This window comes from Argentina anserina, chromosome 7 (assembly GCF_933775445.1).
Source record: "Argentina anserina chromosome 7, drPotAnse1.1, whole genome shotgun sequence".
NCBI lineage: Eukaryota > Viridiplantae > Streptophyta > Magnoliopsida > Rosales > Rosaceae > Argentina > Argentina anserina.
In genome coordinates this window covers 1,970,504-2,114,682 of record NC_065878.1, presented here as the reverse complement: position 1 = coordinate 2,114,682, position 144,179 = coordinate 1,970,504, and the positions used below count along the sequence as shown (strand labels likewise).

Below are 144,179 nucleotides of genomic sequence, written 5' to 3'. Positions count from 1 at the left end.
TTTACATCTTTCTGAAATCATGTTTCAATTTGGGACTGTATAGGGGATTACGTACCGCCTAGGGAGTTGAGAATCGTTGAGTTCAACTCAGAGAATTTTTGCTTTAAGAGAACTATGAAGAAGCACAGAATGTATAAGCTGGTGAGTAATAAGTGGTCATATATAATAAGCTTCCTATGTTAATTTCCCAAGTGTTTTCCTTGTTATGATTCAAAAAATAGTTATTCTTGTCTTCTGAATGGACCGCGTGACAACAAGAATGTTCAATCCTTCCCGTGAAAATTAAATTTCCATCACTTGTAGACAGTGTTGTTTTGTGTATGGGCTGTTGTCATCTGCCAGATCAATTCATTTCTTAAGTTTTGTCCCCTGATATCAAAAGTTTTCCAACTTGTAGAACATCCCTAAAGTAATATCCAAGGCTAAGCTTCAGATGCGCAAGCAGATTATAGTGCTTCAGGATCCAAGCAAAAATTTATATCCTGTTGAAGTGTCTCTCATGCCGGATGGCCGTCTATCCATGTACAAGGGCTGGCGTGGTTGTTGCAAGAGGAACCAGATCAAGGAAGGGCAGACCATTGTTCTTGAGTTTGTGAACGGACATGTGAATCTTCATATCTTTAGAGCTGAGGGGTGTATTGTGATCCTCGCAGGTCCTAATGTCGTGAATTGAAGGTAATGCCACTGCTGGTGCAAAACTGTTTTCAATTGCTGTGATTAATGGGGAATGTGAACAGAGCATTGAGTAACGATGGTCCTGTGTTACTTAAGTAGGTTATTTTTCAGTTCCAAGACTATTTATTCCTCTAAATCTCAAATATATTGGGGATTGTTAATTATTTGGTATGTTCTGTAAGGAGATTTGAACGCAAATGAAAAGAGAGAATATTTGGATCATTTAATATTGAAGGGGAAGTGACTTATCGTGATCACAGTTGCACTGCATTTCTACACTAATCAGAATCTCTATAACTATAATATGTTGAAAAAAAGAACACAACTAGCTTCTAACCTCTCTGCATCTTAATAGTAGAAATTGTTATCATAGAGAAATAGTTGGTGGGAAGATACAATTCCTCCATGTTCTCAAGGTTGGATATTTTCTCTGGCATGCTGCCTGAGAAGTTGTGACATGTTCTCAGAATTATTGTTTCCATTTATGCATAGATGAGATCATCGTCTTCTTGAGCTGTAGTGTGATCAGAAACCAATGATGGTAGTCTACTGATTTCCTTTCTGAGAGCCTTAAAAGATTCCTGAACCAACTAGGAATGGACCCTGTGTGCTTCTATTAGCACTGAGAACCAAATCCTCATGGTTTCTTGAGCTAACTAGATATCCATATAGGTAAATGTCCCATGAGCTAGCTCAAGCCTCAAGGTTACTCAGATAATATAAATTCGGATTTTCAAATCCATCCAAACAACCATGCGATAGTCAGCTGGAAATTTTTCTGCGAGATATAATAAACTTGATGAGGGTAGCCTTTTGTAACCCATGACTATCTATATTGACCCTGTGGGCTGTGGCATTGATCAAATCTGATATAATTGAGTGAGAGGAAGCACATAAGTTTTAATGAATGAATCTCGGGTTCCACTTGCTCTTCAAGGAATGAATGAATCAAATTGCATTCAAGGATCTGCAGGAGTGAAGGTTCAGTGACAAGATATCAGTGAGGTAATTAATCCCAGGGTCAAGCTCAGTAAGTTGACCAAGTTAGGAGAAATTAAGGATAAGAGATATTGTCTTCCAAATGGTTGCTAGATAGAGTTCTACAATGCTTGAGTTGTGCTATTCATCAAGAATGTCGAAATGAACTCATGAAGGAGCAATAAATCGACTGTGCGCTCTACTAGGTTTTTTTCTTTTTCTTTTTCTTTTTCTAACCGACGTCTCACGTCTGATCAAGACTGAAATCGATGGCAGTGGAGGGAGTTACGGCTGCTGCTACACTATCGGTGGAGGCCATTGGCATGGGAGCCTAGTTGAGGGTGATGCAACCCGAGACTTGTATTTCTTTCTATCTCTGTGATTTTGTCAGGGAGAAGGAGGTTAGGCCTGATGATAAGGGTAAGGGAGTTGCTTAGCTCTCTGCTTGCCTGGCTTTTGATTGATCACTACATCTAGTTTGTCTAATATTGGGTTTATTTTTTCTATAATTTATTTATTTTATTGAGGATCAAATGATTTCACTCCTACTACCCCTTGTTTTGACTCCAACATAGTATCTACGATCTGGTAGGTTACTTCCTCAGTATTGCTGCTGTTACCACTTGAGCTATTTTTCGTCACGGACCTCAATATTGCCTTTCATAGGAATTAGGTATACTGATATATAGTTTACTTCCAGCTTATTTGTAAAGTTGCCGGTCATAGTTGGTAAGTGGTAACTTTGTTTTGGTTGGTAAAAAATAAAAAAAGTCGAAACATTTTGGTGTTACAAAAGGGAAAGGGGCCGAACAGCGACGGCAAGGCAGTAGTGAAGGCAGGCCGACGCCCAAGAGTTGAGACGAAAAGCGAAGAAGATGTCACTGGTGGACTACGCATCTTCAGACGACGACGTTTCCGAGGAGGAAGATAAGGAAAACATAGAAAACGAGCCAGCAGCTGAAGCACCCATGGATCAACCCACTCGTCCTCCCACCCAGTAATTCTTCCTCTCCTTCGATTTTTCTTTACAAATTTCACTTCTTTCTTTATTACCCATCAACCGTTTTGCATCTTTTTCATGAATTGTCTGATTGTTTTGGTGAGCTATAGCCAAGATGGGTAGAGGGTTCTCAGAAAGACCCCTACTTGTCAGCCCAACTTGGTATAACTATGTTCAAGTTTCAATCTTTTGTTGTTGTTTATGTATAGGGTTTCTTGGGTTACTTACTATTTGATGTCAGCACATATACTGTAAAGAACAGATAGTCTTAGAATGTTAGATGCAACTATGTAAGTTTATTAGCATTGTCGATTTGTGTATGTAAAGAACTAAAAAGAAGTACCTGCGATTTGCCATACAATTAGATTGCACTAGCGCGTCGATTATGAGTAATTGCAGTTAATGTGGGGGAATGTGTTTGGATTTTGATGTAGGACTAATATCAATAGATTCTGCCTATTTATGTTTACTAATCCTGGTTTTGTAGATAGATGAATAATGATTAGGGATGGATAAGGAAAATGTTTCGCAGACTCATAATACATAGCTAGTGTTTGGGGATTTTTTTAATAAGGATGAAATTTGTGAAAGCGGAGTTTGGCTTCCATTTTCTTTGATGCTAAAAGAGGGCTGTTTTTTTTCTTTACTGTCTATATCAAACTATTTCACGGCACGAAAATAGTCAGAATGTTTTTCATAGGTCTCTCCCTGGTTCGAAATTGATTTGGTACAATTTTCTCTGTGATAGACCTGTTGGTTCATCGTATCAGCAAAGTACTCCCCAATCATCAGCTCCTACAGTCGAGAAACTTCCTGATGCTTCACAACTCTTTGACTCTTCTGAGTTCTCACCCAATATGCTGAGTGATAGCTATCACTCTTCTCGTGTTGCAGCTGCAAGTGCTGAGAGTGCATCGCGCAAAAGAGAGTCAAATTCATTTGCTTCTCCTGTGACCCGCAGTAAACTTCCCAGAGGTAACTTGCCCCATTCCAAAAATATTCCAGATACACTTGGTGCTATGCTGGTTCCACCTCAGCTTCGTGGAAGGTCAGTTTATTAATGTTTGAAGTACATCCGAGTTTTATTTGGTATCTGAGTTGTATGCACTTTTTGTCAGTTTGTTTGCCTTTGAACACAAACACAAACACGCATACTAGTCAATTAATTTACGTCAAAAGTTGCATTTCCGCAGTACCAAGTATTTTTTTCCTCTCATCACATGTGAATATTATTTCTAGCAGATCCCACCTATTATATGGCAGCGCCTTTATCTTGTTATGTTACATGTATGCAAGTGGTGAGAAGTAGTTTGACCACAACCTAGTTTGTTAATATGAAGGGATACTCTGGTTGTAGACGGATCTAAAGATCACAATGGACGGTAATTACCTAATTGAAAAGAAAAAAAAAGGTAATTGTAGTTTTGGAAAGTCACAGTATAAATCATCTTACATACTGGATATTGAGAATCATTATACTGTAGTCATTCATTTAGTGATGATGTTATAAATCAGCAAGTTTATATAGTAGTCTTGTAAACTATTAGATATGTATAGGATTGGGCCAGAACGACTGTCATGCAAACCTGTACAGCGTTATTGAGAGTTTGCAAATTCTAAATAGTTCATGTGATTTCATTGCATGACATTCAAGTCATACTAGCTGTTGATGCATTTTCAGTCACCGCGACTTCAAACTGTGTAGTGGTGATTTTATCTTTGATCACTGAACTTATGGTCCATATGAGTGATGCTGTGACTATATGCAGATTGGTAGAATTTGAGTATGTGGTTGCTTTTAGTGACTTATTTGTACCAGTCCAAGGGGTAAACTTTCTGAAATCAGTCTTATGAATATATCATAATTCACCCTTGGACATCTTAAATTATGAATTAATGCAAAGTAGTACTTTTTTCTTTTGAAAAGAAACAGCTTTTTATTGAAACAAAAGGCAATATACAACAAGGACGCAGACAAGGATTCGGTTTTTGAAAATATAAGAGACAAGGACAAAGTAGTACTTCAATTAGACATTTCTTTGCTTCCTCGTAACATTCCATTGATATGTCAATCACTATGTAGGTTTTGCATATGAGAGAACCAATTGTACATGTGCATCATGTGCCATATATACTACTTGTGACTTCAATCGATGGACTGTATTTATGATGGGGAGAGTATTGAACAACAGTGTGTTGCGATTTAGTTTACTTTAATTTAATCAAATGAGTTGATTCCTATTTACATAAGAAACCCTATCTTTACTTAATTTAATCCAATCGAATGAGTTAATTCCTCACTTCCTCAACACTAGTTTTGCAGCCTCTTGGGTGTGCCATTGAATTATGATCTACTGCTCTATGATCATAGTATTTTACTGATAGATACACCTTTTACTCTTACATTAAGGATATATTTGGTACTGCATCACCATTTGGTCATATCTGATTTTCTGACAAGTACATTCTTCATGGGACAGTTCCTCTGATAAATTTTAATATTTCTTTTGTTTTTCCTTTTGCCAGAGTATATTTATAATTTTCACTGCTCATCAGCTGTTTTCTTTTTGGGGCCAGGAGCAATGTTGTCACAGAAGATGTTAGCAAGCTATTTGTCAAAAAGCCAACTGGCGGTTCACCACAGTAATGGTGATCATCTTTATGTGTGATGGTGTAGTTGTAGCCTTAGATAATGACTATCATATTGACTGTTGAGATTTTCGCTTCTGTATGTAAAGACTCTTAGAGGAGCCCTTTTATTGTATCTACATATTAGACTCGGACATTGTGACATTGTGTGACAATTTAGTCTAACTTGCTCGACAAAATAGCCTCATTGACACAATGACAATTCCCAAACTTTCAGGTCTTTAAAGACAGATTTTCATCTCTGATAAAAAAAAGAAGATAGATTTTCATCTATAGCAGTTATGACTTAAGCTGTATAATTCAGAAACATTTCTTCTTCTTTCCTTTGTATCTTTGAGTATAAAGCTTGTATATACTCTCGATGGCAAGCCAACCTCTGCTGAGTATTTCCGAGGCAAACATCAATCTTATCGGACCCAGATGTTGGCAAAATCCCAGTGACTTAATCCCATTTGCTTACTTACAAGTTACAGTTCACCTGAACCCAGTAAGTTAGGAAATTTGAGCAAGTTTTATATCTTGTTATTTATCAAGTATCCTTTTCTTTTCATTTTTAAGGGTTTGAAAAATGAGAGAATTTAACAAACGGTACTCAATTATTGTCATTCTAACTTTCAGTACATAATATTTGGAATCTATCGTATTAGTATCTCAAGTTTCTATTTCAGCTTAATTTTAGTTTCTTCCGTCAATTAACACGGTTAGTGGCTTCATCTCCCACTAATTTTCAGGGCATTTTCATCACTTCATTTCCCTCTGATTTCATTTTTCATATCCCTCCAATTTCAACTTATATTAAAAAAAACAAGTTGATCAATACATATCATTTCATTACAAAATTAATGAGCATCCATTCATTTACCTAATTAATGGTTGGCTACTTGACTTTGAATGAAATTCACCTCATAATTGATGATTGAGAATTGGTTTCAATCCTATGTAATGAGGGAATTGAATCCAGATAACACAATTCCTGGTATTCTGACAAATAGTAAAATAAAGACATGTACTGACTATCCTAATCTATCTTTCCAGCTTGTAATAGGAAAATAAATAAATTCTAATTTTTTATTCTCGTTTACCTTTTCTCTTTGGGAAACAACAGTCAACAGGTCCCTATATATAGGAGGATGCCAATGGAACTCTGCATTCTTGTATCTATGCCAGAGTGAAGTAAATGGGAGCAAAAGATCTTTGTATAGACAGATTCATAAGTAGCAACAAGATAGATCGATATATGGATCTTCCTCTTCCTCCTAATAATAGAAACATGGAATTGCTACCCCGTCAGAGGAGGGCTCGTCAGAAGATGTATCGGGATCGAAAGCTGAACATATTTAAAAAGGCAGATGAGCTTTCCATTCTTTGTGATACTGATGTCCTTGTGATCCTGTTCGAACCAAGTGACAAGAGTAGTACTAGTCAGCCTGCTGCTGAGACTTGGCCTAAAAATCCCACAGAAGTCGAACGTATAATCCGCAGATACAAGGCAAAGCTCGCCTCCGCTCATGCTTCATCACCAAGCACAAGCCCCCCTGCAGCCAGAGGTACTACTAGTACTTCATCTTCATCTTCATCTTCATATTCATCTTCATCTTCATCCCCATCCCCATCTCCATCTCCATCTCGAAGTGTACCAAAGAAGAGAAAGCACATCAACTTAGATTTGTCGCTGTCCGGCTTTTATGATTCCCCAACGAAATTGTTGAAAGATGACAAGGGTAAGAAGTTGCATATGCATGCTCAGGATGATGATCAAGAGGCCGGGTTCAAGTATCCGACAATCTGGGATCATGCTGGAAGAGATGATTTAGATAACAGCGGGGCGTTGATGATTGGATGTGATGATCATCAGGAAAAGATTGTTTCATTGGAAGCGAAGCAAAAGGCTACAACAGAAAGAATTGCTTCTTTGGAGGCAAGTCAGGCACCTCATACTTTTAATTTCTTCACCTAAGAACAAATTGAATTTTTTTTATTCAAATTCTAGCATAGTTCGATCACTATGTAATCTCTCGTTATAGATTGCCCCATGTAAATTGAAATCCAGTAATAAAGCATGCATGCAAAGTTCAAAAACTTCAAAGGCACGTTTTCTGATTGACAAATTTGTACCACATTGCTTATTCAATATAATCAGGTCCATTTTTACTGCCAGTACTACTACACAAGGATGGCATTTATGTCTTTTGGGTAAAACTCACGGGTAATTATCCACCCAAAATTAATCACAGGTAATATCTATTGGGTAATACCCACATGATAATTTGATGAGTATAGGTAAATACCCACCCATTCTTAAATGGGTAATTATACTACTCACTCATTTACCCATTTTTTATGTGGGTACTTTATTATTATTATTATTTTCAATTTTAATGGGTAGCTTATATTTTTTTTATTTATAAATGGGACCTTGTTTTTTACCCCACATGATACTTTAATAGGTATGGATAAATACCCACTAATTTCTAAATAGGTAATTATACTAACTCATTTACCCATTTTTTATTGGGTACCTTATTATTATTATTTTTTAATTTCAATGGGTAGTTTATATATTTTTTCATTTAACTAGTACCTTTTAAAAAAAATTCCCACATGATAATTTGATAGGTATGGAAAAATACCCACTAATTTCTAAATAGGTAATTATACTACTCACTCTACCCATTTTTTATATGGGTACCTTATTATTATTATTATGATGACTACATACTTGAACAAATTACTAAGACAATATTCAGCAAAATTGAAATTACTCTTAATAAATGACTTTTTAATATAACATCAAATGAGATTACAATTCAAGAGTTAAATTGACTACGTACTACTAGAATAGAGGGGAAGAGTGTGCTCTACTAATATCAGCCGGTTGCCTCTGAAGTGAGGTAGAATCAGTATCACTGCCAAAGTTAGATTCTTCATCAACATCAATATCGTCATCTAATGTACCAGAAACGTCTAGTAACTGACTATGTAACCAATCATGACCACACATTAATGCCTCTATTGTGTTTGAGTGAAGTCTATTCCGATGTGGGCTCACAATCTATCCACCAGTACTAAATGCTGACTCTGAGGCAACTGTAGATACAGGAATGGCTAAGATGTCTCGAGCGACCTTGTATAAGGTTAGATACTTCATCTCAATCGTTTTCCACCAATATAAGATCTCAAAATCCTTATCATTGATTCTTGGTAAAACAGGCTCATCCAAGTACCTCTCTAAGTCATACTTGTCGTTGTTCATACTAGAGCCAGCAACATAAGCATCATAGGCATCCATGTCGGCATCCCTCAAATCATCATCGCTTGCCCTTGAAATTTTAAGCAAAGACGAGTGATCAGCTACATGAGACACAGTACTTGGCCTATATTCCCTGGCCAAGTCAAAAGCAAGCTTCTTAACTCTCTCAACTTCCAATGCAGCTCTATGAGGATAAATTTGCCTAAAATAGAACTCAATCAACTTCAGCTTATATCGAGGATCTAGAATAGTAGCAACACCAATTGTCCCGATCACACCCCAATACTTCTCTAATTTCTCCTCCATTTTCTTTGCCCATTTCTTTCACTTCATCAATATCAGACTCAAGCCACTTGGATATAGACAACTTAATTTGACAAAATTTTGAGAACAACAAGTTCGATGTGGGATACTTTGTACCGGATAACAACTCAGTCGCTTTGTAAAATATCTGCAACTTATCAGCAATCTCCATCACGAGATTCCACTCTTCTTCACATGGCACATCCTTATATCCACGAGTCTTCAAAGCTGGAAAAACCGTCTTGTACGACGCTGCTCCCTGCAACATCAAGAATGTGGAGTTCCATCTTGTCCTACAATCAAGTGCTAACTTCCTATTGCATCCAACACCCATCTGCCTAGCTATCTTAGCAAACATCTCTTCTCTCTTTGGGCCACCCGTCCAATAGGCAACACTAGATCTAATGGTCTCTATACTCTCCCGAATGACATCCAACCCATCCTTCACGATTAAATTCAAAATATGTGCTGCACAACGCATGTGAAACAACTTCCCACCAACTAATAGTGAACTAGATCTCAAACTCACAAGAAGCAAATCTATCATAGCATCATTGGTGGTGCAGTTATCTACTGTTAATGTTGATAGGTTAAGATGAATTTTCCAGCTATATAAACACTCCATCAACACCCTATGAAGCGTATTAGCATCATGTGGACAAGGAACATATACAAACCTATATAAAAATAAGTTATATTTATCAGACATATATTGAATTTAAATAACCAGTCTACGGGTAACAGCATCATGAGAATGAATTCCTATAGTATACAAGTAACAATGAATAATTAATATATGGATTATCTATTAACTTCTTAGTATAACACTCCAATCTCATCTAAAGGGCCTTAAAAAAGATGCTGACAAAGAGGTAAGCTCCCATGCTAGTTGGAAGTGCTATGCAGTTATCATTTCAGGTGAAGCATTTATATCAAGTATTGTTCTGTAATGTCTTTACTCTTCAGTGAGGTCAAGACTTCAAGGGTAGACTTTATATTATAAAAATCCACGTAATTTCTAGAAATCTGATCATCAAGAATGATTTCTTAAGATATATTTTAATTCAGTACTCTAAGAGATATTATCAGTTGTGCAGCGACATAATCAATGTCATTTTTCTCTGGTCACTGAAGCAATGTCATTCAAAAATAAAATTTCTGACCCTAGTCCCATTTTGCATTTTTCCTTCCATGTATCTTTTAACATAATGTGATGTTATCGATAAAATGTTTACCTTAAAAGGCGACTCTGCAAGTTCCATGACTCATCAATAAAATGTGATGTTATCGCCATAAATCCCTTCTTTTGATTACTTGCCGTCCACATATACGTAGTAATGGCAATCCTACTTGTGTTCATCTGTAACAACTTCATTGTTTTTTCTCTCTCAAATTCATAGATCTTCATTATCTCCTTTTTTATTGTGTTTCAACTTGGAACCTTAAAGGAAGGTTGTAACGCATTAGAGTACCTCTTGAATCCGAGATGCTCAACCATTGACAATGGGTACTCATGCATGATGATCATATTCGCAAGCTCAGTCCTTGCATTACTCTCATGAGCCTTATCAAACTGACCCGCTCTTGTTGCTCCATCACTCCTTGCTGGTTTAGGATGTAGTCCCTTACATGATTTAACATGAAAATTCAAGGAATTAGTTCCATGTCCAGCCTTTGCACTTAGGAACCTGCCGCAATGCTTGCAAATTGCTTTCTCTTCCCCTCTAATCTTTCGCACTTCAAAGTTATCTCATACTACTGCTTTTCTCTTTCTTGTGCTTCGGGCACTTTGTTCCACATTCTCATTATCTGCACAACTATACTCTTCCTCCATACTGCAAGACTGAAATAATTTCATACTTCATTACTACAACATGTAATAATAATAATAGAATGGTGCTCATCGTCAAAACGAAAACTATAAGAGATTCAGATTCAAAGCACTAAAGAAGAAGGCAAAAGAAAACAATAAGTGAAGAAGAAACAACAACCCATAAATATCTGGACTTTCTATTCAAATATTCAAGAAGACCATATAGAGAAGAAAAAACAATCCTAATCATCTTTGAGACTTTGACACAGTAACATGCATTATGATCGCCAATAGAAAGCATACAGCTCCCTCATAACACATTACATACAGAAATTGGCCACAATATATACATAATTGTAGAATAAAACACGAAACTGACAGTTAGTTTGAGAATTGATGAGAACAACTAACATAGATGGAACCTCCAAGGCTATTAATTAGAGAAAATAATTAAATGAGATTAACCTAATGAAGAACTAAGCTTTAGTCCACAGACCTTGTCAAGCTCATACTCAAAAATTCCAAAGATTAAATTTTCCATTGACAAATGAGAGTGTCCGAATCTAGCAACAAGTGTTAAAGAATGAAGGAGGCAACACCAAACATGAACTTGCCACAAATTATTATACATTCTATGTCAAGTTTCTGAGGAATCATCTTTGACACAGTAACATGCTGAAAGCATTTTATACAAGTTGAAAAGGTTGGTTATATCTCCCACCTATACAACCTTTTCAGTGTCAAAACAAGTCTTAAGTTCAGCTTAGTTAGAACTAATAAGGGTTAGGTGTTGCTGCAACTAACTTCGATCATATTCAGAAAATGAGTTGCTTCAATCAAGAGCTTCATTCCAATACAGTTCAGTGTGCATTACAACATTGCAAGAGTTCCCAATTCCAATACACAACAAGATAACACAACAACCACAAACAACATCATAAAATCGAGACACATTTTCATTCAGGCATTTCATCAAACATGTGGCATGCAACAAACTACACTGCACAAACATCAACACTTTGCACAAACTACACTGGTTCTTCATCTAGCCCCTATAATCACTAACACGTCCAATAAGAAACATGACCACCCTAATCATGGTTTAGAAGAATCTATAACTATAAGCTATTTTTATACATTATCTTACTGCATCAATGCACACTGAGCTGTATCATACCTTGAATTTGGCTTGCTTCAGTATAGGGGCATCACCAGCAGCTCTGAGATGAATGACCACTGCAACAAATCGAAAACCCAAAATAACCCATCATCGAACCCAATATTCCATAAGCCAAAGAAGATATTTCAAAATGGAGGTGTGACGCTGAATTACAGCCAACCTAGCGAAGGTGGAAATATGCCCAAGAGAAATTTAAACGAGGTCCGTACCTTAAGAAATATGAGTACGAGTTCGAAGCTTGAGAGGTGAGATAGCCAATCCAAACCCCGAAATGGGTACTCGTCGGCGGTGAAGTTCAGAGGCGTCGAAGATGGGTATTCGAATGGGAGAGCTAATTTAGGTTTTGTATAATTAAGTGTGAGCGTGTATTTTACCATGGGTATTACCCTTACCCGCCATTTTCACCCATGAGTATTTTTAAAATACCCATTACCCACCCATCGGTATTTTCAGATTACCCATTACCCAAATAAAATACCCAACACACATTTTTACCCATGGGTACCTATACCCATGGTTGGCTACTTGACTTTGAATGAAATTCACCCCATAATTGATGATTGAGAATTGGTTTCAATCCTATGTAATGAGGGAATTGAATCCAGATAACACAATTCCTGGTATTCTGACAAATAGTAAAATAAAGACATGTACTGACTATCCTAATCTATCTTTCCAGCTTGTAATAGGAAAATAAATAAATTCTAATTTTTTATTCTCGTTTACCTTTTCTCTTTGGGAAACAACAGTCAACAGGTCCCTATATATAGGAGGATGCCAATGGAACTCTGCATTCTTGTATCTATGCCAGAGTGAAGTAAATGGGAGCAAAAGATCTCTCTGTATAGACAGATTCATAAGTAGCAACAAGATAGATCGATATATGGATCTTCCTCTTCCTCCTAATAATAGAAACATGGAATTGCTACCCCGTCAGAGGAGGGCTCGTCAGAAGATGTATCGGGATCGAAAGCTGAACATATTTAAAAAGGCAGATGAGCTTTCCATTCTTTGTGATACTGATGTCCTTGTGATCTTGTTCGAACCAAGTGACAAGAGTAGTACTAGTCAGCCTGCTGCTGAGACTTGGCCTAAAAATCCCACAGAAGTCGAACGTATAATCCGCAGATACAAGGCAAAGCTCGCCTCCGCTCATGCTTCATCACCAAGCACAAGCCCCCCTGCAGCCAGAGGTACTACTAGTACTTCATCTTCATCTTCATCCCCATCCCCATCTCCATCTCCATCTCGAAGTGTACCAAAGAAGAGAAAGCACATCAACTTAGATTTGTCGCTGTCCGGCTTTTATGATTCCCCAACGAAATTGTTGAAAGATGACAAGGGTAAGAAGTTGCATATGCATGCTCAGGATGATGATCAAGAGGCCGGGTTCAAGTATCCGACAATCTGGGATCATGCTGGAAGAGATGATTTAGATAACAGCGGGGCGTTGATGATTGGATGTGATGATCACCAGGAAAAGATTGTTTCATTGGAAGCGAAGCAAAAAGCTATAACAGAAAGAATTGCTTCTTTGGAGGCAAGTCAGGCACCTCATACTTTTAATTTCTTCACCTAAGAACAAATTGAATTTTTTTTATTCAAATTCTAACATAGTTCTATCACTATGTAATCTCTCGTTATAGATTGCCCCATGTAAATTGAAATCCAGTAATATGCATGCAAAGTTCAAAAACTTCTAAGGCACGTTTTCTGATTGCTTATTCAATATAATCAGGTCCTTTTTTACTGCCAGTACTACTACATGTCAGCAGTCCAGGTGATTTTCTTTCGGCACTTAAAATATTCATGTCTTCCCTGATATGTCTAATAGCAAAAATCATTCTTAAATTTATACCACCAAACTTTCATGTATTTGTTTAAGCAATTAGTATAGTGCAGAAAAAGCATTATGAGATCAAGACTATATACACTTGTCCTTTCGAAATAAAATAAAAAAGAAACTACAGAAACTTATGGACCTGGAGTACTTTTCTTCCTCAAAAACCTGCACTAAGGAGTAAAGAATGAGAATCAATATGGATTGTGTGTTGAACTGTGCACATCACTGTCCACAAATGTAGAGGTTAAGACGGAACATTATCAATACTGAATATATAAAAAATGAGAGCAGAACATATAAATTTCAACCAGAAAACAGATTCTGCAAATTCCTGGTTCAATAAAATATTCCCAGCTAATTAAAGTGTATCAGTAAATTGCTAATGATTATCACCAAAATGAAAAAAAAAAATACAAGATCAATTTCCAGCTGACCTATCAATTTCTAACCAAAATGCTGTGACACTGGTGTAGAAAATCGCTATGTAAACATCGCATGAAATGTGAGATATTCCTTCCAAGGTCCTTCAGAAGTATTCATCTTGTTGCTTCATGCCAACTCGGGGCCACGGAGGAGAGGTTCATGTATATCGCCGTGATGCTCAGCAGCATGTTTCCTTATTGAGACAGGAATGCACTTTAAGACAACGGCTACCAGTAAACTTACGCCCCCAATCAAGATGCTTGCTAACCACAACTTCCAGCTCAATGGAACAGTTTGAGCAAATGTGCCCAAAAATTCAACTATTAGGATCTGGAAGGCTACTGTGCAGATCATGACTGTCATGAAAGTATAACTTTGAAACATCCCTCTGAACACATTGATTTTCTCCATATCACGGCTGTTAATCTCATTGAATACCTGACATGCAAGTTTGGATTATTATTAAAGGTAAAACATTCAATGTGAAAATATCAAAGCATAAATACGTTTCTCTATTTCTCAACCTATGAATATAAAGAAACAGGCAAAAAGAACTGCACGAATGATACTAAACCGAAACTACATATCTGATACGGGGACAAGCAGACAGAAACCAATAGACCAGTAGACAGTACCTGGCAAAATACAAAACAGTTGAATATGACAGTCTTGAGAGTAGAACTTGCATTTGAACCAGTGATCTTTAGAAGACGTATCCCACAGAAATTAAGAACCAGAAGGACAGCAATTTGATAGATACTTTGACCAATAATATTCCTCCACATGATGCCAGTAATGAAATTAGTATTCCTTCCAACTGGTGGTCTTCTCATAAGGCCATCATGTGGTGGTTCTGTAGCCAGTGCTAGAGCACCGAGAGTATCCATGATCAAGTTCACCCAAAGCATCTGGACAGCAGTGAGAGGAGCCGATCCTGAATGTTATTTCAAAGTGCATTAGTTAAAGACCAAAGAATTTCTGTAATAATTTGAGTTTAAGATAACATTAGTCCATGTATGAAGTTCTATGAAGTAACCTGAGACGCATGCTGATACAAAATTGAGCATAAGAGCAACAATGTTAACCGTTAACTGGAACTGAACAAACTTTTGAATATTAATATAAACTGCACGGCCCCATCTTGCAACATTCACTATACTTGTAAAGTTGTCATCCATTATGATAACATCAGCATTTTCTTTTGCAACCTGTGAACAGGGAGAAGATGTTGAGTCAATTGTAGTATTCTAGTAAAGAGCGTTTTCTCTGATTAATCTTCTCTCTATGCCCTGCTTATGACTATAAGCAAACACGTACAACGTATGAAAATGAGCTCTTATCTAACTGTCTATGTCTTTCTGGATTAACCTAAAAATTTAGTAAGAATACCAGAATATCAACATATTCATTGTCAATGATGAAGAAACAGCTGAAATTTCTGCCTAAAAATGGATCGAATAGCTAATATGAAATTTTCCTGTATTACGTAAAACGCACATGGTCACATGGATACTGGTAATATTGACTTGATGCGAAGGAAGCAGAAGAAAAACCTCGTTCTTACTGATTCGTCTGCAGATGTCTAAATATGTTGACATTCAATTAAATAGTTCGCTTCAAAGGCTCCCTTATAAGAGTTAAACATTTATACATGCAATACTATCAGACAAAGTCATTGTATAAGTGCAAAGATATGTAACAAACCTCTGTTCCAGCTATACCCATAGCGAGTCCAATGTCTGCCTCATGCAAAGCAGGAGCATCATTAGTCCCATCACCAGTTACTGCCACTACTTCTCGATGCACATTCCTTAACTGCTTCACTAACGTGTGCTTATCTGAAGGCAAGGATCGCGCCATCACCTGCACAAAGAAAAAAAAATTAGATCCTTGTCTGAAAACCATATTTTTTTTCAAAAGAAGGAATCCTTAGATGCTAAGTTGCTACATCAAGTGAAAAACTCAAACCTGCATTTTTGGGATTATATCTGCCATCTCTTGTTCGCTCATTTTTCTGAAATCTGGCCCTTCTATAGCTAAACCATCTTCTGTCAAAATGCCACACTCTTTAGCTATGGCTTTAGCTGTATTGATATTATCACCAGTGACCATCCTCACAATGATCCCAGCATCTAAACACGTCTTCACGGCTTCCCTCACACCAGAGCGCACAGGATCCTTAATTCCCACAACTGCTATTAATGTATATCCATTTTCAGGAATACTTTTTGCACCAGAAGGGTTCTCTATATCCTTGAAAGCTACGCATAGAGTTCTTAAAGCTTCACAAGCAAAGCCATTTATGGCATCAGATATTTTGTTTCTCTGCTCCTCGGATAACGGCATAGCCTCACCATCAGTATTGACAACCTTTTCACACATTCCTAAAACTATTTCAGAAGCTCCTTTGCAGAATGCTCGACACATATCAATACCAGGAAGAGCCACTTGCACAGACATCTTTTTCTTGACTGAATTGAATGGTTCGACCATAAGTATCTTATACTCCTCAGTAAATGATTTAGAATCACCTCCCAGAAGCATGCCAAATTCTACTATAGCCATCTCTGTCGGAGTACCTATTACAGTATTTTTCCCATCTTCCCCTTTTACTACCTCTGAGCTTGTATTCAGAAAGATAGACTGCAAAAGGAGGTTATGAACATTTTCAGAAACTGACTTCAATACATCTTTGTTCTGAGCACTCGTTATAGTCTGAGATTCATCACATATCCATATCTTATTCACCACCATATGATTTGTTGTCAAGGTTCCAGTCTTGTCAGTGCAAATACAATTAGCAGACCCCATCGTCTCGCATGCTGAAAGATGTCTCACAAGTGCCTTATCAGCCATTAGCTTTTTCATTGCAAAGGCAAGACTCAGAGTCACTGCCAGAGGAAGCCCCTCTGGAACAGCAACAACTATTATGATAACTGCAGTAGAAAAGTAACTCAAAAGTGCCGATGCATCATTCATAGACCAGTTCTTGATGTTATGGTGCACTCCCTTGTTAACCAAGTACCTTGTGGTCAGAACTACAAATGTGACAACTGCAAAAGCCAAACCAATCTTACCAATAATGGTTGCGACTCCATTGAGTTTCACCTGCAGTGGTGTCTCATTATCTCCTCCTTCACTTAAAGTAACCATTAGCTGTCCCCATTCAGTCCTCATACCAACTGATGTAACTAGCATTTTACCAGAGCCATCTTGCACTTTGGTTCCTCCGAGAATGAAAGGTCTATTTTCATTTATGTCCACTGGTTCGCTTTCACCTGACAAGCTTGATTCATCAACTTGTAAGCTGTGGCCTGATATAAGAAGGCCATCAGCTGGAACTTGGTCTCCGATTGAAAGATGAACGAGATCTCCAACCACCAAATCGTAAATAGAGACCTTCTGTCTGCGTCCATCTCTAGTTACCTGAATCATTATATTTTTTTTCTCCTTATCCAGTTCCTTAAATTGCAAAGACTGCTTGTAGTCACTGACTGCAGTGACCATAACAACCAAGAAAATGCTGAGTATTATACCTAAACCATCATACATACCCTTTGGCCACCCTTCAGTTGCAATGCCGACGCCAATAGATACCACAGCAGAAACCATAAGGATGATTAGTGTTAAATCTTGTACGGCTTCCCAAACGAACATCCAAAAACCTTTGGAAGGCTTCTCCATAAATCGGTTTAGGCCATATACATCCTGCCTACCAGGTATCTTGCTTGAATCCACACCTTCTTTCAAGGATACTGATAAATTTCCTGCTAGTCCTTCTACTCCCCCTCGGGCTTCCAAACTCTTGGTGTTATGGGATCGTACAATTGATGCAAGCTCATCAGGTGAAATGCTGAAACCAGCATCACTAACTTCTTTGGAAAGACTGTAACCACGAACTTCTTTACCAGCTGTATTACACAAAGAAAATCAGAGGGTTGAGAAGGGAATGCAAAGTCTGAATGAAGAAATTTACTACAAAGGAAAAGGACAATACCATCGATGAACTGCAATGCTGCTTTTTGCACATAAAGAGCTACTCGTATCTTTTCCTGGAGAATCAATAGGAGCATAGTGAGGCTTATTGTCTATAAAAATAGATTAAGATCGATCCTTATAGTGCCTAACTAAGCACTACTAGGAATATTTTGACAAGCTTTGATTTGAAACTATCAAAATAGAGTTGAAATAGTGGTATTTACACAGAGCTAGCTAGTCACCGTAATTACACCTAGGCAAATTCATGTACTTCAATTCAGAAGCCATTGGACATGTAAGAAGCAATGACTGAAGACAGTATCTCCACCAAAGCAGTGGAATGTGCAAATGGGACTCTAAAGCTAAGTGATAACAGGGACTTACAAATAGACATGTACTGATATACACGAATTTTCTCTTCATAATTGTCTTCATTGCATATAAAAACTGAGCTTTCAAAACATTAATACTGAAAAGACATCTTCCCACAAGTCCTGTAGAAGTGCATGCTTGAATTCTAGTTCATAAATCCGATATCGCTTGAAGAAAATTTTCATTATATTGATTTTGATTCACATTTTTTACATATCAAACCAAAATGCATTGAAATGGGAAAAAATGCGGTATGCAGAAGAAAATAATTTGAAAGTTGGGAATAGTAGGGCTATTGTATTTTTCTCTGATACAGTAAATTCTGTTTAACTTTGACAAACCCTAAACAAAAGGAAAAGTGGATGACATATTGGATTTCTTTCATTCATTAGCTTACCCACAACAAATCCAAGTCACTTTCTCTCCAAATGAGTCACAATTATAGTGTATATATAGAGCACTTGCCTCCACACTTGCATCAAGAGTTCGGCTCTGGTTTGTTCCTCCCCTCCCCATGACCTAAACCTTCTTTGATCCAAGAAAAGGCTTTTCTTAATTAGCACTTAGCAGACGTAAAATCCTCTTCATTATAGGTATCACTCTCATCCTTCAAAATTGAAAAAAAAAAAAAAACTTAACATTTTCCCTACTGGTTTACTTATTTGATAGCTAGCATCAGTAACCTCTCCATAAGGGAAATGTTTTCTAGTCTAACATTTAAAACATAACTGGTGAAATAAACAAAAGTTCTTCCATACTCACAGTTTTTATATTCGTCCATGTTGGCATCAATTTCGACTTATTAGGTTGTTATTTTTAATGATAACCAACCGTCCTTATATTGCCAACACGTCAAAGTACCGATATTTTGAGCATGTAAGACGTTGTTTGCATGTCTACTAAACAATGATCTAAATATCGCTTATATATCGGGGATATAGTATCCCCGATATATATCGGTTTTATTGAATTGCTTATTTTTCGATAAAATTTGTATAATTATACTTCAAAATGTACCAAATAAACTATAAAAAACGGTACCAAGTAAACTAAAAAAGAAAAATACATGATTTTTTTTGGCAATTAAAGTACAATAACGACATCTAATAATAAAAATAGGTGTTTAAAAGGATTATTTAAACTCGAAATTCATCATATATATTTAAAAAAATTAGAATAACATATGAAAAATGAAAAAAAATTCAAAAAATGAGAAGAAATATAAAAAATTAAAAACAATTATTAGAAGAAAAAAATTGACCGATATTTCACTTATATATCAAAGTTTGACAGATATTTAACCGTTGACCGACATATTCAACCGATAAGTAAAATATTGTCTATGTATTTAAATATCACCAATATATCTTATATTTAGAACAAAAGTCCAGTGACTTCTCTAATTAATGAGATGGGATCATCGTACCAGGTCCCATCTATATTTCATAATGGTATTTGACGTTTCATCTGCTATCTAATATTGGTGTCTGGCTCTGTTACCTCCATTAGTTCCAAGACGGATATTGACACCCGACAGTTTTTGACGATCCAAAGACCAATTTACCCTTTTATTTTTCTTTTTATTCTTTAGAATGAATGTTCTTTTTGTTTTTCTGGGTTCACAATAAGCTTTTTCGAAGCTTGAGAATATAATCTGGGCACCCAGTTTACATAGAGCAGCTGATAAAAGATTTACATATCACCATCCGGTTTCCTGAAATCATCATCATCTTCCATTCTGCCCTCAAATCCCAATTTCCGGCAAAGCTTCACAGAGACGAGAGGAGAGAGAGGTCAAATACGAACTGAAAATTTGGGAACTGACATTAATGGACCAAAATGTCCTTCAATTTTCATGACGTTGCAGTCTCTGTTATGGAGGTAACAGAGCCAGACACCAATATTAGATAGTAGATGAAACGTGAGACACCAAAATGCATATTTTGCAAAAGGTAAGATAATGTTTGTATATTTTTTCCGGTTTTATATTTATTTTCTCTCATCACTGATAACTTTCCGATAACGTATCGGAGCAAACGCTAACACCTACGGATATAGGCAATCTCGATATCGATCATGCATATCCAGAAATGTTGATATATATGGACAACGATTGCATACATCAACATCACATCTCTCTCTCAGTTTACATAACAATGATCCATTCTCTTATGTATCACAGTGTTCGTTTATCACACCGAACCCGATTGACAATGTGATACATACATCGGGAAAAAGCAAGAGATGTAAACTGAAAAAAGATCGATCGACGATGAAGTGTGATCCCTATGATGATGAAGAATGGAATGATACCTGGAGTTTCTTGCGCTTTTTCTCGTCTTCGGCGCGCTTGGCGAGATCGGCGACCATGCGGAAGCGGCGGCGAGGGTTCTTGACGACGGAGACGGCATCTCTCCAGCGTCTCAGGGCCTCGTTGGAGGGTCGTTTTGGTTCGACGTCGAAGTTTTTTCTCAAGTAGTCCTCCATCCGGGACCTCATGCTTGCTAATTTTTGTGATCAAAATGTCTACAACGGTGTTGTTAACTAAGCAGATATTGATTTCAAGGAACGTAACCAAATCAAATCGAATCGGAGTGAGTATGGAAAGGTTCAAAACAAGCCGTGAATGGCGGGAATGTTTTATAGTAGCTAGAGAAGAATGAGCTGATCGAGTGCCGTTTGTTTGGTGATAAAGACACACAATAGGGTATAACAACCTTGTTACTGATCCTTTTAACCGTAAGAACCAACAACCACATTGTTATTTTCCACATTTAAAAACAACGCAATAGTGTTACGTTACTAATACCCTATCTACCATATGAGAACCAATCTTCGCAACCACCTTGTGTTAGCTAGAATGGGCTAGATATTACTTTTTCTTTCTAAAAAAAAGTATAATTAATAACTTATGCACAAGGGCAGAATAAGAAGAGTGCGAGTAATTATGCATATTAAACATATATGATATGTTTACGGACCTGACAAATATATATATAATGGAATACATTGTAGATCTTGATTGACAAGATTATGGAGATATATAATCAAATTAGTGCAGTCGGAATTTAAACTCAATCCCATTAATTGAGTTGTTTCCTGACAATATAAAAAGGGTCTCGATCTATGCACACTCTAAAAATACGATGAAATCCAAAAAGTTTTCCATCATAGTCTTCACAATTTTGAGTATTGCACATAAGACCTCTTTGTTTTTAGTTTGATTTCATTTTGCACTTTATCGATAGCCGATATTCCAATAAAAATGGTGTTAATGTTTTTTATTTATTTTAGAATCAACACAAGGCATTTATTAATTATAGGAAATGTATGAAACAACATAAACACATTCTGTCCTCGCAGGCCACGATTGAATTTGAAATGTGCAGAACAATTAAAATCCTATATTAGAGCTCTAACTATTCATATGTTAAATCTCTGAGGAGAGGCACAAATAAAGTCACCAAGGAATCAAAGAAGCCGGTACCCACTACTTGGTAGGACAAACCTTACCACTTATTTGCCACAATAAAATCTTAATTAGAGGCTAATGCCTAAAACTAAGACAAATGTTCTAAGCCTAATAGTAGACCTAGCTAAAAACTGAAAAAAAAAAAAAAAAAAAAAAACTATAGACGCAGGCCCAAACATTGCTAGGTCCAAATCAAAAAACAAAAGTTGTAGGAGGCAGGACTACCACTGTGTCGGCACCCATGTCTTCCAGCCATCCCCTTCTCTACCACCATTCCGACTTGTCGCCTAGAGGGTGGAAACCGTCATAGAGCACCAAGAACGGCGGAGAAGAACCACCCCAGACTCGATCCACCACCCACTGAAACCAAACCAGTTCATGGCAACACGTCAGCACCCCCAACGACCACAACAACCCGACCGTCCGCGTTGCGCATGCAATCCAGTACAATAGCCCCTACAAACCACCAATCCCTCGCTCTTAAACCCAAATCCCAAGAAAAATGGCACCACTAACCCCCACAACCATTTGTTAGATGCAGACCATCACTTTCAAACACCCATCCAGCATCAAACCAACCACACCGAGATAGCCAAAGGCCAAAACCGGACTTGTGGTGGCCGCCGAACAAGCACACTCACCAATCTGACGGCCGCTAGTTTTTTTTGAGAGAGAAAACCTAGAGACCTCTGCATAACAATGGTGTTAATGTTAATCAGGGTAGGTCACTCAAATATATAAGAAACTCTTTTTTATTTTAACACATCTTCAACTCGTATGTTTATGGTATTCTTATATTATTGTTTTTATATCAAATGTCAATACGACCTTCAAATTAATAGAGGAAAGTACACCAGTAAGGCCAAATACAGTCAGTACATACCCTTCTACCATCATCGTCAACTTATAGATGGAACGGTATTTCTATATGATTGAATTTGATCTTGTTACCAATAAGTGTTTATGTATGTTGTTTCCGTAAATTATAGACAACATTAATAGTGAACACCACCGAGAATCAAAGACCTTTTCTGTACTCAAATACAATTTTTTATACCCCTAAATCTGCATCCCATTGTAATTGAGTTTCAGAATTTTAGCGAACTTTGAACGTTATTGAACCATCATCACTCCAAACACCGGGCTTCTTTGGTTTCTGAAATTGTGGATTTTTGGTTGTCTGGGTCAGGTTTAAATTTAGAGGCCCATTTCTAAGTGGGTCAAATTTTTTCATTTAATATCCAACGGAAAAATTTTCCAATAAAACTGTGTGAAACCATGACCCGACGACGGCGGACGACTTTGAGATCGTAATTTTGGCACGAGGCACAAAATGACGACGTAAGTTCGGCGCACACAATTTAAACAGGAATCATTTGTGTGATAGGGCTATATACTAGTAGCCTACAGTACCATAAAGGCCAAAACCAAAGCTTTGGATTCTCTTTCAGCACAATAATCATATTCATTTTGCATGTATACATAAAAAAAAAGAGGAGAGTAACACGATAGTATGTCATGATTTATCAGGGTAACTTTGTTTATAAGGTTTACCACCAATTTTCTAATGATATACTATGGGTAGAGGCAAACAGGCTGGTCAGGCCAGTCAAGCGGGCTAAAACTGTGCTCGTGTCGTGCTCAAGTCGGCACATTTATTTATCATACCGGACTCGAGCCGGCCTATTTGCTTAAACATCAAGCTCAGCCCAGCCCATGACCCAAATTTATATCGGCCATGTGCCTGGCCAAAAAGCAGGCTAGCCCGGCCCATTAGCATTATAAGACATAATTTGAATAAAAAATATTATGTAATTAAAATATTTATTTTATATAACTATTTAGAATAGTAAAATAAATAAAATACTACAACATATTTCATAATCTTATTTCTAAATATTATGTCAAAACAAAGATGTTTTCTTCACTACTTTGATAATATTTGTGAAATATTATAGTTAAAATAATGAAATAAACAAGAAATTTTAATTTAAAAGTTCTAATATTCAACTTTAATAATGATAATTATTTAAATATTTATATAAAATTATGTGTTAATGGGTCGGCCCATGAATTTATTGTGTCTGGGTCGTGTTGGGCTCAAAACGGGCTCATGAGCTAAAATGTCTCGGCTCAACTTGGCCCATTACAATAACAGGCTCAGGTCGTACGAGCCGAATTTTAACGGACCGGGCATGTGCTAGGCTCGGGATTTTCAGCCCATTTGCCACCTCTAACTATGGGGATTTGGATGGGGAAAACTTTTGGACAATGATTTTAGTTTGGGAATTAACGGAAAAGGAGACGACACAATTTGTTTGTGCAAGTCTCTTAAAAGGTAAACTCTCTTCAAGGTCGATCTAAGTGAGGTGAAATCAAGTCTAATTAAAGGACGACCCAATCTAATTAGGATCTTAGGGAGCATTGAAAACTTCAAATCCACTCAATAAGGCATCATCTCAATGTTGATCTAGATAAAGCGGAAGAGGTAAGGAAGCTTGTCGATTTGGCGGAATAATTTCATACAAGCAGAAATTTAGAAATATACGATGTGAAATTCACACTCCGACATAAAAAATAAAAAACTTTCGCAGTGTTCCGGGAGAATTACTATTCTACCCTTATGTGTGTCTTAGCCTAATAGGTTTCCTGTTAGGAGATAGATTAGCATCTCCGTAATAGATTAGGACTCCGAATCCTACGGGATTGTGGTTTTGTAATGCCTATATATAGGCCACCATATCATTCAATAATACACAATTATTTCATCCTGCATCACGTTATCACGCACTTTGCCCTAAAACCCTGAACTTTTAGAGCCCTATTTTTTTTCTTCTCTTCTCTTTTCTCCGCCGGCCGCCGCCGCATTGCTCGCCGTCGCACTACTCGCCGCCGCATCGCCGTCGCACTACTCGCCGCCGCATCGCCGGCGCACCTCCTGCTCGCCGCCGCATCGCTGCCACCGCATCGCCGCAGCCCCTGCCGCAACCCCCCTGCAGCCCCTGCCGCAACCCCCCCTGCAGCCCCTGCCCGCAGCCCCTGCACGCAGCCCCACAGCACCGCAGGGTCTCCTCCGCATTCGCTCCGTAAAAACATCTTTTTTGCCCCGCAAGTCCCCGCATCAAAGCCTTCAAAATTGCTCCTCCCGCATATTCACGCAAGAGACGTGAAATTCACAAGCAAGGACTTCGCTCAAGAGAAGCTACTCCCGTATACTACAAACCTTCAAAGGTAAATTTTTCATAAACGTTCCTGCTTTTGAACGTATAGATATATTATATCGGGCGCTATTAGCCTTCTTCTTGTCTTAATTCCGGCCTTTCTTATAACGCCGATGAGACTATAGAGGGATGGGTTTCCCCTCTTGGTCGATGTTTTCTGTGTGACGGTCCTGGGGGAGTCACGATTGTTTTGAAAGGGAAGTTAATCGATTTTTGTGTGGTCGCCTGAGTGCACCGCTGTTTTGGGTGCGATCATGAGTATCGCCGCTTGCATCGATTTTTCTTGTGACCATATATGTCACCCCTTCTAATTCCTATTATACTTGAATCTAATCGATTCCGTATTCGTTTTGTAGATGTCATCGCCATCTCGACCAGAATTTGGCCTTCTTGATCTAGAAGGAAAGGAATACCACCGCTGGGTTTCCGACATGGAACTCGCTTTTGAGAGCCGAGGGATTGAAGGCATGTTTGCCGACCCTCCTGCTGATTTCCCACCCATGGCTAAGACTCAGACTCTCATCTTCATGAGACGTCACATCCATGCAACTCTCAATAGGCAATACTTGAACGTAAAAGATCCTAAAGAATTATGGGACAAACTACGCTTGCGGTACAACAACGTTCATGATAAGCTTCTTCCTGAATTGACCGTTAGATGGGATAACATTCGTCTATTGGACTATAAGAGAGTGGATGATTTCAATCAGGATATGCTATGCTTGCAATCCGATCTTGGCACCGTTGGTGTCATCAAGACCGACCTAGATCTTCTCAATAAGACATTGGACACGTTTCTAATCAACTATGAGGTTCAAGCCCATACGTACCGCACTCATGTAGAGGAAGGGAAGATCCGGTCTTTTGCCGACTTAATGGCACTCTTGGCTAAGAAGGAGAGACATTCTGAGATTCTCCTCAACAACAACAATAGACCTGTTGGCACTAAAAGAATTTCTACGCCACAGTCTAACTATGGGAAAGCTCCTAAGCAAAAGAATCAATCAAGGAACGCTCCATATCAGCACCAAAATAACAACTCTCGTGGTGGGAGGCAACAAGGCCGATCTCGGCCTCGGTCCAATACTTGGACCCGTGATGGTGGCGGCGCCGCACCCTCCGGGGGAGGCCGTCCCCGTCCCAAACTCCAAGGTGGCCGTGCGCCTCCTAATGCCTCCACTTCCGGTAATGGCAAGTCTCCATGCTTCAAATGTGGCTCCTTCAAGCACTTTCATCGCGATTGTCGCGCTAGCAAAGAGATGATCAAGGCTTACTCCGCCTACAAGAAGTTTCTACAACCCGAATCGAATCATGTGGATGAGGACCATGAGATCGAGACTTACCATATCTCCATGAAACCCAAGCCCCTTGCTTCTAAGGCTAGGCCTCCGGTTGCTACCATGGATACTCCCGACTTTGATTAGTCGTTTTAGCTTCTTTAGCTTTATGATTCAAGTATTGTTATGGCCGACCGCCATTGTTATTTTCATTGACTTTGTAATAGTCTTTTGATTTTGGAATTAGAAGTTCATGTGTGATGTATTAAAGATTGGCATTCAATAAAATTTCTCATTTCTTGCTTACAAGACGATCTCTTTGAGAATTTTATTTATCCGACACTTAGCATGATGATCAACGTGTGCAACTCACGTGGTTTTTAAATTGGACGCTTTTTGGGTCACATGGGACCCCAATAGCACTACATTGTGAATTTGGAACTTAAAATTCGGAAAACGAACCTCGGAACATCGAAAACGACGTCGTTTTGCCTTGGCCGGACCCGGTTACTATTCAGGCGTTTCCGGCACGTTTTGCCGGCGTATTCGCCGTCTTCCGGCCATTTCCCGGCGTTTCCGGCACCGCCACCCGGTTCCTGCTGGCGTCCCCTGTCGGACCTGAAGTTCCGGCCTCCATACCGGCCAGTTCCGACCGCCGCCGGCCAGTTTTCTGGCAATCGGTGCCGCCGGTTCTCCAACGAGTTTTCCGACGATTTTTTCGTCATTTCTCGTCATTTTTCCGGCATATTGCAGCAGTCCCTGCTGCCACGTTTTCCTCGTCCAAAATTCACCCGGTTTTGAGTTCTTTTGACATGGTTTTCCGGTTTGTTTTCCGGTTTTCTCCAAGTCCGTTATATGCACTCACCGGTACTCTTTGTGTGCGTTTTCCACACCATTTTTGGATGGTTTATATCACCCTAGTTTACTGTTTGGTATTTCACTGCTTCAATACCATGATTTCCAACTCTTTAGTTGAAGAATGTAGTACTATTGCCATGTGATACATTCGATGGGATCAACCTTTGTTCCGATTCCCATTCTTACAATATCCTACGGCGTATTGTATAGAATTGTTCCCATGACGCTGACTCTCTTAATTGTCATTTTGTAGATGTCCCGCGGTGAAATCGAATGTCTAGCTGATTGCGGAACCACCCACACTGTCCTACGGCACAGGCAGTTTTTCACGGATCTAGTGTTTTCGACTTCTTCGATGACTACAATGATTGGCTCGAAATCCATCATTCAAGGAAGAGGCACTGCTTCTTTCATGTTGCCTAATGGTACGACTCTTAACGTCGTAGACGCTCTTTATGCGCCGAAGTCTCCCCGCACCTTGCTAAGTTTTAAGGACATACGTGCCAATGGTTTTCACCTATATACTTATGTTGAGAATGGAGAGGAATATCTTTGTGTTACCTCTGAGAAAGCAGGCCATCGCCGCATCTTAGAGAAGATGAAGAGTCTTGGGAATGGATTGTATCTTACTTCCATTCGGATCTTTGAATCATATGCGGTTGAACGCAACTTTTGTGATTCGGACTCTTATATGCCTTGGCATGCCCGTCTCGGGCACCCTGGACGTGATATGATGATTAGAATTCTTAAGAATTCACATGGTCATCCATTTTTCAAGTCCCGGAAGCGATTGGAGGATCACCTCACCCGTGCTCCGCACGATGAGGCCGTGCCTACCCATGCACCGCATGGTGTGGCCGAGCATGCCCCACTTGGCAGCTCCACGGCTTTCATGCCGTCGGTGGCGGCATCCCCTCCTTCACAGGAGCTTGTGATGCCTCCCGTGCTTTCAAATGCCTCCATGCCAATTTCTGATGCCCATCGCTCGTTTTGCAAAGCTTGTTCTCTTGCTAAATTTCAAGGAAGTCCTTCTTTTGTTAAGGCTTCAACCGAGAACATTCCATTCTTACAACGTATCCAAGGTGACATTTGTGGACCTATTCAACCAGAATGCGGACCTTTTCGATATTTTATGGTATTGGTTGATGCATCGACGCGTTGGTCACACGTCGCATTGCTATCCACAAGGAATGCTGCATTTGCTAAGTTATTAGCTGAGATCATCAAACTTCGGGCTCACCACCCCGATTATCCTATCAAATCCATTCGTTTGGATAATGCTGGAGAATTCACCTCCAAAACTTTTGATGATTACTGCATGTCTATTGGGATCGAAGTTGAACATCCCGTTCCTCATGTTCATTCACAGAACGGTCTAGCAGAGGCTACCATCAAGCGTATTCAGCTTGTTGCTCGGGCAATGGTTATGGGTACTAACCTGCCGGTCTCTGCGTGGGGATATGCAGTGTTGCATGCAGCGACACTTATTCGTTTCCGACCCGCGGCTAACCAAGCGTTTAGTGCGTACCATATGGTAACTGGTTACGAACCCAATATTTCGCACTTACGCATCTTTGGTTGCGCCGTTTATGTGCCTATTACGCCTCCGCTGCGTACCAAGATGGGTCCTCAGAGACGATTAGGTATCTATGTTGGCTATAATTCCCCAACGATTGTCCGCTACTTAGAACCAACCACCAGAGATCTCTTTACTGCAAGATTTGCAGATTGTCACTTTGATGAGACATGCTTCCCGTCGTTAGGGGGAGATGGGAATGTTATCATTCCGAATGAACGTCAGGAATTGACGTGGTGTGTCCCCACTATGTCTCATTATGATCCCCGCACTGCTCAAATCGAGTTAGAAGTGCAACGCATTATCGACCTCCAGAAAGTCGCGGATTCGATGCCCGACGGCTTTGTAGATATTGCTAAAGTGACGAGATCAAACATACCCGCTGCGAACGTACCGGCACTGTTGGATGTCCTGAAATACGGGCGTGGAAGACAAGCTCCTGGACCTAGCAACGTTGGCACCGCCCCTGACAGTGGGACGGAGGCCGGCGGCGGCACCACCGTACGCCGTGGTGTTGCCGGCGCCCCTTGTGGCGACGATGCCGAGATGGCCCGGCATGGAGCAGCTTCGGCCTCGGCTCCTCAAAGAAAAAGGGGGAGACCGATAAACTCTAGGGATTCAAAACCTAGAAAGAAGCGAATGACTAAGGCACAGCGCGTCATCAACGATGAATCACCATCGTATGAAGTTGTCTCTGATTACAGCTATGTCCATGAATCAACTCAAGTGTTTCCGTGGGACGCTATGGAACCTTGTTTGATGCCAGAGAACAACGAAATCTCAGTGAACTACACAAGTGAGCAGTCGGTCCGAAACCGAGCCACTACATGCATTGATGACGTTTTCGCTTATTCCGTCACACATGAGATCATATCTGAAGACGACGTTGAACCTCGCTCTGTAGCTGAATGCGAACGCAGAGCAGATTGGCCGAAGTGGAAGGAAGCAATCCAGGCAGAACTTGACTCATTAGCGAAGCCAGAAGTCTTCGGAAAGGTTGAATTGACTCCAAGAGATGTCAAACCTGTTGGACATAAATGGGTCTTCGTTCGTAAGCGTAATGAGATGAACGAGATCGTGCGCTATAAGGCAAGACTCGTGGCGCAAGGATTCTCACAACGACCTGGTATTGACTATGAAGAGACTTATTCTCCTGTTATGGACATCATTACCTTCCGCTACCTTATTAGTCTGGTAGTGTCCGAAAGACTAAACATGCAGCTTATGGATGTGGTCACAGCTTATCTCTATGGGGATCTTGACGCAGAGATATACATGAAAGCTCCATAGGGACTACCTTTACCTCCATCAAGTGCCTCCAGACCACGGAGTGCTCATGCAGTCAGATTATGTCGTTCGTTGTACGGGTTAAAGCAATCCGGAAGAATGTGGTACAATCGGTTGCATCAATACTTGGTGAGAAGGGGTTACAGGAATGATGAACTATGCCCATGCGTGTTCATACGAAAGACAAATTCCGGATTCGTCATCGTTGCGGTCTACGTTGATGACATGAACATAATCGGTACTCTTGATGAGATTGAAGAGACCGTGTCTTATTTGAAGTCGGAATTTGAGATGAAAGACCTAGGGAGGACGAAATTCTGTCTTGGCCTTGAGCTTGTGCATAGGGCCGACGGCATCTTGGTGCATCAGTCAAATTACACGCAGAAGATGCTTCGACGTTTCAATATGGATCTATGCAGTCCATTGTCTACTCCCATGGTCGTCCGAAGTCTAGATATCAAGAAGGATCCCTTCCGTCCTAAAGAGGATGATGAAGAAGTTCTTGGTCTTGAAGTTCCATACCTTAGTGCGATTGGGGCACTATTGTATCTTGCTCAATGCACTAGACCGGACATATCTTTCGCAGTGAACTTATTAGCTAGATTTAGCTCCGCACCTACGCTACGTCATTGGAATGGAATCAAGCATTTGTTTCGATACTTGAAAGGTTCCCTTGACATGGGATTGTTCTACCCCTATTGCAGAGAGAACACTACCACGGTATCTCCCCACACCACCGCCGTCGCCGACCCCGGCCTTGCCGCCGTACGCCGCAGCGACGCCGCCGGCCGCCATGACGTGGAGACCGTGCGCGGTGCCGAGAGCAGCAACCGGTCCCGTGCAGCTCTTTCCCCCGATGCAAAGACTCCAAACAACTTGTTAGTTGGTTATGCCGACGCAGGGTACCTCTCTGACCCTCACAAGGCTCGTTCTCAAACCGGTTATGTGTTTACCATTGGGAATACGGCGATATCTTGGAGATCCACAAAGCAGACTCTTGTTGCTACTTCTTCGAATCACGCGGAGATCATCGCTCTCCATGAAGCAGTTAAAGAATGTGTTTGGCTACGATCACTTGTTCGCCATATTCGTGATTCTTGTGGATTAGTCTCTACAACTGATCAACCTACGTGCATTTATGAAGATAATGCTGCTTGCATAGAGCAGACGAAGTTAGGTTTCATCAAGGGAGAACCCACCAAGCATATTTCGCCTAAGTTATTCTACAACGTTCAACAACAAAAGTTCTTGAATGTTCAGATCAATCAAGTGAGTTCAGAATCCAATGTTGCGGATTTGTTCACCAAGTCTTTGCTTAAATCTACTTTTGTGAAACATGTGAAGAGCATTGGCATGCGTCGTTTATCGGAACACTAGAGTTTGGTAGACTTCAGGGGGAGTCTACATCACATGTTAAGATTCTTAAGTAGTTGGTGCGTTGTGCTCTTTTTCCCTTCGATCAAGCTTTTGTTTTACCCAAGAGGTTTTTGTTTTGCTTGACAAGGTTTTTACCGAGGCAACGATATGTGCACCATGCAACATAGGCATGCGACACAAGGGGGAGTGTTCCAGGAGAATTACTATTCTACCCTTATGTGTGTCTTAGCCTAATAGGTTTCCTGTTAGGAGATAGATTAGCATCTCCGTAATAGATTAGGACTCCGAATCCTACGGGATTGTGGTTTTGTAATGCCTATATATAGGCCACCATATCATTCAATAATACACATTTATTTCATCCTGCATCACGCAGAATATTTTTTTACATTATAAATTGGATGATGCTATTAACATACACTTCCCACCTTTGCATTTGTGCTTATACGTTAATTCATTGCCATTATGTTTGGAGATGTGTTAATACCATCAGGGGCAAATCCACATGTACAGTATCTGTCGTGTCTTTTAGGTAACTCGATATCTTACGGCTTGATCGAAGGAGAAAAAGAGCACAACGCACCGTCTACATTTGATAGCATCATGTGATCTATAGGCACATAGTTAATCACATCATAATGAAAGCAATAGTGCCCAATAACACTAACATATATGAATCTATAGCTCATTTAATCTCTTCATCATCTTTATTTAGGCAGAATCGAGAATCAAGAATTAGTTTTCATATGTGAAATTCTCTAAGTGAAATTCAACGGTGCTAGGATCAGGTAATGTGAAATTCTCCCATATTTTGAGAGTTCCAACGTTACCGGCACATCACAGCATTTTTGTGTGATCTCGTCACTTTCGCAATATCGATAAAGTCATTAAGCATCGAATCTTTGACTTTTCTGGAGGTTGATAATGCATTCTACTTCATGCTTATTTAGAGTAGTGCGGTATCTTAATGAGACATGGTGTCACACCACGTTAATTCTTGGCGTTAAAACCAGGATAGGAGCATTTCATATCTCCCCCTAACGACAGGAAGTATGTCTCATCAAAGTGACCTTCTGCTAATATCACATGATAGAGATCCACGGTTATAGATTGGAATTAGCGGACAAGTGTTGGTGATTCATAACCAACCAAAATATTTAATTGTCTCACTTAGACCCATTGAGATACTAAACTTGAGGCACATAACAAGTTAACCAAATAGGCGTTAGTGAAAAAAACGTTGGGATCGTATCTAGTAACCATCTGGTACACACTAAATGCTTGGTAAGTTGTGGATTTTAAACGAATAAGTGTCGATGCATGCAACATCATTACATATCCCCATGCAAAGACCAGTAGGTTAGTACCCATAATCAAGGCCAAGCCTCTGCTAGATCGTTCTGTGAATGAGCATGAGGAATTATATGTTCAACGATGATCCCAATAGACATGCAAAATGAAATCATCAAAAGTTTTGGTGGTGAACTCTCCAACGGTATCCAATCGAATAGATTTGAGATGATGGGAAGGGTGGTAAACCCTTAGTATGTTGATCGTAGCTAAAACCTTAGCAAATGCAACATTCCATGTGGATAGCAAAGCGACGTGTGACCAACGCGTCAATGCTCTTGAGTAATATCCATTTCGGGCATGCATGTCATCACAATGGTATGACGATTGATTATTTTCCTATACAAGCACGTGAAACATAGTTAGAAACTAAACGTGCAAATAAACGATTAAATAATGGAAGAGGAAAAAGAAAAGAAAATAGAGATTAGGGCCAATAGGCCATTGGGCTTGGAAGGCCTGAGGCCCAAAGAGGCTGTTGGGCTAGCAGGAGATCAAAATCCAGACTCGGGTCAGGTTTCAGGGGATGGGAATCTGGTCGGATCAGCTGCGACTCCGGTCAGGCTGCCCCGGTTCCTCGTCGACGATCTGAAACCGAACTGGAAACACATTGACAGGTCTGCGTTAGCTGCAGAGGGAGGTGCATGCGAGACTAGGATGTTGCGTTGTGCCCGAAGATCGCCTTGAATGGCCGACGCGGTTCGGACTCTATTTGATGGAAACCGACGTTGGGAGGAACTTGTAACGACCCTAAAATTTCGAGCAGAAACTCAAAATTTCAAAGCCGAGAAACATTAAAACAATCTCAACGAATTGAAATCGTTTTAAATGCACAGCGGATCATTACTGAGTTCACATTACAACTCAGACAATCAATTATTACAGACCAAATTTATAATTCAACATAAAATAAAATAGAAATGTAATAATCCTCACAATCTCTCACAAAACTCACAAATAAATCCTCACGAGTTCTCGCAGACAAATCCGCACTAGAAACCTCACCACAAGCAGGATAATGAACAACTTCGAGTCTCCGAAGTCATCTTTCAATCTCCACTAATCAACACCTGCGGAATTATCCCCTACACCATCGAATTGGTGCACCGGGATTGTAAACACAAACCCGGTAAGCTTATAGCTCGTATGAGTAAAATGAAAATATAACTCGCATATCAATATATACGAAAATCCACAAATCAACAATTATAAATGCACTCATTAGTCAATGGACGGCCCATCTGGTTGTCCCAAAAATATATGAATGAAGGTGCTCATGAGAAATCGGGCAACCCTTATGGTTACCCAAATACATTTATAATACGGGTACTAATGAACGCTGGTACACATCTGTTACCCCTCACGTAGTACACCGCCGATATTGGGCAACCACCTGCTACCCAACATCAAAACAATATGAGTACTCATGAGCCGATAACCACCTGTTACCTCACATGCAGTACTCCGGAAGACAAACTAGAGCTCTAACTGTATCGTAACTTTCGCCCGGCCAAAGGCTAGGTTCCGACTTGCCAAACACGTACAATAATCACACCTCATATTGTACAAAAATCAAGTCCGAAGACAAATCAACATTTTAACAATCTCCATGTTAAAATCACGTACAATAATCACAACTCATATTGTACTAATCAAAATCACATGCTCGATATATAAATCTCGTCATCAAAATGACATCATCACGATAAAATCATAACAGTATATTATATAGCAAACTATATATATATATATGTACCTATTTACCATTTATACAATATATATATAATCCGTTATATCATATACATCTCATATTTCATAAACACGTCCGAAGACAAAATGTTTAACAAACATCATGTTAAAACCACGTACAATAATCACACCTCATATTGTACAAATTAAATCACTTGCTCAACATATAATTCTCGTCATCGAAATGACCAATTCATAATGAATTCATAACAGTATATAATATACCGAACTATATATATGTGTACTACATGTCGTAATTCAATATTAAAAACTCTTGCAAAATCTTGAATCTCCGCAAGGGTAGATTCGTAATTATGTGAGATTTTACTTACCTTATCAACTCGAGCGTAATTCCACAATTTCTTAAGATAATTCATTTCCTTAATTTATCGATCACCTTGAAAAGATAAGAAAATGATTTAGAAACGTTACGTAAACCTTTAAATGCCGTAACAATAATAATCTGTTACTGTTCAGTATTTTTTTGTTTAACGCATTACTGTTCACTGAGTACTATTCACTATGTACTATTCACGTATTTTTTATTCAAGTATTACTGTACAAATACACATCCATTACGTATTCATGTGCGAGTACATACTATTTTACGTATTTATGTACATATAAATACTATTCAAATGTACATACTGTCTCAGTAAATAATACTTACAAAATTACCCTTCCAAAATTACTTTTTTACATTTACTAAAAGTAATTTACATTTATATTTACCGTACGTAAATAAAATTTAAAAAATTTCTGATTCGGAAACACTGTTCACGCGCCGCCGCACGTGGCGGCGCGTGGGGTGCAAACGCCCCCTTCGGCAGGCCGCGCGTGGGGCACACACGCCGACACCAACCACGGCGCGTATCACACCACCTTCGTGCCCAATCTCTTCATCTCCTCCTCCTCTACCTTTCCATGGCCTCACGCCACCTCCTACTCCTTCCATACATCCACACGCGCCGCCTAAGGCGGCGGTGTTCATCAATCCTCCGATCTCCACAAATCCAACCAAAATCATTCCAAAAAAATTATCAACAACCATCACAACAATCACACAAATTTATTCATTACCTCAATCAACGTTTTGGACCGTCAGATTCATCGGAGGAGTTCCAAAAGTCGTCGTGAAGGCTCGGATTAGAGGGGAGACGATCGCTGGCGTCGCCGCTCAAAGTGAGTCTCACCGTGGGTCATTTCGCGTTGAGGAGGAGGAGGGTGAGCTCGTGGTGGTGGCTCCGAGCTCCTGCGATGCCGACAACGTGGAAATCGGCGATCCCGTGGTCGAGCTGCTTCGGTGCTTCTCGATCGCAGCTCGGGGTGCGTCGCCGCTATCCCCGGTCACTGCGTCGTGGCCGTGCGGTCTCAAAGACACCGGCGGTGTCGAGCACGGAGGTCTATGGTGGGAGATCGTCGGCATGGAAGGTGAGGGGAGGGGAGAGGGAAAATCGCGAGGGGGAGAGAGAAAGGGGGCGGATGAGAGGAGAGAGAGGGGGTTTCCAATAATGGAAACCCTAATCTGAAAAAATGTCTATTTATACTCGTTTTCAAAATCGGAAACTAACTTCCGACGTTAATAACTTTCAGCTCCGACATCCGATTCAAACGTGTCAGATGTCCACGCACTCGTATCGACGTGCTCTACGACTTTTGTGAAGAAAGTTTTCACATACGATCGACGGTGTAAAAGTCGATATATACGTTGCGGAAACGTAACGTATTTTTTTCTAAATAAACGTTCTGAAACGTTTCCGTTCGAGTTTCGTAATTTTGCAAGCAATCCAAATTTCATTTTAATGAATTTCACAACTTAACAGAAATTAAACAATCCAAACATTGTTCCGAAAAATCGGGTTATTACAGAACTAATGGAGGAGACGCCAGGATTTGACGTCGGTTTCTGTTTGATGGCGTCGATCCAAAATCATCTAAGGAGACGTGCGAGCTAGGTCATCAGAACGTTAAGGAAGCTTGACGACGTTGGCGTTGAGTAGCGCTGGTTCTAGGTGGAGGTCGCACTGGTTCTGGGTAGAGAGCGCAAGGCGACGCTGGTCTCTCAAAAACGGCGGGGCCTCACTAGGGGCAGCCAACAAAGCGGGGGCGGCGTTGGTATGCCGGAAGTTGGGGTAGAAGAAAGAGATGGGTGCCTAGAGAAATTTTCTAGGTGCCTATAGCATATCTGATTTCTGATATTTTTTGTTTTGGACAACATATTGGTCGGTTTTCGAGGCTCATTGTCGACAATGTCAAGAAGAACAGGGATGCCGAAACATGGGATTTCAGGGCTTTTTTTAATGGTAGCCTCGTCACTCAGACACTTTAGAACAAAGTGCATGATAACGTGTTGCAAGATAATGAAACGAGAATAATAAGAACGTAATATAACATAACGTAACTCTTTATTGATTGATAATGAGAGCTATATGTAGACATTACATACGGAGTATCCTGATTAATCAGAGATTCATATCTATTACATAAAGTATAATCTACTCTAATAAGGAAACCTAATTAGGCTAAAACACACACAATTAGAATGAAAATTATCCCTGAACAATATAATTATTTTATAACAGTTTTCCTTATGCAACTAAGAAAGCTATAAGAGTAGAAACCCAGAGTAGAAACCCACGCATTTGTCACAAGGCTAAGATAATTTTGAAATGTTGACTTTGATTGCGGAAACATGTTCTACATTTAAACTTTTGACCCACAAAAAATGTTCAACAGTTCAACCATCAAACTCTTGTTGTTCTGTCACGCACACATTTTGCCTGATAATAATTAACATTGTTTTAATGGGAAATACTTGGTATAAACCCTTATAAATCTTAGAGGGATAGGAGGGATTGCGCCTATTTTCCGAAGGGTCTTTTCCATGAGGATTTCTTAGTATCTTGTCCCCCTAAATTGTCCTTCCAAAACCTAAGCTCATTAATCCCACACAAAACATAATCCCAAATGAGTCTTCATCGCCCTGGATTTGCTTCGTCCCCTACCCCCCCCCCCCCCCTCACTCGTCCACTGTACCAAATCCACCAAACCCTAATTATTCACTTCACCAACCATGCATGGTCGCACCCCTACGGAATCATTATCCCCCTGCCCAAAAGTGTGACGTCACGGTCAATTAGATTTGTTGTTATCAATGCCAGCCTGCACCTCACTCACTGCCCAATCTCACTAATATTTATTACCGCGCAGTACTTTCCAAACTCCGATGCAGCAGTAAGAAAATTTTAAAAATCATTCAAATTTCAAACCCCCAAAGATTCTGTCATCCGTGCACTTTTGTCATACGTGTGGGTGGGCATCGCTATCCTCTGTCCACCTTTTTATTTTTTCACCACACCCTCACATGGGTTGAGCCTGTGGGACCCGCCACAAATCTTGTCTTTTTAAAAAATACAGTACTCAAACACCCACCCGCCGCGTCAGCAGCTCCCCCATGTGACATGATGCACCGTGGACCCACACCCCTCTTTTATGAAAATTGGAATTGCTTTTACGTAAACACTATAAAGACAAACACAAAGGAAGGAGAGTAACAGTAACAGTAACAGTAAAATCTCGAGCTTCTTTACTTTCTGATATTTCCTTCCTACATTTCCTTTTCTTTTTTTTACTGACAATAACATAGAGTACACAATTAAGTGGCAGTACCAAATGATAGAGGTAAAAACTAATAATTCTCCAATATCTCGCAACTGCTACAGATGAGCTGAGGTGATCTCACTCCAGGCTTTTCTATGGTGGAAGAAGGAGAACTAGCCTTGTGGTTATTCAAAATTACACTCTAGCTTCCTTCTTTTACCTCTTTCTTCTCACTCAAGCATAGCTGCTCTATAGCTTCTTGGTTCTGCTTCTTCTGGCTGTACAGACTTTGATTACACTAGAAAAAAAACACTAAGCAACACAGACAGACACTGCTGGACTAGATTTTGGGCACCATTTGTGGTAAATCATGACTCCAAACTAACCACTTTACAGTGCGCAAAAGTTACGGGCAAAGTTTTTGACATTGTACGTTGGTGATTCCTTTGTCTCTCTTTGTTCTTTAAATTTAAACCTGTGGTTCTTCCGACTTAATACTGAAAAATGAGATGTGAAGGTAGGACTAGTAGTACAACAATAAGAAAGAAAGGAAAAGAGGCTGACAGACCCACACTAGCTTTCGCTTCCCTCCTTTCCTTTACGGCCTTTTCCGTATGCAATTTGTATGGTAGTAAGTAGTATGGTATTTTCTGATGATAGTTCTGGTGGAGATTTGATTCTTTTTCTACAGATTGTGGTGGTGTTTTTGTTTGGTTATTCTTAGTTTAGCATTGATCCTTCCTACAAAAACAAGAACAGGCCTTGTTAATCACATATATAAAGTTAGTTTTGGATGTTAAACAAACTTTGATCACTTGGTATGTAAGTAACATGATACCTAACTAAAGGCTTAGGAAGTTCCAACTGGGCATTTCGGACCCCCTGCCCCGGCGGCATACATCCCTATGGTGGCTCCATGGCCGGAAGACAACCTGAATACACAAACGCAGATATTCAGCGTTGGAATTCAACCAACTGGGCATGCAAGATTTGGTAGGAATTTAAATATATGAATTGGCGGTTACCTCGGAATTTGGCAGTTAAAAGGCTTGAAAGATGCCATGTCCAGAGAGGAAGTGGACGGCAGGGGGGAAGTCGCCAAGTTAATTTTAGCCGTTGCAGCTGACACATCCGATACATCATTGGCCTCACTAGCTACGACAGGGAAGGCAGAGAAGTAATCTCGGGATCTCTTTGTTGGAGATGCGAAGGGGCTGTCGGGGAGATTATGCTCCAAGCTGTACAAGTTTGATTAGGAACATTTATAACTGAACAATTGGGACTAAATGCAGTAAAAATTTTGAGTGCTGCAAAATCACTACTTACCTTCCTAACAATGCACTCAGATCTTCATGGCGGTTTCCCTTGCCACCCCTGCTATCGTCACAGTTGGCAGCTGATTCTTTACCTGTAACTACAGATGCTACCGAGTGAGGCTGCTGGTCTGCTAAGAGAGGTGGAGAAACGGGTGGCACTGGACTTGCACAGATCTCTGCGGTTGAGTAAATTACAAATTTTAGCAACCACAAGAAAGCTTAAACAGCTCATTCTTATTATATAAAATAGCAAACCTACCTTGAGTACCTTCTGGACTGTGGAATGAAGGACGCAGAAAGTTCTGGCTGAACATACTCGGGGACTGAGTAGGAGAATTAATCGGACTGCTGGCAGAAAGAGCACGATGATGATGCTTCTTAACATCAAGAAGCTGCAGATCCATTAGCCTTCGGCTTTGAATTTCCAGTGCTTGCTGCAGCTCAGCTTGCTCCTCCAGTTTCCTCCTCCACATCATATCTTGAGAATTGTAAAACATCCTTGCTCCTAGATAGATATTTCAACAGAAGCAAAAGAAAAATCAAGACTACATTATGTCAACGATTTAAAAATAGATCATCTAATTTCAACATATATTCCATTAATGAGGAGCTACCTAGCTGGAGATCAAAAGGGTCTCTACCATCGAGGCCAGTAGGTGTGCCACAGGGAGACAAATCTCCTCTTTCCATTTGTTGCTTCCTGGCAAATACAACATGCAAGGACCATTAGCTTAATATATCAAAAAAGCCTTAATAAGTTGTGCAATTATAAACAAAATGAGAAGCAAAGAGTTTGCCTGTACCTGTCCTGAACCTTGCCCTTCTCCTTGTAAGGCTTGACCAGCACTCTAGCATCACACACAAAATGAGGGTTCCCTTTTGCCAAAATAAGCTTCACAGTCTCAGGGTACATAAATGTAACAAAACCAAACATCCTCTTCTGCTGGTATGGGATTCTCACATCTTGAACAGGTCCATAAATGCTACAATGTTTCATTACCAAACAAAATCAGCAAAAACAAAACCCACATATTATTCCACTAAGCACATCATAATCATTATACGGTAAAAAAATCGTGGGAGCAAAAACCTGAAATAATTCGACACGTCTTCTTCTCTGAAAGTGCTATCAGCTGGAAAAGTCAAGTATATCTGCCTTGAGGCTGGATTCACCATCCCACCTCCACCGTTGATCATCGAAAACTCGTTTCTTTCCATCCGAGGAGATCGACTGAATTTGTGGATATCATCACCCATCATCAACGCTGCTGCAGCCCTATTACACAAAACAACACAATGAAGATTAATAATAACAATAACAAAAACAAAAACCAGCATGAATACTAATTCGTTGATTAGAAGAAGCTGGTTAAGCACCTCTGAGCATCAGTCTGTTGCTGCTGAAGGAGAAAGTTCATGCACTTGGAGGATGAGTAAGGAAATGAGTTGGCCGAGGCCATGAGCTGGGAAGCTGCAGCGAGTCTTTGCTGATGAGCAGACTTGGATCTGAGAAGCGCCTCGTGGCAGGACTGGTCCATCATCTCAAGCTTGCTCGGCGAACCAACAAGTGGAGGTGGAGCACCATCTGAACCCAAATCTCCAAGTCCACCACCATGCAAGAATCTACAGCTCGTTCCATTCTTGCAGTACCCTCTTGCATAATACAAACAGGGCTTCCACCCGAACCCCGGGTCTTCCAAGCACACATCACTAACAGAGCAGCTCCGGCGGTGAAGAGAGGCGCCGCCGGCCCAGTTCCCGGAGTAGGAGGAGAAAAGGTTGTGATCAGAACCATTAGTCGGACTCGACGACAAGTCTGACTGTGGGTAGAACAAATCAGGGGACTTGGTTCCTCTGAGGTTAGGAGCTCCATCGTTGAGAAAAGAGAGCTGGTCTTGAAGAGGGAACTCCTCGAGGACATGGTCCGGCCCACCGTTCCCGAAGAAGGAAGAGCCGTTGGGACTCATACTGTCATCTTGGTTTTGATTTCGAAGCTCGGAAGACAGAGCAGCCCAAGTAGAAGGCGAAGAAGACGGGTTGGGAATAGTGAGAGACAGCCTCGAAGAAGCAGAGTTCTGCCTCGTAATAGCGACTGGATTGGTGGAGAGGAAAGGCGAAGGAGAAGAGGGCGTGGAAGGGGAGTTGGAAACGGGCATCAGTCCCAAGTCCTTGCGAGCCTTGAGAATCACAGAGTGGAGAAAAGCTTCGGGGCCGAAAGCTAATCTTATCATTTCCTTTTCACCATGGTCTTGGATAAGCAGAAGACCCATGATTTTGGAGGCATTTTCAGGGTCCAAGTTTGTGATCCTTGAGAACACAATCCTTGTAGCTTCATAGGAATCCATGGCTGCTTACACTTCACCGCGCCACCAACCCTCCAAAACTAGGATTGTGAAATCTGCTTAATTAGCAGTGTGTTTCTCTTTCGGAACAAGTAAAATTTGTTTTCTCAACCAGACACCAAAACCTTTTACCTACCAACTTGCGATGAGTGGAGAGTTGATGAGTGTCTTTCTTTCTCCTCTTATTCCTGCAAGAACCCATGAAAAAGAAAGGTAAAGATAGAGCCTTTAAGTGTTTAAAGGAAAAGAGAAATAAAAAAAAACCCATAAAGAAGTCGCCTTTAATTTGTTAAAAGGAAAGGAAGAACAAGAACAGACTTTGTTGGTTGAATTTCTCCAAAAGAGAGCAAAAGTTGCAGGCGAGTCATAGGCATGAAGAAGTAGCAAAGAAACCCAAAAAAATGAAACCCTTTTCTCCCTTAAATAATCTGTTTCTTTGCTAAATTTGAACCCAAATCTAACTCTGGTTGAGAAAACTACAACTTACCCATGAAAGATAGAAGCAGTCTACCTCTAGCTTCTCTGTCTCTCCCAGCAGCTCTACTACTTGAAGCATATTAAGATTTGCTTCTTCTCTTTTCTAGTCAAACTTCCCACAACTAGAACTTCTAGGAGGTTTAATTCCAAGCAGCAAGAACAGAGCGGCAGAAGAACCATCAATTGCTTAATACTACTGCTTCCTCTGCTGTCTGGCTCTCTCTCTCTCTGCTGTGCTGGGCTTTTTTGGGTTCTGAGCTAATAATAACTAGAACTAGTTGCACCTCACTCTCTCTCTCTCAAAGAGACAGATAGTTTTTCGCTGTGTCTCTCTCCTTTGAAGTCTTAAAAGGCCGTGAGTGAGGGGGGTTACTGCGGGCGCGTGAGGGTATGCGAGTGGGGATATTTTGAGGGATCCAGATCTGTGCTTCAAGTACTGCACGTTCTCTTGCCTCTACGCTCTGACACACACTATAACTCTTCTCTCTCTTGTTTCTCTTTCTTCCCAGGACCGAAACAAACCTGGTTGACTCCGCACGCTCCTTCAACTCGTGTGTGTCGCACGCGGAGGTCAAAACTTTGGTTGGGGAATGGAGGGGCAAATTTATGTAGCGACCCACCAGTTTGCCAAATTTAGTTGCTCTAATTTGGGCAATTCAATTGCTTCACTTAACTATTGGTTAGAGGAGTTCCATCTAGAGAAAAGAATTGAAAGATAATAGTTTGTTTGAATTGAAATTTTCCCCTTAAATGATGAGGGTGCATTATAGTTCAAGAAGTTTTTTTTTTTGTTACAAATAGTTCAATAAGTTATTACCACACTCTTATCAACTGTGTAACGTAAGTGGTATAATTCAAAATTTTTGAATAATAAAGTAAAAGGCAAACAATATTACTTACTTTGTAAACTCACTGAAAATGATATTCAGGCCTGAGTGTAGCCGTTATAACAATATTACCTCATCAATTTGTTGATTTATTGGAGATTTAAGCTGTAAATGATGTTTGAAAATACTAAATAAGTTGGTAATAACTTACGTAATATGAGCTTCATGTTTTTCGTAACTTGATATTTTGCACATAAAAAAGCAATTATGCTTCTCAGTTGAGGAAGTGGGTAATAAAAAAGTGAATGATCATGAAAGAAGTTAATGGTCATAGAGGGAGTGAGTGATAAAAAATGAAGTAATTGACTTAGAAGTGATGATTACACCCAAAATAAAATCAGATTTTTGTATAATATAGGTGTAGATTTTTCTCTTTTTTTTTATTCCACTTCAAAATACATATAAACAAATAAAATTAATTAAAATATAAAAACATAACAAAATAACTAAGTAAAAGGAATAATTAACTTCTCAATTGGAGATAATTCATGAATTTAGAATACCTTTTTGCACTCTGAGTGTTATAAATATTTAAATTTGTATTTCATTTGCTTTGTGAGATAGATTCATAATAGATGTAAGGATGAATTCCAAAACCAACTTGGCTCGTTGCCTAGGAGTCTTTTAATTGTAGTTTCTTTGATTGATTTATATTTTTAGGAGATAAGCAACAACATGTTCATTAATTATTATAGGATTCAACAGTAAATCATCATAGAGTTCAAAGTCCTTGTTTTAGGTATTTTAAAAGGATAACTCACTCGACCAACTTCTTGATCACATTTCAACACACCGTTCAACACTTAGATTCTAATGTAGATCACTTCTGTAAATTTTAAGCCAAAATGGAGGTGTTAAAGGCATTCAAAACTGAGATTTAAACTTATAAGCATGAACGGTTCATGTTTAACAGATTTGGTGCGTCCATTCCTTTCACCAAGTTTGATATCTTAACGATCACCATTTTAGCTGAAAATTTTATAGATGTGATTTACATATTAGACTCTAAAAATTAAACGGTGAAGATGTAAAAATGTAATAGAAAAGTTAATGAATAAGCTATCCATTTAAAAAACTAAAAAAAGGGATTCCTTACTCCTTAGTAGTGCAGCTTTCACTATAGATGAAGTGTTTCTTCAAGCTCCAAGCAAATGGTTTCTGTAATATGATTAATATCCAAATGGAATGAGATCTAAATAGTGATAGAGGGGTGTTATTCGAACCCATTTAGCCGCTTAATATATCAAATTAACTGTTACATGTATTCAACAAACAATTGATGAGAAGCTGTGTTCTAGTTCAATATTGACATATTTTTCTGAGACCAAACTCTATAACCGTTACCATTAACACTGGGTAAGAGTTTCAGCATGGACTTCGGATATTACTCTTTTCTAATATTATCAGTAAGTTGTAATTTTCGTTTTATGATGACCAAAGAGCAAGTGAATTTCTTTTTATAAACAACTGACCATCTATTTGTGATGGCAGTGTGGATTACACGCTCTTGGAATTTGGGTTGAGAGACAAATTCCAAGTGTGTTTCTGTGGGTTAGTCAATGCATTAAGCCAAAACTAAACAATTAGCTTAATTGACATGTATGATATGATATATGATATGTGATATGGAAATGGGATCTTCTGTCTTTGTTTTCTGATCTCTGGCCAACAATGTGTTTCATTTTTCTATCATCTTCAAACACATTATTAAGGGTCATTACTCATTAGTGCTCATGCCCCACCCATCTTAAAAATAAATGAACACAATGTTCTTTTTTTTTTTGGTCTTTGCTTTTTATGAAGCTTTTGCTCATTCCCGTTTAAATAATTCTCAGTATGATCATGATTGGGGATACTATAATCCCTACATTCGCAAAAGAGAGAATGGGGTTTTGTTTTTCTGGTGGTAGTAAACCACAAAAGGTATGGGGATTTGCTTAAGATATAGGAGAGGGGCAACCATCTTCCTCATTTGCATTTCTATGCTAGCTCTCTATTAGTTGTCATTGTTTATATAGATGAAAATGCCCCCACAACAAATGAATGATGATGAATGAAATCTTTCCCCATCTCCTTCCTTCTTTCCCTCCAAACACCCAACTCAGACCTCATTATAAGTTACAGCAAAGAGGGCCATGGCTTTTCTCCCAACCTTTTCATGTTCATTACTCAGTTATGTGCACAAAGGAAGATGAAATGAGAGTACAAATTGTTTGCTCATGGTGGGTGAGTAACAAAAGTAGTTGGGACTTGAAACATACAGAGAGCTTTCATTAGAGAGAGGGAATTCTGGAGCTTCCACATGGGTGTGACCATGGACACATAATTTAACCTTGCATTGCTTTTTCCTCTTGAATGTGTTACACTACTGGGTACCATATGCATTGGTATGATATTATTGAACTGGATTTCCTTGTCAAGAGATCCTCTATGTTTCTCTTGCATAATTTTGAGGAACACATATCGTCTTGGGCAAAAGTGTAAGATTCAACTCATTCGTGTTTGGAATCAGAATTGTCAAGATACTGCATGACCAGTCTCATATTCGTGCAATACAATTTTGAATGACAAATGATTTTTTGATTGTGTTTTTGAATTGTCGCACTGTTTCTTTGTTATTAGGAATACTAGAGTATACTGTCATCTTATGAATAAAGTACTACTATGTCATTAGATCAAATCTTCTTGGGTTTCTAACATTTTCTTATTTTCTAGACTAATAAATAATTCCGTCAATCTATATTTTGCTTATATGACGATAAATGTGACGCTTAATTTAGTATAGAAATATATAGATATAAAAATTATCACAGCTCAGTCCACACTAGATATTGTCCATTTTGAGCTCCGCCCTTGTAGTTTTGTTCTTAGATCCCAAAACAAACCATATATAACCGTGTATACTGGGCTATGACAATTAGTACAAAGAACATTCTTGGCCAGAAGTGTGGCGGTGAGAAACGTCAATCCCCTTAAACTAACATCTACACTATAAATCCACATCATTTTAGGGAGAAAAGTTGTTGTGTCTATGTGAATAGACTTAACTTCACGTAATAAGACGGGTTTAGAGTTCTTAATTAGAATAACAAAATAGTAAGGGTGATTAAAAACGGATAATATATCAATGTGTAGACTAGGTTGTGACGTATAGTGGGGTATTAAACCAAAAGGAGGCGTTGCATGTTGAATTCTGGTGATAATAGTTGAGCCACAAATTCCTAGCCCAAAGTTGAGCGACCCCGGTATTTTGCACGGCAACTGCACTTCGATTAGTTCAATATGCTATTGTGAAACTTGAGATGATTTTAATAAAATAAAATAAAATTTGTTGCACCCGATAATCATGGATATGAGAGATTGCATATATCAAGCAAATAGTTGATATTTAAAGTATAAATTGAATAAAAGATTTTCTTGTTAATGATTAGTTTATGACTTTTTAATCAATTGTTAATTAGACATACTTTTCGACCACAATTTTTAATCTTAATTGTTTAGATTTTAGGTCTATATAAGTAGATTATTTTTACAAATTTCCGTCAATTTAATTATCGTTAATCAAAGTAGATCAAATTAAAATTTAACGGACCAAAATTGTCAAACATACACCATTCAAATTCATAATAAGTAAATCACATTTATGAATATCTTAACGATTTTCAAATTGAATGAAATTTTACATGGATAATTTACTCATATATATCTACAAACTGACAAATGTCATATTCTATACAAAAACTAATCGAGTTGGAGCACCGCAAAAATCAGAGCTCTATGGTTTTTATAAAAAAAAATTGCATTGACGTGACCATTGGATGGGAGTTGTGGCAGATCCTTTGGGGCTTCATCTGGGGGTGCTGGTGGTGGATCTCCAGAGGGTGGCGGCTTGGTGCGGTCGGAGAGGTAGATTTGCTTTCCGAGTCATAATAGTTGCTTTCAGTGGCGATGTTGGGGCGTCATCTTATGGCTGGTGGTCGGGTTCTTATTGGTAGGTGGAGCTATGATTTGTGCGGAGTTTAGAGTTGGGGAGGCGGTGGAGGCAGCGGTGGCGGTTTTACCAGGTTTGATCTTCAAGTTTGAGTCAGATTTTAAAGTCTTTGTTCTCGGTTGAATCATGAAAAAAGAGTTACAGACTCGATCAGAGGCTCTTGGGCGGAAACGGCGGGGTGACGATTGGACGATCGGAAGGCGGCGACGTGTCTAGTTGTCAATGGGCTTGTTGGTCTTTGGTGATTCATTGGAGGCGGACCTAGGTTAGGATCAATATAGGTGGACTTGGGTCATTTGGGCCAAGTTTGTTTTTGTCCTATTTTTTCAGATTTTTTTCTTCGTCCCTCTTCCTCTTGAGTGAGGGTTTAGATTGTTAGTAGGTAGGGTTTGGTCGTGTTGTTGAGTGCGCATGTTTATGATGCATATCATTTTCAAGGATTATCTAAAAATCGGTTCTTTCTGGGTGTCAATATAATGGGGAGGTTGTCTCTGTAAATATGTCGGAGGTTTTGGTATGTAATGCTATTGAAAAGCTCTCTTCTTAAGACTGACAGCGAGTAAGTTATCGACTAATTTTGAAATCGATTTTGATTGGTTCAGAAGTTGACATTCTTGACTCATGTATATTGATTTTTGCGATAATCATGTGACTATTTGTGTTGGTTAGACAAAGTGTGAGGAATCTTGTTTCACCACCGAGTGTCCATTTGTTATAATTTTATTTTGGTGAAATATATATATATATATATATATATCTATAAACTAAACCGTCGAGATGTGAATATGAGATAAAAAAATGAGTGAACCATGGAGGTCATCAACTAGTCCTCAACAAAATAATCATCATTTGAAAGACTAATTGAATTTCTATTGTGGAGGAGGAATTATAGTTGGTAGACCTAGACATATTAAAGCCAAATGATAACATGCCCCTAAATCCTAAACCCTAATATGCTCCATTATATATCGCCCATATAACTACAAGTTTCATGTCAATGTTCTTTAAGTTGAAAACCATAACATTAATTGGAACACTAATGAGTCCAAAGTCCAAACCATAGCAATTGGCATGTTTTGAGCTCTCTAATCACAACATTCTTTTGCTAAGTCCGCGCGTGAATAATTTCAAAGCTTCAGAAGCGCGTGGGAACATATAAACACACTTTTATTTGTAGAATCATTAGTGAATGGCCCATGAAATATATATTTTTGTTTTGCTTTTTAGGGTTTTGGTAGTGGGTTTTCATGTATATCAATTATATCAAGACTGTTCTTCTCTCAATTCTCTCTTTTATTATAGTCATACCAAAGCGTATCGCAGATTAAAATCTGGTGCTAAAAGCTTATTTCAAATGATTAAGCAAACTTTTAAACGCCTACATTATGTGTCAATGGATTGGCATATTGAAAAATGGATCAGTATATAGTAAAATTGAAAAAGGAATCAGTATTTAAATGAGTAAATCTCTATAAGATCAACTCGAAATAGTCTATTAATATATGAAGCTTAATCCACAACTTTGTTGTAATTGGGCTCCATTTAAAACGGCGGCAACAGTGACATGTGCCTAATTATTATATCGAAATTGTCTCAATCTTACACTAAAGCTTGATTTTACCATTATGCATTTTCTTTTCTCTTATTTTTAGAGGGTTGCATAAGGAAAATTCTAGTTTCACCTCTTAATTTACTGTGTATACCTTCTTTGATTTTTACAAAATTCATTTTCCCTGTTTTACCCTTTAACAAAAGAAACTTCATCTCTCTTTTCTTCATCATCTACACTGTAGCGACTTTTATCAAATTCTTTGTACCAATTTTTGTTGGGTACAAAAAATGGTGGACCGTTGGGTCTACCACTCCGGACCCAGAGAGCAGATACGGTACAGACATTCTTCATGAAGTATTTTTTACATGCGGATGCGGATGATCATACTAGTGACTTCCTATTACCAGGAGTATCACATCAGCATTCACCCAACATGCATATGCAACATGCATTACCACTACACCAAACCCCTTAGGTAAATTTTTAATGAATTAGTTTCTTAATTTTCCTTTTCACTTAATAATAAGCCAAAGAGTGATATCTTGATTATTTTTAAGCCCAACTTTTATGAATCCTACTATTGAATATTGATGCTTTTGATTACCTAATGCATCAGATTCTGGCAAACTAATAGGAAATTTGTTTTGGAGAATAAGAACCATTGTCCAATCGCGATAATGATGATCTTCCCTATTAAGATGACTGATAATTCATGTCAAATAATCAAGCTGAGGTTTAATCGGAAGGTAAAGATTGAAAGGGGTCTGGTTTAAGGTTTTTAATTGAAAGCTTGCCAAAAGATAAGGAGATGGAATTGTAGCTCTTCTTCTTCAATACGATCATTCAATGTTTTTTCATTTGTTTACCATTTTCGTTAAAGAGTAAAACAACAAAAATGAATTTTGCAAAAATCAAAGGGGTATACACAGTAAATTAGGAGGTGCAACTAGAATCCCGGTTGCATAATTGAGCTTTTGCTGCTCTACGTCTCTTTTGAAGTTATGGTTTCTTCATATATATATATATATATATACATACTTAACCTTATATTTTAAATAAATTATTTCAGTACAATTGGAAATGAGCTACATAATTGCTCGTGCATGCGCGTCACTTATAACTTGATCTAGGTGTAAAATTGCTACCAATTAGAACCTTTATGGACCAATGCGCATACTGAAAATTGAAACGAAGTTCATATATAATAAAGACCTCAAACGAGTCTAATGTTCGTAGGTGCATGCATTATCACTCCCATTTTTGTATGCCTTTTTTTTTTCTAAGAATTTTTTTCAATGTAATTGATAAATTGGGAGAGTCGGCAAGATGAATTAATATGCTGATGAATTATATTTCAGTATGAAAATGATGGCTTCCTGTGTAGTTGTCTCTACGACGTCTACTTGACCGATCCTTGATATCTATGAAGCCATGATTACGTATTGTATATATAAGGTCAATTCACATCACTGCTTTCGCTGCATGGCATGATGGATATAGCCGGCCAGATAGTATGAAATATGGGCGAATTAGTTTGATGTTACTGAAAATCCTATGCAACACTCATCTTGAATTTGAAGTGTTGGTGCAGTTAAGGCTGAGATAAAATGTATGGGATGGACAAATCATAACTTCAGGGCAAGTAGGATTGCGAAATATCTTGATCACGTTCATAAGAGCAACTACAACGAAAATTCTCTAGGGATCGCATATTGAACACCGTTCTCCCCCCCCCCCCCCTTTTTGGCGATGAATTGAGTTTCTTTTATCCAACAAAACATATATAGATCACAAATAGACTAACATAGTAACCAAAAATTTTCTTAAAAAGAATTGAAAATGAAACCAACAATAATTGAAACAGAAACCAAGCCCGCTTATTTTCCCAAGGCTTAATAGTCAATTTGCTACCTTAAGATTCACTTTGGTGTTAATTTGTTACCATATCTTTTTTATTTCTACTAATTTGCTACCCTAGGTTTACATAATTAGCAAATTTGCTACCCAAAGTATTAATTTTGCCAATTTGCTACCTCATATTTCTAAAATTAGTTATGTTGCTTTCATTTTGTCCTATCAAATTTTCACTTCTCTCTAACACCTGAAATAATTTGAAAATCCAAATAAATAAATTGGTCAATCTTGAAAACCCTAGGGTTGTAAATTTGGCTTAAGGTTAGTAAATTGAGAAAATTGATATTGAGGGTAGCAAATTTGCAACTTTTGTAAAACTAGGGTAGCAAATTGGCATAAATACAACCTAAAATAACAAATTGACACTAAGGTATATCCTTGAGTAGCAAATTGGCAATTATGCCTTTTCACAAGCTTCAATCCAATAAGGCTCCGTTTGGTTGACATGAATGTCAAGATTGGAAATTAATGATTTCATTTCCAATTTAATTTGAAATGAAATAGGTTTTTGTATTTCCATGTGGGTGTTTGGAAGATATTGAAATTTAAATTTAGAATTATTTTGGGAAGTCATTAGAATGAAATATTCAATACATTAAAAGTCATTTTATAAGGAAAGATGATACAATTTAAAATGAAATTAGTATTTGTCGATGAGAATAGAAATAAAATACCACCATTGGGTAGGTAATTCATTTCAAGGTTTAAGAGGGAGTTAACTTTCAGTCAAATCACATTTTTTATTTTCATTCCAATATCAAATTACAATCAAACAATACCTAGACATGTAAATTGAAATGAATTCTTTTTCTATAGCAGGATTTCTTGTCAACCAAACGGGGCCTAATAGATCCAACTACTGTAAAAAGAAAAGGAAACATCTGAATAATCTATATTGTTAATAGCCCAAACATACTTTGTCAACCAAAACGAATGTGAAATTACATAACGACTCTTATACTATATATTGGGTTCAAATTGTCTTAAATTTTAGAATGACATTGTAATAAATGAAAATATAAAGATAAAACAGTTTATATAAAAGAAATTAGTGACTACATACTACTCCATTAACTTTTCATCTATCTCTAACCTTAACCATTGTTAATATTTATTAATTATAGAAAACAAATCGCATTTACATATGCGTAGACTAGTTTACAATTAATATAATCAATAAACAATTTTCCCAATGACTTTCTTAATGTCACCAAATAGAAAATAATAAGTTCTTTAGAAAATTTCACCTCTTCCCATTCCTCTCCCATAACCCTTGTGCCTTTACAATCCTTTAGAGGAAAGAAAATGAAAACGGAAGTTGCTACGAAGGCTGTTAGACGCTTTAGTGAAAAATAGGAGACGAGAAACAAACAGAGATGATTAGAAATCGGAGACAGAACTCACAGAAGAAGACGAAGAGAAGGGATCGGAGAAGACAAGTTTAGCTAGAAAGCAAAGAAAAGGAAGAAACCATGTGCAGGCTGTGTGCTTTCCATGAAATGTCTTACTCTGTTTGTATGAGGCAAACAGTTTTGTCCCTATAATCTTATGAGGCAAATAGTTGCAATATGCAGTTATGAATTATATGAGTCATGTATGTGTCCAATCTATACAGATATGGCCAACCGCACCGTTCTTCTACATTTCTGATGATTTGGTTATCTTTGGTCATAGTTGCATTTTACACCTTGGATTGTTAATTATATATATATATATACACACACACGCACAGTAGTCGCACACATACTTCTCAAGCTTTCCAATGGATAGCGAAAGAAAGAAAGCTACGCGCCCTTTGATGATGGCCACCCTCGCTAGCAATGTAGCCTCAAGTCCTATAATTCCAAAGAGAAAAAGTTGGCGCTAAATACAAAAACGACTTACAAGTTGCAAGTTTGATTGTTTAATGAAGAAATGAAGTATCAAGTGGTTTTGTTTGTTAATATATATAGCATATAACGGGGTGGATGAGATCTGGGGCATAATCTTCTTTGCCTCGCCTAGATCCTTGAGATACATACAAGGATGGATCCTCTCTCTCTCTCTCTCTCTCTCAACGTCACGAACATACTCTGAACCAGTAATCGTGCCTTATATATCAACTTATCAAGTAAATGAGTTCCCTGTGTATTACTGCGAAAAACCATCTGGGCTTCCATGCATGAGGATACATATATATCTTGCAAGCTAAGTAGAAGTTACATGTCCCTTTCTACCTACTCGGTGCAACATGCATGTCCATTTTATACGTTCGTATACAAAACCCACTAAAACCTCTGCAGCTCATTACATCAAGAGGATTATGTAATAGATGAAAGTGTAGTTTACTAGTATAGTGATACACTAGATTTTAGAGCCCGCGCGTTGCTGCGGGTTTTCCAAATTGTGGACTTAGATTGGAAGTATAGAAAAAATTGTACAGTGTCTCTTATTGTTATCTCCATATTATACATGATATTGAACATATGAAGCACAAATGTACACTCCCACAAAACAGAAAAAGTGTGGATTCTCCGTCGTCGTCCATTTTTTAGCCTAAATTTGGGCACCGATAACAGCATTGCTCTTGCTAGAAGGATACCAAGCTTCGACATGGAGCTTTATTTTGCAATTGGACTCTTATGTTATGAGTTTGTAGCCGAGCTTGATGGTGTGCGATGGTTTGTCGGGAAAACTTTCAACCTCGATCACATTGACCCCTATCTTCATGCCGATGCTATATGGGATAGCTATGGTCTTCATCATCCACAATTTTTCTGTTTTTTGGACGTCCGTTTCTAAACGGCTATGTATATATATATATAGCCATTCTTGGCTGCAGAGGTCCGCACTAATGTTTTGGTGCAGATTTCCATTTTTTCACCAATTTTCGATCGAATTTTCTTCAGCTAATTTGGTAATCATTAAGGTTCTTAAAATTGCGTTTTTCTGTTAAAAATATGAACGATCACCAAATTGGCTGAAATTTTGCAGAAATGATCTACACAATATTATCTAGATACTAGACGGTGGAGATGAGAAAATTCAATCAAAAAATGGTGAAAAAATGGAGATCCGCACCAAAACCATTGGTGCGGACCTCCTTAGCTTAGAAAAATCCTATATATATATATGAGCGATCAAGAGCAGACGTCGATGCTTTCGCCGAAATCTGGATGTCAATAATGATGCTTCTGTTGTTGGATAAAGAGCAGGACCATCTTTGATGACGTCACTAAGAAGATGAGGGCTAAACATGTTGAGGTCGAAAGTCTGTGCATCAACTTTGCTAGAAAACTCATGCTCGATCAATGTCAACTGCAAACCAGCAGCCGGTGACTCTACTAATATGCAGAAGCTCCAAATCGTAGCCCATGATTTGTTTGGTAAATGAAACATTATTTTCAACGGCCGGATTCCGGTAAAAGCATTGACGTCCGCCATATACAGTGGTGTAGCCAGAAATCATACTTAGGAGGGTCAAATTTTATTATGAAGAAACCAAAATCATTTCCACGCACTTATTCTTGATAATGAGACGATAACAAGAAAAAACCAAATAACACTAGCTTTCGTTAAGAACATTATTGTACAAGAGACCATCAAATGATCTTAAGGAAAGTTTGGAATGTAAATATCACAACGAATGTATTGTTTCCATTTAGCTTAAATAACATTTAAAGAATATATTAATAAGGTAAATCAAAGGCACTAGGAGATTTGTGAAATTGAAATGTCAGGTTTGATTCTAAATAACTCATCACAAAAATTACCATAATAGTCTAACAGTTCATATCGTTCTAATATAGATCTAACGGTAATCGATTTCTATAATTTTTTTAGAATAGGATCCGACACATACCCGAATTTTCTTAATCAGTTCGGGTCCTAAATAAAAAACATTTATTTAAAAAAAAACCCAACCCAACCCGCCTTATTTGGCTCGGATCGGATTGGTTATGTTCGGACTCAATCCAAATGCACAACCATAATTTATGTATCATTCCATTAATATTCAATAGATTTTAAGAAAAATTAAACATTTTAGAAATTGAGATGGGTCAATTGACCCTTCTTGCCCCTAGCTGGCTACGCCCATGGCTATATATATATATATATATATATATATATATACCCACCAAACATAGATATGGCTTAGTTTTCAAGAGATAGAATATCAAACTTACACAGGTTAGCTTGGTTACAACTGCTGCCCAAATAGATTCTCAAAAATACATGATGTGTTTTATCAGCATGCAAAAGCTAATAGCCTCTTGATGGGAGATTGTTCAAAACATTACTTCCTCCTGTACTGTGCGCACCAAAAGTGCCATGACAATCTAGTTGTTTCTCTTTGATGGTCTGCAATAATGATGTTGATGGTTTAGAGTTGGATTTCCCATCTTAGTGAGAGTAAGAAATTATGTACGGTATTAACATACATATTTGTCAAACTGAAAGCTAATACATGGTAGTAATATAGATGTTTGTTTATTGTGCTCTTGTAACAATATTTGAGACAAAAGGATTAAGCAGACCGTAACTTATCTAATTGCATATGTACACCCTTATATGAATACTGTAAATACTTTCATGGCCATAAATACTGTATCTGTTATAGACTTATAGTTGTCCTTAACTCCTTATCATTTCTGGACTTATATGAACAATAACGTTTTTGGACAGCCGACACTAATCAATAAGTTGAAATCAAAGTCTCTTGAATAAAAACTAAAACTCAAAGGTTGTAAACCCAATTTATAGCAACTGTAGCAGAACCAAGTGGGTTAGCAAATAATGGTATACATGAGAGGACATCTTAATAAAACACATTGGAATCAATTTTTATAACAATTGGGCAAGAATGAGTACCTATATCATGGTACTAGGAATTTGGCTAGCAAATAATGGTATAAAAGAGAGCATATACAAATGACATCTTAACAAAACACATTGGAATCAATTTCTAAAATAATTGGGCAAGAAAGAGTACCTATATCATGGCACTAGAAAATCCATTTTAAACAAGAAATGAGTATTTCCTGAAAGCACATATACCTGGGAACCATACCAGCCATGCTTTCAAGAGTTATACCGACTAATCATTGACTCCAATCTAACTAACCACAATTCTAACAAAACAAGGAACCAAGATGGCTAGTAGTTCAAATGATTCAGTAGCCCTGTAAACCTGAATTTCACAATCAAAATATACTACTATTATCAATGAATCGGTGAATTTTACAAAATAAAATTCACTGTCTTGATGAAAAGCACGTGTGAACTTGAATGGACATTACAAAATTGGTGTAAAACAAGTCTTCTTCATAAGAATGTTATATCAGACCTCTCCAAACATGCACAACCCTCAAAACCCAGAAGAAGTCTCGTTCCCCATTAACAAAACCCAGAAACAAATACAAGCTATTAGCCAACTTCAACAATTCGATAAACAAAAGCATATGAAGAAATTGAAGAACTATCTCAAGCCAAAAGTGTGGAACAAACCTGGGAAGCAGGGATTGAAGGAGATGAATTAGCGAGAAATCGAGTCCGCTCTCTGTAGCTTTTGGAATTTCGAAATGACGCCTCTCTAGGTGGAACTGGGAAAGGGAATTGTTCTTAGTTGAAATCCCTCATAAATATCCTCTTGGCATTCATATCCCTCTCTGATTTTTTGCCAAACAAGGGTCATGTGTAATGTTTTAAAAAGCGAAGACGTAACCTAAGGTGTTTTCTTGAGAGCCTTGAGCCTTAGAACTTAAGGCGCATAAGGCGTAAGCCTTACGTTATAAAAAATTAATAGTTAAATATGTAAATATATAATTATAAACATACAAAAAGAACAAATATACATAAGAACTTACCAATTTATTGCATTTAGATTTAATGAAATTCATAATTCAAACGTTTTAGATAATTTTCATCAAATTAAACACATTATATAAATAAATATAAAAAGATTATTTTCTAAGACGTAGTAAAATGCGTAAAAAACGTAACATAAGACGTAAAAGACGAGCCTCGGTGTCCAGACTGAAAAACAGAGGTGTTATGTAAGTAGCTTTAAGCTTTTTAAGCCTCAGGCGAGCCTTGAGGCGAGTTTTTTAAAATATTGATCATGTGAGAAGGGACTTTAAAGTTCCTTATAAATGTCATCTCCCTCCTCAAGGTACCTCACCCAAACACTGCATAACAGTCTCTAATCTTCAAATTGCTGGGAAAAGGAGCATAACAAATAAAAGAAATGAACTATGTAAAACTATGCAATCTCATATAGCCTAAAAACAATATGAAACCTGCTTCAGTTTACTACAGTCTCACACATTGAGTCTTCATCACAGTCTGAAACGATGTCATAAACAGATAGAGATGCCACAAGAGAAACTGAGACTTGGCTTAACCCTTGGCACAACTGGAGCATCTGCCAATCTGCCTCATTACTCAAGATTTGTAGAACTCTCCTCATTGTAGGCCTCTTGGAGCTATCAGGATTAGCACAACTCAAACCGACAAGCAACAACTTGCACATTTCTTCCTCATAGAAACTCCCCATAGCTGAAAGCATCAGTCTTCTCAGTGGCCTTCCCATACTGAAGATATTGAGGCACAAGGTGCCAGATTCTTGTGCTGCAAGAAACAAACAGATATATAGAACAAAATGCAGTATTCCTAATGCAGACATTCAAACAATCATAATCAAATGTAGAAATATCTTTTTCAAGAGATTCAGTCCTAAAATGATCATTGAGATGTCTATTGAAACTTATCTGAAGACACCACTTTCAATGACCCAACTGAAAGATACAGTTTTTAGTGAAATGGCAGCTGGGTCCAGAATTGCTGAAAAACTGATTTACAATATTTCCTTAAACTAATCCTCAACTTCCAAAAATCACATCTTAATCTAGAAAAACTTTTTTGAACAAATTCTAGTTCTGAAATAAGCATTAAGATATCTACTAAAACTTCTGTAAAGACACCAAATCAAAATACCAAACTGAAATGCACAGTTTTCAACAACAAAGTAACTGGGTTTAAAACTCAGAATAACTGATATGTAAAAATTTATGATGCAGACTGTACCATTAGCTCCTGAAAATCATAATCATCTGGATTCTTATATACCAAGAATACCAATTGTACCAAACAAACCTTTCAGTTTCGTACCCTTATCACAAAAGACTTTCATATTCATAAACATGCAAATAGTTAAAGACACTGGAAGATCCTACCACTCCCAACAGTAAAATCAAAACCAAACATATAACACAATGCACATATGCAAATATTACTAAGAAAGTGCAACCTATAATAATAGTAAACTTACACTATGAAGACACCAAATCAAATCACATATCATTCTTTGTTCACTGAAATTAAATGAAAATTTCCAGATCAACAGTTAACAAGTAGAAAAGAAATATATTAAATATTCAAGATAATTGGGCATCTAGAAATAGCGTAACCTAAAGGGCAAAGTGAGCATTATAGCAGTTTCTTCAAAAATTCTGCAGAAATTCTTATCATAACCTTAGCAATGGCCAAGAAACTTTAAACCAATGACATTGCATTTTACTCAATCGACTTAATTCCACTTGATTTAGTTTAACCCCACACTTTGCAGTCTAACCAGTTGAACGCCGCACACTACTTAGATCTACCAATTCAACAACTCCCCAAGTTTAAAAACAGCTCATGTTGAGATTGAGCTAACATGTTTGCTGAGCTGATGACGCTTTTGAAATTATTGCGTGAGTCTACAGTATCAGGAGTTCAATCAATTGGAAAGTGGAAACTAAGACTTCAGTATGATAAACTTAATATCAAATAATTTATTATTCAATATGACATTTGAACCTTCATAAAAAGAACTAAAAATTCAACATATCCAGCAGGATTACTGAAGCGCTGGCTTTTGGTATAGGTTTACATATTCAAGATATTTAATCTCTTGTGGAAGATGAAAAAAATTCATGCATTGATTTTGTTGAGGAAATCAAAGTTGTACTTACAGATGGTTTCACAAGGACATAGATGACTCCAAATGAAGCACTCAAGTATGGAACCTGCATTATTCAAGAATAATGTATTCCCATTACAATGGACGACTTGAGGAACTAATAGACTGTTAACTTTAATTTAGACAACTTAAATAAGAGCATAAAGCAATTTCGCTTCTTACTGTTGCTTAAAAAAAGGGCATCTTGAAGAAAAACATACAAGATAATTTATCTGATGTTGGTTTTCAGGTTTACATACCCATGAAGTCATTTCAATAAGAAAGTCAAAAACTTCATACTCAATTATCCTCTGCATCAAAAACCCCATATTTCTGCACTACAATTTCACATTCAAATCACAACGGCACCAGTAAAACAAACACAGCCCACAAATCCTGCATTTAATGAATGAATTGAGTTGTTTACTGCATTTTACATATCCTTTAGCTTTCCTTGCCTTCAATCCTGCACTCATGTAATTTGATATCACTCAGTTTATGATATCCTACCAACTGCCAAATTCCAACATCTGTTGCTACTAGTTCTCCTACATTAAATAAACACCCTATATTATACATGAACAACAGTGTCAGAACTTGAAACCCAGAAGGTAAGAACTTATTTATTTGGATTTTGAATCGAAATCTGGGTTGGCGACGAAGAGCAATCGGAGTCTTTTATTTGATCAAACGGTGTTTGTTAATCTGTGTTCATAAGGCAACTTTGGCAGAACTTAAATCTGAGCATGCTTTGAAAGGTCTGAAGATAAACCATGGGTAGAGTCTGCTGATGATTTTCTCACTTTGTTACGAGATAGTCTTCCACATCTTCATCGATGTAAGAAAATCTTCAGCAGCTTCTACGGGAACCTCAGTTTCTTCAGACTTTTCAGATTCATATGCACTGCCCATCTCGTAACAAGATTTACATAGTTTTCCATAGTTGCCCCAAGGCATTGCCCTGTGGACATCCCTCCACAACCAGAGTATAAATCAACGAGGGTTACTTTCAGGTTTGCTTCAGATTCTTCTTCGCGGCGGAAGACGAAGCCGGAGATCGCTTTGTTGAGAGATACGGAGATGGAACCATATGAACCGTGTAAACTTAATACTTGTCAGATTGTTGAATTTTTCATATCCAAAGTTCAGGTTCATATCTAGTAGTAATCTTGACAGAAATTCAATGGGATGAGAGAGTTCATCAATTCATAATTGCAGCACATTATAAGGGATATACTTGTCAGTTTTGACACCATTGATTGGCCAAGCTAAAACAATGGCATAAGCGCAAGAACAAAATTCTGACATGTTTGCCAAGACAAGGCCATATTCTCCCACATTCCAAATTAGATGCAGCTTCATTATCTACACAATCAACTGAGGAGATTCCAAATGACAGATTCATTTGCAGCATTGAAAAAAATTGAAAATATACTTAGTTTGACACTATCATTCGGCAAATGATTGTCTAACAACAAGTCAATCATATTATGTATTTGATTAGGAATATTTCATTTTCTGAACTAGCTCATTTGCCATCCAAACGAAAAACATAAAAACAAAACTATACAAGCATTCACAATAAGAAAATAAAGAGATGAACTGTTATATGCATGATAGAATGACCCGAGTTATTGAAAGATCCAAACATAACAAACAGAAATAACCTAGGATGCATCACAGTTACACAAGTTTCAAACACTACAAATGATTCAATGCAAGTTATGGAAAGATGCCAACATCACAAACAGATATAAGTTAGGATGCATCACAGTAACACTTTTTAAACACAACAATTTAACCGCCAGTCACCCACTACTACAAACTATGATAGACTAAATACTAGTATATTGATATGTACTGTAGTATCTAAGAAATTCACATGGTAATTTTGCCACAGCTACTTATCTTGGGTTGCTGATGATACCAAAGTCTCTGCAATGTGCAAATTTTGTACTTCAGCACTTGCCATCCCATTTGGATTATCTTGACAATCAATTACTGGGGGCTGACAATTTCCTCCAAATGGGACCTTTGTTTTCTCACTCTCACCTACTATTCCGGCCGGGAATGAGAACCCAATAGCAGGTGGACAGAAGCTTGGTAAATCAGTTTCACAACGAAGGCCAGTCTCCCCAACAATAGATTGCAGTTCACAATCTCCTTCCTTATGAATAGCACTAGTTTTATAGAACTGTTTTTCAAATGTAAAAGCACTCAACTCACTATCAATTTTTCCTCTGAATTCCAGCAAAAGGCTTCTAAGCCTTAAACATTCTGCTTCCAGACTTGCCTGCCCCTGTAATTTCATTACAAGTTGCTGGTTCAGCAGCTGCAATTTCTTTACTTCCTCCTCAAGATAAGCTGCATGTGCCTTCTTTTTCTCTCTGTACTTCCGAACTGCTTCTCTATTTCCTGAAGGCCTTCTTCTTCTTGGTCTCGATATCGAATGCAGTTTACTGTCAGCACCATCATTTTCCTTCGACGGGATAACTTGTGTATGTGTGTGATAACAAGTGTGTGTATGTGCAGCATCAGGGCCAGGTAGGTTGCATGTGTGAGTGTGAAGGCATGTCCGAAATGTATCTACAGAAGTTGAAGCCAGGAAATTACCAGCGGAATTGGGTTTTGGAAATACAGCACGGTCTAAAGTCTCAACCTCCCCATCATCCATCTTCCCTCTCTTTGTATGAAATAAGAACTATTAGGAGCCAAACATCACAAGAAAGAGCTCATCTGCAATACCCAATTCCAATTATTGCCATCCGGCTCTAATACTACAAAAAAGCTATAAAATTTATGCAAATGATAACAACTTCATGCATACTTATTGAATCAAACCACACAGATCTTACTCTAACTATGGATGCTCCGCTGAAGTTGAATACAATTCATGAAATACCCATAACCAGAAATAAACCCTAAGCTCAACTCAGAAGCTAGAGGCCAAAATCAGTCAAAACCATGGTATTGATCCTTCAACTAGTGGGAAGAGAATCAAAGCTTCAAGTGGGGAAATAACTGAGAATAGAACATAAAAAAGAAGTGTGTTGTGCAGAATCTTAAAAAGAAAGCAAGAAAAGGAATAGATCAGATGGTGTTGTAGAAATTAAACTGTGGATATTCTTTGCAGTTACCTAGCTTTCGATGAGGTACAGTGAGAATGAGGATGATCGTACTCTGCCACCTTCAGTGGAGCAATGTCAACCGTACTAACTGTAGTATTATTTAATTCCTTTTCAGATAATATAGACTTGGCAACTTGTGTGTGTTTCCATGTTTTCTTATTATTTAGGTACTTCCAGAAATCCACATCACTTGCTCTATTTTCTGCTTCAATAAATTTGCTCGAGTAATCTTCACTGATGTGAAAATAACAAATGACTAATTCAAGATGTGCAATGATAAAAAAAAAAAATAGAATGTAAACTTCTTCCCTTGATAGAAATAATTTGTTATCCTTGATTTATTATGGCAAAGATCACGTACCCAAGTGTAGAGGGATATCTGATCATGTACTACCTTTGCTGTATCATATACACAGCTACAGCCTACAATCAGAGTACAGATATATGCCAGCAATCTCAGTTTTTGCTATGTCTCATTGCTGGAAACACCTGAATATGTAGGGATTCGAAAATCATACTTCAATCGAACAATCATTTCTCGCTTGAGGAAAAATATATTTGACAATCAATCAAATTCAACATGAATCAACAGCTCTGTGTGGTTCCATGAGGAAGCAGAAGTTTGGCTACAAAAGTAGATAGTTTGCAAAGGAAGATCGCCTACTAGGAAGCAGCAGTTTGAATCCGAAATTTGAGATTCGAATAGGTGCTTGTCCTCCAGTTAGTCAACATGGCTTGATGAGCGTATTGATCAATGTTGCCGTAATGACCAACAGTGTATGGACTACTGACTAGGTGCATGTACAATATCAACCTGTAGACACAATACACTCCAGCTATGGTTCTGGTACAGAACGGGACCTTGCAAGTACTTTTGATCGATCATGAATGCCAGAATATATATTAACTGCACTGAAATGTAAAGGTTCCATGGTTAAAAGAATAAAAAAGAAAGATGTATTAACTGGGAAAATGTTGTACAAATGATGTCCTATGATGAATGCTATTTTGTTATAAGAATGAATGAGAAAGCAAACCTGAGAAAACTTGTCTTTTTCCAAGTATCTTCTTGCCATTAGCATCGTTAGCGCAAATTCACGAAGGGGATGTTTTTGATCTTGGACCAGTCTTCTCCTTTGTCCTTCTCACAACGATGCTTTAGAAGCGAACAATGCTGAATTGTCAAGGTACAGATTGTTGCTGGTAGTCCCATCTCTGGCAAAGATTGGAGCTTATCACACTCCCCGATACTCAACTTTTCAAGTGAGGTGAGATTCTCAAGCGCCTCTGATATGGATTCAAGATCAGGGAGTCTTTGAATGCTTAAAGAGGTTAAAGTATGGGGAAGAGGATAATATTTTGAAAAGGACTTCAGGCCAGGAAATCCGCCTATGATCAAAACATCTAGAGAGGATAGTTTGTGAAGTCTCCATTGATGCATGGGATTAAGCTTTTCACAATCAGTAACTATAAGTTCTCTTAAGCTGCTGGGAAGACCCTGCTTTGGGAAGGACAGGAGACTAGGACAGCCTGAAATCTCCAACTTCTGAAGAAGTTTGAGTTTATGAAACAATTCAGGTAGAGACTTGAGATTCTCACATTTGGAAATTGTGACAAAATTTATATTGGGTGGCAACCCACCCTTTGGAAAGTGCTGGAGAAGGGGGCAGCTCTTTACTTCCAAGATCTCAAGATTTGTGAGGTTAAGAAGACTCAATGGCAATGCCTGCAAATTAGAGCAATCACTAATCTCAAAACGCTCAAGGGTTGCTGGTAATTCACCATTTGGAAAGGACATGAGAGAGGAACAGTTGTCTATCTCCAAGTACCTGAGTGTCATATTGTCTTTGCCCATCAAACCCTCAGGCAGTGATATCAGAGTCTTGCAATAGTAAACTTTTACATGTGTAAGAGTCGATGGCAAGTTTCCTTCTTCAAGAGCTGACAGGAGAGAAGGACATTTGTGAATTTCTAAATACTCGAGTGAATTGTTATTGCAGAGAAGCTCTTGAGAAAGGATCTGCAGAGCACCACAGTCGCGGATTACCAGACGCTTCAGTTTGTCAGGCAACCCCACATCTGGAAATGCTTCAATCTTAGAACACCATTCAACGTGTAGCTCTGCAAGACACTCAAGGTTGTGAAGCTTACCCGGGAGCTTCATCAGGCTATAACAATGTTTGAATTCCAAATATTTAAGTACAGGTGGAAGCTTATCATCTTCATCAGGCAAAGCAACAAACGCAGGACAATGGGATATCGTCAAGCGTTGAAGTGATGCAAGGTGTGCTAATCCAACTCGGTCGTCTGCCAAATATTCAAGGTTAGGAAAGCCTGCAAGACTCAATTCTTCAAGTTTTTCAGACTGTTGAATAAAGCCTTCAGGTAGAAGCTTCACTCCTGGAATATCCTTTAGCTGCAGAGAAGTCAGCAAGCTAAATCCCATCATCTGTTTAAGTAATTCTTCATTTCAATCCATCAGGGACAATGTACTAAGTTCCACCATCCTTGGAAGTGCAGCCAACTTTTTGCAAGCATCTATCTGAAGTGTTTTCAACGAAGGGAGGGAAAAAGGAAGGTTTTCAAGCTCACTGCAACCAACAAGAACAAGCAGTTGTAGGCTACGGAAATCTACAGGTTCCAAATTCCCAAGTGCAGGATTCTGGGAGAAGGTAGTCATTTCTCTGCAGTACTTGATGCACAGCTTTTTTAGAGAAGTAAATACATGTGAAAACTTTTTTAATTTGGGACACTTGAATATGGAAAGTTCCTGAAGGCTGGGAAATTCTTTAAGCCTTTCATCTTCTGAAGATGACCATTCCTCCCATTCTTTCATGTCTCCAAACTTCAAAGTCTCCAAAGAGGGGAAAAAAAGTGTGGAACCATCATCAACCCCAAGAAAATCCATTCCTACATGCTGTATTCCATGCATTGCTTCAAGTATGAGATCCTTAAGAGAAGGTAGTTGGCCAAGGGGTGGTAAAAATGTGCATTTTATGCAACCATAGAGATGCAAGTACACCATGTTAGTAAACAAATGATCACCCAACCAATATGGAAATTCTGTACCTCCATAATACTTAATAGTGAGTTTCTTCAGATTTTCATGAGGCTGCAGTGCATCAAGTACTTCTCTCTCGATCCCTTCATTTCGTGAACCATCACTACTGCTGCTCCATTCCAAAACTAAATCATCCAGGTGCTTCTTATCCTCCAATCTGGCCTCAATTGCATCCCTAACACTGCCGACATCATGCAGGCACGAAATAGAAATGGATCCTCGAAGATGTGACAAATCCTTGAATTCTGCAATCCCTTTTCCCATGGCTTTTCCCACAATAAAATCTGACAGTATTTGAAGGTTAATCATTCTTCCCATTCCCAAAGGCATGCTTTTCAGCTTAGTTCCCTGAATATTGAGATGCCGTAAATTCCTTAGGTTTCCCATGTCTGCAGGCAGCTTGGTAAGCGATCGACATCTTAATAAAATTAATGTCTGTAGATTGTATAGACTGCTTGTTGACTCAGGTAGCTCTTCTATTTGACAATGAGAAAGATTGAGGTACCGCAGATTCTTCAAATTGCCAATTGAATCTGGCAACTTCTCTATGAGATAACCACTAAAGGATAGCACCCGCAAGAATCTTAATTTTGACATCATATCACAAGGAACCTTGTCAGTCAAGCTACTCAAATTGAATCCTTGCAATGGGTCTAATGGTAGAAAGGTTCGTAAACAATCCACATCACTGAATGCCTCAAATTTCTGAAATACATCTTCAAATCCACGGGTATATGACAAGTGCCTAGCTTTTGTAGACTTGTTATGACTCTCTGTATTTTCCTCCAACCTAACAAAAGTTTTTCCAGCCACGGATTGTGCAAGATCATGTATGAGGTCATGCATCACCAGTCGTAACTTGTCATTGGTGTGTTGGAATAAGGACCTTGATAAGAAATCTGAAACATATCTTCCAGCTACATCTTCAATTCGCTGATTTCCTTCTGGATTTGGCACGAAACCCTCTGCCATCCATAACAAGATTAACATCTCTCTGTCATATTCATAGTCCTTAGGAAACATCGAGCAATAAGCAAAGCACGGCTTCAAATGCCCAGGGAGGTGATGGTAGCTTAATCTTAGAGCTGGTAAAATATTGTTGTCTGCCAGCTTCCAAATTTTGCTATTCAAGATACCATTCCAGTAATTCTCATCTAGTTCTGGTTCCGCACGCAAGAGGCCTCCTAGTGCCTTTGCAGCCAAAGGCAAGCCTTTACACTTGTCTACCATTTTCTCGCCGATCACCTTCAACTTTGGATAGGCATCTAAATTACTGTTCTGAAACACAATTTGTTCAAACAGTAACCGACAATCACTGTCTGATAGCCCCTCCAAACAGTAAGCAGGAACAGTCCCCATAAGTGATGCAACTGTTTTGTTTCGTGTCGTGATTATGATTTTACTCCCTGGTGCACCAACTGTGAAGGGGACTCTTAACTTATCCCAGCTTTCATACTTCTCATTCCAGACATCATCCAAAACAAAAAGAAATCTCTTGTTCTTCAACCGCATTTTCAGTTGATCTTGAAGCAACTCCAAATTGTTTGTGCTACAACTTGCTTTAGTCGCAGACTCAACAAGTGTTTTTGTAATCCTTTGCACATCAAATACATCAGAGACACAAGCCCAGGCTTTCAAATCAATCTGGCTACTCACATTAGCATCATTATACACAAGCTGAGCAAGGGTGGTCTTCCCAATGCCTCCCATGCCTACAATTGGAATTATAGAAACCTCATCATCACTTTCACCCAATTTCAGCAAAGTAATTATCTTCTTCTTATCAGATTCTCTACCATAAACATGAGATTCATCACCCAACATTGGAGTTGTAGGCAATCTGTCAAACCCTGATGTTACACCTCCAGAATCATCTCTTAATCGAAGAACATCTTTCTGTCTTGCAAGCTCTTCCAATACATCTATAATCTTTATCATTTTCGACTCCACACGTTCTCTAAAAGGATTAAGAGAATTAGCAATGTCTTTGTTCTTAAAGTCTATCCCTTCTTGGATCTTAGAACTCCATACCTGATGTTTTCTGTTTTGTGATTCGAGAGCATCATTGGTGATGTCATCCAATATGTCCTCGGCATCATAAGCTGCAACTCTGACATCCTCAAGCCAAGCTTTGACATTCAAGTCTTGTACTTGCTTCTCCTCAGCATGATTGAGAACTGCATGAATGACAAGCAGGTTCCTCTTGAGCTTTGCTAACAGCGAGTCATCGATTTTCCACTTGAGGAAGAAATCTAAGACATCTTGAGTGGCCAACTTGTTAAGGAGGATGCTCACAGATGCAGTTTCAAGTGCTCGAACAATAGGCATGGTCGAAGTTTTGGTTTCTGAATTGTGAGGAAATGGGGAGAAAGAGAAGAGAAAGTGATCAGATAATATGCTAAGAAAAGAAAAAGGGGAAAGCAAGTAGGCATTTGTTTCAACTTTCAATAGCTAACCATGTTGTCAAGTGGTTCTTGGGTATTCTTACGACTCGTGATTAAATTATGTATCGTCAACCAGGCCTAACAACTCCGTTTCAATATAATACTCAGATTGATGATTCATTGATTACCGAGGACAAAGCAAGCTATTGTAATCCTTATAATCAACTCAAGCTTAGCTCATCACAGTTACCAGGTCTTTAACTTGCAAGTAAAATTTTGTCTGAGTCAAATGTATCAACTTTAATCCTAAAACTAATCAAATAATTGAAAAATAAGAGAAGTAAATGCTTGTCTTCAGCTGGGTTTCTATGAATAGATGATTGAATGCACTTACCTCAGAGACAGTAGTAGTTGCAGAGTCCATGTTCAATATACCACAGTGTTCAACCTGGTCCATAATACAAATAGCCAACAAAGATTAGAAAAAGCTCAACCTACTGATGCTGAACAAAGAAAACTCATTTGCTGACACAACACACAGTAATGAAAGATTGCTACTTTTGAGAAACCATTGAAAGACAAAAGAACACATCCAAGAGGAACCCATAAACCACTTAACTTTTTGGGGGAAGGAATACGGCGGCGTTTCGGCGGCCCCACATCTCAACCGGCGTTGTGCCTCCTATTTATACGTTTTACATAGTGAGATTTCTTGGGCCTGTCTTTCTTTCCTTTCCTGCACTTTGGGCTTTTGTTCTACAATCCACTTCAACTTCCCACAACAATTTATTTCTCATGTTTTCCCATTTTCTCGTCCCTACAGTTCCATCTGCATCGAAGAAAATTTCGTAGAGGTTTTGTTCTTTAATTTGTATGTTTTCTTTTAGTAATAGAAAAGAAAAGGTCTTCACTTTTTTTTTCGATAGAAATAATACAATATTTTTAGAAAAGAAAAACATAAGTTACAAAAAGAAACTCCTAATACAGCCTAAGTCATGGAAATCAAAATTAAAAACAGAGATGGAAGAAAGTGGCAGCAACAACAGTAGAGTGACCAATGTCGGCAATTGCATCTGCCAAAAAATTTGCTTCTCACCAAATGTGATAGTCTTCACTTGTTGATAATTATTGAAAATATTAGATATGTGTGTGAATTGAAGAATCAATTGGTCCACATCTGTGTGCTGCTTAGTCCACATCTGTGTGCTGCTTAGTCCACATCTGTGTGCACTTGTTCTTGGAGTAATTTTAGGCATTAATTCTCGTTTTGTGTGTGTATATATATATATCAGTAGTTGTAGTTTTGCTTAACACATGAAATTTATCTAGAGAAAATTCATCTCAACTTCTCATTCTTGTTCCTTTATTCATGTGTCATAATTTCAACAATAATGTTGCACTGCTCCTAACATTGTCTCCTTACGGCTCTACTATAGAAATAGGCCATAAGTGCATACCAATGACCGAAGAAAATTACACACTACATTGCTTCCAATGTAATGAAATTGTGAGACAGATATAAGAAGGTAGCCCTGCTCCGATGTATCGAATAAGGAGATATTTGATGAACTTCAAAACGTGTATACTCTGCCGAGAAAAGAAAGTTGCATCTCATATAGTGACCAATGCATTGGTTGAAGTTTTTAAGAATTAGTGGTGGATGGCTGCATGTCGATTTCTTTTAGTTGATAAATGACAACATTTTTTTTCCGAGAAGTATATCAACAGGAGGGCGGTTTAGCTGAACGAGATCCTTTGGTCATTACATGAACATGAAGATATCTGCTGCTAAATGGTAAAGGGTAAGGTGCACACGAAGCAGCTTATTTCATTTGAATCGGCAATAATAACAGTAGGACTAAATTTTGTGTTGGCCTCCATCAAATTTGAAAATAGAAGAGACATAGGTTGTAGAGGTCAAAGTGCCACGAGTACATCCAGCTGCATTGCATATCATTTGATCACTACCAATTTATGAATCCTGTCACAAAACAATCAGGTTGAAGCAATTAGACCTACAATGTGTTAAGAAATGGTTCATCTAGCACTTACACCTCTTGATACTCCCAATATGTCCTTCTATAAGCTATCACCGCATAAGTGAATAGAATGTATGTTTTTAGTTTTGTACTAGAAAACAAAGAGTTGTATTTTTCTTCTTCTTGAAAACCAAAGTACGCGTTTTGTTTATCAACGTGGAATTTTCGTGAATTACTTGGTCTACTAATAGTCTTATGATGTGAGGTGAAATGTGAACTCACAACACACGTTGTAGCATTTCATTTTAGTGGTTTACTTCATAATCAAAGGAAGCTAGGTGAATACTTGTTTTAGATCCAAGTTCAACACCATCGTGCATGAAGAAAACGTTGAAAACCACCGTTCACAATCATGCAACTCCATAACGTGTAAGCCAAACCTGACAGCTCCATTTGCGTAACACTATAGTTCGTCTCTGGTTCTTATCACCTAAAGACGAATTTCCCTCCTTTTTCTTCACGTCCGACACATGGTCGCCCACACATCTGCCACGTCAGAGAGAGATATTATTGGGCGTGTCCGGGTCTCGCTTCGTGTTTTGACGAAGCGATTTTGGTCGCGCAGATGATCATAACTCGAGCGACATTTGATTCGGTGTAGCAGGTAGGGGTGGACTCGGTTCCATCGGTTTGATTTAAGAGCATTAACCGAAAACCGAAACCGAGGTCTCGGTTTTGTATTTCTCAAAACCGAAACTGACAAAAATATCTATTAACCACGGTTTCGGTTAACCTATAATTCAATTCGGTTCGGTTTCGGTTAATAACTTATCATTTGTAATAACTTTTCACACTTGACTTAAAACAAAAGTTACAATCAAAATAAAGTAGTAAGCTACAAGTTTAGTACTTCAAAGTAGTAAATAAGTAAACTAGATTGCAATAAATTAGAAACAACAAATAAAATCAACAAAGTTACGATAGAGTATTAACCAAACGTAATATTTAATGAGTTAAAGACTGTGAGCAATTAAGTTAGACATTTCGAGGCCATTATCATGTAAAATCATGTATATCGTATGTAATTCTTAGTCAATAAAAACATGATATACACCTATTACTATATTAAATATTAATGATTAAATACATATATGTCGATTCAATTCGGTTCGGTTTGATCGGTTTTTTACACGGACGAAACCGCAAACCGAAACCGAACTATTCAATTTGATGTAAAACCGGAACCGATAGATCGATTTTATTCGGTTTCGGTTTTTCGGTGTTGATTTGGTACGGTTTTGGTCGGTTTTCGGTTTTTCGGTGTCTAAAAGTCCACCCCTAGTAGCAGGGACTGGATTTGTGGCCTTTGGTCCTCCGCTGTTGTCTTGTTCACATATTTTTTCTTCTTATTTTTTTTCTTTTTTTGGGTTTTTGGTTTTGATTATTGTTTTTGTGGTTTAATAAGTTGAGGTTGACTATACGAACATCGCAATCATGTGCCTTTATTATACTTAATTTTTCAACTATAGGTGACTATAGTAAATACGTCAAAAAGTCGATTTATGAGTGACCAATATGGTGATGATAGTTTACATGCACCACGATATATGTCTATATGAACTCAAATAATACCATACTACTAACTGCTAAGTTATGTCATATATTTCAATCAATTGTAAATTGAGACCTTTACACGGTTATAGAGAAATTTGTTAATTTTACTGACGAAAACTTATAAACATGTATTGAATATCTCCCTTGAAATAAGCTGATACTAAGAGCTAAAGGAAGGGCGGCGTGAAGTGAATTTGTGTGGTAGTAAGGAGACCAAGAATATGTACGTATATGGTCGACGTAATTGAAGAAAAACAAATAAGTATACGTATAGGAAGACTAGATCCTACGTTTGTTATGCATAACGTTAAATTAGACTAATTCGATACAGATGTAGAATAACTAGATATACATAGACAGATCAAGTTGAGAACAAGTGAAGCTCTAGCATGGTTTTTTGGAAGATTTTGGCACAACTTTCTGAAACTTGGAATTTTTGTCGTCGTTTTGTCGGTTTGGAGGGGAGTGAGGAGTTCTGGTATTTAGGGAAATTACATAAAACACACATTCAAAGCTAATCGCTTGGCTTTTAAAGGAAGAAGAAACGTTTAAGCAACCGCGCATATCATTTTCTCTCTTTCTGGATCTTCCTCCATTCTCCTAACTACTTGGAGAAGATTGAACCTTCCACAAACTTTAATGAACCTTCTCTGCTCATTTTGAAGGTAACCCACGAGTGAATACCTATTTCTAGTCTCTTTACTATGATGCTGAAGCTGTTTGATTCGTCAAGATTGCTACTTTTGTTTGATTTTTTCACATCAATTGTTAAGTTCAGAATTGTTGGTTTGTAATGAGTTCTGCTCCTGTTAATTGTTTTTCCTATGCTTATTTAGTCAAAAGAAAGTGATCCCTTTGCTTATTTAGTTTGTAAGGAGATATATATATTGGGAATTAGGATATTAGGTGTTGGTTATTTTCAACTGGGTCTCAGAACTTAGATTATACCAGCACCTTTTGATGTATATTTACTTGAACAAACTATACAAGTAATACATCATAGGAGTTATGAGCTGTAATCTGTGTTTTTCAGTTGTTGATGCAGTAGAAGGTAAAGTTAACTCCTTGCTGAGTGTTTTGATTTTCTTTTTGTCATTGCAGAATACAATTTCTGGGCATGGAAATACTTTCTTACAGTTCTGTGTCATGTTGTGATGTTGTGAATTTAAGGTGGAACTTTGTTGTCAAAAGCTCGAGTTTTAGTGGATCCAAGCTCCCAGCTTTTAGAAAAAGTAGAGTTCTTTGTGCTAATTTTGATTCCACAAGTGGGGTTGTGAACTATTATCATCTAAATCAATCTTTCTCAAAGAAGCTAAATTACCGGGGAGGTTTTAGGCCATTAAACTCCCATGAGAAGTTTAAACAAGTTGGTCCAATTCTATCAAGTGGAAGCTCTGATGGCTACGTGGTAGGTGCTGAAGAGGATGCAAATATTTCAGGAACCGGGAAATCAGTAACTAAAGTTTTGATTCCTGGTGTACCAAATGAATCCAATGGCGAAGTAAGTGCCCCTATAAGTAGTTGCTTTTGGGAATGGAAGCCCAAATTCAATGTGCATTATGAGAAAGCAGGATCTGAAAATGTGGGATCCCCACCAGTGTTGTTTCTTCCTGGGTTTGGGGTTGGTTCATTTCACTATGAGAAGCAAATGAAGGATTTGGGACGAGATTTTAGAGTGTGGGCAATTGATTTCCTGGGGCAAGGCAGGTCCTTGCCATTGGAAGATCCTGCCCCTCGTGCCATGGAAGAAGGCATGTCGGACAGGAACACTCATGCTTGGGGCTTTGGAGATGAATCAGAACCATGGGCAAGTGAGCTTGTTTACTCCATTGATTTATGGCAGGATCAAGTTCGTTATTTCATAGAAGAGGTATGTGATAGCTCTAGAGTTTTTGCTTGTTCCATTATCTGATGGGGACTTGCACAAAATGAGGTTGTATACTTGTATATGATATTTTATTACTTTTAGTAGATGCTGACGCTATAGCTCATGCTGCGTCTACCTTCTTTTACACATGAAACTATAGTTTCCTCTTTCTCGCCATGCATTGTAATAGTTTCCGATTCAGTGCACATGAAGATGTATGATTATTGTGACAATATGTAATTAAATGGCTGTTCATTTTGTGTTCAATGATCATTCTAGTGACACCATTTTTATTAAGAAATGTCATCCTCCTAAGGTCTTACTGTCCCTTAGTTTGCTTCTTGTACTGTTATCCCTATATATTGAATCGTTTCGGTTCAGTCATATGTATGTTTATGAGGTTACTGATATTGATATGCCTTGAGTTTCTGTACACTATAGGATGAAGATATTTGGGATACTGTTGAGCTTCGATAATGTTAAATGTTGATATTTTCACTCTACAACATTGTTGGCCGCTTACAGTGATCACATAATCTCATTTGATTTTTTACACAGGTAATCGGTGAACCTGTCTATCTTGCTGGAAACTCACTGGGAGGGTTCGTTGCTTTATATTTTGCTGCATGTAATCCTCATTTAGTGAAAGGTGTTACATTGCTTAATGCAACTCCTTTCTGGGGATTTGTACCTAATCCCATAAGATCTCCAAGGCTAGCAAAAATGTTTCCATGGGCAGGAACATTTCCCCTACCTGCCAATGTGATAAAGCTCGTAGAATTTGTGTAAGTTTCTTATAGCCTGCATAAATAATTTTGAGTAAATTATAGTATTGATTCCTGAATTTAACAAGTAGGAAAACTAATTGAAACTGAACTAATTTGTGAGAGGCTTCTTTATGTGGTAAGTGGCATCTGATTTAATCTGAGAACTGAACTCTGAGATCATTATTTGTGCGGACTATAACTTTAAAGGAACTATAGTTGAGACTTGAACTAAAAGATTTTGAGCTTGTTTGATTTCAGATGGCAAAAGATAAGTGATCCTAGGAGTATCGCACAGATACTCGAACAAGTTTATGCAGATCATTCAACTGATGTTGACAAAGTATTTATCCGCATAGTTGAGACAGCTGAACATCCAGCTGCTGCTGCATCGTTTGCTTCAATTATGTTTGCTCCTCAGGCAGAATTATCATTTAAGGAGGCTTTATCCAGGTAGGCAATACAAAGCTTTTAACAGTTGAAGACATTTTTTTAATCTGCTTTTACTTTTTTCCGTCCATGTTTATAAAGGTTTCGGGGCATTTAAATGTGTAGATGTCAAACGAACAACATACCAGTTTGTCTGATGTATGGGAAAGAAGATCCATGGGTACAACCTATTTGGGGTTTTCAGGTGAAGAAGCAGGTGCCTGAAGCTCCATTTTATGAGATCAGTCCAGCTGGTCACTGCCCTCACGATGAAGTTCCAGAGGTAATACAATCCCTTTGGTAATTAGCAAATATTTCAGTCTCCCATTCAATAGTTTGTAATGCAAGAATTGTAACCATAACCAATGGTCTGTTATATGTCATTATGTCCATCCCTAAGCAATCACGTCTCTGATATCATGTTTGACAAACATGGATCTCGGAGGATTAAGCTGCTAGGAATTGGACCAACTACATGTTAAGCTACCATATTTGTTGTTGGTTTTGGACTTCTCATAAACTATTAATTTACATTGCCCTCAGTTTCTTGACTGTTCTGTTTTCTTCGAAGACTAATAATCATTTATACAGGTTGTCAATTACTTATTACGCGGGTGGATCAAAAACTTAGAGTCGCAGGGTTCAGTTGCATTACCTTTGCTTGATACCCAAGAAAGTACGCAGATTAACATTGCCAGAGACCTGGAGTTCATTAGAGACGGATCAAAGAAGTCAGTGAAGGTGCGCTTCTTTGGATCTAAGTTCTCACTTTGGGACAAGATAAGCTCTTACATCAGTTCTCACTCGGGGAAATTAAAGTTCAATTCGTGAAAAACATTTCTTGATAGATAATTTAGATACTAAAATTGTAACATATTTGGCTAGTATATAACATCTTCCACGGTTTATAGAAAGGGTACAAAAGATCACGCAATACAGAATGTTGGGAACGCGTCAAGTCAAAGGGCAACAATAGTGAAAATATGCAACATGATTAGAAAGGTCAAAAGTTACAATTCCAGCATTGATAATGAATGTTGTAAAAATTGCTATGTTAAGTATAGAATTCTATTCCAATTGATTATAGAAACTGTGTATAAGAGGGACGAATGCGATCTCGGTCAATCAAACATGGTTATATCTTTCTACGGTACCGATTATATTCCGAGATTCAAACTCACAAACTTGATACTTGCAAAAAGAAATTGATTTATGTCGCTAAACCAAATACGATCATCGATCTGATCTGATTATTAAGAAAACTATGTATAAGAAGGACGAATGAATGCGACCTCATGGCAATATGTTTCTACGTTAGTGATAATATTCCGTGATTCAAACTCACAAACTTCATATTTACAAAATAGGTGATCTATGTCCACCAAATATGATCAAGCTCTCTGAGAATAGCCCACTAGACCAAATACTATCAGCCAAGGATTGAAAAATCGATATTTTCCACGAAATATCGCCGAAAATATCGTTTTTCTTACGGTTCGATATAAATCCTCCTTGCCATTATAATTTCGGGGGATATTTTAGAAATATCGCGATATTTCCGAAACTATCCCGAAATACTGGAAATTTCTCCAATTTCTCGCGATATTCTTGTCTTTAACTGCCACGTGTCCCATGTGAGCTTAGAATTTGGAAGTAAAAATAGGCCCAATTGTAGTCTGAAGCAATTGAACGTTTGATCCCTTGTAAGGGAGTCAAACACCTCAACCATTCCCACTATGTAGACAAATGGTTATAGGATACATTTATTTATATATATCCTTATCTAAAAGCTATTTAAACTATATTTCCGATATTTCCGATATTTCTATCGAAATATCCAATTTTCAGAATGTCGATATTTCCGCTATCATCGATATTTTAGTCCTTGCTATCAGCTCTATGATTAACGAGAAAAGGGTTGGAGCTCTCATGTTTAGGTGGTCAATTCAAAACCAGAAAACCCCAACGGTTATTTCACACCTTCCTATATATATATAAATAAATCTTAAAAAGTCGAAAACTTGCAGACAAATCCGATCAGGAAGAAAATGATGACGCGGCTTTCCACGACATTCCCATCCGTGAAGTTCCCGAAACCTCGGCCCTCCTCGAACTCGAAACTATCATCATGTTCAACATCACAACCCAACATTAAATCAGAACCAACAACAACGTCCAGTTCTCCCTCAAAATTGAAACCAGGATCCTGGTCTGTTTATCTCATCCTTTCCACCAATGCCCCCATCAAAACCTACGTTGGTGTCACTACCGATTTCTCTCGCCGGTAACAGTTTTGTTCTTTTCATTGGGTGTCTGATGAGTTTAAAACCAAAACTCTATCTGGGTCTTTCAAATTTATCTCTTTCATAGTTTCATTACAAATTGGTATCTGGGTCTTTCAAAGTTATCATTTTACTTGATAGATAGACGAGAGATTATTACCTGGGTGTGCTACATTTTGTGTTCTTTGGTGTATGAATGGGCCATGTTTAGCAATTTGTCTTTCTTTTTCGCTCTTTGAATTGGGTTGGTGCTCAGTGATATTTCTTTTCCCCACTTTTGATTCTCTGAGCTAATGAGAAGAATGAGGTAATAATCCATCTTCATTTCCGAAATGAATCTAGTTGGTTTCCGGTTTGATAAAACAATCGTCATTGCTGATAAATCAATGCATGCACCAAGTAAATGGGGTGGTTACCAGCACTAATTTGTTGCGGTGGGAGCAGATACGTGGTTATGATATTGATCTTGACATTTGTAACCATGTTAGGTAGATTTGGCTTTGTAATTGTTGTCTGATATATCATAGCATCCACTTTGTGCTGACATGTGTTTATGATTACTTAAGGAGTTAAGGTGCACACTTTATGTAAGAGTACATACTCTTATGCAGTTTTGATCGGCGTTTTCATTTTTCTGGCAATCATATTTAGTTGTTTGTGCTGTCTGTTTATGATATATATCTGGCAATCACTAAGGGCACTTTTATTTAGACTGTTTTGAAGAGTACATACTCTCATGCTGTTTTGATATGCATTTCCTTCAAAGAACTGCGTGAATTCTGGCAACCACTTTTAGTTGTTCTGTGTGTCTGTTTATGATATATTTTGAAAATATTTTTGCAGATTGAAACAACACAATGGTGAACTAAAAGGTGGTGCAAAAGCATCCCGAGCTGGAAGACCATGGGTTTGTGCATGCCTGATACATGGTTTCAAAGACCATAATGAAGGTATTCAGTTTAAAACTTTGATACTAAAGCTTGTGCTTTGTAAAAGAATATTCCTATTATTTTCCTTTTAAAGATCTTGCGTTATTCCAACAAATATGAAATCAGGGGTACCAATGAAGGCGTTTAAAAAAAAAATTATATCTCTTTGGATAGTTGGTTGTTTATCACTCCAGCTGTAATAATTTGGCCTACAAAGGTACTCATATTTTGGAGTGTAAGTATGTAGTAAATTATCATTTACATGGTCTGCAACAGGGGTTTTGCATGGTCCTCTTTATTTTGATGTGAAGAAAAGCTGTAGTTAGTTGTTTGTTTTTCTTTTGGAAGCTCTAGTTGGTTGTTACCTTGAAGTTTCTATGGTGGGAGAAGTTCTCTTATGAATCTTTTTTGGTGAAGTTCTCTTATGAATCTTTCTTGGTGAAGTCTGGTGGATGTTAATGAGCATTCCCAACCAACTTTGGCCATTTATAATGCATGGTAGCTTTCTTTTTTGCCACTCATTCGAAAATGGTGACCATTTACCAATTGATTATAAGATTGGTGAAAAAATGTCATTCAGGAGAAAGGCTACAAGGATCTAGACTACAGTTGTTCCCTCTGTTCTTAGTCTAGACGACTAGTCATTAGAGTGTCTTATGAAGTTATCGGCGTGCTATTATATTTTATTTTGCTGGTTCTGGGCTGAAAAGTACCGTCACTTTTCAATACAATCTATTTTTGCCTGTTTTGCGTTTTTATATTGGCCTGCAATGTAGTGGCCTAGAGCTGATCTCCACATTTTCAACTGAGAGAGACAAGTAACCATAAATTTCGGACGAATCCTTCATCTTTGGCTGTGAATGATCGATTTCTCTCAATCTTTCCAACATTGGTTCCGTAGGAAGTAAACCATCTGATTATTTATCCACTGATCTTTAGAAAATTTGCTTTCATAAAATGAAATCGATACACCTGTTCACTGCCCTTGTGTAATGTGTACTTGTACCAGTTGTTCCAGTTCCTTGACCAGGATCCTTGCTCTGATACACATTTATGCAGAAGTAAAGATCAAAATTTTGTTTCTGTGATCTTCTGTTTGATCTCTCATACATTGCCGTATCTTAGTTCATGTAATCATCTCTTTCTTTTATTTTAATTAAATTCCTTTTGTTTTCTGTAGCATGTGCAATTGAATCTAAATGGAAAACTTTATCAAGGAGTTTGCCTCGCAAAAAAAAGGATGACAACAAGGCAGAGCAAGTAAATGACTCGTCGCTTCCTCTACTACGACATAGGCAAGCAGCTCTCTATAAAGTTAAAAATATATTTGATTGCACTCACTTAGAAATCGACTGGAAACTGAACCCCTTATAATTGGTAAAACGGAGGTCGCTGCACTTTACATTACCTATATGCTAATTAATATGTTCAACTGACAGAACATGATGCAACACTAGGATATTTCAATTGAACATTATACTATGGACTATCACTAGTCTAAGGTCGTTCTATACTTATATGAAGCACTTTAATCACAGTCGTAACTAAAAAGAGGATTTTGATGCTCGGAAAATTCATATCTAGAAGAGGTCTACTAGAATGTATTATTACTCTTTTACTGTCTGAAACAAGAGAAAGTATATGCAAGTATCTGTTCAATGTTCTCTTCAGAAGGTATGAAATTCACGTTTATTGAATCGTCTCCTACATCTTTTATCATATTCATGTTATAGACAGAGTATAGATTCCACCAGTTCAGCAACCCTTTAACAAATATAACTTTCATCAGTTCAGCCTAGGCCTGGTTTGCAGTTGTATGCTTGTTATTAACCTTGGTTGCCTATGACAATTGTGTTCTTAGACCATAAGTTTGGTTAGGTTTTAAGTGACATTCAGTTGGTCAATGAGTTAATACCTTCAACAGAGTAGTTTCCCTGGAAACACTGAGCTGCCTCCAATTATTTCAAGCTCAATAAGTGAGTAATGTGCAAACTTTTTCAAATGATTTATCACGTTTTTTTTTTTCATGTTTGCACGCCTTTAGTTTCCATGTTTCAGTTCAATAAGATCGCAAGAACCATTAAGGACATAAACTACTGATCAGTCCACATTGAATTTGACAACAATAATTTTTATTAGCCATTATTAGAAAGCCTCAAAGATGGTTTTCACGGAGCATACGATCCACGGTATGTCTCCATATATGGGAATAAAATCCCAAATTAGACAATCATTATAGGAATGTTTGACATGTTTAAGTGACCCACTTATAACGAAAAACATGCTTCGTAATTGAACAAATCATGAGCTTGTCGCATAGAACGACGAAAAACTTGTATGAGCATGTCACTTGCAACCAAGAAACTTCAATTACCATACCAACAGATCATGAGCTAGAAAACGATGTTTGGAATGTTCTAGCCACATTTTTTATGTACGCACCAAAAGCAACATACTCTTCAAGCATTCTAACATCAGCCTTGCTCCGAAGAAACTGCGGAAAGAAGAGCCAGAAGCAAGTCACGACCACAAACCCTACTGTCAACACCACCGACACCAGCGTCGGCAGCCGGAACCTACCCCTCAAGGGCTTCTTCAAAATGATCTCCACCGTCAAACACGACCCTTGCAGAACGAAGAACCACGTAACCTCCCACGTTGGCTTCACGCGCCCCTGGTAGTAGCAAATCAGCTCGTGCATGAGCCCGGACACCAAGAAGCTTCCCATTACAGCAGGGACAATAGACCATTTCCGGCCAATGAAGCCTGCAGAGAACTGGAGGACGGGTTCGTATACAGCCGGACGTAAGATACTGGTGACCATGAGGTTCCATCTTCTGCCCTAGAAGTCTTGTAATGATGTGGAGAGGTAGGGCTCATTGAAGTGGGGCTTGAGCTTCAACCCCAAAAGGGCTCTTGCCAGGACTCCTACCATGGCTAGGAGGAACTCTAGGAGGAGATATATGTAAAGGCAATGAAGGACTAAGATGAGGTTTGGATGGAAATGCTCACTATAATATAGGATTCCTATTAGAATGGCCAAAAGAAAGCCCTTGATTACATGGTTCAGGGTTGTTGATTTCGTGCTTCGGGGATGTGGAGTGTTCCCATTTTCGCCATTCAGATGGGATTGTGATAGAGAGGTGTTGGCTTTAATGTGGGTGTTTTGAGGTTTTGGAGGTGGGTCTTCTTCGATTTCGATAGGGAGGCAAGCAATGGCCACGAAGCGTCCAATGGATATTGAAGGGTCTGTAGCCAAAGGACCTTTGCCGAAGGCGAAAAGAAGAAGCTTGAAGCTGCCAAGCCATGAAATGAAGAAAGCAGTTGCACCTCCAAGATGTACAGAAGAGAGGCAAAGAGGGAGGTACAAGAAGAGAGACACAACTGGAACAACACAAAGGAGCCTGGTTTTACCTTTGGGGACTATTTTGCCAAGAGAGTAGGAATAGCATATGCACACAAATATTGAAATTAATACCTGAATGAAGTTGCCAAATTCACCTTCCATTTCTTCTCAGACCTTGATTTCTCTTTGTTTATCTGAGAAACATGGAAAGTTTTGGGGAGGAATAAGAAAGATCAAGACTCGAATTGATGGCTCATTAAACATAAATAATGAACTGGGCCGCCAAACTCTAATGGTGCTTTTGGAGTGCGATACAAGCAACATTTAATTCGATCTGGTTAACAAAAAGCTATAACTAGGTTCTTGTTTCAGGATGAAATAATTGTGTATTATTGAATGATATGGGGGCCTATATATAGGCATTACAAAACCACAATCCCGTAGAATTCGGAGTCCTAATCTATTACGGAGATGCTAATCTATCTCCTAACAGGAAACCTATTAGGCTAAGACACACACAAGGGTAGAATAGTAATTCTCCCGGAACACTTCCCCTTGTGTCGCATGTCTAGGTTGCATGCCTAGGTTGCATGGTGCACATATCGTTGCCTCGGTAAAAACCTTGTCAAGCAAAATAAAAACCTCTTGGGTAAAAACAAAAGCTTGATCGAAGGGAAAAAGAGCACAACGCACCGTCTACATTTGATAGCATCATGTGAGGTAGACTCCCCCTGAACTCTACGAAACAACTCCCCCTGATTAGTGTCATAATCATGGAGTACAAAGAACAACGTATACAACGTTCATTACATGCTTCTCAAACGTAGTCTTGGGCCAATGATTAATCATTAATCTAGCCACACATCCTTAGATCTCACATGCTATACTTAGCCAAACTTAGATCTTAGGAAACAAGATTGCATAACAACTCAAAACAAGAGTTTGCAATGAAAATCAGATTCTCGGGTAGAATGACCTTCACTCAATTAAACGGCCATAACTTCTTCGTCAAAATAGGTATCAGCGAACCGTAAAATGTTCTGAAAAGTAGACACCCGTGTCTTTCCAGTGACATAAGGTTCACAACCTCATCCGATCGGAGCAGTTCACAATGCTCTGTCGAAGTTGACTGACTTGCAAATTTCTGGACAGGACTATCCTACTTTGCTAAAACGGCAATAACTCACTCAATATGATAGCTATGAACTAAAGGTTAATGTCCCTTCAAAGTAGACACATAGGCCTTTCCAACGGTACTAATTTCACCATATTTCATTGAGCGAGCTGTCCTGTAGGTCTCGTTGAAGTTGACCTACGAAACTGGACAGATTCTGATTTGTCACATTTAATGTGTCTTTCGCGAAAAGAATGGGGGAATGGACCAATGAAGGACTGATTTTGGTCCAAGACGGAACCGTACGCATCCTCTACGCTACCAGTGTCGACTGCTACACCAAGGCGTACGTTGATGTTGCTAGAGCTGCTGGCGGCGTTGGTGTGGATAGGATTTGTGTTGGTTCACTAAGTGTAGAACTAAACCCATGTCAAAGAAGCAATGCAAGTCCAATGACAATGCATAGGCGCATAGTTAATCACGTCATAATGAAAACAATAGTGTCCCAACAACACTAGCATGCATGAATGTATAGCTCATTGAATCTCTTCATCATCTATACTTAGACGGAATAGAGAATCAAGAATTAGCTTCATATGAACACATATGGGTATGAGTTCTTGCAACCGATTGTACTACGTTCTCTCGAACGTCGCAATCTGATTACATAAACTCTCCGTGGTCTGGAGGCATTTAAAGTCCCTCGGGCACTCTCATATCTGCGTCAAGATCCATTTACAGATATTCTATGACCACTATCATATGCTGCAAATCAGTTTTCATGGACACTACTACTGATCAAGTAGCGGAAAGCAATTATGTCCATAACGAGAGAATATAACTCATCGTACTCAATACTAGGATAATGAGACAATCTTTGCGCCATAAGTCCTGCGTATATCGCATGACTTCATCTTTCTCATGACACTTACGAACAACGACCAACATAACAAGTCTAGTTCAGCCTGTATTGATTCTTTCCACTTCGGTCAAGTTGCTCATCGTTGATGCTTTACAACGGAATAAGAGCATAAGCGAATACATCATCAATCATGGGAGATCAATACATTAAACACACGCGCGCACTATATACGATCAATTCGTGAGAGTTCTATTCTTCTCTAACATCAACAAAATGAGTCTGTAGCGTCCCACAGAAACTTAGTTGATACACATGTTTAGAGGATATCTCTTGATGATGGGCGAAATACTTGTGCCTACGCACTTCGCTTCTTTCTAGATTTGATTCTAGAGAATAATGGTCTCCCCCTCATCTAGGCAGGAGCCAAGACCGAAGCTATGACCCTTACTAGTCCATCTTTACGTTTGCCGCCCTTGTTTTGTGGTGCAATGCCACGGGCGCCGACAACACCACAGCGTACGATGGTGCCATCGCCGGCTTCCTTCCCACTGTCAGGGATGGTGCCAACGGTGCTAGGACCAGGTCATATGAAATTCTCTCATATTCTGAGAGTTCCAACCTTACCGGCACATCACAGCATTTATGTGCGATCTCGTCACTTTCGCAATATCGGTAAAGTCATTGAGCATCGAATCTTTGACTTTCTAGAGGTCGATAATGCGTTGTACATTTGCTCACTTTGAGTAGTGCGGGATCTTAATGAGACATAGTGCCACACCACGTCAATTCCTGGCGTTAAAACCAGAATGAGAGCATTCCATATCTCCCCATAACGACGGGAAGTATGTCTCATCAAAGTGACCGTCTGCTAATATCGCAGGATAGAGATCAACGGTTGTAGATTGGAAATAGCGGACAAGTGTTGGTGATTCATAAATCATAACCAACCAGAATACTTAATCGTTTCAAGTAGACTCATTGAGATAACTACAATAGAGGCACATAAACAACTTTAACCAAATATGCGTTTAAGGAAAAGAACGTTGGGATCGTATCCAGTAACCATCTGGTACGCACTAAACGCTTGGCAAGTTGTGGGTCTAAAACGAATAAGTGTCGCTGCATGCAACATCATTACATATCTCCATGCAAAAATCGGCAGGTTAGTACCCATAACCAAGTCCGAGCTCTGCTAGATCGTGCAGTGAATGAACATGAGGAATACTATGTTCAACGACGATCCCAGTAGATATGCAAAACGAAATCATCAAAGTCGTGGAGGTGAACTCTCCAACGGTATCCAATCAAATAGATTTGAGAGGATGGGAAGGGTGGTGAGCCCTTAGTATGATGATCATAGCTAAAAACTTTAGCGAATGCAGCGTTTCTTGTGGAAAGCAAAGCGACGTGTGACCAACGCGTCGATGCTCTTAACCTATACCATAAAAATACCGAAAAATGTCCGTATTCGGTTGGATAGGGTCCACTAATGTCACCTTAAATACTTTGTAAGAATGGAATGTTCTCGGTTGGAGCCGTAGCAAATAAGGACTTCATTGAAATCTAGCAAAAGAACAAGCTTTGCAAAATGAGCGATTGGCATCAGAGATTGTCATGGAGGCATTAGAAGACACGGGAGGCATCACAAGCTCTTGTGAAGGAGGGGATGCCGCCACCGACGGCCTTAATGCCATGGAGCCGCCGAAATAGGCAGGCTCGGCCTCACCGTGCATGGCACGGATAGGCTCGGCCTCACCGTGTGGAGCATGGGTTAGGTGGTCCTCCAATCGCTTCGTGAACATGAAAAATAGATGATAATGTGAATTTCAAAGAACTCGAATCATCATATCTTGTTCAAAATGACCAAAAAACGATCATGTCAAAACCGAGAAGACAGTAAAAACGAACCCATGATTCAAAGAATCTTGAGTTACATAAAGCTACTGCTGCAGGCAAGCAAAACGATGTCTGCAGGCTAACAAAGCTACTGTCGAAGCTTGAAAAAGATACTGTCAATGAAATCTGACAGATTTATTCCTCTCCATTCTTAACACAAATATCAAGATGAAAATCCATCATTGGCATGTATGGCTTTTAAAACTTAGCAAGGCACGAAGATATAGAACACAATCTCCGCACGAGATCCGTAAAACAACTACCTGCGCCGTAGGACAGTGTGGGTGGTTACGCAATTAGCAAGACACTCGATTTCACGGCGGGACATTCTCAAAATGAAGATTAAGAGAGTCAACGACGCGGTGAACTTCTCTACATAATACGCCGTAAGATATTGTAAGAGAGGGGATTGAAACAAATGACAATCCCATCGAATGTATCACATGGCAATAGAACTACATTCTTCAACTCAAGAGTTGGAAAAACATGGTATTGGAGCAGTTGAATACCAAACAATTTGGGTGGTAAAAACCATTCAATTGGTGCGGGTGGTCACCAATAATAATAAAATCATTTGAGCTATGAAACGACTTGGAGAAAACCGGAAAATTAACCGGAAAACCATGTCAAATTAACTCAAAACCGGGTGAATTTTGGACTAGGAAAACATGGCAGCAAGAACTGCTGAGATATGCCAGAAAAATGACGAGAAACGACGAAAAAAAAAACGTCGGAAAAACTCGTCGGAAGCCGGCGGCACCGATTGCCGGAAATCCGGCCGGCAGTGGCCGGACCTGGCCGGTATTGAGGCCATAACTTCAGGTCCGACAGGAAACGCCGTCCGGAACCGGATGGCGGTGCCGGAAACGCCAGAATATGGCCGGAAGGCGGCGAATACGCCGGTAAAACGTCAAAAAACGTTCCGGAAACGCCGGAACAGTAACCGGGAAAAACGACGTCAATTTTGACGTTCCGAGGTCCGTTTTCCAAATTTCAAAGTCCAAAATCACAATGTAGTGCTATTGGGGTCCCATGTAACCCAAAAGCGGCCAATTTAAAAACCACGTGAGTTGCAACGTTGACCATGCATGCTAAGCCAAGGCAAATAAAATTCTCACGAGTCAATCTTGTAAACAAGATATACGAGAGATTTTAAAGAATATGCCAATATTTAATACAACACAAACAAGCTTCCAATTCCAATAGACGACTTAAGCTAAAGTCGAGCAATAATCATGGCAATGCCAATGTCATACTTGAAAAATAGTAAGGAGAAGACATAGTCAAAATAGATTGACTAATCAAAAGTCTGTAGCAACAAAATCTTGCATATCTGATTGGGCGGAGCCTTAGCCTGAGGCTCAAAAATGTGCTTACTTGAGAATGGAAGAATGTTACGTTTCCATCTCCAAAATTCCCTCGAGAAATAGATACAGGTGCCAATAAATGACATGTGTTTCTCGGATGTGGAGCATGTTTCAAGGTCAACTCTGGTAATACGTCGTCATAGACGTTCATTAAATCACTTTTAAGTGTGTCCCATAGAATTCGTTATTTTTGGGATCTTTTTGTCAGCAAATAGTGCTGCATCAGAGTAATGAATCAACTCAAATAAATGAGTACGTAGACCTTGAGATTATCGTTTATAGACATGAGTTTAAGAAACTCAAACATTCAAATAACAGTCGCGATGGCGACGCATCCATAAAAAACGAGGGTTGTATAGGTTTTGAATAATCGAAACTATTCAAGTATGTAACCGGAATTAGAAGGGTTGTGATGTATATGGTCACAAAATAATCGATGCATATCGGCGATTCTCATGATCGCACCCAAAACAGCGGTGCACTCAGGCGACCACACGAAATCGATATCTTCCTTTTTAAATAATAACGTGACTCCCCCAGGACCGTCACACGAAAAACGTCGACTAAGAGGGGAATCATATCCCTCTTTGGTCTCATCGGCGTTATAAGAAAGGCCGGAAAAGAAGACATGAAAAAGGCTAATAGCGCCCGATAATTTATATATATATCTTCAAAAGCAGCAACTTTAAGAAAAACATACTTGTTGGTCTGCCAAATAGACCGCATATAAGTAAATTGCTCTGCAAATCGATCGTCATGCATGAAGTTGCTTGTTGAATTCCTTTTTCGATCTTCGTCCGATGACATAAAAATCTTGGGAGGATACGATCAGAATCGTATGTAGATGGCAAAAGTATCGTTCATCTCGGCATGAATGTCATCACCATAGTACGACGAGTAATCACTTTTCCTATGCAAGCACGCGAAACATAGTTAGAAAACGAAAACGTGCAAATAAATGATTTAATAAGCAATAGGAAAAGAAAAAGGAAAAAGGAGAAATAGTTTAAAGGCCCAAAAGGGTAGAGAAGACGGGAGTAGCTTCTCTTGAGCGAAGAGTTTGCTTGTGCAGTTCGAGTTCATTGCGTATATATGCGGGAGGAGCAATTTTGAATCCTCTGATGCGGGGTTTTTCAGGGCAAAAAGATGTTTTTGCGGAGCGAATGCGGAGGATACCCTGCGGGGCTGCGGAGGCTGCGTGCAGGGGCAGCAGGGGGGTCGCAGGGGCTGCAGGGCAGCAGGGGCCACATGGCAGAATCTGCGTGCGGGGCTGGCTGCGTGCGGGGCTGCATGCGGCTGCGATGCGGGGGCAGCAGGGGTGCGTGCAGGGCTGCGTGCGTGCGGGGCTGCAGGGGCAGCATGCAGGGGCTGCGCCGACGAGGAGATGCCGGAGGCCGGAGACGACGGTGGCCGGCGGTGGAGAAGAGAAAAAATTTCTAGGGCTCTAAAAGTTCAGGGTTTTAGGGCAACGTGCTGATAACGTGTTTCAGGATGAAATAATTGTGTATTATTGAATGATATGGGGGCCTATATATAGGCATTACAAAACCACAATCCCGTAGGATTCGGAGTCCTAATCTATTACGGAGATGCTAATATATCTCCTAACAGGAAACCTATTAGGCTAAGACACACACAAGGGTAGAATATTAATTCTTCCGGAACAGTTCTTGGGTTATTGACTATTGACAACATTTAATTATTTGATTTAATTTCGTGCAAGAAAGTGATCTTCAGTTTGTTGGTTATTGACCTCTGACTCCATTTTTGGATCACACAAATGGGCATTTCTTGGATTTTTATAATCTTGCAGCAAGTTTGAAATTTCTTGGGGCTTCTCAAATTTCTTTGCATTTTGAAGCTTTTGTCTGTCTAACAAATTAACCAAATAAAGAAATTCGATAGTTAGGTGCCCGGTCCTTCTCCTACCTATTAATTCAAGATTTTTTAAGATTTTAAATGAGAGATCCTATTGAGATTCAGTTCAGGTTTTTTTAATCGAAGATTCAATTTAGATTGTACAAGTACATTTGGACCTCGAGCTAGATAAAATGTACTAGATTTGTCAAGTAAATGATTTTTTCCCTCTATATTATAAAGTTTTCTTATCAAACTCTCTCTCTCTCTCTCTCTCTCTCTTTTCAAAAGTAGTTTACTATGGTTAAACCCGCATATAATTTTACTAGTAACATAACAATATATATATAGCAATACTAAGATCATTTTACCAATATACGGTACTAATTCAAGAACACAATCTTTTTTTTTGAAAGGATTTCTAAATTACAAAACATAGTATTGTATTACTATTGATAAAATATTAAGCTAAATTTAAAAATAAAAAAAGATCGAAGAAAATATACTGTAGGGTTAAAAGGAAGGAGAAGAAAATAGAAAAAGGCTTCTTAAATCTTTTATAGTGTTGCCCATCGATTTCATTCAATTACGAACTGCCACTGGACCTAAAACTAATAACAAGGTATGGCTTTTCGACATTCTACGATCTCACCATCCTCAGTCTTCACATACTCAGCCCAGTGGCGGATCCATGACTAAAATGATGCATGGGCTTACATATTAGTATAATTTTTTTAATTAAAATTAATATAGCAAGTATTTCTCGTGAACACTTTGCACAACATGAGATACAATACAATATAAAAAGAACATAAATGAAAACTAACTAAATTTTATTCTACGTGGAACTAACTCTTCAAAATCTTTGATCACCACTTCATTATCAACAGCTTCAGCAAATTCCTTCTCAATGTGGAGTACTATGCAATCATCAAGAAATTCGTCTTCTATCTTGTTTCTGAGTTTGTTTTTTATTATGTTCATGGATGAAAAAGCTCTCTCGGTGGTAGCAGTAGAAACAGGAAGGGTCAGCACTAAACAAATCAGTCTATATATCATCGGAAAAAACTCTGACTTCCTTGTTTGGACAAGTTGCCGACATAAATCAGATATAGAATCTAAGTTATGAAATGTTGCATTCTCAACTATATCCTTCATATAATATGCACACTCTACTTCTAGAGAAAGTAAGTCATCTTGCAAAAAATCTTGAGGATAAAAGCTTTTAGCAAGAAGAAGTACCTTTTCAGTTACAAAAAGATTGAACTTATCTCGAGGATCCAAAGTCGAAGTGAGCATAAGGAGTTCACAAGACCTCTCATTGAACCTCTTGTTTAGCTCACTCAATTGATAGTCAAGTACAACATTGAATACCTCTATGCGGCAATGGTGCTCATTGGTGATAAAATTTTGTTGTTGACATGGACGACCCGTGCCATCCAAGTAACGAGCAGTCATATCAGCATATCGATGTTATGTTTCTCACAGAATGAAATAAGGGCCACCAAAAAATCATTCCAACTATCATCTCTCATATCTTGATAAAGCAATTTTGTATGTCCCACAAAATTGAATGCAGCTCGGATGTCAATAGGTTTTCGCTGTAGTGTTTGGCAAAGATGTTCAGTGACTTTCATGACTCTGTACATCAAAATCAGACAAAACACAAACTCGAAGGCTCTCATTGCTTTAAGAACACCACTAGCTTCTCCCCGAACAAGTACTTTTGCGGTCTCCATGATATTAACCAAAGTAGTAAAGGTTGAACCAAATAATTCAATGAGGCTCTTAATAGAGCGAAAATGAGAGCTCCAACGAGTACTAGATGCCCGTTGCAAGATACTTGTTTGGTTAGAACCCTTCCCTGAAACAAAATAAAAATACAGTATAATCTAACATTAGCATATATAATTAGTAGACCAGTAAGTTAATTGCATAAATATGAAATTGGGAGCTCAATGAAGTAAAAGATTTTACTTGTTTCAAGGGTACCAAGAACAACTAAATCTTGAATTTCCTCCTCTCGTGTAGATTTTAATTCACCCTTACGTTTTGCAGAGTCATTGATCGACCGAGCAAGTCTATGATCAAGAATTTAATATAAGATGAAACTATATTAAAGGTACTTGGATGCAAGGATTGGGAATGTAGAGAAGTCGAAGAAAATGTTGGAGGAAACACTCAAATGGAGGTCAAGTTATAAGCCTGAGGAAATCAGCTGGGTAAGAATTAATTCCATATGTTAGATGGTTCTCTCTGTTAATGTTTAAGTTTTACTGACTGTTTTATATGGGCAGCCTGAAGTTGCAGTCGAAGGCGAGACTGGAAAAGTTTATAGAGCTAATTTTCATGACCGTCATGGGAAGACTGTTCTAATTTTGAGACCAGCAATGCAGGTAGAGTAGATTGTTTATTGTTATCAAATTACCAAAGCCTTCACCTTTCATTATTGAATCTGGATATTAATGCTTTTACAAATGCTGCAGAACACAATGTCATTGGATAATAACATCAAGCACTTGGTGTATCTTATAGAGAATGTTGTCTTTAACCTTCCAGAGGGTCAGGAACAAATGGTTTGGTTGATAGACTTTACCGGGTGGACACTGAATACATCGGTGCCTGTTAAATCAGCACGCGATACCATCAATATTTTACAGAACCACTACCCTGAGAGGCTAGCAGTGGCATTTCTCTACAACCCTCCACGGATTTTTGAAGCATTTTGGAAGGTATGAGCCTCATTCGTCTTAGATGCTAATTTCCATAGCTCCAGTGAAAATGAAATGCAATAAGAATTAATGATTGTTTAGAGCCAGCTAACCCTGGAAAGTTTCTTACATGCTCCCAAAAAAACATATGTTAAGATGAACACAGTGCCTAAATGTGCTGTTGTGAACACTTAACAATACTGAAAAAAATGATATTTACCTCCATGAATTGCGACTTTGTGTGTTTCCAATATCTACTTATATAAGTAATAAGTTTGCTAATTACTTGCAGCTAGAGGTGGCAAATGGGCCCAAAAGCCCGAGCTCGGCCCGAACCCGGCACGTTAAAAATCGGTCCGGCACGGCCCGAGCCCATTAGCGGCCCGGCACGGCCCGAGCACGTTATTGTAACGGGCCGAGATATTTTGGCTCATGGGCCCGGCACGGCACGAGCCTGTTTTTAGCCCGGCACGACCCGAGCACGATTAATTCATGGGCCGGCCCGTTAAACACATAATTTTATATTATTTATATCAATATTTAAACAATTATTATTATTAAACTTGAATATTATACTTTTTAAATTAAAATCTACTGATTATTTCATTATTTTAACTACAATATTTCACAAATATTATCAAAATACTGAATAAAACATCATTATTTTGAGTTACGTAACATTTTAAAAATAAGATTATGAAATGTGTTGTAGTATTTTATTCATTTTACTACTCTAAATAGTTATATAAAACAAATATTCAAAGTACATAATATTTTTTATTTTAATTTTGTCATATAATACTAATGAGCCGGGCCGGCCTACTTCTTAGCCCGACACGGGCTTGGGCCGTGGGCCGGGCCGGGCTTAATGTTTAAGCAAATGGCACGGCACGATAAATAAATGAGCCGGCCCGAGCACGGTTTTGGCCCGTTTAAAATGGACCGGGCCGGGCCGGGCCGGCCCGTTTACCACCTCTAGTTGCAGCCATTCCTAGTTTACCAGCTTAACGTTTTTGAATTATCCTACTTTCGGCATTGGTTTTCTGTTGGCTCTACAATTGAATATCAAACAACCATACCGTATTGAAGTTTCTCAACAACTAAACACTGAATGTATATGATTCCGACCCAATGAAACAAAAAGCATAGATCTTTACATATATAACTAGTTAAGCACTGTCAGACCAAGATACTCAGATAATAATCCAATGGAGTAAAGCAAAGTGAGGGACTGAGGGTCACTTGTGATACTGAGGATGATGAATCGATGATCCCACCTGTGATACTCATCTGGAAATCTATGGGAGTTGGAACCAATTTGGAATGTTAAGGAAACCCTATAAATCAAAGTTTGGGATATAGTAATTCGAATTTGGGGAAGCTTGAAGAACCGGGGAAGCTTGAAGCTGTGTTTGGGTGAAAAGTCAAGACTTGATATTTATGAGCTCCAATTAAATCACAGCCATGTTGGGATTCAATTAAAGAACATAAGTAGACTAGTATTTTTTTTTGCTCTAAATTTTCGCATGGGCTTCAGCCCAGGTAAGCCCTGGGCTGGATCCGCCACTGACTCAGCCTTGAACTCCTCATCAACAGCAGCAGCAACATCATCCGCGGTGGCGGCATTTTTTTGATCTCCTTAAAAGTAGATATGTAGGATCTCCGAGCTGCAGAACTACCAGCGGCAATGAAGATGTCTTGCTCGAGGAGGCGTGCCTAGGAATCAGCATCGTCAGCGGACAAGGTGCTCGATAATCCTCTTCGTTGAGGTCTAAAGTCTCTTTCACCTGAAGCTATCAATGGCAGTGTTCCCTCTCGGTTTGGGGTTTCTCACCAGAAACTGAATCTCCAACCAAAGAGTGAGCCTGGAGGCAACTCATGCAAGTGTTGGGGTTGTTGAGGAATGAGTGGATCGACGGGAGAGGTCTGGCGCCTGAGGCAACAGGGACTAGACCACCTGTTTCATCGATTTTATGCCATTTTTTTTTGGTGATGCGACTCGAGATTTCCAAGGCATCGGGTTTTCTTGTTCGTCGGCGCTGATCCGATTTGGATCTATCAAAGGCCACAACGGTGTGATCTGGAGGTGGTAATGGTCTGGAGGAGGTGACTACCTAGAGGCGGTGTCGCTGAGGAGAGGAGGTTGATGCAAGGCTTGCTGGAATGCCAAGATGGGTACTCATAGCAGTTTTCGGGGCGGCCCATTGAAATTTTTGTAAATATATAACTTGTAATAATGTGTTCATGTATGTTTGGGCACCAAGGTTTTTTTTGTCACGGCGCAAGCAGTAGCATACCAGCAGAATGTGAAATTGGGCACCCGTCACACTACCCGCCACACTATCTGTTACATTACCCGTCACAGAACAATGTTAGTGTGATTGATAGTGTAACTGGTAGTGTGGCTGGTAATGTGACTATTTGTCTACCTATCACACTACCAGTGTGACTAGTAGTGTAGCTGATGAATTTTTTGTGTGACTGATGGTATGGTATTTTGTACAACAATATCAGTGTCAACATTTGGATCGTATTAGTTGATTTGAAAAGTTCAAGATCACATAATAATAAATAAATGTTTGTTTTTTCTAGTCATTTTTCTTCTTTTTCTTCTTTTCGCATAGTCACACATTGTAGTGTGATATGCAGTGTGATAGGTAGTGTGACCGGTATTGTGGTTGGTAGTGTGATAGGTAGTGTGATAAGTAGTGTCACATGTAGTATGACATACCAAGAAAAATGTCTAAATATGCGAAATTATGTTAAAATTCAAAGAGGATTGGTATGTGTATGCTAAGAATGAAGAAAATAACTAGAATTAAAGAATCTTGGGCTCTGGTTTTGCCAAAATAGCTTAGAGCACCACCATAGAAGACAACAGCCCCTTGCGAGAGTTGCTACGCCTTGTACGGTGGTCGGTTCGAACTAGGTAGGTATCAAATAAAAGAGGAGAGAGAGAGAGATCTTTCCACAGTACCAACCACACTCAAATCCATTACCGGATGACAACGTTATGGCCGGATTTAGAAGAAGAAGAAGGGAAAAAGAGAAGAGAAAGAATATAGGAAAAGGGCAAAACAATCCGGAAAATATTAAAGCAGTTTTCTCTTCCGGATTGTTGTGCGGTTGTGCCATTTCCTACATTCTTTCTCCTTTGGTTTTTGTAAATTTACTATTTCTGTTTTACCCTCAAACAAAATGAAAGCAGCTAAAATACACCGATTGTTCTTGATGTTCCTATCGGAAGAGAAGAGCTACAATTCCATATCCTTATCTTTTGTCATGCTTTCAATTAAAGGACCATCTCTTTAAAATAATCCCAGATAATTATTGGTCATCTTAATTTTCATCTTGCATGAGAAGCTAGGGTTCTTATTTTCCAAAGCAAATTTCGTAGATGTCTGCCAAAATCTGTTTGAAAACTTGCTCTTGGCAATCAAAATCATCAATACTATTTAATGCTGTAGTAGGATGCAAGCCAAATAATTAACCATTTCCCATTAAACTTATCCATATCAAAGCTTTGAATAACTACACGCATAAGGACTTGGGATTAATTTGCAATGCACCCAGTATTTCAAAATTAGGCCAAGAACTTGATAAGAATGAAATATATTAAACCCAGAAGTTTTAGTTTATGCAAGCGTAGATACAGAGGTTGGGCTTAGTAATAATCAAGATGAGTGAATGAGATCTCTTTGGTTTATCTATTAAGTTGAAATTAAGAAAATGAATTCATAATAAAAATCGGTTACGAAAGAACTTGATGAAGTCTCAATGTAGGTGATGTGTTAGAGGGTAAAACAGAAAAACTAAATGTACAAAAAAAAAAAAATCAAAGGAGGTATACTAAGTTATTGGAGATGTGCAAATGAAACCCTCCCCCCTGGTGAAATTCGGGGGCTCTAGCCCTGCTCTAACCACAAACCTTTTTCAAGGGTTAAATTATTAATCAAATTTCGTTGATTTTACCTAGACCAAGTTAACAAAATGGAACATGTGACAAAATTTATTTACCATCCCATCATTCCCATGAGTTGGATTTTGGCAGCAAATTTATATCAATTTTGTTGGGTGAGAGTGACTCGATAAAACCTTTATGAGTAATAATATTATTTACCCATATTTTGCCCCTAGACTGTTCTGCCCTCAATGCTGTGTGGTGTGTGACGCTTTTGACCCTCAGTGTTCTTACTTTCGCAAACAGTCTCGGCTTCGAAATAGAGCGAGAGAGAGAGAGAGAGAGAGAGAGAGAGAGTATCCACTTGGGTGTAAAGCTCCGACCTTGTGTTGCTCAGGTATTCGTTTCTCTGGTCTGTTTAGTTTATATTCAGTTCGATTCTATGCGTTTGTTTTGAGTTTGCTCACTTGTTGTGGGACTTTTGTATCCTCGTTGATTATTGTCGTGGCAAGTTTCTGGATGAAGTTTGAACGGTTTATGAATGCTCCATGTTATATTTCAGTGAATGCTGCATTAGTGAATTTGTTTTTCATCATTAATTGATTACTATTTGCAGGCTTTGAATTTGGTTGGAGTTGATCAAATTTAGTGCCTTTTAGGATTTTGATTTGATATTTTGCTACTGTATTGCTAAGCTCTAGAACTAGAATACATTTCCATTTTCTTCTAAAATAGAATAATTTTTTTGATTTTCTGAAACCTGAGGATAGACCAAGTAACAATATAAACTATGCCTTGAATCTAAGTTCTTGACAAGTAGGTGTTTGGGAAACTGTAATCTGTGTGCTATGCCATACACGTTTTTTGGTTTTAAGTCTTTTAACCTTCAGGGTTATTATTAGTGAATCAATTAAGACAACCGAAGCTGAAACTGTGAACTCGTCTAAGTATGAGGCAAAAATTAAGCAATGTTTATTTGTAATCAATGAGTGCATTGCTAAACTTCCAGACAGTTTCATAGTATGTATAGAAACCTAGCTAGTCGATACGCTGGAGTCTAGGCAATTACCTATCCATCTCATTTTAGGCAGAGACGGGCATTTGCTAAATGTAACTTCTAGCTTTTTAGGCTCAAAAGTCGATTTTTCCAGTTGATATACTGATTATAAGATACTTGCACTCGTTGCTCAGTTGTAATCCATTATTATTATCCTTTACCTATGCAAATGCGACATAAATCAAAATGTTGAGATTTATCAATGACTTGTATTTGGAAATGATTGAGCTTGTCAATAATCCAGATATGGGTGTCGTAGTTTATGTTCACATGTCATTAAACGGCTTCAATTTAGTTTCTAAGACTACTTAAAGAAATTTAGGCTAATTAAGTGTAGGTCTTTTCAAAAAGAAAAGAATAGCCAAGTAGTGGCAGAAGAATCTATTGTACTTGGTTAAGAACGTGGGAATAGTTGAAAATTGTTTTCACCTTTGAATTTGAAAATAACCAAGGGAGGTGCTATTTTTCATCTTCTTCTTGTCTGCCACCTTCATGAATCATCAGGAGTGCTAACATCTATCTATGTCAGTCAGTTTTCTTTTCTTAAATTCTAATTTAGTATGAAGAGAGAGGTTTTCTCTATGTCAACTTACTTTTAGTTAAAAAAAAACCCTAGAAATTGAAATGCAGAGGTAACTGGTAGCAGTTTTAACAATATGATAGTGCGCTGCAAGCATCTGTATGTTTGTCTACATGTATTTTCATTTTTATGTGTTTATGGGAATGTTGGCCTGCAAGCAGTTTTCTTCAGTAGTCTTCACATTCAGAAAGAGTTTATTATATCGTTATATCTGAAATGAATTTATAGTTGTTTGGTAAATGGTTGATATTACGGTGACTTTTGAAAGTTAAAATGGTCAACTTATTGTGCCTACCATATGCCTTCTTTAGGAGTGTTGATATATTAATGTTGCCGGCCTTTACTTGTGAATGATCACCTAATGGGTTAGTGAAACAACACATTGATATGCAGGATCCTGGCTTTTTGTTAATGAGTTACCAAGTAAAATGGCATCAAGTTATGTTTTGAACATGGTGAATTCATACGTTGGATTGTGTGGCAACAACTTTAGATTCTCCCTCCTCCAGAACTGTTGGTTTTGGAGCTCCAATCGGCAGTAAGCTACTTATTTTTGCACCTGACTTTATGAGATGTTCTTTTTATTAATTAAAAATATTCTGCAATAAATCTTAGGAAAAGATCTTTGTTTTTTGGCCTTTCTCTTGCAGGGCATATATTTGTAGAAGTACTTCTTTTTGCAGTTATCTTTTTCTACACTCCCAGAAAAGTCACAAGCCCCTGAAGAAGCCTTTAAGAAAGAATGTTTGTGTATACTTCTATGCTAGCACACACTCAATCCATTGGACTGCTTTTCAATCTCATGACTCAACAAAAAGGGGTCTTAAGAGCTGAGGCATTGTTGTAATTGATATACTTCCTAGTGTGTTTTAAGAGAATATATCTGCGTGTCCAATATAGATTTTAACTTTTGTCTCAACGGATATAGCTTCTACTGATGCCACTATTTGCATACCACTGCATATGAACTTGCTAATTGTCGAACTATGATTAATTTCTTCTAATTCTTGTGCTCTTTGGACGTCTATCCTGGATTCTTAACTGAACTTTACTATGTATTCCCACATGTAGGAAATCGATGATCTATGCGAGGAATGTGTTCCTGAAAGAAAAGAAATAATAAATGTAGTACTAGTAATGGTCTCTCTCTCTCTCCCTAATGAAAGTAAGACTACAATTTCTATACTGAACTTTGATGATTTGTACTGTCCTGGTCTTATCATATATGGAATTTCTGCCTGCTTAAAACATTACACGAAAATTTATGTTTAGATTTATACGTTAAGTGATTTTTGTTTCCTCTTTTTTAAGGATGAAGGAGCCAGTTGGGATGAGATCCGAAACGGTCTTTATCTTTCTAGAGCACAATTGTGTACTTTCAAGCATAATGACATGGAATCATTAAGGAATACTTGAGGAAATCACTGTACATGAAGCGCAATCAGGTTGAGAAACTATGCTGCTACATTGTGGTTGAAGCTGTGTTCCAGGTATATATGCTATGCATTACATCCGATATTTATATGTTTTTGGCATGTTTTGAATTCTTTAAAGGTACAACTCAGCATCATCCAGTTTCCTTCTAGAGGTTGCTAACACTATGCAAAATAAATGTGAGACTTCCGTCTCTACATGAATTGCTATTATCAGCAGAATGACAATTGTTGTCAAGTACCAGACCTTGCTGTGAAAGTAGAAAGTCGACAGAACCCTTCCATCATTTCGTAGTTGCCACAATGCGATCTTAGAAAATTGATAGGCGTATTGGCTTGTTTTTCATGCACTCTATTACGTCTCTCTGGTGGCTGGTATTACCTATGCTATAGATATTTTATTACTTTGACTGCTGTGGATGGAAGTTTTACTAAAACAGAATGAGACCTCTTCTCTATAGATCTTCCTGAGCTGTCACATTATAACATACAGTTGCACCTCATGCCCTTCTTATAATAAAGAAGTTAAATAATTACTTGACTCGAAGGCATTGAATCATTATCTTTTATCCTAAAATTTGCAGAATTCTGGCCAAATAGCCCCCTGGGATGAAATTGTTATATGAGAGCAACTGATTTGGTTTGTAACAGCCAGACGAGGTCTGACCAAATTTCTCTGGGTTTTGGTATTTCTCAAACAACCTTATGGGAATCAAAAAATCATGTTTGGATTCCCATTCAGTTTTTGACTTTCCGGTGGTCTGATAAATGCAGTTTGAGAAGATAGATATTATTTTGCTGCATTGGGACAAATTTTGGTCACAGAAGGATGATACTGCGCTGGAAATGCTAGAAGGTTACTGATCACCAAGCAATCCAGAATCACCTATTGTGTTTCTCAAACTACAGAAGTCAACAGGTTCTGTGAAGTGTGGAGAGTGGCCTGCAACACCTCGACGATATTGCTTATTGTGTAAAATAATAGTTTTATCTTGTTTAACCTAAGCTGAATCTTTTCCTGTTGTAACTATATATTTTTGTTGTGTTTTGCAGTTGTTAAAGGATCATCCAGTTCTTGTGGTGGTGTCCAAAAGGTCCGCACTTGATAAATGTCGTATGCATTTGTATCTGCTTCCCAATCAGAACCTGATCTTCTCAAGGCTCCAATTCACTGAATACGGGTTGCAGAGTCGGTGCTGAAGATCATGTATGACTGGTGTCTGGTGAATGTCTAATTTTCCTGCCGGCTGAAGCACATCTACCATCTTTATGAAACCCTTCGGTTGGTGAGCAATCTTGCAATGCGATAGTGATATGATTTCTTCAAAATATGCAATTGCTGTTTAACATGAGGTCGGTATTGTGTTTTGGCCACTGCGTATACATGTGATCAAGATCAACGTTTTAGAACAAATACATGATTGATTGTTCAAAAAACTGTCATGTCACCACAGTTGTTCTTGAATCTTGGTGCCTTGAAACTTTCTTTAATTTTTCATCACAGAAAATGGTATTGTTTCTGTCATTCAGGAATTGAGTGACTCTTGCACACTGATCTGAATTTCAATTTCTCACCCCTTCTATATTGTCATGAACAAATGAACACTGCATTCTATATTTATTCTTTGTATTAAATATGTTGGATATACTTTTCCATAGTATGTATATTAAGAATTTCAGTCTTATATATCCGATCGTATCTAAACACATGGATTAGCTACTAAACCTTCAAACAGCTTCATCTCCATTCCAGTTATTCTTCAGCTTTGGACCTGTAGGCCCTTCTTCTCCCAATACTTCATCTGGTATACTTCTGATAAACTTATCAAAAGCACTCTTGAGTGGTCCAGGTAACAGCTTCTCTACCTTTTTTATTTCATCCGAAATTTGATAGCTAATTTTCGGACCCCATTTCCTGCAATAATTGAGCCATGGTGGTTCAATGACAGCGTCGCCCAGATACTCGGCTGCCATTATCGAAGGCCTTAGTCCAGTGTCCATTACCATTTTACTCTTTGCTGTATCATTCCTTATTCCTATGCCTCCACTCCCTTGCAAAACAAGTCCTGCCTTGGGATAAAAGGCATGGCCATGCAAAGATGCATAGGTCACCGGTTTGTTACCATCTTGAAATTCAAGTCCAGAAGCGTCAACCCATACTCCCTTACTGTGTTGGGAGAAGTAGACACTCCAGAGTTGGCCAGTGAAATTGCTGATTCTTAATGTAACATGCTCCCAGTCACCAACATGTTCACCTATCTTCCCCAATGAAATATTGAAGAACTGTACTTTGGCTCTTGCAGGGCCATTGAAAGGGTAGAAGATCCAAATAGCAATGTCAGTAAATGTTGAGCCTAACATAGGTTTTATGTGTAAATTGGACTCGGCATCTGGGAGATCTCCCTTCTTCACTCTATCTTTGGCGCCTTGCTCGACCGGAAGGTCCAACCAATAGGCTCCATCATTCGAGCCACCTTGTGGAAGGTTAGAGCCGGTGGGTTTGATCGAAACGGGATTTTGTATATGATCTTTTTCATACAGAAGTGCCCCATTTGTGAAAAACCAAGACACAGATGAAGGGAGGTATACTTCATCAGGATGGAAGTATATGAATGGAGCGTAAGCTTGAAGTAATGCATCAATTTGGCTTTTGTTTGGCATATAAGTATTCGATTGGGTGTTAGTGTTCTTCAAACAAGCTATATTACTATCTTTGGGAGACGCTTTTCCATTTCGGGCTAGGAATGTGCCAACTGGGACGCCTGTAGCTAGGATGCCTCTATCAATGGGAGTAAGGCTGTACACATTGAACCCATCAACGGAGGCACCAGGGGGTCCCCATATCCATGAGTTTGCTTCACACTGGTCTGTTAGGTCGGATCGAACACACCTGATTTTATCAAGGGAAGGCTTCTCGGGAGAGCTAGTGACAACATGGCCTAAGGCAGCATAGCCCTCCGGGGCAGTTGGTAACCAGAGGTATCCATCACCATCTTTCTTCATCTTCACCGACTCGCTGCTCCATACCAGAGTGTAATCAACTGGTCGCTGTAAAGCCGGAGATTGATCTTCGGCTTCGGCTTTGGCGGCAAGGGCCCATCCGAAGAGGGATGTATTGTTGGGTTGGCAGTAGCAGCCGAGCATATAGAATCCTTGGGGTAGGGGTGAAGGTTCGAAGAAGGTTGCCCCAAGGTTGTCTGGTCCTCCCTCATGGCTTGCCCAGACTTTGTTGAAAGATGAAATCTGACATACTTGTAATCCTCCTAGATTTATGATTCCATTAGCGAATCCACCACCTGCACGCATGCGCAACATAAATAACACACCTGTGTATATCTATTGTCTATACACCAATATTACGTAGCCATATCCTATGCATAATTATATCTATAACATACTTGTATTTTACAAAATTAGAAATTGAGAAATGAATTGAAAGTTATTGTAGCGGTTCATACATATATATCATAATCAAGTTAATGTGTACTAAATTAAAGAGCTAGTGAAGATATCGATCTGTCCGTATGGACTGTATACTTACCAGATGGCCAAGCGGGTAATGGAGAGGGAAGCTTGAATGTGGTATCGATCGGATTCGCCTTGACGTTCTTAGCTGAAGATGAGAGGCAATGACAATTTCCCATTGTTGATCGATTAGTCTTTCTCCAAGGAAAGATTAACAATGGCATGGATATATACCCTGATCGACTAGAAAGAAAGAAATGAATGATGTATCGATATAATATATCTTTGGAAAGCTTTGAGTTTGTATCTAGCTAGCTAAGAGGAGAAGAAAATGAGGAGAAAGCGGACAGAACAAGAAGCAGCAGTTGATCTGATAATTAATGGAAAGACTGAAAATAACATATAAGTACGTCAAATAATTCAGATAGACACATGAACAGCAAAGCTAGCCAAGCTAATTAAGGGAACGGCCCTTGGATATGTCGTGCAAGCAAACAAATTTGGCTCCTTGCTTTCTTCCAACCTTAGTTCAGCTTATCGTGGAAACCAATCAAGCTACCTCCAGCCCTTTGCAATCCGCAACATAATTGGCCATTTCCTTGCGATCCAACTCTTCTTTATAGGGACTCCAAACCAGTGAAAATATATATCTACTTATACCCTTATACGTACATATGCAACCCCCTAGTTTACTGTTAACCTCTTTGTTATTAAATTGCGTTGCTATTATGTGCAGTCGTAACCCCAAAGTGGCTGATCAAGAACAGTTACTCTCTTTGCGCAATTAATGTTGGACTGACTTGATCTTAGCACAGATCATTCAGATTAACATTCGACCTGCTCAAGTTCATAGTAGTTCATTAGTTATGCTGGACTCTCATCCGAGCCACTCGATCCCTTGCTTCCGGAGTCCCGGTGACTTTACTAGCTTACTTTTCATCCTCACTACCTCCTATACGTACCCTGCCTCCAGAATTCCGATACTACATAAAAAAAATACGTATACGATACATTATTCATTTCTCTCTAAATTTATGATGCTGATGTACATGATTGCGTACACAAGTTGTTGAACAACCCATGATTGCTTTTAAAACGTCGACGATAACAATGAAAAATATTAGGATATTAGTAAGTAATTTCATCTATAATTTCCAGTTATATTGCCAGGGGAGATAATGCCGGCAACACTTGCTAGCATTATGCATCTCACTATGAAATGTAGGTCATTATGTCGATCAGAATCTGGCTAAAACTAGGTTCACCAAAGCACATTATTAATGTGTCCAGAGTATATCAACCTAGGGTTAACCATCACCAAGCCCAAGTGTATGAGTAAATGTGCGCTTGATTATTAGTTGAAGCAGTCCGTCTAGATTAGTATTCGATCTTGTCATGCCTTCAGAAACAAGTCTTCCCCTTGTGCAACCAGCAATCTGTTAATTAAGCAACTGTAATTCGTTGCAACTCTCTCTCTCTCTCTCTCTCTCTCTCTCTCTCTCTCTATGCTAATATAACCTACCAACATAAGCATATTCTCTCAAAAATGTTTTTTTACCCTATCACTAAAAATTTAACTTCCCACTATAGGCCATATTTTTTCAAAATTGCATAAAAACGGCTACTTTGACTAGCTGACTTTATATAAATAAATGTGTCTATATATATATATGTAACGGCAAGAAACGGTTAAATTTATTTTTGAAAAAATATCAATATTTAAATAACTGATGCTAATCTACCGGAATATTAGTTTATATTAATTTTATGAATTTATTTTTTGTTGTTTTTTTATGTTCTTGTATTTCACTTCCTACTACTCTTTTTCCCAACTTGGAATTTATTTTCAAGTATGGATTGATCAAGCTATCAATAAATTAGTCCATTTACTTGACCAATAACATATATGGGTATGCATAATACAAAAAATAATTAAGCATAAAAATATTAACATATCAAATATTAGGCTCATATGAAAAATCACAACGAGGTTAATACTATGTAATAGTTTTTATATTTAAAGACATTATAAATAAGAGCAAATTATAAAAAGGTACCATCTCCCAACCTATATTAAAAAAAGGTCACTACTTATGAATTAATTATAAAAAGTTCATCACATTTAAGTGAAAATTAGAAAAAGTTCAACAAAATTAGAAAAAAGTCACTTTAAAAATTTTTCTAAACTGTTTTGATATTTCTCACATTTTTTTTAATTTCAGCCATAATTTTCCCGTCCGGTGATAGATTTTGACGAAATTGGTACCGCTAGAAAGATCTCGCTCTCCTTTTTCATTTGATATACTATCCATTTGCGGCCAATAAAGCCTGTAGAGAACTGGAGGACGGGTTCGTATACAGCCGGACGTAAGATACTAGTGACCATGTGGAGAGGTAGGGCTCATTGAAGTGGGGCTTGAGCTTCAACCCCAAAAGGGCTCTTGCCAGGACTCCTACCATGGCTAGGAGGAACTCTAGGAGGAGATATAGATGTAAAGGCAATGAAGGACTAAGATGAGGTTTGGATGGAAATGCTCACTATAATATAGGATTCCTATTAGAATGGCCAAAAGAAAGCCCTTGATTACATGGTTCAGGGTTGTTGATTTCGTGCTTCTGGGATGTGGAGTGTTCCCATTTTCGCCATTCAGATGGGATTGTGATGGAGAGATGTTGGCTTTAATGTGGGCGTTTTGAGGTTTTGGAGGTGGGTTTTCTTCGATTTCGATAGGGAGGCAAGCAATGGCCACGAAGCGTCCAATGGATATTGAAGGGTCTGTAGCCAAAGGACCTTCGCCGAAGGCGAAAAGAAGAAGGTTGAAGCTGCCAAGCCATGAAATGAAGAAAGCAGTTGCACCTCCAAGATGTACAGAAGAGAGGCAAAGAGGGAGGTACAAGAAGAGAGACACAACTGGAACAACACAAAGGAGCCTGGTTTTACCTTTGGGGACTATTTTGCCAAGAGAGTAGGAATAGCATATGCACACAAATATTGAAATTAGTACCTGAATGAAGTTGCCAAATTCACCTTCCATTTCTTCTCAGACCTTGATTTCTCTTTGTTTATCTGAGAAACATGGAAAGTTTTGGGGAGGAATAAGAAAGATCAAGACTCGAATTGATGGCTCATTAAACATAAATAATGAACTGGGCCGCCAAACTCTAATGGTTTTGCTTTTGGAGTGCGATACAAGCAACATTTAATTCGATCTGGTTAACAAAAAGCTATAACTAAGTTCTTGGGTTATTGACTATTGACTTCGACCAAAAAAAAAGGGTTATTGACAATTGACAACATTTAATTATTTGATTTAATTTCGTGCAAGAAAGTGATCTTCAGTTTGTTGGTTATTGACCTCTGACTCCATTTTTGGATCACACAAATGGGCATTTCTTGGATTTTTATAATCTTGCAGCAAGTTTACAACAAACCAATTTTGGTAAATTTCTTGGGCTTCTCAAATTTCTTTGCATTTTGAAGCTTTTGTCTGTCTAACAAATTAACCAAATAAAGAAATTCGATAGTTAGGGGCCAGTCCTTCTTCTACCTATAAATTCAAGGTTTTTAAAAATTCAAATGAGAGATTCTATAGAGATTCAGTTCAGATTTTTTTGGTCGAAAAATTCAATTTAGGTTGTACAAATACATTTAGACCTCGAGCTAGATAAAATATACTAGATTTGTCGAGTAAATGATTTTTTCCCTCTATATTATAAAGTTTTCTTATCAAAATCTTATTTGATTGAGTTGATTCGTATTTCTACTTTTGACCTCTTAAACCAACAAAATATTTTTTCTCTCTCTCTCTAACCCAGGGTCGTCCCTGAGTTCTGTAGGACTCTAGGCGAATGGGGTTTCCCACCTTCAAATATGTACCAAAATTTTTCTCTTCAAAAGTAGTTAACTATACGGTACATGTGACCAATTTAACCACAAGGTCGGCCCTGCTCTAACCACAAACCTTTTCAAGGGCTAAATTATTAATCAAATTTCATTGATTTTTTACCTAGACCAAGTTAACAAAATGGAACATGTGACAAAATTTACAAAGTAAGTATTGAGATATAAACTAGAGGTGGACGAGAAATTTCATTTTATAGTTTCATAGTCGACACCTCTACATTACCATCCCATAATTCCCATGAGTTCGATTTTGGCAGAGGTTTGGCAGCAAATTTATATCAATTTTGTTGTGTGAGAGTGACTCAATAAAACCTTTATGAGTAATAATATTATTTACCCATATTTTGCCCCTAGACTGTGTGGTGTGAGTTTCAGTTAGGGCTGTCAATTTCGACACGACCCGATAACACGACTCGAAACCCGCACGAAATAAAACGGGTTGAAGCCGCACGATTAAAAAGCGGGTCAGCGGCGGGTCAACCCGCCATGACCCATTTAATAAACGGGCCAACGACGAGTTAACCCGCTAACACGAAATGAACCCGCATGACACGTTTAATAAAAGAGTCGAACTAATTTCTATATAAAATACACATACACAAGCTATTTAAAATGATAATATTATATGAATATAAAAGTTTAGTAAGTTTTTCTCATTTTGAACTAGAATTTTGGGTAATACAATGAATTTTTTTATTTGATTATTGTTTTAGTTAGTTATCTTATCTAAAACGACAAATATATTTATTAAATGGGTTAAGCGGGTTAGAAACGGGTAACCCGTTTAATAAATAGGTTGGGTTTGAGTTTAATTTTTGACACAATTATTAAATGGGTTGGGTTTGAGTTTACATTTTATAACACGTAAGACACCTTGACCCGACACAAACCCAACCCGACACGACCCATTTACAACCCTAGTTTCAGTGCCTGCACTGTTCTGTTGACCTGTTCTGCTCTCAATGCTGTGTGGTGTGTGACGCTTTTGACCCTCAGTGTTCTTACTTTCGCAGTGGAGAGCGAACAGTCTCGGCTTCGAAATAGAGAGAGAGAGAGAGAGAGAGAGAGAGAGAGAGAGAGAGAGAGAGTACACATGGGTGTAAAGCTCTGACCTTGTGTTGCTCAGGTATTCGTTTCTCTGGTTTGTTTAGTTTATATTCAGTTCGATTATGTGCGTTTGTTTTGAGTTTGCTGACTTGTTGTGGGACTTTTGTATCCTCGTTGATTATTGTCGTGGCAAGTTTATGGATGAAGTTTGAACGGTTTATGAATGCTCCATGCACTATTTCAGTGAATGCTGCATTAGTGAATTTGCTTTTCATCAATAATTGATTACTATTTGCAGGCTTTGAATTTGGTTGGAGTTGATCAAATTGAGTGCCTTTTAGGATTTTGATTTGATATTTGCTAGTGGATTGCTAAGCTCTAGATCTAGAATACATTTCCATTTTCTTCTAAAATAGAATAAATTTTTTGATTTCTGAAACCTGAGGATAGACCAAGTAACAATATAAACTATGCCTTGAATCTAAGTTCTTGACAAGTATGTGTTTGGGAAACTGTAATCTGTGTGCTATGCCATACACGTTTTTTGGTTTTAAGTCTTTTAACCTTCAGGGCTATTATTAGTGAACCAATTAAGACAACCGAAGCTGAAACTGTGAACTCGTCTAAGTATGAGGCAAAAATTAAGCAATGTTTATTTGTAATCAATGAGTGCATTGCTAAACTTCCAGACAGTTTCATAGTATGTATAGAAACTAGCTAGTCGATACGCTGGAGTCTAGGCAATTACCTATCCATCTCATTTTAGGCAGAGACGAGCATTTCCTAAATGTAACTTCTAGCTTTTTAGGCTCAAAAGTCGATTTTTCCAGTTGATATATTGATTATAAGATACTTGCACTCGCTGCTCAGTTGTAGTCCATTATTATTATCCTTTACCTATGCAAATGCGACATAAATCAACCTAGCTAGGATTAAAACCCAGGGTTAACCATCGCTAAGCCCAAGTGTATGAGTAAATGTGCGCTTGATTATTAGTTGAAGCAGTCCGTCTAGATTAGTATTCGATCTGTCATGCCTTCAGAAACAAGTCTTCCTTGTGCAACCAGCAATCTGTTAATTAAGCAACTGTTATTCGTTGCAATCATCTCTCTCTCTCTCTCTCTCTCTCTCTCTCTCTCTCTCTCTCTCTCTCTCTCTCACCATATGCTATAGGCTAAACCAATATAACCTACCAAAATAAGCATATTCTCTCAAAAAACCCTATCACTAAAAATTTAACTTCCAACCATAGGCCATATTTTCAAATTTATTTTGACTAGCTGACTTTATATAAATAATTGTGTCTATATATATATATATATATATATAACGGCACGAAACGGCTAAATTTATTTTTGAAAACAATATATAAATATTTAAATAACCGATGCTAATCTATCAGAATATTAATTTATGTTTATGTTAATTTTATGAATTTATTTTTTGTTGTTTTTTATGTTCCTGTATTTCACTTCCTAGTACTCTTTTTCCCAACTTGGAATTTATTTTCAAGTATGGATTGATCAGGCTATCAATAAATTAGTCCATTTACTTGGCCAATAACATATATGGGTATGCATCATACAAAAAATAATTAAGCATAAAAATATTAACATATCAAATATTAGGCTTATATGAAAAATCACAACGAGGTTAATACTATGTAATAGTTTTTATATTTAAAGACATTATAAATAAGAGCAAATTATAAAAAGGTATCATCTCCCAACCTATATTAAAAAAAGGTCACTACTTATGAATTAATTATAAAAAGTTAATCACATTTAAGTAAAAATTAGAAAAAGTTCAACAAAATTAGAAACAAAGTCACTTTAAAATTATTTTCTGAATTGTTTTGACATTTCTCACCTTTTTTTTTCTTCTTATTTTCTTCTTTTTCTAATTTCGGCCAAAACTTTCTCATGCGGCGATAGATTTTGACGAAATTGGTACCGTTAGAAAGATCTCGCTCCCCTCTTTCATTTGATATATTACCCACTCCGAATCGACCAACCGTACAAGGCGCAACACCCATCGCAATTGGTTGTTGTAATACACCGAAAATTCATATCTAATTTCCAATAAGTTCTCTGATATTATTAAGTTGTTCATTGTCCAAATTTATTTCACGAGGATGAAAACGAAAGGATTCGAAAGATTAATTGTTCGGGAACGCTCAATTTGACGAGTCTAAGAGTTGACTTTTGACTCATTGTGACACGACCAACCATAAATATTAACCTAATATCTAGTATAAGTCGTGCGAGGAATACTGACAAATGGGGCCTATCCAAACTTCGGCATAGACTCCCTTGAAAGTAGCCAACCCAACCTGCAAGAAAACTACACTTCTAACAACATCCAACCATGTCCAACTTCCACAACAAATAATTCAAACTTATTTACACAACTCAAATCCAATCTCTAAACATCAGAAAAAATCATCCAATAAAATTCAGAGTATCAGAGCAACTAAACGGCATAAAGGGAAAACAAAACGACTTGTAGGCTAAACATGTAACCTACAGTCTGACAATCGGCGGAAGAGAACGCTGCCTCATGGTAGCTATAGGGCGCCTGTGAGCTTGCGAACTAGGCATTTAAAACGAATGGCCCAGGGAAAGCATAAAAAAGAAATGTTAGAGTGAGTGGAGAAAAATCGAATAACAATAAATAACGATATATATATACTTCCCCATTTTCCTTTAATATCAAGAAAATCCAATGCATGCACATTTTATTTAAAAGCTTTCATAAATATAAATATTCTCATAACAATTGGACTAGACCCCGCTAGTCACATAATCTCCTTGAGAATACTGATAAAAAGTCGACTAGCCCCGCTAGCCAAAATAATATCATCGATATTAATAGTAAATGGACTAGCCTCGCTAGTCAAAAAAGGATACCAAAACAAATAAGGAATAGACTAGCCCAGCTAGTCAATATGAAATAAGGAATGCCATACCATATGCCCCTCGGGCCAGAATATATATATATATATATATATATATATATATATATATATATATACACACGTATCAAATCTCAAATGCTCAATACCGTCACATCACGTTCACGGAGAGGGTATTGAGTCATCATATCAGTGCCGGCTATGTAACCTCGTCTCCTCGGGCGGCATCGCCTCTCGGGTGGCATCGTCTTTCCGGCGGAAAAGTGAATTCGTATGCTAGCATATTCATTTCAAAGGTATGGCATCATAAAATAACTAAGTGAACTAGCCCCGCTAGTCAGAAGATAATAAATGAGCAAAACCACAGAAAACGGACAACATTCTTATCTGTTGATCATACCTCCTTTATAAGCTTAAAGGAGAGGATACCGGAAAGAATGGAATATGATTCCGTTGATCGTGCCCCCTTTATAAGATTAAAGGAGAGGATACTGGAATAAAATAGAAAATCATTCTTATCCATTGATCGTGCCCCCTTTATATCGTTAAAGGAGAGGATACCGGATTAAGAATAGATAGAACGGGTACGGTTCCCAACCGTACTTATAAATCTCAAAATATACATAATAAATTCCGAGAATCCCGTTCCCGGACAAAAATCAACAATTTCCAAATAAATCAAATAAGGCGTTACAAATAATTCTCATATTTATTTCCAAGATAACTAAATGGAAATAACATTGTTATAATCAAGAAAAACAATTAAATTCATATAACGCCAAAATCACTAAATATAAATATTCATGCATGCATTTAATTAACAATAAAAGTCCACTCACAGTAACCGAGTTAAGCCGAGGGTCGGTCTGAAGTTTCCTCAATTCAAATCTCCCTACCTCCTATGGTGGCCGAACGTGCGAGTTCCGGCGAAAGGGGAAAATAGCAACCGTATCTTCTCGGCGTCGTATCTCCCAAACGGCGGAGATAGGGGCTGTGCTACCCACCCAGATCGATCGGCGACCCTCCAAGCTTCAAGATGGGACCGGTGCGGCGGCCCACTTTGGTCGGACGGCGGAGAATCGGCGTTGCTATAGTGACGGGGTCGGGGTCGGGGTGGCTGATGCGAAATCGTCCTTCTCCCTCTTTTTTATTTTAATTTTTTTCTATTCTTTTCCAAAATAGAAATCTACCCCAATATATAAAACCTCCACCGTAATAGTAACTTTCCTAAAGGGGCGTTTCTCCGACGACACACTTTTACAAGAATATCCGAACCCCAAAATACTGAAAATCGGATTTCGGTTACGAACGTACCTAAATTTGGACGATAATACTATTTTACGAAATAAAATATTGGGGTCGTATCAATTCTCTCCCCCCCCCCCCTTATAATATTTCGTCCTCGAAATTACATACTTGCTACTGAAATAGATGGGAATATTGTTGCCTAAATTGATTCTCTGGCTCCCAAGTAGCCTCTTCCAATTTGTGACTCCTCCACAAAACTTTAACCAATGGAATGGTCTTATTCCTCAACACTTACTCCTTCCGATCAAGAATTTGGATGGGTTCTTCCACATAAGTCAAGTCCTTCTTCAGACTAATGGGTTGTTCTTCCAATACATGGGAAGGGTCTGCCACATACTTCCGCAGTATAGACACATGAAACACATCATGAATTCTAGACAACTCAGGGGGTAGGTCTAATCGATAAACCACTGGGCCTACCCGCTCCATAACCACATAAGGACCAATGTATCTTGGGCTCAACTTCCCACGCTTTCCAAATCGAATCACACCTTTCCAAGGTGATAGCTTCAGGAATACTCGATCACCTACTTTGAACTCCAAATCTCTCCTACGGTTATCTGCATAAATCTTCTGTCTGCTTTGTGCCGTCTTTAGTCTATCTCGTATCACCGTGATATCCACATTTGTATTAAAAATAACATCTGGTCCAGCAAATTCTCTTTCTCCAACTTCATTCCAACATAAGGGCGTGCGACACTGCCTCCCATATAAGGCGTCATAAGCAGCCATGCCAATATTCGAATGATAACTATTGTTATAAGCAAATTCCATCAATGATAGCTTCTCATCCCAACTCCCCTTGAATTGCATTGCACAAGATCTCAACATATCTTCTAAGGTCTGAATGGTCCTTTCAGACTATGCATCAGTTTGAGGATGAAAAGCCGTGCTGAATTTCAGTTGAGTTCCCAATGCTGTTTATAATTCCCTCCAAAATCTGGATACAAAACGTGGGTCTCGGTCAGATACAATGGATTCAGGCACACCATGGAGCCGTACAATCTCATCCATATACAAATCTGCCAACTTCTCTAAGTTGCACTTCTTATTAACTGGCAAAAAATGTGCGGACTTAGTGAGTCTATCAACAATCACCTAAATGCCATCATGTCCACTCCGCGTACGGGGTAGTCCAAAGACAAAGTCCATGGTGCCGTGATCCCACTTCCACACCTTAATTTCCGAAGGCTGCTGGTTTCTTTCTCTCAACCTTCACTTGTTGACAAATCAGGCACCTATTCACATAAGTTGTGATATCTCTCTTCATATTAGGCCACCAATAATGCTCCTTAAGGGTTTGGTACATCTTAGTATTTCCTAGGTACATGGCATAAGCAGAACTGTGACCTTCCTCTAAAATTCTTCTGCTTAAGCCCTTCATTTCTTTTAGGTACACACAACCTATTTTGAAACATTAATGTCCCATCCTGCCTCACTGAGAAATTTCCTTGCAAACCACCCAATACTCACTCTCTCAACCGACAAATAGAGGGATCCTAGAATTGTGCTTCTTGTACCTTGTCAATCAACACTGGTCTTACATGGAAACTGGCTATTAAAGCTCCTACATCGTCAACAGACAACTCAACCCCAGTGGCCCGTAACTCAAAGAGAAGAGGAACCCGAACCATCTTCAAATGTGACAAGTTAGCTGATGGCTTGCGGCTAAGAGCATCCGCCACAACATTAGCCTTCCCTGGATGGTATTCAATAGTACAATCATAATCTTTAATCAGCTCCATCCACCTCATTTGTCTCAAATTTAATTCTTTTTGGGTGAACACATACCAGAGACTCTTGTGATAAGTGAATATTTGACACTTTTCCCCATAAAGATAGTGTCTCCACAACTTGAGTGATAACACCACTGCAGCAAGTTCCAAATCATGGGTGGGATAATTCAATTCATGTGGTTTCAACTGTCTGGAAGCGTAAGCAATTACGTTACCATGTTGCATCAGCACACATCCCAATCCTTGTCTAGAAGCATCACTGAAGATCACATACTCCCCACTATCATCAGGTAATGCTAAGACAGGAGCACAAATTAAACGATTTTTCAGCTCCTGGAAACTTTGCTCACATTCGTCAGACCAAATAAACTTCACCCCTTTTCGGGTCAATTTGGTGAGAGGAGCTGCAATCTTGGAAAAATCTTGAACAAATCGCCGATAATAGCCTGCCAAACCCAAGAAACTCCGGATCTCAGTCACACTAGTAGGTCTTTCCCAATTGGAAACTGCTTCCACCTTTTGGGGATCCATACTAATCCCGCTAGTTGACACAATATGACCCAAAAATCCCACTCTCAAGCCAAAATTCACAATTACTGACTTTGGCATAGAGTTGTGCCTCCCTCAAGGTTTGAAGGACCAACCCCAAGTGTTTGGCATGCAATTTTAAGCTCTTCGAATAGACCAAAATATCATCGATAAACACGATCACAAAACGGTCAAGATAGGACCGAAACACCCGATTCATAAGATCCATAAAAGCAGCAGGTGCATTGGTCAAACCAAACAGCATCACCACAAACTCATAATGTCTGTAACGAGACCGAAAAGTAGTTTTGGCTATGTCTGGATCCCTAATGTGCAACTGATGGTACCCTGACCTCAAGGCAATCTTAGAGAAAATTGTAGCTCCCCTCAACTAGTCAAATAGATCATCAATATGTGGCAAAGGATACCTATTTTTCACCGTCACTTGATTCAACTTCCGATAATCAATACATAGTCTCAAGGTGCCATCCTTCTTCTTAACAAACAACACCGGGGCACCCCATGGGGACGAACTAGGTCGGATGAATCCCTTATCTACTAATTCCTGTAATTGAGTCTTTAACTCTCTTAATTCCGCCGGAGCCATCATGTAAGGTGCTTGGGAAATAGGAGCTGTTCCTGGAAGTAGCTCAATTGTGAAGTCTATATCTCTTACAGGAGGCAACCCAGATAACTCATCGGGGAAAACATCAATAAATTCGCTCACTATGGGGATATCCCCTATCTCCAGGGTTTGTACCTCAATATTCACAACATGTGCTAAAAATGCCTGACATCCCTTGTCCAATAGTTTTCTGGCAGTAATTGCCGAGATTATACAATGCGGGATAACACTCATTTCCCCCTGAAATGAGATTTCAGACAATCCAGGGCTATTGAACACCACCAACTTACGAAAGCAATCTACCACCTCTCTATGGGCTTCCAAGAAATCCATCCCCAGGATTACATCAAACTCCACAATTTCTAATGGAATAAGATCCACTAGTAGACAATGTTCACTTATCCACACCCCACAATCCTTAAACACCCACTGAATCTTCATCATCTCACCAGAGGGTAAAGCCACATACCATTCACCCAGAAGTGGTGAGGATGACACAATAGCGTGGAGTGCAAATCTACTTGACATAAATGAATGTGTAGCACGAGGATCAATTAAAGCAAAAGCAGGCTGACCAAAAAATAAATAACGTACCAAGGATGACATCCGGTGGAGTGCGACCGTCACGCCGAGTCATAGCGTGCACTCTGGCATGAGTCATAGGGCGCCCTCTTTGGCCCCGACCCTGCTATGCGCCACCCCTGGTAGCAGAATTGGCCCGAGCACCACTGCTAGATGCACCACCTGACATTTGACCGAAAGACTGTTGAGAAGGAGGTGGCATCCCTTGAGACAACTGCAGGCAATCCCTTTTGAAATGGTCCTGCTGCCCACACTCATAGGAACTTGTGGATTGAAACTGTCCTGACTGGAAAGACTGACTCCCACTACTACCAACAAATCCTCCCCCACTACTCCGAGAGTGGCTGAAAGATCGCCTGGCTGACAGTCCACCATTTCCACCATATGCTCCAGCACTATTCCGGGACTGACTGAAAGAGCGTCTACCCGATAGACCACTAACCATCATCCTCTGACCTCTCCCCCGAGATCGGGATGTGGAACCAGAACTACCACCACTCCCCACTAAGGACCGTGAACCTAATGAGGATGTAGCCCTCTTAGAAGGACCCTAGCTAGGACCGCCATACTCACGAGGTCTACTACCTGAAGCCAACCTAGTCTCGATATTCATAGCTGCAGTCACTGCCTGAAGAAAAGTAGGATACACATTACCAGTCATCCTATCAGCATAAACTTCCCCCAGTCCCTCAATGAACATCGCAATCTTGCTTGCCTCGTCTTGAAACAGGTGGGGAAGATGATAGGCCATAGTAGTAAACCTCAGTTCAAACTCTATCACACTCTCTCTATCACCTTTACTCAAGCTCAGAAATTCTTCTTGCAACCGGTGGCGATGGGCCTGGCCAAAGAACCGAGCAAAGAAATAGGTCTTAAACTGCTCCCAGGTCATCACACCATCATTCCCGTGCTCAACCCTAATGCCACTCCACCAATGGTAGGTAGTCATGTCTAGAAAAGTTACTGCCATGCTCACCCTTTGGTTCTCAAGAACCCCGACATCAACAAATGCCCTCTCCATGCGAGATATCCACTCATGAGCGTGCATAGCACCCTGACCTCCCTGAAATTCATAATCTCCTGCTTCCACAACATCCTTCCTTCTAACCCCCGGACGGTGACCAGACATCCGGTCCGAGATTCGCCTAAGAAGGCGCTCAAAAGTGCCAAGCAACGCGCCTACATTACTACCTTCCCCCTCCTCAGGACGGTTCACAGGTCGCCTACGTGGAGGCATACTAGTACCTGTGGATCAAACAAGAGTTAGTAATTACGAAAAATGAGGGATCGCCACACGGCCATCCATGTAGGTTACTAAGTGTCACTAACAAAAGAGCAACACAACGGAAACGTAAGAAGGAACCCTAAGCTCAGATACCAATAGACACAACCCACTTCAAATATTAACCTAATATCTAGGATAAGTCGTGCGGGGACTACTGACAAATGGGGCCTATCCAAACTTCGGCATAGTCTCCCTTGAAAGTAGCCAACCCAACCTGCAAGAAAACTACACTTCTAACAACATCCAACCATGTCCAACTTTCACAACAAATAATTCAAACTTATTTACACAACTTAAATCCAACCTCTAAACATCAGAAAAAATCATCTAATAAAATTCAGAGTATCAGAGCAACAAAACGGCATAAAGGGAAAACAAAACGACTTGTAGGCTAAACAGGTAACCTACAGTCTGGCAATCGGCGGAAGAGAACGCTGCCTTTAAAATGAAGGGCCCAGAGAAAAGCATAAAAAAGAAATGTTAGAGTGAGTGGACAAAAATCGAATAACAATAAATAATGATATATAAATACTTCCCCATTTTCCTTTAATACCAATAAAATCCAATGCATGCACATTTTATTTAAAATCTTTCATAAATATATATATTCTCATAACAATTGGACTAGACCCCGGTAGTCACATAATCTCCTTGAGAATACTGATAAAAAGTCGACTAGCCCCGTTAGCCAAATAATATCATCGATATTAATAGTAAATGGACTGGCCTCGCTAGTCAAAAAAGGATACCAAAATAAATAAGGAATAGACTAGCCCCGCTAGTCAATATGAAATAAGGAATGCCATACCATATGCTCCTCGGGCCAGAATATATATATTACGTATCAAATCTCAAATGCTCAATATCATCACGTCACGTTCACAGAGAGGGTATTGAGTCATCATATCAGTGCCGGCTATGTAACCTCGTCTCCCCAGGCGGCATCGCCTCTCAGGCGGAAAAGTGAATTTGTATGCTAGCATATTCATCTCAAAGGTATGGCCTCATAAAATAACTAAGTGAACTAGCCCCGCTAGTCAGAAGATAATAAATGAGCAAAACCACAGAAAAACAGACAACATTCTTATCCGTTGATCATACCTCCTTTATAAGCTTAAAGGAGAGGATACCAGAAAGAATGGAATATGATTCCGTTGATCGTGCCCCCTTTATAAGATTAAAGAAGAGGATACCGGAATAAAATAGAAAATCATTCTTATCCGTTGATCGTGCCCACTTTATATCGTTAAAAGAGAGAATACCGGATTAAGAATAGATAGAACGGGTACGGTTCCCAGACAACAAATTCCGAGAATCCCGTTCCCAGACAAAAATCAATAATTTTCAAATAAACCAAATAAGGCGTTATAAATATTTCTCATATTTATTTCCAAGACAACTAAATGGAAATAACATTGTAAATAATCAAGAAAAACAATTAAATTCATATAACGCCAAAATCACTTAAATATAAATATTCATGCATGCATTTAATTCAAAATAAAAGTCCACTCACAGTAACCGAGCTAAGCCGAGGGTCGGTCCGAAGTTTCCTCAATTCAAGTCTCCTCACCTCCTATGGTGGCCGGACGTGCGAGTTCCGGCGAAAGGGGAAAATGGCAGCCGTATCTTCTCAGCGTCGTATCTCTCGAACGGCGGAGATAGGGGATGTGCTACCCACCCAGATCGATCGGCAACCCTCCAAGCTTCAAGATTGGACCGGTTGGCGGCCCACTTTGGCCAGACGGCGGAGAACTGGAGCTGCTACAGTGACGGGGTCGGGGTCGGGGTCGGGGTCGGGGTGGCTGCTGTGAAATCGTCCTTCTCCATCTTTTTTTTTTCTTTTCTTTTCCAAAATGAAAATCTACCCCAATATATAAAATCTCCACCGTAATAGTAACATTCCTAAAAGGGCGTTTCTCCGATGACACACTTTTACGAGAATATCCGAACCCCAAAATACTCAAAATCGGATTTCGGTTACGAACGTACTAAAATTTGGACGACAATACTATTTTACGAAATAAAAGATTGGGGTCGTATCACATTGGATTCCTTAGAAAACCTCTTTCATAGAAGTTGTAGAGTTCGTTAATACGAATTCGTGGACACGTGGCACGCCTAAATCGGAGTTCGTATGAAGAAGTTACGAATTAAAAGGTATTTAGACATTTTTGGAAAATAGTATAAATATGGGAATTAAAGAGAAAAATAGGAGAAAAATCAGAAATTCAGATCGGTGCTGTTCACACCTGAAATCCCAGATTTGTTTCTCCCCGAGTGGCTGACTTTGGGCCGCCGGATCTCCGCCATCCGACCACCATAGAGCGGCGCACCGGTCACATTTGAAAGGTTGCTGTGTCCCCTGTCGATTGGTGGTAGTGCCACCCGCCATCTTATCGCCGTTTGGGAGCGAGCCCGGAAGTTCTTCCGAAAATGCATATTTCGCCGAACTTCAACTCGTCGGATCTCCCTCTTCCGGCAACCAATCGGTAACATTCTTGTCCCATTTTGAGGTCTCCTTCCATACTACAAACCCTCCAAAAGATTTAACTCATATCGTTGTGTGCTAGGAGAATCGAAGAAAAGAAATCGTAGGTTTTAAATTGGGGCTTTTCAGTTTTTGTTAAATTGAAATGTTTAGGCTCAGAATTAGACTTTGTGTTGAACTAGGAAGTTGTTCGGAATGTAATTTAGATTATGGTGGTAAAATTTGGTGGTCATTGGTGGTGGTCGGCAAACAGTGGTGCCGCATGAACAGCACTGTGAACAGTGTTCATGAACATAAACTGTAGACAGTGTTCATGACGGTACCTGTGAATAGTGTTATGTAAAACAATAAACCGAACATTGTTTAGTAAACAGTAAAATATGAACCAGTGTTTTATGAACAACATTTAGCTGTACTGAAATCGTCACCTGATATTTTACGTATCGTTTTATGAGCATTTTATCATGCTATTAGATGACCGACGAAACGAGTGAGGGAATCGCTTTTGGTGTCGTGGAAGTTGCACACAGAAAAATAAGGTGAGTAAACCTCACAATGATCATTAAGATCGAAGTTGTGTTATAATTATTGAATTTAGTTTGAGTTGTCACCATAGTCGATGTATCACTAGTCTATAAAAATTATTTTAAAAATATGTTTTGGTTTAAATTACATGAACTTGATCGTTTACGGTTCATGGGTAAGTGAAACAGTATATTAATAAATAATTTTAAAAAGGTTTTAGTGATTATGGACTATGATGAATGGGAGTAAATCTCATTATGACGAGTCTACCCTTGACGGTGACTCATGTTTACATTTTTAAAAGATCGAACTATGACATGTATATAATATAGTGGGTTGTGTATGTGTATAAAATGGTAAATACGATACATATATATGGGTTGCTATACTATATACTGTTACGTTCTTATTTCCAAATGAATTATACTGTGGTAACTATATTTATTTTATTTGAGCAAGAGTCGCTTTGTTTTAGTACAATAACATGAGTGGATTGTTATTTTACGTGGTTTTAACATTGAGTCTTGTTAAAACGTTTTCTGTCTTTGGACATGTTTTTCTATCTTCGGACGTATTGGCATATCAGAATCTAGGCTTGGTCAGGTGACAGTTATGATTCAGTTAGAGCTCTAGTTTGTCTGCCGGTGTACTGCATGAGGGGAAACATATGGGTTACCTGCTTATGAGTACCTATATTTTTGGGATATAGGTTAACATATGGGTTACCCAATGTCTGACGGCGTACTGCATGAAGGGTAACACATGAGTACCCGGGTCTCATGAGTACCCGTATTATAAATGTATTCGGGTAAACATATGGGTTACCCAATTTCTCATGAGCACTTATATTTTCAGATATTATTAGAAATCCAGATGGGCCGTCATGTGACTCATGATTGCATTTATAATTAAATGTTTTCAGTATTTTTCTCTTGTATTACTATGCGTGTTATACTGTTATTTTCAGTATTTAACAAAATTTCGCATATTTCCATATTTCCTCTCAGCATGTCACATCTACTGTCACATACACTGTTAGACTATCTCTTACACTAACTGTCACACCCACTGTCACAAACGCTATCACACCCACTGTCACAGAAGCTGTCACACTATATATTTACACTAACTGTCACAACCTCTGTCACACTACCTGTCACACTATCTATCACAACCCTAGTGACACGCGCTGTCACACTACCTATCACACCTACTGTCACACCCTCTGTCACACTACTTGTCACAACCTCTGTCACACTACCTATCACACTCGCTGTCACACCCCATGTCACACTACCTATCACACCTACTGTCACACCCTCTGTCACACTACTTGTCACAACCTCTGTCACACTACCTATCATACTCGCTGTCACACTACCTATCATACTCGCTGTCACACTACCTATCATACTCGCTGTCACACCCCATGTCACACTACCTATCACAACCCCTATCACACAATCTGTCACAACCACTGTCACAATACCTATCACACTAACTGTCACACCGTTTTTGTGTGACTAAGTTGTACAAAGAAAAAGAAGAAGTTGTTGATGATGATAATGATGAAGATGACTAGAAATAACAATCTTTTGTGATTTTGAACTAATACATATTGACACTTTATGTTGTAGCACAGACACCACCAATCAGACTGTCTGTCACACTACTTATCACACTAGCTATCACACTGCCTATCACACTGCCTATCACAGTACCTGCCACACTACCTATCACAGTACCTGTCACAACACAAAGTTAGTGTGACAGGTAGTGTTACTGGTATGTGACAGGTAAACTGATACTCACACTACCAACCACACTAACTTTGTGATGTGACGGGTATTGTGATAGGTACTGTGATAGGTAGTGTGACAGGTAACTTAACGGTAGTTTCTTGCGTCGCCATCCTTGACTATGCCCATAGCTTCCTCCTTGCTAGATTCATTGTTCTTCAACCATTGAACCTTAAAAATGTATTATTGGGCACCCAAAAAATGATCTGGGCACCCATGTCAAACCAAGAATCACGTTGACGACGTTCTGCTATACCGCCATCAACGACATGCTCGCCATCTTCGAGAATAAGACCACCCAAATCAACTGGAGCGCAAGCCAGTGCATCTTCTGTAACGCAAGCCATCGACGCCGGAAATCGGCTCACGCGCCGGCACTGAAATTCCCAAAAACCCATTGCATCTTCTGTAACGCAAATCAGCTTCAAACCTCTCCCCCTGCCAACCTCCACATGTCCTCAATCTTAGCCTACAACCGATTCCAACGTCGAATCCAAGGAATATGACGACGGCCGTCGAAGAGCAACACCATTGAGTATTTGGGCTTGTTCATCGAAGTCAAGGTCCGTCGGAAGGCCTCGTTGATCAAGGAGAGACCGGATGATTGACGGGATCGATGCTTTGAAATCAAAAAGTGGAGAAAATGAAAGTTAAGTATTATGGGGAGAATTCTCGGGAGAGAGAGGGTGGCAACGTTGTAGTTTTTACAAAAACTAGGGGTAACGATTTAAGAAGTCTTATTAGGTGAATAAATTGTAATTTCCAAACCTTATTTGACTATTTTCTAATTTGATGTATGAAACGTGACTTTTTTATAAGAAGTACTATAAATAATACTGTAGATACATGAAATTTAATTAAGTAAATCATCTTCATTAAATAATAAATCGACCAAGAACCCGACAAAATTGTACAAGTGGGCCAAAAGCCAACAAAGTTGGTGCGGATCCGAATAAAACTCGTGTCAGCACATAAATGGATGATCATAATCAAAACTACGTGATTCTGACTTAAATCGAAAATTGAATGTCATTGACGATTCGAAATGGTAATCGGACATTTGATTAAATTAATAAATTCCTTAACGGTTATAATTAAATTAATTATTTTTTGTTTAATTTAGTTATGAGAATAACTAATTTTAAATTAATCAGAAAATACATATTGATTTAATTATACAATGAATGAAATTTATTATTTTAGTGTTATTAAAATATTCTATAAAATAGAAGCCTTGACACTATAAATACCCCATTCAATATGAAGAGAAAGGGACTTGAGAAGAAGAGAGAAAATCACTTGAGCAAGATCACTCTCGAGAAATCCCGAAGTCTCTCAAGTCCACGAAGATCATCAAGTCCACGAAGAATCATCAAGTCATCAAATCGCTTGTTCTTCATCAAATCCAAATCCAAACTCAAGTCCACGAAGAATCATCAAGCTACCAAATCGCTCGTTCTTCATCAAATCCAAATCCAAACTCAAGTCCACGAAGAATCGTCAAGCTACCAAATCGCTCATTCTTCACCAAATCCAAATCCAAACTCAAGTCCACGAAGAATCGTCAAGCTACCAATCGCTCGTTCTTCATCAAATCCAAATCCAAACTCAAGTCCATGAAGAATCGTCAAGCTGCCAAATCGATCGTTCTTCATCAAATCCAAATCCAAATCACACTCAAATTCTCAAGATCAAGTGCACGTCACCCTTGAGCCAAGTTACATACGGAGATAGAATCAGAGGAGTTCACAAAGATTGTAACCCCGCACTTGATTATAAATAAATCACACTTTATTTGTACATGTGTCTGCATTCTTGTTTGTTTCCAGTGGGACATTTTTGGCCTCTCATCTCCTTCTCCGAAGAAGTCTTCAAATTCGTTTGTGCGATGGCTGCCAAGAACAACCAAGCCGTTCCATCGACGAAATCCAAGTCCACAACCGCGAGGTTAAGCGGAGAGGCCGAGCTGGTCAAGAAATCCAAACAAACATTCTCCAGATCAAAGAGTGAACCGAGTGCCCTTGTCACCCGGAGCGTAGCTAGAGCTCAACCCACAACATTTATGGCACTTGCTAGTAACCTCGTTAACCAGTCATCACCTTGGAGAGCTTGGGAGCAATAGAGCATGCCTCTGAGAGTGGGAAGAAGCAAGCGTCAAAAGAGAATGAGCCAAAAGAGCAATCTCCTCTATCCGTTCATGGTGATGGCCCGATCCTGGAAGACGTTTTCTCTGATGAAGAATCAAGCCCGGCATCATACCATGGAAGTCCCAAAGAAGATGGCGATAACTTTCATTTTGTGGCACATGAATCCTCTTCTGACAATGCACAGGTCTTGGTGACGGGGGCATCCACTATCGACGAGCAACTCTCCAATCTGTTAGAGATGGTTGAAAAGCTTACCCGAACGATTTAAGAAAAGGATAATCAGACTAGACATGGACATCAGAGAGCGCTAAGGATGATCAGACTAGACATGGACATCGGAGAGCTAAAATCAAACACCTTGTTTCATGTTATCGATGCGAAGACCTCGTACAACTTGTTGTTAGGACGACCATGGGTACATGAAAATGGCATCGTGCCATCCACTTTACACCAATGCTTCAAGTTTTATCGCGGAGGTGTGAAAACCGTGGTAGAGGATATCAAACTATTCATAGAAGCTGAATCATACTTTGCAGATTCTAAATTCTACACAGATGAGGAGTCAATGAAAGAATGTCTTTCCGGTCGGAGTACCCTCCACGGGGAAAGCCGCTAAAGTTAGGGAGAATGATGCCAAATCAAAAGACGTTGAGCTTCATGGTGAAGTGTCGTAAAAAGTCTCATCTGAAGCAGCAACATCATCTGCGGAAAGAAAAGTCAGCCATGCATTTCCGGTCCTTCGCTATGTTCTGAAGTCTAGACGAAGGGAGGGGGAGTCTCCATTTGTGGGGACAAAGTCACAAGAGTGCCCACGAAAATTAAAAGAGGATGATGTGAAATTGTTGGAGGTGTCAACATTGCCATTAATAAAGGTGAGCAACCGAAATCCTACAAAACAGCTACTAAAGGGGTTTGTCAAACCAATTCAAGGTAAGACGGAACATGGATTGCTTCCCAAGAAAAGAACAAGTGAAGGGTTCGATCCTAACGCATACAAGCTGTTAGAAAAGGCTGGATACGACTTTGGTTCATCAAGAAAAAAGGACGACCAAGCTGCAGCAATGATGGCGCATGAGCTCGATGAATCACAAAAGAAGTTAAGAGAGCAAGGGGCAACAGTTGATTCTTCTAAAGCTGGTCTTGGTTTTACTTCGAGCAAGCCAATCAGAATTTCAGGAAGAAGAAGGGCGGAGCGAACCAATGTGCAACATATTAGTGTCGAGGTAGTTAAAGAGAAGAATCAAGAGGTTCAGTCAACCCCTCACATTTCGTTGTTCGATCACATTCGTCCAGGTTCCCGAAGAGCAACATCTGAACATATTGAAGGATCAATCACAAGGGCGTCAGTTTTTGACCGTGTGAACATGACAGCAAGTAGAAGTTCAGTCTACAATCGCATCGATAGTACAACCACTCGGACTTCCTTATTTAAAAGGATGTCATGTTCAGACAAAGATAAGAAAGAGTTAAACCCCATTCCGCGAAAGCTTGCATTGGAAAGGATCCAAGCACCTAAGGAACGACAAATATGCAAGAGGAAAATGACTTGTAGTCGAGCAAAGAGCAAAGAAATCCGAAGTCTTATCCCGTCACGCATGAAGAGACATTGTGTGTTGGAAGTGGATTCCACATATCAACTCAAAGTGAAGCAACATACCATCATATTCACTGGCCAAAAAGGAGATAGCAACATCGATAATGGTGGTGAGGATGACATTGTTCAAACCTCTTATCATGTCACGGTGGCAGAAGCAGATGTCGTAGAAGAAGACGATCATGAAGATTTTGAAATTGAAGTAGACGAAGCTCCTCCAGAACTTGAAGACGGGGGGGGGGGGGGGGCAAGCCACTATGGACGAAGTTAAGGAGATTAATTTAGGAACAGAGAAAGATCCAAGACCAATTTTTGTGAGTGCGTCTTTAAGTTCCGAAGAAGAAAAAGAATATCTTGATATGTTGCTCGAGTACAAAGATGTATTTGCTTGGACGTACAAAGAAATACCCGGCCTGGATCCAAAAGTAGCAGTTCATCGATTTGCTATCAAACCGGAGGCTCGACCGACCAAGCAAATACAAAGACGCTTTCGAACAGAACTTATTCCTCAAATTGAAGCAGAAGTTGATAAGTTGATTGCCGCAGGCTTCATTAGAGAGGTTCAGTATCCCAAGGGATCGCAAACATTGTTCCAATCAAGAAGAAGAACGGAAAAATCCGCGTTTGTGTAGATTTTCGTGACTTAAATGAGGCATGTCCAAAAGATGATTTCCATCTGCCAATCATAGAGCTCATGGTGGATGCGACAACTAGGCATGAGGTTTTGTCATTCATTGACGGATTATCAGGTTACAACCAGATAAGGATGGCCTTAGAGGATGAGGAACTCACTGCATTTCGAACTCCCAAAGGAATTTATTGCTATAAGGTCATGCCATTTGGGGTAAAAAATGCCGGTGCAACGTACCAACGCGCTATGCAGAAACTTTTCGGTGACATGCTGCACAAGTATGTAGAATGCTTTGTTGATGATTTAGTTGTCAAAACAAAGAAAATAAGTGATCACTTGCAAGATCTACGAAGAGTGTTTGACATGTTATGCGAGTACTAGTTAAAAATGAATTCTTTGAAGTGTGCCTTCGGTGTCAGTTCTGGAAAATTTCTTGGGTTCATCGTGAAGCACCGAGGCATCGAGGTAGACTAATCCAAATTTAAAGCCATCCATGAAATGCCAGAGCCAAGAAATTTTCATGAGTTTAAAAGCCTCCAAGGACGACTTGCCTTCATTAGATGGTTCATATCAAACCTGGCGTGTCGTTACCAACCGTTCAGTCGACTCATGAAGAAAGATGTTCCATTTGTATGGGATAAAGCTTGTCGCAATGCCTTTGAGAGCATAAATAAATACCTGGCGAATCCTCCAGTGTTGGGTGCACTTATCGCCGGGAAACCTATTATCCTTTACATCACGGCTCAAGAGAGATCACTTGGGACCCTCCTTGCCCAAGAAAATTAAGCCAAAAAGGAGAAAGTCTTATACTACTTAAGTCGGACCCTCACCGGACATGAGTTAAATTATCCGCCGAAAAAGAAGATGTGTCTTGAACTAGTCTTCGCCATTCAAAAGTTGAGGTATTACATGCAAGCTTACTCAATGCACTTGGTGGCGCGAGCCGATCCAGTAAGTTCATATTATCTAAACCAGTTCTAACCGGGCGCCTGGCTAAGTGGGCATTACTATTGAACTAATACGACATCGTATATGTGCCCGCTAAAGTAGTGAAAGGACATGCGTTGGCCGACTTCCTGGCAGACCACCCTATTCTCGCGGATTGGGAAATCTCAGATGACTTCTCGGACGAGGAAGTCTTCCTTGCAGAGGTCCTCCCTACTGGGAAGATGTTTTTCGATGGCTCATCTAGGGCAGACAGAGCAGAGGCTGGTGTTATCTTTGTCTCTCCACAAAAACATATATTGCCATATTCTTTCACTCTTGGGGAACTGTGCTCCAACAATGTCGCAGAGTACCAAGCGTTGATCATGGGATTGCAAACAACGTTAGAAATTGAAATCCAAATTCTCGAAGTGTATGGGGACTCGAAGTTGGTGATTGATCAACTGGTCACTAATTACAAGGTCAAGAAGGAAGATTTGGTACCTTATTTCCAACTCGCCACACAACTCTTGAAGGGCTTTGATAATGTTACACTCATACATGTGCCACGGAAAGAAAATCAAATGGCAGACGCATTGGCAAACTTGGCGGCGACCTTGGCTTTGTCTGGAGATGAAATTTTGGACATCCCAATTTTCCAAAGGTGGGTCATGACGACAAAGCCTTCACTCCAGTGTGTCAGTTCTCATGTAATGTCAGTTTACACCATTGATGTTGAAGATTGGAGGCATTCTTTTATCGACTATCTTGAGCACAACAAGCTTCCCGAAGATTCGAAGAAAAGGTGGAGCCTCAAGCGGCGAGCACCGCACTTCCTCTACTACAAAGAAACTTTATATCGGAGGTCATTTGACGGAGTACTTCTTCGATGCTTGGGAAAAGATGAAGCGGTCAAAGCCATGGAAGAGGTTCATTCTGGAGTGTGTGGGGCACATCAGTCGGGACCAAAGTTACATTTTCAAGTAAGACAAATAGGGTATTATTGGCCCGCCATGGTCAAGGATTGTATGGAGTATGCACAAAAATGCCAAGCTTGCCAATTTCATGCCAACTTCATTCATCAGCCACCTGAGCCATTGCATCTGACAATTGCTTCGCACCCATTCGACGTTTGGGGAATGCATGCAATCGGACCCATCATTTCGAAATCATCGGCCGGTCATATGTACATCTGGCAGCCACAGATTCCTTCTCAAAGTGGACAGAGGTGATACCGCTTAAAGAAATAACGAAAGAAAATGTTGTGGACTTCATTACGGGAAGCATTATACAACACTATGGTATACCACAGTGCATCATCACAGACAACGCCAAATATTTCTCGAATGCCACAACAAAAAAGTTGAGCAAGAAATTCCACTTCAAGCTTCACTTTTCTTCGATGTACAACGCCCCGGCAAATAGTTTGGCAGAAGCATTCAATAAAATGCTTTGTAACATTCTAAAGAAAACTGTCAGCAAGAAGCAGATGGATTGCCATGAGAAATTGGGCGAAGCTCTCTGAGTTTAAAGAACAACATATCGGACAGCCACAAATGCTACACCTTATTCTCTCGTCTATTGTGTCGAAGCCGTGTTACCATTAGAGAAAGAAATTCCGTCATTGAGAATTGTTTTGCAAGAAGGTCTCACAAATGAAGAAAATGTCAAGTTGCACCTGCAAGATTTAGAAGCTTTGGACGAGAAGAGGCTTGATGCACAACAATACCTGGAATGCTACCAAGCTCGGATGTCACACGCCTTCAATAAAGGTGTTCGAGCACGGTCATTTCAAGTTGATAATTTAGTTCTTGCTATTCGAAGACCCATCATTATGACGCACAAGACTGGCCTCAAATTCAAGTTGAAGTGGGATGGTCCTTACGTCATCAAAGAAGTATACACTAATTGAGCTTACAAAATTGTGGCAGAAGACGGTTTGAGGATCGGTCCCATTAACGGCAAGTTCTTGAAGAAGTATCATGCCTTGAAAACGTCAAAACATGCTCCAACTCTTCACGAGTCTAACTGCACAAGACCAAAAAAAACACTCCACGATTGCATGAGCTTAAACTGCACAAGACAAAAAAAAACCTTTGAACTACGTGATGACTTGATTCCTTCTTTAGAAGGATACGTATGTAGCTTGAGAATAACAACCTTAAGTTCAGTCACATCAAAAAAAATATATAAGGGTTTGATTGAAAAAAGAGAGTAAATCCTGATCATTCAAGTCAGCTATCACATCCAGGTCAAACCCTTGAAGCTACTTCGACGTTCTTCAAAACTGGTTCGCAACTTCTTTCCTCTTCAATCTCTGTTGCAGTCAATTCTGGAATCTCTCAGATTTGGCATTTCTTCTGTTCTAGATTAACAAGTCTAGCATCATGAAGAAAAAAAGGTCTGCATCTGGCGAGTGCAACGTTTGCTCTAACTTATGTCGTTCTTCCTTCAAGTTCTCAAGGGACTCAAAGATAGACTGACGCTGATCAAAAGTATTTTGTCGAATTTCTTGGGCTGTTGTAATCAAGCGAAGTTCTACAAACGTTCAAACTTAGCACCTCGTTGCCTGACCTGGGCATTTGGAAGCTGACTACTGGGCGATTCACTGTACTGCAAGACAGGAGTTCAGCTGGCATAGAATGGAGCTTTAAAATCAAATGGCCCAGTAAGAGATGGATATACAGTTAAGGTGGTGCCATCATTTTGCTCATCTTCAACATCGTCGAGGATAGGTCGTTTACGTTCTTCAAACTCTTGAAAGCCGCCATGGTGAATGTGATGCGTAAAGCGTAACACGCTTTTGTTGACTGCTGTCAAGTCTATGAAATGAAAGCAATCAAGCGATTAGGTCGTTTACGTTCTTCAAACTCTTGAAAGCAACCATGTTGAATGTGATGCGTAAAGCCTAACACGCTTTTTGTTGACTGTTGTCAAGTCTATGAAATGAAACCAGTCAAACGATTAGGTCGTTTACATTCTTCAAACTCTTGAAAGCCGCCATGGTGAATGTGATGCGTAAAGCCTAACACACTTTTGTTAACTGCTGTCAAGTCTATGAAATGAAAGCAGTCAAGCGATTAGGTCGTTTACGTTATTCTTTTCTCTTGAACGGTGGCATGTTGAATGTGATGCGTAAAGCCTAACACGCTTTTGTTGACTGCTGTCAAGTCTATGAAATGAAAGCAGTCAAGCGATTAGGTCATTTACGTTCTTCAAACTCTTGAAAGCCGCCATGGTGAATGTGATGCGTAAACCCTAACACTCTTTTTGTTGACTGCTGTCAAGTCTATGAAATGAAAGCAGACAAGCGATTATGTCATTTACGTTCTTCAAACTCTTGAAAGCCGCCATGGTGAATGTGATGCGTAAAGCCTAACATGCTTTTGTTGACTGTTGTCAAGTCTATGAAATGAAAGCAGTCAAGCGATTAGGTCTTTAAAGCCGCCATGCTGAATGTGATGCGTAAAGTCTAAAACGCTTTTATTGAGTGTTATCAAGTCTATGAAGTGAAAGCACTCAAGCGATTAGGTCATTTACGTTCTTGAAATCCTCCAAAAATCAACGTGTTTCGAAAGCAGTCAGATGACTAGATCGACCGCAACTCTCAAATTTGTTGTCAAAATCCTACAAAAAAAAGTCAAAATCAGGCCATGATCCTAAAAAAAAAAAATAGGATCGCATCATAGTCGAGCCGAGTTTGAGCCACGTTGGAGCCGAGCCGAGTTGGAGCCGAGGTGAGTTGGAGCCAAGCCGAGTTGGAGCCGAGCCGATGAGTAACCGAGCCGGAAGGCTGTGTTTGCTTGCCTTTAATCCGCAATTGGTGGTGCGCCTTTTAAGAAACCCGGTCAGTCAATACCCCATTCCTACCTCTCCCACGACACACTTTGAAACCCCTTTCTCTCTCTAAAAAAAATAGCCGTTTCGTATCACAACTTATCATATTTGCTTTACCAAGACCACATCCGCAATTGATGCAAAAAAAGGTAGAAACCCAGTCCCCCTTTCTCTCTCTCTCTCCCTCGTCATCTTCTTCTTCTTCTCCTCATCTACGCCATCCCCCTTTTCTCTCTCCCTCTTCACCTCAGCTTCTATTTCCTTCTCTCTTTCACCAACTTCACTTGCCTTGGACACACAAACTTTTAGAGCTTCCTCTTTTGGATTCTATTATCTGAAATACGATTTTCAGCTTTTACCGAAGAGCTAGGAAAACCTTCAATTTGTCAACCTTTTGAGCATGGATCTCTGAAGAATCTCCATTGTTCAAGAGTTTCTTCTTCTTTGATGGAGACGTCATCAATGGTGTCCTATCCTCAAGCTTCTTCTTTAATTTAGAGGCCTCATCATCTATTCTTCTGAGATCAACATTTATCTTCAATTCCACTTGAGAAAGCTTCAGCCTCTCCACCTCCTTGAGCAGAACCACCCACCGCCTCAGTATCTCAGCCCTCTCCGGTCCACGACACGTCACAGCTTCCTCCTCCAGCCTCTGTACATTCTTTTTCACACTCCGAAAGGTCTGATTGCCTAGACGGTCCTGGAAGCGCTTGGCGCCTTCGGCGACTGCATGGCCGGTCTGCTGGACGACGGAATCGGCGTAGTTCTTAACGGTGCGGGTGAGGTTGTTGTTCCCAACCTCCACGGCTTTGTTCACCGCTGATCTCACCCACGACATTTTTTCTACGAGTGTTGTGTGGAGGCGAGTATGCAGTCACAAATTTTAGGTCGAAAATTAGAGTTTGATTTGAGGGAGATGATGACAGGTTTGGGAGTTAGGTGAAATGGAGGCAAGGTTCGTCTTGGATTGAGAGAGAGCCATTGTCAGTTTGGAAGAAGAAGAAGACTACACTGTTTTTATTTCGTTGCCAACCAGACAATGGCAATGATAAATAGGATACAAGAAGAAAAGGCAGCAATGCAGATGGAAACTTTGCAGTGCCAAAGAATGAGTGATGATCACATGCAAAGGTCCCTTTGCAGGACTTTCCATGTATTATAGGTTGAACAGAGTTCAGTACTACCAGAGGAATTTTGCCATGTGCCGTGAGTGCTCAGTGCCATGAACTTTTATTGAGTGCTCAGTGCCAGTCGTACTGCCTTTGTAAGATTGGGAGACCAGAAAAAACTCATGCTCTTTGATTCTCTCAAGAAGAAAGGCATAAAGTCAAATGAGGGTGATGCTGAGGCCAACAAGAGTGAAACAAAAAAAAGTAGAGAAATTGGAAATCTGGTTGGAAAGTGAGCATGCCACTAAGGGGACTTTTCATGTGTTCAAGGCTGGACAACTCCATTGATTCTTTCAAACATGCTTTCGGTCGACGGAAAGATTTTCAAAATTAAATTCATCTGATTAAAATATATGATAGAAAAATTATTATAAAATTTGCGAAGCCTTTAGCTCCGCAAATTCTCTAAATCAAAATGCATACTTCAAGTTACGCTTTCGGCACGCAACGATGATAGGAGCACTTTGTGCGACGTTCTTAACATGTTTTTACCTCAATTTGTACTTTGTTTAGCCCTTATTGTTGTACAATTGAGTCATTGAGTCGTAGTAATAGTCTTGAGCGGTATTGGATGTATTTTTGTGCTTACATGAGTTAAAAACGCATGATTGGTCTAGAGTCCTAGTTTGACTAGGAATCCTTGTTAGGTTTTGAAACTAATTATCTCTTACTTATGATTTTATTTTCTTATTTTCAGATTGGATTGAAGAGATAATTAAAGAAAAAAAGATGGAGCCAAGTCATGCAACAATTAAATAGAAGATGATCATTAAAGGCATAAACCATGGCATGTTTTAGGGAATAAAACTTTCCATGATTTAAGGGATTAAAGCATGACATTATTATAGAAAGAAAGAAGCAATTTCAAACCATCCATCTTTCCTCTATATATACATGGCTTCACCTCTCAAATATCATGACTTCTCATTAGCATTCAAGAGCCAAAACTCTACCAAAACACCACCATAAACTTCTCTCACATATTAGCCAAGCCGTCCACCCCAAAACCATCATCATCTCCACCGAGTTTCACCATTGAAGACACACCTCCAAGGTTCCTACAACGTGTGATTCTCGCAACTCATCTCCATGGCTTCGTCTATTTGTGTTAATCTACAATTCTTTGTCTATGAAGATTGTAAGTTGTTGTTTATGTGGAAATATTGGTTTTGTATTTGTTTTAAAATTTTCAGATTGTATTTGATATTTTTTTGAGACTATGTCGAATCTATGTTCTTATAATTAATGAGTTTGTATTTCTATTGTTGTGTTCTAATCATCTTTCTCATACTTTTAGATAATTTTCAGATATGTGCATATGAATTTAGTGGTTGGATGCAATCCCTAAGATTGTGTTTGAGTGCTAGATTCATCAACCATATTGACACAAATCGAATCATGCCCTAAGTAGGTTCGGTTTGTGTTGATTAAAAGTGGTAAAAATTCTGGAAATTTGCATGTGAAACCATGGTGGGTGACGTCACACATAAAACATGTCTCCAACAAAGATTTAGTGCTTAAATGTAATCTTGTTTGATTTCTACTCTAAGTGTTATTGAATTTGATTGCATGCAAATTTAGATTAGGCCCTAAGTCAATCTAAATGTTAATTGAAATCTTGCATGATTAAATGATCCCCTAAGGCTCTAATTGTATTGGTGTCTAAAAAGTATGTAATTGGTCGAATTAGAATGCATGATAGGTTCGAACTTGTAATTATGTGGTGTAATGGTAAATTTGGTTTAAGTTTGTTAAAGAAAAGTCGATCATGTAAATAGTAATGTAGGTTTTATTTTAGTAGTTAATAATCAATCTCAAACCCCCAATTATTTGTTAACACTAAAAGTTTAGAGTTCCCTTCAATTCCCCGGAAAGAACGATCCCTGCTTATTCTATACTAACGATGATGTTTTACAGGGTTTATTATTGACGTTTTAACCAACGCTCTATCAAACGACGACATGTCTGCAGCCCAACTAGAAGTGTGGGCATTTGTAGACACATGAAATTTAATTAAGTAAATCATCTTCATTAAATAATTAAATCGACTAAGAACCCGACAAAATTACACACGTGACCTAATAGTCAACAAAGTTGGTGCGGATCCGAATAAAACTCGTGTCAGCACATAAATGGATAATCGTAATTAAAACTACGTGATTCCGACTTAAGTCGAAAATTGAATGCCATTGACGATTCGAAATGGTAATCGGACATTTGATTAAATTAATAAATTCCTTAATGGTTATAATTAAATCAATTATTTTTTATTTAATTTAGTTATGAGAATAACTAATTTTAAATTAATCAGAAAATACATATTGATTTAATTATACAATTAAAAAAATTTATTATTTTATTGTTATTAAAATATTCTACAAAATAGAAGCTTTGACACTATAAATACCCCCTTCAATATGAAGAGAAGGGGACTTGAGAAGAAGAGAGAAAATCACTTGAACAAGATCACTCTCGAGAAATCTCGAAGTCTCTCAAGTCCACGAAGATCATCAAGTCCACGAAGATCATCAAGTCCACAAAGATCATCAAGTCCACGAAGAATCATCAAGCCATCAAATCGCTTGTTCTTCATCAAATCCAAATCCAAACTCAAGTCCACGAAGAATCGTCAAGCTACCAAATCGCTTGTTCTTCATCAAATCCAAACTCAAGTCCTCGAAGAATCATCAAGCTACTAAATCGCTCGTTCTTCATCAAATCCAAATCCAAACTCAAGTCCACGAAGAATCAGCACGCTGCCAAATCGATCGTTCTTCACCAAATCCAAATTAAAATCAAACTCAAATTCTCAAGATCAACTGCACGTCACACTTAAGCCAAGTTACATACGGAGAAAGAATCAGAGGAGTTCACAAAGATTGTAACCTCGCGCTTGATTATAAATAAATCACATTTTATTTGTACACGTGTCTGCATTCTTATTTGTTTTCAAATTCTCGTTCTACAAATACATTTATATAACAAAATAATTATTTCCTAAATGTTAATATGGTAATATAAAATAAAAATGTAAACCATAATAATAGTGTGGCCCGCTATATACCCTGTGAAATTTGGTAGCCAAATTTGACCTGCCTTTGGCCAAAGGTGGGAGATGCCCTAAGCTTCAGCAGAATCAACAATTTTGCATTCCCACACTAAACATAGCCCATGCTTCAGCAATCAGCAAAGCCACAACAGAAAATATTGCCACCCCGATCAACACGGACTGCAATGTTTACTATATTGAGTATGTTTTTGAGTGACTCAATTCCTACATATCTCTACTCTCTTGCTTAAAATTAGATATTAACGAAATTGTTTAATGTATGCTAAAAAGTCGGTAGCTTGGATCATTCTCCTTTATATGATTAATCAGCTCTAATTTGTGTCGTCTAATAGCAAAGATAATTAATTATGGACTCTGTTTAAAACTAAAGTAACTATGGGCTTGTAAGTTGGTCCAAATTAATGAGAACAATATGTTTTGCTATTTTTTATTTTGCAGAAGTGTTGGTTGATGTCCACATACTCTGATCTTCCCACATCCTTGATCATTGAGAAGTTTAGCCATTGCTTTTGTTGAGAATATACATTTTACATTAGGAATTATGACTTAGTCTGTGAGGTTATAAGGGTTTGTGTCACTACATCCATTATCAATCGGTTTTGGATGTGAACTCTATATTACTTTATTATGGTATCATGCCCAGATTAGCTACATCCACGTGTAAGCTCAAATGAGCACATGGACTTCACGTCACCCAAAATGTTGTCCATGTGCATGACTTGAAAAATCACCACACGTGCGGGTGCGTGTTGATAATATACATTCCACATTGGGAATTAAGATCTAGCATGTGAGTTTATAAGTGTTTAGACCACTTCATCCATTACCAATTGATTTTTGATGTGAACTTCATATCACTTTATTAGCTTTGAGGATGAAAATATCGTTTATAAAAACCTGCGGGCAAACATGCATGACGAGTTATGAACTTTTCGGCCATTGAGTGGCCATTTGTCGATGTCCAGAAATGGCAAGATTGACCCTAGTGTGTCGCCAGAGCACGAAAATAAGAGTAGAAAGAACTCAAAGCCAAAAGTATAAGATAGTAGAGGAATTATTCAAAGGTGATTCCAACAATGTGGATGATCGATCCTCTTACTGACTCTGGGAAATTGATATGTTCTATAAACAAGTTGATATTCATCATGTCGATCACTCTTTTAACGGGTAAGCTCTTCTTGTGCAGTGTATATATATATATATATATTTCTTATCCAGAGTGAAGCTTCACTCTGTATATATATATATATATATATATTCCTTATCCAGAGTGAAGCTTCACTCTGAAATTACAGAGTGAAGTTCCAATTTTGGCACACTTTTCGGTCAAATTTTTTCACCATAAATGATTCAATATTTAGATATGATATTCAAGATCATCTATACAAATTTTCATCTGATTCGGATATCGTTAAGGTATTTAAATTAGATTAAATCAATGAATGAATTAAAACTGTTCAACGTGAACCGTTAGTGTAAATCTCAATTTTGAAAACTCAAACAATTGTCAAATTAGATGAAACTTTGTAGAGATGATCTTGAATAGCAAACCTAATTATTGAATCGCTTATGGTGAAATTTTTTGACCGAAACGTGTGCCAAAATTGTAACTTCACTCTGTAATTTCAGAGTGAAGCTTCACTCTGGATAGGGACTGATATAACTGTATATATATATATATATATTCAGAGTGAAGCTTCATTCTGAAATTACATAATGAAATATCAATTTTAGCACACTTTTCGATCAAATATTTTCACCATAACTGATTCAATATTTAAGTATGTTATTCAAGATCATCTCTACAAACTTTCATCTAATTCGACAATGGTTTGAGTTATAAAAATTGAGATTTACACGAACGGTACATGTTGAACAATTTTAATTCATTCATTGATTTAATCTAATTTCAATACCTTAATGATGTCTGAATTGAATGAAATTTTATATAGATGATCTTAAATAACATACTTAAATATTGAATTACTTATGGTGAAAAATTAAACCGAAAAATATCTAAAATTGGAACTTTACTCTTTAATTTCAGATTGAGAATAGGGACTATATATATATATATATATATATATATATATATATTGAGTTGAAACTGTGGCTAATGAACAAACTCATGAGAAGGTAATTCTTCTGTTAATGTGGAGTCTTTGGATGACTACTTTACTAGTCCCGAACCATTTAATGGGACTCCCGTTATTTTGGTCTCTTTGGAGTCTATCTCTATACTAGAAAATTTATTGGAGTTAATGCAATTGTTACAAATGGAGAATTGTCTTACTAGATTTGAATGGGGACTGATGTGGATAGGTTTTTAAACTAGAGGTGTCAAATGAGCCCAAAAGCCCAACCCGTTATTGTAATGGGCCGGGCCCGATCCGAGCCCATTTTTAGCCCGTCACGATGAATTCATGGGCCGGCCCGTTAAACAAATAATTTTTGTTATTTATATAAATATTTAAATAATTATCATTATTAGACTTGAATATTAGACTTTTAAATTAAAATATCTTGATTATTTCATTATTTTAGCTACAATATTTCACAAATATTATCAAAGTAGTGAAAAAAAGTCATTATTTTGACATACGTAGCGTTTTAGAAATAAAGTTATGATATATGTTATAGTATTTGATTTATTTTACTATTTTAAATAGTTATATAAAACAAATATTCTAAGTACAAAATATTTTTTATTTTAATTGTATCATATAATACTAATGGGCCGGCTTACTTCTTGGCCCGACATGGGCATGGGCCGTGGGTCTGACCGAGTTTAATATTTAAGCAAATAGGCCGGCCCGAGCCGAAACGATAAATAAATAGACCAGCTCGAGCACGGTACCCGGCCTCGTCTGTTTGTCACCTCTATTCTGGACCCTTCATCACCTTGACATTCAGCTTTACCGGCCAAATCGTATGTTGGAAAGGCTCACAACTATTTTTTTTAAAGTTGAATTCAATCTACATATATATATATATATTTTTTTTTTTTTGCTGAAATTTATAATCCTCATTTGACAATTCGCACTCTATAAGAAAACTTAAATTTTATCCTTAGTCACCCGTGTTTTGTTTTTTTTATACTCATTTTAACGAAATGAGGAAAGATTGAGTGTGTTACAAATTTGAGAATGTAAATTTCAGCCTTGTTTTTTTTGGAAATGAAAGTTTTATTGCTTAGTATATGGACGAGAAGGTTTAGGGTTTAGGTGGTTTGCAGGGTTAACAATTTTCAGGCTACCCTCTATCGACATCTTGAATCGTAGCTTCCTTGGACTCAGTTTGAAAGGTACCATCTCTATGCCAAGCTGTGACACTTCTGATTCCTCAGAAGACCGGCGCACTCCGGCCAACTTTGGCAGCGTTGGAAACTCTGATATACCTCACGAATATTAGCGTGCTGCCTCTTCTCATGACTCATGTGGGAAAAGATAGGCCGGTAACATGGGAGTTTCCAACACATGTTGCACATTAGCTCTAAATACCATCACGGGAACCTATGGGATTGGAGCGGAGGCATCTGTAGACTTTGTAAGCTATTTTTCTTCCTCATAAGTGTCGCCAGAAGTCATTTGATCTCAATCCAAATCCATACCAATTTAAAGGCATTACCATGATATCTAGAAAAACCACACCAACTAATTGAGATGATGTTCGTTGGGTAAGGTAGAGAAACCTATCTCCTCTGGCATGTACTTCCACTAACGTGCTCAGACGATTAAGCCCCTCCTCGATGGGACTTAAAAGCTACGGCACGAGCAACGCTCAATCTACGACCGAGTTCAAAAAATTCTTGTAAGAACTTGATTTCACTCTATGAAAGCTTCTTTCTGTTAATAAAATATATATTTTGGGGGATTAAGTTTAGTGGCTCTTTTTTTTATAAGAAATTTTTTTATATATAACTCATATACACTTGCGTGTCATTGAACTTTGGGTGTTAAAGTTTAGTAGCTCTCACTCATGACTAGGCGACTTTTTGATAATGGACATATTAAGTGATTGAATAAGGAGGGACATCAATAGATCTCACATCAAAGCATCTTTGAAATCATCTCTCATCATCATAAGTTAAAACCATCAATATATCTTATTACCATCTCCCACCATAAAGTATCTCCTATTTCCCCAAATAAATTTTGCCATGTGTGAACAGTGTAATGTTATCTATTGCATTTCGTAAGATAAATGGGTTCTATTTTTTATTTTATTTTCATTTTCTTCATAATCTATCCTCGTACTTTTTCTAATATTTCAATTATATCCATTTAATTTTAGTTACATATTAATTTCTTCATAAATACCATGTTTATTTTTATTTTTTACAAATAACTATTGTATCATCACGAACCTCGCATTGAGCTCTTTCATATGAGCCTAATATTAAATATGATGGAGTTAAATTATTTTTAATGCATAATAATTACTTATGATTTATAAATGATAATTAACGGCCTCTTCAAAACCTTCGTAGGGATGACTTCTGAGCTCGGAAAAAATACCAAACACACTGCTGCATAAAAGTAAAATAACTAAATAATACATAAATATTAAAAGAAGTCACTAATCACCGAATTTAATACTCTTGCAGATAATCATCACCTTTGTCTTGATTCAGCCTCGTCACCCTCCTCCAACTCTGCTAAGAGTTGATTATTATTTGCATAAGTGTGAAACAATAAATCTTGCTCTTGATCAAATGAAGCCATGATTCGATAAAAGTAATCATCAATTTTATTTGAAGAAAAGGAGGAGAATGATATATCAGAATTACTCATGAAAATGGATAGAAGATAGAATTAAATTATTGGAGGAATTAAAAATGATGTGATGAATATGTATTTATATAGAATTTTCAAAAATGTCTGTTAACCGTTGTAGATGTTAACAAAAAAAATAGTAGCTGTTTTTTCAATTAGAATTCAAATAATAGTTGTTGTCATCCCGAAACCCTATGTATAATTTACCATTTATATCTTATGGTGGGAACTTAAAAACAAAATGCAAAAAAGATGCTAAGAAATATGCTAAAACGGTAAACCATATATCACTTATAACTTACTAATTTTGTAGATGTTTTTAATGACAAGGCCACAAATGGAGTATTTGTTTAAACCAACTAGACATGATTCAAGGGAAAAATTCTTATATGCGGACCTCCCCACCACGTGGCTATGGGGAAAGCCAATCATTTATCAGAAATTTATTTCAGTGTTCCGATGTTACCCTCCCTTAAATAAGCATCATACCCAAACTACCCCGTGCTAAACTCCTTATTGGATAGCCCCACCGCCACGTGGTGGGGTTGCCCCACGGAAGAACTTCTCGATTCAAGGGGGTGATATCGATCGCCACCCAATAAATACCTGCCATGTATGATAATCTAGATTATGGGCTTACTATGGTTAAAGTTAATGAATAACCCTGTTAATTATCAGAAACTTTTCTTTAAAAAATATATTCTATTTATGACTCTCTCTCTCTCTCTCTCTCTCTCACAACTGAGCAGCTCTCTCTCTCTCTCTCTCTCTCTCTCTCTCTCTCTCTCTCTCTCTCTCTCACAACTGGGCAGCCGATCCTCTATCCCCAATTTTCTATTCCCTTCCCTATACCCTAATTAATTTTTGACATGTAATGAGTTAACAGTCAATTAAACTTATTATCCCCTTCTTCTTTGAAAAATAAAAAAAGCCCATACACAATCTCCTCCATCAAAGTCAATCTTCTCTATGATCCACCCAGATTCTTCCGGTGTTGTTCTTGCTAAAAAGATATGTAAAATCCTACTATTTCATAGCTTTATTTCCCTCGTTAGATTTTAGAAAACCATATGATTGTGGTTAAACTCATTCTCGTTGGCCTTTCATGAGACATGGTTGAAATTCTGGATTTGAGTTATGATATTCGTAGCAAGAATTGTAATGATATCTAACTTCTAGATCAATAAACTTATCAATTCACCATTTGGTTCTTGCTAACTCCATTGGTCTGGGTCTTCTTCCTTTTTTTTCTTTAAGAAAGATCTGGGTTTCCATGGAGGAGGACGGTAGAACTATACAACAAACTTGATTTCAAGCGAAATCCAAAGAACCCAAATGATCATAAGAAAAACAATGTGGAAATAGAAATCACGTAAGTCATCTACAGCTGTAATTTTCACAGTTCTCATACTATGAACAAAATTGAAAACTCTTAAAGGCTTTAAAAATTGAAAACTTTGAGTCAACATTCCATGTGAATCTAATCTAGTCTCGGAATGGAGATGCATATCATCTCTTTCTTTTGATATTTTTTTTAACCACTGAGTTTTTGCCTAAATAATCCAAAAATGCAAACAGAGGTAGGGAGGCTGTTAGGCTGCTTACGTGGCAGGACACATGTCAAAAATTGATTAGGGTATAGAGAAGAGAATAGGAAATTGGAGACAGAGGATCAGTTGCCTCTCAATTGAACTTTGCATCTGCACTGTAGCCGATTAGCAGATCTTATATCCACATTGAATCCCCTTAATTCTCCATCGTAGAAAAACCCATTGAAACATAGTTATCTTTTTTATCTATAAGGATTGTGTTCACTGGCTTTTACAGTAGAAAATCAAATAAAAGACAAAAGACAAATGGATTTTGAGATTTCTGTGTTTTGTTGTAGATGATTGTAATCATTATAGTTCGAGTTTATTTTGAAAATTGAGGTATTTAGGGTTTCGGAACACTGGGCAAATGATTGATTTCCATTGCTTTAGAATTTTCCCTTCGGTCATTTTGCCATCTCTGATCAAAGGAATAAGATGATGAGGTCTTGGAGATGAGAAATAATATTGTATTTATTTTATATTAGTCACGTATATTTTATGTTTATACAATATTACACGTGGAAGCATTTTATTGAGTGGTGATATCACCCCCTTAAGGTGGGGGGTGAGCAAATTTGAATCCAACTCCACACGGGAGAGAGGAGATGAATGAGTTGACATTAATAGATTTTTGCATACCAGTCATTTGCGTCTTGTTGTACTTGGCCAACTCAGGTTCATGTGTAGAAAGACTAGAAGACTGTCTTGGATTCCAAAATTGGAAGGTGGGCTCTCTCGACTCTCGAGTCCGATTCACCTATTTACAGTGTCTACTTATCGTAGAACACCCAAACCCCAAACAAAAACCAAACCTCCTCAACCAATTTTGGTAGGCAGAACTCTAAAACTCACCTCAAACACCACCAACCCCCCATTCTTTTGTGTTCTTCAATCCCAGAACTCAAAACCCAACTCAAAAGTAGTAATCCTTCTTCTGAGACTAGAGAAAAAAGAAAAAATTAAAGGAAATGGGGTACCTTTCTTGCAGAGCTGAATCTGCAATCTCAGTCTCCAATTCCCAGACCCCATCATCATCATCATCATCATCATCATCCCGTGAAAAACCCATCAAGATCCAACACTTCGATTACAGTGATCTCGTGGCCGCCACCAATGGCTTCTCCGATCAGAAGCTTCTAGGCAAAGGCAGCCACGGTTACGTCTACAAAGCCGTACTCCGTGGCCGCCTTGTCGCCGTCAAGAGACCCTCCAGTGCTCGCTGCCAGATTCCCAGACCCACCGGCGCCGAACCCACCAACGAAGTCGACAACGAGATCGAGATCTTGTCGAAGATTCAGAGCCCGAGACTTGTCAACCTCCTTGGATTCTCCAACGACTCGAAAGACAGGCTTTTGGTCGTGGAGTTCATGAGCAACGGTACTCTCTATGATGTTTTACATTCTTCTAGCACTAATAACAATAGGCCTCCTAGTTGGGGGAGGAGAATTAGATTAGCTTTGCAAACTGCTAAGGCTATAGATACTTTACATTCGTCAAACCCACCTGTCATTCATAGAGATATTAAGTCTGCAAATGTACTTATTGACCGTAGCTACAATGCCCGCCTCGGGGATTTTGGGTTGGCATTAAGGTGCCATTTGGATGACTATAAGCTCCTGTCAACTCCGCCGGCGGGGACTATGGGGTATTTGGACCCTTGTTATGTTACCCCGGATAATTTGAGTACTAAAACTGATGTGTTTAGTTTTGGGATTTTGTTGTTGGAGATTATAAGTGGGAGGAAGGCTATTGATGTTGGGTTCTCGCCGCCTTCAATTGTGGATTGGGCTATTCCTCTTATCAAGAGAGGGAAGCTAATTACTGTTTATGATCCCAGGATCGTGCCTCCTAAAGATCCTGTTGTGAGGAAGCAGCTGGCTGTGATTGCAGCCAAGTGTGTCAGGTCCTGTAGAGAGCGGAGGCCGTCGATGAAGGAGGTTGTGCTTTGGCTTACCGGGCTGAGTAAATTGGTGCCTCTGCATTCGTGGAATAATTTTAGCAATCCATGTATGATGGTAGAGACCATGGGGCAGCCCGTTGAATCAAGGGCTTCGCAGATGAATTTCAAGCCACATAGGTTTGGAGAAGAGAATTGTGAAAGCATGGAAGCTAAGTTGGCTAGGCAAGCTATAAGGAATTCGCGGAGGGTTTATTCTGATTTGGGGTTTAGTAGCAATTTGATGGAGCTTATGGTCGGTACTGATGAAGAGTCTGAATTTCAGGGTAAGGCAGATGGACAAGAGCCCAATTCTAAGCCAGCAAATCAAGTTTCTAGATTTGGCAGTGCAAGATACTTTAGCCGAGGGAGTAATCAGCCAACTCCTAGTAATGGGAGAGAAATCCCACAGTTGATTAAAAATCCTTCATTTGGACAAAGGTCATTTATATGTTCAAAAAGAGATGATACCGTTTCACATGCAAATAGTGGTAGCTGGTGATATCCAGTTTGCGGCATAAATTTGATTCAAATGAATTGAATGAAGGAACCTGCAAGCTTTTTTGCTTGCAATTTTATAGATTGATGTAGATTTGTTGGTACCTCATTTATTCTTGATTTTGTTACCTGATTATATGTGTATTCATTTATTTGTTAATGTTTTTTCAAGTATCATATATGAATATCAAGGATACATTGCTGATGTGCCCCCTACAAGTTATACTACTTATCTTTGTCATCTTTTATTCATGTAAATGATATTAGGCATTAGCATTATATATATATATATATATATATATGATTATCCAACTTCTATCATTGGATGTGAATTTGGTTTTTGCACTATTGCATTGCCAATCTTCCCCGAGATTTCAGAATACTGATTCTAAAGAGATCCTATAACAATGTATATGCTTTGCTCCAAACAGTCTTGTGGAGGTGTAGAAACTAACAATGAAAACATTGCTCTCATTACAAACTGGTTAGTTCAAGCTTTTGAAGAGTCCATTGTTCATATACAAAACTTGCCGCAGAAGTACTAGTGAAAGCTTTTTCTCTCATTGTATATTAGTGTCTTGAAAGGATTTAGCTTCAGGTCTGAGCTCTAAATGTATATCCCTGTTTGCTAGTGTAAATGATTGAGCAAAAGCAGGAAACTTGAGCCGAGTTGAATGCTGAATGCAACTATTCTTTTTTTATATCTGTTCCACACTAGGGTGTCATTGGTATTCAAGAAACGTTTGCAGGTCAGACACATATGGTTTGTTCATACATTTGTGTTCCTTTCCTTTGAAGAAGACCCACAGAAACACTTCCAAACAGGCCATACTAGAAACAAGGGACAAAAATTGAGTGTTAACTTGTCTCTGAACTTGACATGTAATGTGGTTTCTTATGAAACAAGATATGATGGATTTATATTACCAGTTAGAAACAAGATATATATTTGCAAGTTATCTAGTGGCATCCTGCTGCTATATTTTAGCCAAAAAATGCCAAATAGTATCACGGGCATCCAGATCGGCATGGTTGGTAACCACTGATATTTTGTCATCAGGTCCCATGGTTCACATTTATCAACTCATCCTCCAGTTCTTAACTTCTTATATATCCAATATTTTCTCTGGTTGTTTAGCATATCATTGGACCCCTAACTTAATATTTGTTATTATGGCGTTGTCGGTCACCAAATTGCAGAAAAGAAAGCATCTGCACAACAAGAACAAGTGAGAATAAGTGAAGAAACATTGAACTCTCCTGCCAAACAATAGGGATCACCCTAAACCTGAAGCATGAAGTGAAGTAATTGGACAAAGTTTGTCAGGGTTGGTAAGTCGAACATATTAATTTTCTACACCATCTACACCATATTCTTTATATACATTGTAGGATCTTCGTGTACATCGATGTCTTCATCATTCAAAGTCTAGACTAAAATAAGGTGGAATCTGTTAGTGTATAATTCGTCTAAAGCTCGAATGAAAACGCAAATGAAAGCATCACTAACCTGAAATTTTGGTTATATTCATGATAGAATGCCCACATTTGAATATGAGTTTGGCTTCTAGATAGGTTTGACAATAGATCGACAAGGTAGAATAATTCTACCCAGAATATAATTGGAAATTTCCACTTTAGTCTTCTTTTAATCTTCTTGTTTGACTGGCTTACAGTATCGACCACACACTGTTGCTTTGTTTTTCCATCATGAAGTTGGTCGTGCAATCTCGTCTCTAATCTTTCACTGTCAAGCATCTGTTTTTCTTTTACTTTTCACTTCTTCATCCCAGTCTAATCATTCAAGATATTAAGCACTACCAATCATTATATAACATGCAACTAGTTTTCATCGTCTCACTTCCATCAGACCATGTTATACTTAAAAAAAACTATTTTACCAGAGTGGAAACGTTAAATTTGAGAACCGAGAAGAGAGAATATAAAGGACTTATATGCCCAGTTGGATTATTATTTTTACTTGGTTGTTTAGGTCATTTGTTATATAAATATCCACCCTATAAATAGGATGTTATGTAATGTTCTCATTGAACGAAGAAATCCAAACCTCTCCTGCTCTTTTTTTTTTTTTACTGTTTTGCATTTGAATTCAATAAATCCATTGATTCCTAACAGATGTGTTTGAAGGTGCTCAACTTTCAGTTCTACCCATATCAAGTGAGTCCAGTCGCTAGAAGTTTAGAACACTGTTCAAACTGAACTCGATCACAAATTAATAACCTCTATTCTTGCGAGGCTTTTCTAAATTAGTAACTCAACTGTCTCTCAATCACGCATTATCTGGGGCAGAATGAAAAGTACCGCACCATCACTAAACTAGCTGAACTGAGCTGCAGCCAAAGAGTCTCTTCAGTAACGACAATTTTCTTGCATGCTGTACGTTTGTTTCTCATTTGGAGAGAATAAAACCCAGAAAAGCACAGACAAGTTGAATTTGTATCATCAAAAACCCTAGAAAGGCTCCTCCAAATTCGGTTTCAAACTCGAAAACAAGAAAAACCCTATATAGAAAAGGAACTGTGTC

At 38.6% G+C, this 144,179-nt stretch overlaps 12 protein-coding genes and 3 pseudogenes across 22 annotated transcripts; 7 read left to right on the top strand and 8 right to left on the bottom strand.

The window, feature by feature from the left end:
* The window catches only part of LOC126802697 (B3 domain-containing protein REM5-like), a 3,302-nt pseudogene extending 2,629 nt beyond the window's left edge, over nt 1-673 (top strand).
* A 1,790-nt stretch (nt 674-2,463) lies between these two features.
* LOC126803118 (uncharacterized) lies at nt 2,464-5,444 on the top strand. Of its 2 annotated transcripts, none has more exons than XM_050530878.1 (3): nt 2,464-2,650; nt 3,402-3,701; nt 5,231-5,444. In XM_050530878.1, exons 1-3 carry the CDS (start codon nt 2,529-2,531, stop codon nt 5,298-5,300), a joined length of 492 nt encoding a protein of 163 aa, XP_050386835.1. In that variant the 5' UTR covers nt 2,464-2,528; the 3' UTR covers nt 5,301-5,444. The 2 variants fall into 2 exon arrangements, with proteins under 2 accessions (XP_050386835.1, XP_050386836.1); XM_050530879.1 differs by having other exon boundaries at nt 5,180-5,296.
* Nucleotides 5,445-14,240: 8,796 nt separating this feature from the next.
* On the bottom strand, nt 14,241-20,963 carry LOC126803112 (calcium-transporting ATPase 4, plasma membrane-type-like). The gene is made up of 7 exons (XM_050530867.1): nt 20,778-20,963; nt 18,112-18,166; nt 16,083-18,025; nt 15,819-15,977; nt 15,151-15,322; nt 14,750-15,048; nt 14,241-14,552 (listed from the first exon to the last, which is right to left on the bottom strand). Exons 1-7 carry the CDS (start codon nt 20,961-20,963, stop codon nt 14,241-14,243), a joined length of 3,126 nt encoding a protein of 1,041 aa, XP_050386824.1.
* Nucleotides 20,964-38,194: 17,231 nt separating this feature from the next.
* Nucleotides 38,195-42,607, bottom strand: LOC126802250 (zinc finger CCCH domain-containing protein 53). Of its 2 annotated transcripts, none has more exons than XM_050529849.1 (10): nt 42,377-42,607; nt 40,925-42,077; nt 40,638-40,823; nt 40,351-40,530; nt 40,162-40,247; nt 39,807-40,052; nt 39,558-39,723; nt 39,257-39,469; nt 39,070-39,163; nt 38,195-38,972 (listed from the first exon to the last, which is right to left on the bottom strand). In XM_050529849.1, the coding sequence occupies exons 2-9, from the start codon at nt 41,890-41,892 to the stop codon at nt 39,082-39,084; spliced, it is 2,127 nt and encodes a 708-aa protein (XP_050385806.1). In that variant the 5' UTR covers nt 41,893-42,077; nt 42,377-42,607; the 3' UTR covers nt 38,195-38,972; nt 39,070-39,081. The 2 variants fall into 2 exon arrangements, with proteins under 2 accessions (XP_050385806.1, XP_050385807.1); XM_050529850.1 differs by having other exon boundaries at nt 39,816-40,052.
* Nucleotides 42,608-60,445: 17,838 nt separating this feature from the next.
* On the bottom strand, nt 60,446-61,894 carry LOC126802179 (basic leucine zipper 24-like). 4 transcript variants are annotated; one of them, XM_050529756.1, is made up of 2 exons: nt 61,829-61,894; nt 60,446-61,427 (listed from the first exon to the last, which is right to left on the bottom strand). In XM_050529756.1, the coding sequence occupies exon 2, from the start codon at nt 61,363-61,365 to the stop codon at nt 60,592-60,594; it is 774 nt and encodes a 257-aa protein (XP_050385713.1). In that variant the 5' UTR covers nt 61,366-61,427; nt 61,829-61,894; the 3' UTR covers nt 60,446-60,591. The 4 variants fall into 4 exon arrangements, with proteins under 4 accessions (XP_050385713.1, XP_050385711.1, XP_050385712.1 ...); XM_050529754.1 differs by having other exon boundaries at nt 60,446-61,712; nt 61,829-61,889; XM_050529755.1 differs by lacking the exon at nt 61,829-61,894 and adding an exon at nt 61,519-61,822.
* Nucleotides 61,895-62,188: 294 nt separating this feature from the next.
* LOC126802177 (putative disease resistance RPP13-like protein 1) lies at nt 62,189-67,912 on the bottom strand. Of its 5 annotated transcripts, XM_050529751.1 has the most exons (4): nt 67,659-67,912; nt 63,649-67,225; nt 62,857-63,545; nt 62,189-62,731 (listed from the first exon to the last, which is right to left on the bottom strand). In XM_050529751.1, exon 2 carries the CDS (start codon nt 67,206-67,208, stop codon nt 64,290-64,292), a length of 2,919 nt encoding a protein of 972 aa, XP_050385708.1. In that variant the 5' UTR covers nt 67,209-67,225; nt 67,659-67,912; the 3' UTR covers nt 62,189-62,731; nt 62,857-63,545; nt 63,649-64,289. The 5 variants fall into 5 exon arrangements, with proteins under 5 accessions (XP_050385708.1, XP_050385705.1, XP_050385707.1 ...); XM_050529748.1 differs by having other exon boundaries at nt 62,857-67,225; XM_050529750.1 differs by having other exon boundaries at nt 62,189-62,726; nt 62,857-67,225.
* Nucleotides 62,904-64,265, bottom strand: LOC126802692 (disease resistance protein TAO1-like). The gene has a single exon (XM_050530358.1). The coding sequence runs from the start codon at nt 64,263-64,265 to the stop codon at nt 62,904-62,906; it is 1,362 nt and encodes a 453-aa protein (XP_050386315.1).
* A 3,387-nt stretch (nt 67,913-71,299) lies between the features above and the next one.
* Nucleotides 71,300-74,974, top strand: LOC126802200 (pheophytinase, chloroplastic). The gene is made up of 6 exons (XM_050529786.1): nt 71,300-71,522; nt 71,959-72,727; nt 73,283-73,509; nt 73,750-73,941; nt 74,044-74,200; nt 74,509-74,974. Exons 2-6 carry the CDS (start codon nt 71,975-71,977, stop codon nt 74,746-74,748), a joined length of 1,569 nt encoding a protein of 522 aa, XP_050385743.1. The 5' UTR covers nt 71,300-71,522; nt 71,959-71,974; the 3' UTR covers nt 74,749-74,974.
* A 984-nt stretch (nt 74,975-75,958) lies between these two features.
* LOC126803192 (structure-specific endonuclease subunit slx1) lies at nt 75,959-78,723 on the top strand. The gene is made up of 3 exons (XM_050530957.1): nt 75,959-76,201; nt 77,043-77,149; nt 78,309-78,723. Exons 1-3 carry the CDS (start codon nt 75,966-75,968, stop codon nt 78,500-78,502), a joined length of 537 nt encoding a protein of 178 aa, XP_050386914.1. The 5' UTR covers nt 75,959-75,965; the 3' UTR covers nt 78,503-78,723.
* Nucleotides 78,724-79,506: 783 nt separating this feature from the next.
* LOC126802291 (probable long-chain-alcohol O-fatty-acyltransferase 1) lies at nt 79,507-80,709 on the bottom strand. Its single transcript, XM_050529898.1, has one exon. It carries the CDS (start codon nt 80,634-80,636, stop codon nt 79,971-79,973), a length of 666 nt encoding a protein of 221 aa, XP_050385855.1. The 5' UTR covers nt 80,637-80,709; the 3' UTR covers nt 79,507-79,970.
* Nucleotides 80,710-89,696: 8,987 nt separating this feature from the next.
* Nucleotides 89,697-90,568, top strand: LOC126802290 (phosphatidylinositol transfer protein PDR16-like). The gene is made up of 3 exons (XM_050529897.1): nt 89,697-89,792; nt 89,868-89,966; nt 90,057-90,568. Exons 1-3 carry the CDS (start codon nt 89,736-89,738, stop codon nt 90,306-90,308), a joined length of 408 nt encoding a protein of 135 aa, XP_050385854.1. The 5' UTR covers nt 89,697-89,735; the 3' UTR covers nt 90,309-90,568.
* Nucleotides 90,569-94,517: 3,949 nt separating this feature from the next.
* On the top strand, nt 94,518-98,751 carry LOC126802289 (long chain base biosynthesis protein 1-like; annotated as a pseudogene).
* Nucleotides 98,752-98,766: 15 nt separating this feature from the next.
* Nucleotides 98,767-103,798, bottom strand: LOC126802287 (hypothetical protein At1g04090). Of its 2 annotated transcripts, none has more exons than XM_050529895.1 (3): nt 103,723-103,798; nt 100,794-100,960; nt 98,767-100,548 (listed from the first exon to the last, which is right to left on the bottom strand). In XM_050529895.1, exons 2-3 carry the CDS (start codon nt 100,939-100,941, stop codon nt 98,981-98,983), a joined length of 1,716 nt encoding a protein of 571 aa, XP_050385852.1. In that variant the 5' UTR covers nt 100,942-100,960; nt 103,723-103,798; the 3' UTR covers nt 98,767-98,980. The 2 variants fall into 2 exon arrangements, with proteins under 2 accessions (XP_050385852.1, XP_050385853.1); XM_050529896.1 differs by having other exon boundaries at nt 100,794-100,952; nt 103,723-103,775.
* Nucleotides 102,524-103,752, bottom strand: LOC126802691 (probable long-chain-alcohol O-fatty-acyltransferase 4; annotated as a pseudogene).
* A 36,142-nt stretch (nt 103,799-139,940) lies between the features above and the next one.
* Nucleotides 139,941-141,841, top strand: LOC126802517 (serine/threonine-protein kinase-like protein At3g51990). Its single transcript, XM_050530152.1, has one exon. It carries the CDS (start codon nt 140,169-140,171, stop codon nt 141,636-141,638), a length of 1,470 nt encoding a protein of 489 aa, XP_050386109.1. The 5' UTR covers nt 139,941-140,168; the 3' UTR covers nt 141,639-141,841.
* The last annotated feature ends 2,338 nt before the right edge of the window (nt 141,842-144,179 follow it).

Excerpts from the sequence above, each read along its gene's own strand:
- LOC126803118 (XM_050530878.1), top strand. The coding sequence starts at position 2,529 with ATGTCACTGGTGGACTACGCATCTTCAGACGACGACGTTTCCGAGGAG. Across the intron at positions 2,651-3,401 it reads CCCACTCGTCCTCCCACCCA|ACCTGTTGGTTCATCGTATC; the intron begins GTAATTCTTCCT and ends TCTCTGTGATAG. Across the intron at positions 3,702-5,230 it reads CCACCTCAGCTTCGTGGAAG|GAGCAATGTTGTCACAGAAG; the intron begins GTCAGTTTATTA and ends TTTTGGGGCCAG.
- LOC126803112 (XM_050530867.1), bottom strand. The coding sequence starts at position 20,963 with ATGAGGTCCCGGATGGAGGACTACTTGAGAAAAAACTTCGACGTCGAA. Across the intron at positions 18,026-18,111 it reads AGCATTGCAGTTCATCGATG|CTGGTAAAGAAGTTCGTGGT; the intron begins GTATTGTCCTTT and ends TGTGTAATACAG. Across the intron at positions 15,323-15,818 it reads TGGGTATAGCTGGAACAGAG|GTTGCAAAAGAAAATGCTGA; the intron begins GTTTGTTACATA and ends CCCTGTTCACAG.
- LOC126802250 (XM_050529849.1), bottom strand. The coding sequence starts at position 41,892 with ATGGATTCCTATGAAGCTACAAGGATTGTGTTCTCAAGGATCACAAAC. Across the intron at positions 40,531-40,637 it reads GACGTGTCGAATTATTTCAG|CATTTATGGACCTGTTCAAG; the intron begins GTTTTTGCTCCC and ends GAAACATTGTAG. Across the intron at positions 40,248-40,350 it reads AAGGGCAAGGTTCAGGACAG|GAAGCAACAAATGGAAAGAG; the intron begins GTACAGGCAAAC and ends TGTATTTGCCAG.
- LOC126802179 (XM_050529756.1), bottom strand. The coding sequence starts at position 61,365 with ATGGATGATGGGGAGGTTGAGACTTTAGACCGTGCTGTATTTCCAAAA.
- LOC126802692 (XM_050530358.1), bottom strand. The coding sequence starts at position 64,265 with ATGGGATTTAGCTTGCTGACTTCTCTGCAGCTAAAGGATATTCCAGGA.
- LOC126802177 (XM_050529748.1), bottom strand. The coding sequence starts at position 67,208 with ATGCCTATTGTTCGAGCACTTGAAACTGCATCTGTGAGCATCCTCCTT.
- LOC126802200 (XM_050529786.1), top strand. The coding sequence starts at position 71,975 with ATGGAAATACTTTCTTACAGTTCTGTGTCATGTTGTGATGTTGTGAAT. Across the intron at positions 73,510-73,749 it reads ATAAAGCTCGTAGAATTTGT|ATGGCAAAAGATAAGTGATC; the intron begins GTAAGTTTCTTA and ends GTTTGATTTCAG. Across the intron at positions 73,942-74,043 it reads TTTAAGGAGGCTTTATCCAG|ATGTCAAACGAACAACATAC; the intron begins GTAGGCAATACA and ends TTAAATGTGTAG.
- LOC126803192 (XM_050530957.1), top strand. The coding sequence starts at position 75,966 with ATGATGACGCGGCTTTCCACGACATTCCCATCCGTGAAGTTCCCGAAA. Across the intron at positions 76,202-77,042 it reads ACTACCGATTTCTCTCGCCG|ATTGAAACAACACAATGGTG; the intron begins GTAACAGTTTTG and ends ATATTTTTGCAG. Across the intron at positions 77,150-78,308 it reads TTTCAAAGACCATAATGAAG|CATGTGCAATTGAATCTAAA; the intron begins GTATTCAGTTTA and ends TGTTTTCTGTAG.
- LOC126802291 (XM_050529898.1), bottom strand. The coding sequence starts at position 80,636 with ATGGAAGGTGAATTTGGCAACTTCATTCAGGTATTAATTTCAATATTT.
- LOC126802290 (XM_050529897.1), top strand. The coding sequence starts at position 89,736 with ATGTTGGAGGAAACACTCAAATGGAGGTCAAGTTATAAGCCTGAGGAA. Across the intron at positions 89,793-89,867 it reads AGCCTGAGGAAATCAGCTGG|CCTGAAGTTGCAGTCGAAGG; the intron begins GTAAGAATTAAT and ends TTATATGGGCAG. Across the intron at positions 89,967-90,056 it reads TTTTGAGACCAGCAATGCAG|AACACAATGTCATTGGATAA; the intron begins GTAGAGTAGATT and ends CAAATGCTGCAG.
- LOC126802287 (XM_050529895.1), bottom strand. The coding sequence starts at position 100,941 with ATGCCATTGTTAATCTTTCCTTGGAGAAAGACTAATCGATCAACAATG. Across the intron at positions 100,549-100,793 it reads ATTACCCGCTTGGCCATCTG|GTGGTGGATTCGCTAATGGA; the intron begins GTAAGTATACAG and ends GCATGCGTGCAG.
- LOC126802517 (XM_050530152.1), top strand. The coding sequence starts at position 140,169 with ATGGGGTACCTTTCTTGCAGAGCTGAATCTGCAATCTCAGTCTCCAAT.